We start from the raw sequence: 133,132 nt of genomic DNA on the forward strand, positions 1-133,132 counted from the left end.
TCGTCCTCCACCACCCGGATTGAGGTGAGTCACTACGCCACCACAAGGACTTAGAGCACATTGGGAATTGAGCATTCCAAATTGGGGAGAAAACTGGGAGAAAAATAAATAAATAAAATAAATTGAAGTATTATAATGTTACATATTTGCTTTCTTACCTGTGATGGAAATAAATGCATTTTGACAGGGAAACAAAGTGTTTATTCTGCCAAACTTCTGCAATTAATCGTGATTAACTACAAAAAAGTATGTGATTAATCTCAAATAAAAAAAATCATCAACTGGCAGCACTAATTAACATACATACTGCACATACAATACAATGTACTTATTGTGTAACTACATGTTGATCTGCAAAATGCTCACAAGATTCACATTTGCTGCTACTGAGGTTGACATGGGTAGGTTTAGGAGTAGGGTTAAGGTTAGGGGTTAGGTTTAGGAGTTAGAGGTTAGGTTCACAGTTTAATTGCAGTTGCAATTAAATGCAGGTACTTTAAATGTAAGTGCAATGCAACTACACGTATTTACATGACACCATATATAAAGTGGGCCCCATTTGGGAAACATAAAACCTTCCTGGTAGCTTTTCATGAAGTAGCTTCAAAATATTAATGTATTTTTACTACGAAAACCAAACCAGACCAACCTGTACTACACATAAACATTGTTAGAAAAAAGAGTTCAGGACTGCAGTGTGATGTCATGATGTTCATGAACGGAATGGGTCATGATGGAATGAGACAACATTTTAGTTTTTCATCTCTCTTTCTACAATGACAGCTACTCTCGGTTGTTGTAGAAGAAAGTATCTTGGAATCGTGGTGACGATTAAGGTATTAATATGGCAATGGATGGAGATAAACCGGTTGTTGACTACACTGTCTGAACTAATGGATCAGATTGCAGAACTTACTAAATGACAGTGCAAACAGTCAGTCTCATTATCAGATTTATTTTGGTAAATGTACAAGTAGGCCATCCGGGTGTTCGATGCATATGGAAAATGTGTATCTTGTGCTAAGTACACATACTTAAAACCACAGAAACAGTAAGAGTACTATGCTATTCCGAACAAGTTTGTGCTAAAAATAATGACAAAAGGTTGATTTTTCGTTACGCCATATGTTGTATTTTAGAGCAATTTCTTTGATTTAAAAGAGGGACTTTATGTTTGCTTTGTGAAATTATGTTGTTATTTTCTAGTATTTAGTTGGCTGACCACATGTTGTTCTCTCAGGGTAACTGTATATAAAAGAAACCAAAACTATTCTAAAATCATGACAACCTCAGTGATGTGTCGGCAGCATTGAACGGCAGTAGTCGTTTGTGCGCCAAATCTTGAGCTCTGTCTTTTTAAGTGGAAATCACAGCTCTGAGCTCATGAATAAAGATGAGATGGCTTTTCTCTGCATACATCATAGATCATGTATCAGCTGCAGCCATCTATCGAGCACAAGAGGAGCTGAAATGCGCACCACGGCCCTATGCTGCCCGATGTTAAAACTATTGAGATGGAGGAAGGGTTTCGAAATGGTACAACGGCACCATCATCCACTTTGTGTATGAAACTCTGGTGGAGTTCCCTTTTAATGCAATTTTAACAGATGATCTCCATGCTAATGTGTCAACACTGTTGCATGTTCTATCAATTCAGTACAGCAAGTTACTTGAATGTCTATTCTAGTCTAGGCTATTGTGCATTAGCATCTTTAGATTCACGCAAACACAAATAGTCTACTGCATTATGAAGTTTCAAAATACATAATCGCAATATGTAGCACAAGAAAGTATGCTGTAGTTAGCACAGCAAAAACTGACCATTTCTGTCATCAGTAACGCGCCCTCATGCTATTCCAAACCTGTATGACTTTGTATTTCGTAGAAGAAAGAAAGGCATACAGGTTTGAAACTATATGATTTTGAGTAAACGATGACAGAATTTTCAGTTAAGGTTGAACTATCCCTTTAAACGCATCTACCAAATAACAAGCTTTCACATGCGCAAAACGCCTGACGCATCACATTTAGCTTTGACACCGACTATGCATGAGGCAGTATCTTCATGTCCCACCCTGCTTTTTCATTTTAAAACCTGCAGCTCAAGAAAGATTCAATCTCTCTGATGCCATAAAAAACACGGTTGGTTACAGCTTCTATTCACACAGGGCCGTTAATATTAATAATATCATCCTCACTCAGAGGAAACTCATCTGGCTAAATGTCACAAGTGTAATTAATGAGTGGTCCATGTTGACCTCGAGGTGGGGGGTCGGGAGGTTGGTTGGGGGTCCTACGGCCCCTAATGCCATGCAGGCAAACTGGAATAATTTAGCATGTTAAACGCAAAGTCAATTAACCTTCCCGGGCAGCCAATGACGTGCAGCCCCCACTCGAACCAGCGCGCCATTCTCCAGAATCATCTATACCTCGCTGGCAGATGCATGATTCATTAGTGGAAAATGGTTTCTGTTTTCAGCAAAGCCACAGACTAATTGTAAAATACAAAACAATTAGTGTGTATTGATTCTTTATGCAGTGATTTAACTCAGCTCAAGACAGGATTATGATGTGTTGTATAAGTGATATGATCTGTAGCTGTGAAGCTCTCAAATCTCTAAATCTCAAACTTTAACACTATTCCTTCTCTTAAATCTATGGGAAAGCCTAATCAAAAATCGAAGCAATTTAATGTCGAAGGCTTATTAAAGGGATAGCCCACTCAAATGTGAAAATTATGTCATCATTTACTCACCATCATGTCGTTCCAAACCAGTATGCCTTGCTTTATTGTGAGGAACACCAAAGGAGAAGTTGCTATCTTCCATCCATTAATGTGGATATGGAAAAGTGGAAAAACACCATAAAACAGACTGAAATTTAAGCAGTTATTCACTGAAAATCTGGCCTTGAAGATATTTTTGGACAGCCATGGTCACCATTCACTTTCACTTGGAAAAAAGCAGCACAGACATTCTGCTATAAATAACTCATTTTGTGGAAAAATGTTAATAAAACATAATAAAAGTAGTCCATAAAACTTGTGCACTATATTTTAAGTCTTTCAAAGCCTAATAATAGCTTCGTTTGAGGAACAGACTGAAATTTAAGCAGTTATTCACTGAAAATCTTGATAGTATTGTTGGACAGCTGTGTTCACTTTCATTTGGAAAAGAGCAGCATGGATATTCTGCTATAAATAACTAATTTTGTGAAAAATTACTTAAAAAAGGATCATAAAAGTAGTCCATACAACTTGTGCACCATATTTTAAGTCTTCTGAAGCCTTATGATAACTTTCGTGTGAGGAACAGACTGTGATTAAGTCGTTATTCTGAAAATCTTGCCTTGAAAGTGTTGTTGGACTGTCGTGATCACCATTCATCTTCATTTTATGCAAAAGATTTTATTAGTGGAAACAGTCAAATGTCCAGATTTCTTAATGTGAGTATAACGCTATTTAGCATAACTTCACAGAAAACTCTCTTAACATTTGCAGCAACAATTTACACATTCTAGAAACATTGATTTGTAATGATTGAAGTTGTGTTATTGAGTACTGTTGAAGTATAAAATAGTTCTTCATCTATGCTATACTGTCCATGTTATTTGAATATTATGCACAAAAAAATGATGAAAATTTCTTGACATTTCTAGGGTGTGGAAAAAGGCTGTCCATTTCGCTGGGTGGGTTGCAGACAGTGGTAAGACACAAGCAAAACCTCAGAAATCAACTCTGTCTCTCCCACAAGAACACATGAACTTGAATCTCATTTTGAACTTTCGCTGCATTGATTCAGTCTCGTTTAACCTCCAATGATTTCCAGTGCATTGGCTGATTGCCCGTCCGTCTCCTTTAGACTGTCTCAGCAGAGTAGCGTGTGCATGCAATCTGATTAAGGACACACATTATCAAATCGCAGAACTTCAATCACAACAAAATTGGTGTGCATTTTTGGGTAAAAATACAATGTTACTTGCAACTTTCCATTTCTCAGAAATAGGAGTTGTAAATATCTTTAAAGATCCCATGAAATCAAAGTGTGCTTTGTGGATTTTAGACCATGTGTGTTAGCTTTAAGGTTTCATATATATAGTCTATATGCTTGTGTAGGATGAGACACATTTACCACATTAAATGCTCTGGCTATATTTTAAATTGAACAGTCTTTCTATTTCAGGAAAAAGGACCAAAAATATTTAGGACTCAACTGCAAGTGAATAGCAAGTAACAAATCATGATGGATGTGATGTACAGTATGTAAAGCTTATTGGTGATGAACCTTTCGATTGGGCTGCATACCATTCAACTCAAAGACCCTGTTTCCACCTGGTATTAAGATGCGTTTCAGTGATCCGATCACATGTGGTCAGCACAAAAAACAGGCCTAAATGGGGTCTAAAACGTTTTGTGATTGGATCACAAAAATCACATCAAATGTGGTCAAAAACACATGTGACCACATCACATTTGAGGTGTAAATGCTAATCCATCCTGATTGCGTCCCAGAAGCAGTGAAACTCCATCCCTCACCTGTCAATCAATAACTGCTCTAAAACAGTAGTTTAAACTTTGCCATTTACGAGGAGCTTTAAAAGGAAATAACTTAACAAATACATTTTAGTGGATACATACACAATCACGAGAACTTCACAGATCTTCTTCAGGGTGTCTGATATCAATACAGATGACAAGCACAAACACTTGAAGCTCCTTTAATACAGGTAATCCACTAAAATAATGGATAATTCTGCTCGAAATGTTGAGCTTGTGCTTTGATTAAATTTCAACTGCATCTGGGAGCAACAGTGTGCCAGTTTTATTGCGCATTCTTTGTCTTTTCTGACTTTGTTGCACTTTATTATCATGCAGTAACACACTGACATAGTGATTGATGTATGTCATCGTGAAACAGAGACCCTTCCCTAAAATTAGAACACAAGTTGTCACAGTAGACGCATTGAAGCGACCAGGTGTAAACAGTGATGTGTCTCACTTGACCACATGTGATTGGATCACCCAAGACGCATCATAATACCAGGTAGAAATCGGGTCGAAAAGTCTGAATTTCCAACTTCCAGCTATTAGGAAAAGTGCATTGGACACCACTTGAAGACAAGACTTCCAACTTGGAAACGCGTGGCGAAATCAGCAACTGCCGATTTCGCCGAGATGCATGTGCGTGACATCAAACAAGCATGTCGTTGCAGAGGGAGATGTATAAGGTTAATGATAAACATTTACTTTTAAGCAAATAAAAAGCATCAATTAATCAACGTTCCAACACTTCATTTTTTAAAACAATTTTTAGCAAACGATTGCAGAGTCAAGTGCATAAAACACAGTAAATGATACTCTCTTTTGATAATCCTACACCGTAGAACAAATGAGAGCATTGCATAGCATCATTTATATCAGAGACTTTTTAGCAGAGATGGGACACTTCTATTAAAATGAATGGGAGAAATTGGAACGCCCAATGGCAGTCAAAGATCAGCGGATATAGAAAGGAAGTCCCGGCTCTCAGGTAAAAGAACCAATCACGTGCTGCATGCGCATTATCTATACAAGCTGGAAAATTTTTTTTTTTTAGCATATTTTTTACATAATTGCATGTTCTCTGAAAGTAGTCTTGACCAACCGTTTTGGAGATTTTGGTCTTTCCCTGTTCAAATTGATAATAGCCGCACTATCATGACTGTGGACTGACTTGCTAGACAGACTTTGTTTATATTCCATAATTTGGTTGTTAGGAGACATCTATATTGCCAGTCGAACACCTGCTAAACTAATGGGAAAACTGGAGTTTTCTTTCCTCATACTTCATTGTAGAGCGGAGGATGGTGGGGCCGGCTGGAACAAAGCACACCCGGTCCCCAATCAACCTGATGGGGTTCTCGCCTCCTCCTTCCCGGGTTTTAGCGCCAGTGTAAAGAGGTTCAGGGAAAGGAGGAGGTGAGAACTGGCTTGGCAATATAAATAATAGGTTTAATAATAAACTGAACCAAAAACACACAAACATAAACACACAGAGCAGCTGCCTGTAATTCTCTCTCGAACTGTCTCTCAATCATCAGGCTGATTGGGGACCGGGCATGTATTTTTCCAGCCCGGCCCCAACCTCCTCCACTCTATGGTCATCAAGCTTCGGACAATGAAATACCTTTATGGTCAGAAATTGGAAATATCAAGTTGGAAAGTTGAAACTTTGAATGGAACGCAGCATTCTTCCCACGGACCGCCTGAACATCCTGTTTCAATTGTAAATACGTCAACTTAGTAAATAGAATTGCACTAGTCAAGCAATTACATGGGGTCCATCGGAGAGATTCCTCAGTCGTTACGAGGACCAAACAGAGACATGCCAATACATTAAAAGGAAACAGATTTTATTCACTTTAAATGCTTGTATATAAGAGGACAGGAGACATTAGCCCAGTGAGTCACATGAATAAACACAAGTGCATCATGAACATGTACATTATTTGGCGATCGCTACAGTAATAACATTTCCAGGAACACTCAGAGTAAACTGTCTCTCACAGAAGGTCCACACTCTGAAGTGAGAGCATACATTACAGTCCCCTTAAAAGCAGAAAACAACAACAACAACAACAACAACAAAAAAGAACAATCAATTGAATGTGATATTTGGAATGCAAACTTTGTATAAATATAACATCATTGGTTTTCAACATTGGATGGCTAAGAGGAGAACACCATGTAGTTCATGGAGAGTCACAGTCTTCGCAGTCATGTGTGGACAGAGCTGCATTGGAATGGGGACAGGGGGGTTGTGGCTACTGACGGTCATCATTAAAGCTTCAGCAAAATCAAGCATGCATCTTAGTTCAAATCTACATTAGCAGCACACTCTATTTCCTCGACAATTAGACCCAGTACATTTAGTAGAACAAACAATAAGAAAAGAAATCCAAAGAGATAACCAGACAAAAAGAAAGGCCAGACACAGAGAAGCACACTGCGTGATCTCCACCTCTATATATTACAAACTACAATGGCTGCACAACAGTGCTGTCCCATATCTTCAGAGTAAGCTTTCTGTTTCGTTTTTATTTTTGGTTCTATGGTTGTTTTATATATGAGGTCACAAATGTTCAAAGTTAGCTAAAAGAGTATTCTCGTAGCTGGCTCCATCATCTAAAAAGATTTCCATTCCTTAAAATTTGCAATATTTTCTCAAGTATAACGGGTTTTATTTTTTCATCCTTTGTATGCACCAATGGTAAGACTACTTCATCTTTGGATTTTCTTTTAAAGCAATACTGTAAGTTATTATTGTTTCATAATATCGTCACTGTTATTATTGTTATTCATGGCAAGTGCAGAAATGTTAAGAAATAATATACCATGTAGTGAAGGAGAATGAAATACTACTGCCTAACAAGGGAAAACACACTATTGAAGGCAAATAAGAAAATCAAATTAAGTGCACAATTTAAATGTTCTGTTTAAAAGACAACAAAAATAGAAAATATCTCATACATGTGCATCGGTCTAAGTCATACACAGATAGGGTCTTTCAACTTGGCTCAGTGCAGGAGAGGAAGTTGGTTGTACAGTGACAATTTTCAACAGCATTAAAAGGTAAATGCTATGTTTTAACAAGAGCATGGCTGAACAGCCTTTAAGTGTCTTTGACTGGGACATTACAAAAGTTAAATATACAAGTAATTTGCTTTAAATCTACCATACAATTAAGTCATTTGAATTCAACAATCTACGCAACACCAAAATGTTCATACATGTATCTATCATTAACACAGAATGTTTTTTTGTTTTTGTTTTTCGAGAAAAGAAATAAAAATGCTAAAACGTACTTTTTCACAATTTACAACAGCCTGCAATATGCTTTGTGTCTGGACAACTATGTGTCCACAAAAAAGAGAAAGTCAATAAGCTTAATTGCAATTTCAGGACTTTGAATTTTAATTCATTATGCATTTCTTTTGGGCTTCATATATTTTCTATTGGTATGTCTTGTAACAGAACAAAATCAAGAGCTGTTGACCTGAGAGAAGACAACATCAAAATACATTACATCACTTCATTAAGCCAATAATATAATTTCTTAAAACTTGACAGGGCAAAAAATAGTGTGGGTGTTTTGTGAGTGTCTGTTAAAACGCACAAGTTAAAAACAGACTTTTGGTTAGTTAGGTCATAATGAAACCATCTTAGGTTTACAGTATCAACAGTCTTTAGCTGTGCACCCTTTAGATCCCCCACAGTTTTACATATACTCAAGTTTTAGTTAAAAACCAGCATATTTAAATGGAAAAAACATTCGACTGACACTTGTTTTTGGTTACAAGCACTGGAAATGCAAGTTGGATCCTATAGGATTCAGTCCATTTAAAACAGTCTGTCAAACTAGCTCTGGGTCATGTCTTTCCCCAGTGTAATCTACAGTGGAGACATTTAAATTACTTTCAACCTGTTTTTTTCTTCATGAAGTCTCTTATCAGACTGGCCAAGCCATAAAAACAATTGCTCCGATATATTATGTTGAGTCTTGTCCCTTGTCTAACTAGTTGCCGTTGCAACACCCATCTGTTGGTTTTACATAACAAGCCTTTGCAAGGCTTGTCAGGCTTGAGGTAACGTTTGAAGGTGAAAGAACATGATGTGAAGACAGTGAGCTTTGGGAAGCTTCAGGTAAAGCTGAAGTCAGTGAAGAGCTTTGGAGACATCATCTATCTGATGTGCTCTGGTTGGAACTTGTAGGTGTAGGGATAAAGGCTGCAGAAGGAGACTGGACAGATGAAGAGGAGCTCTGTTCACCTGGTGGGTTTGGCTGAGAGGTAGATGAGGGACTGGTGTGAGGTAATTGTGGAGAAGCATGCTCTTTGGCATTCAGTCTCTCTACCACACTTTGTCTATGCTGAGGGTACTCCAGGTGCTTCATGAGCTCTGCATGCCCAGTTAGAGACACCTCACAGACAAGGCAGTCATAAATAGAAACATTCTTGCCTTTCCCGCTATCCACTGCTTTGGAGACAATACCGTGGCTTAGAAGAATGTTATCATCCAGTTCTGGCTGCTTAGAGTTCATGGAGGGGGGATCTGTGCCATTGGGTGGCCCTTGCTTCTTGTCATGTTTGGATGAATCCAAGACAGATCCTCTAGTGTGGACTGTGTCTTGGCTTGCTTTTGGTTTTCCTGGTAGCGGCACTAGCTGTTTTTGCTGCAGCTGCAGTCTTTGTTGCATCAGTGCTCCCTGAAGATTTTGTTGATATTGCTGGAGAAGGGAGCCTGCGGAGAGTCCCATTAGAGCCTGAGGCAAGACTGGACCATATTGGAACATGCCATCCATGCCAAACATGGAATGCAGTAGGCCACCGGGCATAGGGATATGGGGAGAAAAGAGTGGAGGAAAGCCAGGCATCAGACAAGGCAGGAGGTGGTTAGAGAGCAAAGCAGCTGGGTCTGTTTTCATTGCTGCATGAAGAGCTTGTAGTTGAGCTGGATCTATGGCATATTCCCTTCCAGTATTTGGAGTAGATACTGCTGGTCTGGAGGAGTCTGGCTTATCTTTAGTTTTACAAGAAGAGATTCCCAAGGGAGCAGTGTCATGTTTGTTCAACGGAATCCTGTTACTCTCAGTGTCATTTTCTTTTGGAAGCTGGAGTTGAAGTTGTTGTTGTGTGGTCTTTGGGGTCAAGACAGGTTTGTTTGTGCTAACTGCATCTTTGTCATCCATAGCTGATATGGCAGAAGAGGATATCACAGGTGGCTTTGCAGGAGGGTCAATGGCACCTTCCAAAACAATGCAAAAACAAAATAATTCAAGATTAGAACAAATCAGAATTTTGATATGAATCAATAAAACCAGTACTAATTGTATAACTTTGTGATATTGAAATAAAGAAATAAATCAGTTTAAAACAAAGTATAGGTTATCTATATACCTGTTTTCGTGGAGGAAAAACTTGCCGTCATTGTGTTGCTACCACCTGGTGTGCTTGCAGAGGGGTTTGTTTGCAGACTTGGGTACATAGAGGAATGGTTCAGATACTGTAGGGCAATTTGGTTAAGTCCCAAATCATCACTTGTCTTCTTCAGATGATCCACCTCTTGTTGAGCCATCAGTTGGCGAGCAGATACTGAGCCCAAATATTCCTTGTCCCTCTCCATCTGTCCACCCAGGGCCTCCTTCACTTTATTGAGATGTTGCTGGGAGAAGACGTGGTCACGAATAGACAAGCAGCCAGAGTATTTGGCTGAGCACAGAGTGCACTTTGTCTTGGGTCTCTCAATAGACGTACTCTCTGTACCAAATTGCTTGGCAAGGGTAAGTTTGGCCTTTTTCTCCTTTGCGCGAGCATTCTGAAACCACACCTGAACCACCCTCTTGGCAAGTCCAATGTCATTGCCCAAGGCTTCACACTCAAGCATTGTTGGGGTTTTATAGTCACTAAAGCAGGCTTTAAGCACTTTTACTTGCAGGTTGGTCATTTGAGTGCGGTGGCGTTTATGACTGTGTCTGTCATTGTCGAAGCCTTGGCTGTTAGAGCTACCAGGGCTTGGTGAAGCTGGATCAGCCAGGCTGGAATTTTCACTGTATTCCAAGACTAAATCATTATCAAAATCTTTAGCATTAAAGCTCATTGTTGGGCTAACCAGTCCAGAAGACATCTTCTCATCACTTTCTGAAGATGCCTCTCTTTCGGTGTTGGGAGATGTGTGGTCAATACTGCCATGTTTACCCTCTAGCAAGTCATTTCCTTCATCGGTTAAATGGTCATGTGTCATGTTTGTGGTGCTCTGTTCAAAAGTCTGATGGAAGACTGACATGGAAGGCATCTCGAAATCGTCAATACACTCAGCCTTCATAGTCTTTGAGCTCAGATGCCGCTGATGTGAGGACAGATCCATGATTTCACTTGCTGGAGAGTCTGGATCATCGGTTAAGTTAAAAAACGGAGGAAAATTGTCAAAATCAAAGGAATCAGGTTTCATTTGAGAACCCTCCTGATCCTGAGTCATACCTGACATTGCCATACTGTAGCCTGCATTTCTGGCCTCTTGCCAGTGACGTGAACGTATGTGAGCAGCAAGAGCAGTCTGTGCCTTAAAAAGAGCTCGACAGAACGGGCAACGTCGATGGATTTGAGTTGGACCCAGCGCTCGAAACTGACCTTTCCTCTCACGAGCTCGGGTGTTCTGGAACCAGACTTGAACCACTCTTTTCTTAAGACCCACCTCGCTGGAGATATGGTCAAGCATCTTGCGTGTTGGATTGGAGTCAAGAAGATATTTCTGGTATAATACCTCAAGCTGCTCTGGTGTTATGGTGGTCCTCATTCGTTTGTCTCTTTGGGGTTCCTCCCCATTATTTTCCCAGTCATTTTCCACAGAATTGGATCCTGCCTTCTCTTCAAGTTTTCTTTTCAGAGAGTTAATGGTTGAATCAAGAGTGGTGGTAACTGTGGGTGGATTCGCTGCTATTTGGGAGATTGTTCCTGAGAGCAGATGCCTTGCCAGTAGGGGATTAGAAGGGTCAAACAGCATAAGAGGCATGTCTACAGGATGGTCCAGGAACTGTGGGGTGTGGAAGAAGCTTTGAGTACGGAAGTGCATTTGCTGGTGCTCTTGCCAATGTTCAAAAGAGGGGAAGCTTAATTTGCACTGGATGCAGTGGAAAGGGCTCAAATCCTGGGCTGGCTTCTGCTGCTCAGATGAAGGAATCTCTAAAGGACTACAGTTTTTTGGGAAACTCTGTGATGGAGCTGGGCTTATTTGCGATATGCAGGAAATCTGTTGTTTAGGAGTTGAGTGAGAGGGAATATCTGTGCTTGCATTTTGGTTCTCATCACAAAGTGGCTTTTGCAGCTGCATTTTGTTTTCTAGTTCTTCAAACTCAGAGTTGGTATTAACAGCCTGTTTATGGTCAGTGGATGCTTCATTTGTATGTTGAATATCTCCAGTGAGATTTTTGGTGTGTAATTTCTCAGAATCAGACTTAACATTTGTGCTAGACACAGATGAACTAGATGGACTTGAGCAGGAGGGTACTTGTGTAAAACATGAAGGTCCAGATATTGGACTATGACACTCAAGCTTAGAATCAATTTCAGTTTCATTCAGGTCATTCTGCAACATTTCAGCATCATCTTTGTAACACTGCTTTTTCTGATGATTTATGAGATCAAAAATGCACTGAAAGACCAAGTTGCATTTGTTACACTGGAAATTGTTGTTGGCAGTACGAGAGTAGTGGTCATTAGATAAGTTTCTGCATTCAGAATCCTTCCCTCCCTCTCCTTGGTTCTCGTAGTTCTTCCGAGCTTTTTGTCTGGCATTTTGAAACCACACTACAATCACACGGGTGGAGAGATTGAGGAGGTTGGAGAGTTGCTCAAACTCATCATCTTTAGGGTATGCATTGGCATCAAAGAAATCCTGCAGCACTCTCAGCTGGTAGTCAGTAAACCTGGTTCTTGAGGATCTCTTCCCACCATAAAACTCTTGTCTTGGTGGCTCAGGAGAGGGTGGTTTGGAATCCATCTTTACATCTTCCAATGTTGTGATGGGAGGGTTACTGAAGTTGTATGGAGAATCCTTGTTGCGCTGGCGTTCTTTGAATAGATTATTCCGAAACCAGTGCTTTATGACCTTGTGTGGCAAGCTAGATTTGTTGGCCATCTCATGGATTTGGTCCTCATTTGGGGAATTGTTGATATCAAAATACTGCCGCAGGATACCCAGCTGGTCATCCGTGATTCTAGTTCGTGGTCTTTTGCTTTGTTGCTGTAACATGGCAGGAGTTAACTGCTGTTGATAGCGTTGAGTCAAATCAGGTGTTAGTCCGGCCTCCACTGGGGGCAGATGGACAGGTGCCTGAGGAGTCAAAGCCTGCAACGGTATAGGAGACATCAGGAGTGAGGGGAAAAGTGGCAGTTCCATCGATAAGGGAATTGGAGTTAATGGAGCTTTAACTTGGGGAATGGAGACAGTAGCAGAAGTAACACTGTGTGAAGTAGGAATAATTGGTTGCACTGGTTGTTGTTGTTGTGGCTGCTGCACTGGAGGGAGAAGAGGTGCAGGTGGTGATGGTGATGGAGAAGGGGATGAGACAGGAGGAGAAGCCTCAGGAGTTACAGGTCTCAAGGGGAAGATTTTGTCGTATTGCTCCCTGTAGTCTTTGGCAAACTTCTCCAATGACTTGATAGGGAATATGGAATGATGAATCTGCTCTTTATGGCTCTTTAGTATCAGAGCATTTGAAAAAAGCTTCCCACAAGACTCGCACTCCAGCTTCTCCATGTCCTCAGAATTATCCCCCTCTTCGGTTTCAGCCACATCTCCAACATTTGGTAATGTCTCTGCAAAAGTTTTCTGATACCGCTGCTTATTTTCATTGAATTGCATGACTAACTCAAACCCAATGTTTTCAAGCAAAGCCTTTGAAGCATTCCCGGGTGCATCATGGGCTATTCTGGGTGGAAGGAACGCATCCAAAATCTTTCTACTGACTGACACCTTTTTGTTTAAGTCTTCTTGTTCTTGAGCTTTTGGATAATTATTTTTTTCATTGGTGACCAGATCTTCCCTCTCCTTGGATTCTTTATTATTGTTCTGGCCATTGGTGCCCTTCTCACAGTGTGGATCACTGGTCAGATTCTGTTCATTAATGGCACAATTCTCTGCAATGTCCTTAGAGGTAGTCTGATGATCAGTATGGGTTTGGTCTCTATTTTGTTTCTGTTTAGGAAAATATGTCCGGACATCCTTTTTGTTTTTGGAAGACTCAGCGGTCTCATCATTTACAGTAGGCTTTGATGTGCTTATGTTTAGTCCAGAGCCTTTAAGGTTCAACTCTGGATTTATATAGAACTCTCCGCCTGGAATGAGAAAAGGAAGAAGTAACTGATGTTGCTGATGCATTGGAAGAAGAGCCTCTGTTGCCATAGAAAAGGGGTGTAGAAGTGCAGGATTGAATAAGTGTGACTGAAGAAGAGCAGCTTTTTTCTGGAGCTCTTGCTGGAGTTGGGCTTGAGCCTGGATTAACTGCTGTTGTTGCTGTAGTGGTTGTTGTTGTAATGACATCTGTTGTTGTTTGGTTGCTGAATCAATCATGTCAACCAACTTCTTCCTCACTTCAGATGATGAAGGATAGCTAGTGTCTGGGTTTGTGCTACTGTGCTCCATGTTTTGTAGGTGGCTAAGGACAGCATTGTTCATGGAAGTTGTGGGTTTCAGAGCTGCAAGAGTACTGGACACTCCTTTGCCTGGGAGAGTAGATTCTGAGGTGGAGTTTGATGAATCAAGTTTGGATGCACGAGCTTTGGTCTGGTGCAGAACTGAACGCAAATGAATCTCTAAGGTAGAACTTTGGCTATATGCTACATTGCAAATGCTGCATTTGAACGGTTTGTGGTCTGTACTGTTGATGGGCTCTTGTAAGCCAGTTGGAATTTCCTGCAGTGACCGTTTAAGTTTGTGCAAGTGAGACACTGAATTATAATGAACCAAGAGAATATTCTTCTGGGTGAAAGACTCCTTGCAAACAGTACACTTGAAAGGCCTTGATGGATCCAAGAATTTCTCCATTGTGATATTTGGGCCTTTTCTAAGAGGCAAAACAGGCTGTTTGATGTCACATTCAGCACTGTCTTTACCCAAACCTGAATCATTGTCAGAAGGACTTAGTTTCTCCTCCAGGTCACATTCTTCATCATCTCTCATCCCATTTTCCTCTGGTGATCCCTCCTCTTCAAAACCTTGGTCTATAGAGACCACAGATTCACCATTCATCATTAAACTACCATAAAGCTGATGTATCTGGGTCTCACTTAGCTCCAGGTGGCTTGTCTCAAGGTGTTTCCGAAGGGCCTGCATTGTACGAAAACTGCGTTGGCAGAGGCAGCACATCGTCGCAGCTCTGATAACGTGGTATTGAGAATGCATTTGTAACTTTTCTGGGGTTTTGAATGCTAGGCTGCACTGATTGCACCGGTACTTGTAAATGTGTCGGTCAGACGTTGGTGTTTGAGATTTTTGGCTATGGAGCTGGTTGAAGTGTGCCTGGAGTGCACTTGAAGATGTAAAGACTTTGTTACAGCCTTTCTGCCAGCAAGGAAAAGCAACAATGTTCTCCTTGGTCGATTCTACATCTACATCTGAGGGCTGCTTATGGATTTTTGCCGTTTCCTGAGGTGTAGAACCTCTCTCGGGTTCAGCATCTATTGACATTTCTATAGAACAAACAAAAAAAGGATTGCTGTTAATATATAATTAAGCAGTAGGGATAGTTCCCCAAAAATGACAATTTTGTCATCATGTCTTTCTTCCATGGAACGAAAATGGAGATATAAGAGCATCAGTTACCATTCATTTTCATTGTATGGAGAAAGATGCAATAAAAGTGAATCGTGACTGAGGCATTTGAACATTTTGCATAACATCTCCTTTTGTGTTCCACAGAAGAAATAATCCCATATGTTGTTCAAATGGGTTTGAAACATGATCGTGAGTAAATTATGTCAGGGTTTTCTTGAATTATGGTGAAAAGTCCCTTTAACTACAAATTCGTTTTTTTTATATATACATTTATAACTGATATATTTTATCTGGACTACTTATTTTGCCAGAAATATTAGTAGTCACCCTATTTAAAATTATAACAAATAAAGCACTATACTCAATCGTTACCAATATTAAAACTAGAATTTTTTTTTTGTTATTTACACTTACCATCTAGACTCTTTATTTCATTGTCGTTTTGACCAGTCATTGTCTGCTGGGTATCTGAGTTTTGCACTGGTAAAAACATGTTCTCTGGCAGCACGTCGGAAGCAATCACCTGATCACAAGGGAAAAAAGAAATCATAATAGGTTTGATTAATCCATTTTGTGAATTAATTAATCCACAAAAATCTCATTATTAAGTCATTTGATTGTTATCTGTATAATGATTGCTCTTTATGCCGTGCTCTCGCTACATGTGTGCATTAACGATAGACCCTTAACTTCAAATGGCAAAATGAAGCCATGCTCATGAACCAACACTTAAAGGAGTTCAAAGGTTAAGTATGAATGCAAAGGCCTCTTTGGTCCGTAACAACACAATTAGCCAACTTTAAATGTAAAAAAGCCACTTTATTAATCTTCCTCGGCTTCTCTCCTTCTGTACCCACTCAACTTTAAAATGTGTAAATCAATGCAACTATAAGAGGGAATGGGAGGGAGTGCAACCAAACAAAATGGCAGCTATTTACATCACAAAGCACACCATTTCAGGAAAGTGCTGCATTAAAGGGACAGGAGGCAAGCACATGAGTCCTCTCAAGGTCACATTTAATTTAGAACATAATTACCAAGCACGCTTCATAGCGAAAATCACCTAGCGCTAGCTCAGAACTAATGAAGCACAATTATTTTCATTACTGTATTTCAGTTCAGCTGGGGAGAGGAAGTCGAAGAAAGATGGTATGATAGAGGGCAAGGAAAACCAAGATTGATAGAAGAGGGGAGAACACGTGAATGGAAAGATATACAGAAAAGCCTTTTTGCACAAACAAAAGTGCTGAGCGGAAGCCGACTGAATTGGCAAAAATGCCCAACCTTTCAGAGACAGTGAGGCATGTCTGCTTTGGGTTCAAACAAGATCTGGGTGCATTAGTATCAATTTATATTCTGCACATAAAAAAAGCAAATTTTAATATTCATTGGATCTGCCGCAGCTACCTCCCCATCCCCCCACTCACTGTCTTTACTCGTCTCCGAGAACAAGACAGCCAATCTGGGCTTGCTGGAGTCACCGAGGAGCAAACACCCCTCCGTATACACACACACACACACACACACACACGAGCTGAACACAATTCTAGCATAAAGACAATTTTTACACCAAAGACCGCTAGTAGTGGACGACTGATATCAAGAAAGCATGGCGGTCAATATAATGCTGATAAAATCATAATAAAATGATAGCAAATAAGTTATTGGGTAACATTACTGAATTTAAATGTGTGATGCTGTTTTACATTACACACTGGGAAAATAATTTGTATAATCTTAAATTTTACTAAATTTATATTGTTTTAAAAATATTAAGGAAAACCAAAGAAAATCAGCATTTTTGTTTTCCAGAGATGCAAAATTGAACAAGAATATGTCAAAAAAAAAAAATAATAATAATAATGAAAGAGCTACTTAGAAAATCAGCATTTTTGTTTTCCAGTAAAAACATCTTAATGTTTTTAAAACAAGATAAATTAATTGAAATTTCTGAGACGCAAAATTTAACAAGAATATGTCAAAAAAAAAAAAAAAAGCTACTTAGAAAATCAGCATTTTTCCCCCAAGTAATTAAATTACATTTATGAGAAGCAAAATTGCACAAGAATATGTCCAAAAAAAGAAAAAGAAAAAAAAAAAGCTACTTAGAAAATCAGCATTTTTGTTTTCCAGTAAAACATCTTAATATTTTTAAAACAAGATAAATTAATTGAAATTTCTGAGATGCAAAATTGCACAAGAATATATCCAAAAAAGAAAGAAAAAAAAAACCATTGCCAATGGGCTATAAAAATACCCCCCAAAACACATCATTCAAGATACAGTCTCTGAAAACAAGTCATATTATCTGACACTATTTTGCTTCTAAAACAAAATCATGTTTAATTTTTTTTTAAGTTTTTTGTTGTTTTTTTTGCAATTTACTCAAAATCACTAAATAATATTTGTAAACAGAATCTGTGCACTATTCAGTGACAAGGCTATTGGTACATGTTATACCTGATGATGAGGTGAAACTACTTCTGTTAATTGGCCAAGTGGGCAAAGTAATCAGCTACTGGAGATCATCTCAATATAGCCAAATATCAGCCATTTTATCTGCCTGGCTGATAAATCCACCAACAGTAAAACTTGTACAATAGTGACTTGAGCGGATGTTTGCGGATTGCCTAAATTACCTGGGTCAATTAATTCATTATAAATGCTCCAATAAAACATTTCACACTATATCCAAGTGCACTTAAATCTCCCTGACACACACATGGCATATGTGTCTCTGTTTGTGCTCACCGTGTTGATGAGTTTCTGAGTGCAGTCTGCAGTTACACTGTGCAGATTTGTGAGGTGGGTACGCAAGAGGTCAACACTTTGTAATGTGTCCTGGCACAGCGGGCAGCGGAGAGCAGGCTGAACTGCGTGTTGATTCATCACGTGATTCCTTAAATGCTCAATATCAGAATGACGGAACCGACAGAATGGACACTGCCGCGTCTGAAAGAGAGATAAATAGAGATACTTACTAACAGAGGTGCATTAATCTTCAGAGCATCCTGCTTATGTACATAAAGAACTGCTTAATTTCATGGTTTAGTTTTAGTTTACTTGGTATCAGATGTTTCTTTGATATATGCCATGATATATTTCTTTTTTATCCCCTTTTCTCCACAATTTGGAATGCCTATATCCCACTACTTAGTAGGTCCTCATGGTGGTGCGTTTACTAACCTCAATCCGGGTGGCGGAGGACAAGTCTCAGTTGCCTCCACTTCTGAGATCTTCAATCTGTGCATGTTATCACATGGCTCGTTGTGCATGACACCGCGGAGACTCACAGCATGTGGAGGCTCATGCTACTCTCCACGATCCATGCACAACTTACCACACGCCCCATTGAGAGCGAGAACCACACATTATAGCGACCCCGAGGAGGTTACCCCATGTGACCCTACCCTCCCTAGCAACCGGGCCAATTTGGTTGCTTAGGAGACCTGGCTAGAGTCACTCAGGACGCCCTGGATTCAAACTCATGACTCCAGGGGTGATAGTCAGCGTCAATATTCACTGAGCTACCCAGGCACCCTATGAGCATGATATTAAATGATTATCATATTCATGTATGTTAGCGTTGCATGGTAGTTCAAAGACAGGCATCAAAAGACTTAGGTTAGAAGAAATGCTTTTATTCACATTATTATTTAATGCATATTTTACTGTTACAAATTACATTATTGGCATCATGATTGGAGTGAAAATTTCCATAAATTAAAGAAAACTGACATTTAACACAAAAGAGTTAAAGGAATATTCCAGGTTTAAAACATGTTAAGCTCAATCGACAGCATTTGTGGCATAAAACTGATTACCACAAAAATCTATTTTTACTTGCCCCTAATTGTCTTACAATGGAAGTGAATGGGGGCCAATCTTTAAACATTAAAACACTCACCATTTCAAAAGTATAGCCACAATACATAAGCGATATGCATGTTAACATGATTTTAGTGTGATAAAAATGCTTACTAGCTTTTTCTGTTTAAATTTATAGCCAATTTTACTACTTGATGTAATGTCAACAAACCATAAAACCCATACAATTACTGTAAAAATTATTTAAACAACTTTACAGCTCGAATAATACATGAGTTTTAACAGAAGAATTCATGTAAGTGCTTTTATAAAATTATTAGCTTCACATTTCTGTCTTTAAACCCTCCAAAATTTGGCCCCATTCACTTCCATTGTAAGTGCCTCACTGTAACCTCCATTTGTGCATTTGTTTAAATGTCTAAATAATTTTTTATGGTAATCAACATTATGCCACAAATGCTGTTGATTCAGCTTAACTTGTATTGAACCTGGAATATTCCTTTAACATAATAATTGTCGAAACAATGCTTATTTGAATACTGACCTAAAAATAGTGCATCTTTCAAAAACCAGCAATTTTTGTTTACTTCCAGATTTAAATATGTGGGTTTTTTGAGGACCCCACTTTATTTATATGACATACTGTATGTCCAAAACCAGTATTATGGCACCATATCCAAACAAACATGGTAATACCATGGCGCGTTTTTGGTCCTTTTTTGTTAGTGGAAAATGTTTCAGCATACCTCTTCCTGTGCTCGAGTCCGTTTGCAGGGAGACGGCTCATCTGGTTCGCTAGATCCAGACTTGGGACTGGAGGAAGTCTCGTTTTGCTCCACCTCTGTCTGAATGAATGCTTCTGTGAGTAAAAGATGCAAACACAGAGATAACTCAAGGGCACACATCATTTCCTGGAACACTTGCTTATTGTAGTAGAAATGCTTTATTTTTAAAAAATCTTTTATGTGTCAAACCAGGACCTGTTTTATTCTCCGTTCTATCTTCGTGTTTATTTCTATCGTCCAGGTTAGCCGTAATCTCCGTGGGTGACTCCATACCATTATGATCTCCTTGAAAAGAAGAAAAACCTCTAAATCAGATATTTTTGATTGCAGATCAGGGCTGTAACCACTACAGACAGTATAGTGAGTGGGACGTACAGTATACTTCCCAATATTCACTTAAGAGGTCAATCGAAATGGGTTAGATCTTTGAATATTTGGTTACATTATTGAGGCCATTGCTCATTGCAGAAAATATCTTATGTGTTCATGGGCTTTTATGCACCAGGTTGAGTGCAGGACTATTTTCTAACCTATAGGGGTCAGTCTGCACAAGCTTGGAAAGACCAAACCAGGCCACATGAACACAAAAACACTGCAAAACAATACAGTGGCTAGTTTTATATAAACCTCCTAAATCTCATAAATTCACAAAAATGTCAAATATGTTTCTCCTCTACAGTAAAACACTGAAAAGAGACATGAGATAGAGGGAAATGAGATGGAAAGATATAAAGGAGGATGAGCTTGAGTTGGCGTCATCAGCAGAGCTTCATTTGACCAGTGGGGATTTGAAAAGTCACAGGAGAGATAATGCAGCAGAGGTCAGGGGGGTCATGCACAATGAGTCCATTTCAAAGCACAAATTGAGGAACAATGCTGCCATGACAGGCTTTAAAAATGATCTTTATACAATAGGTCTCCGCATTGTGCTCAGTTTGTGTCTGTTGTACGGTATTTTTTAAAGCGAATCCTTAAAATTGCATTGACAGTGCATAGCCAAAACACACACTGGCTTTTAAAAGTACACTTGCGAAAATGCTTCTGTTTTGCATTTTAATAATTGAATACAGTCTTTCATTATAAATTATATTATCAGCATAACAATGAGTGAAAGATGAATTTTAAAATGTAATTTGCATTTAAAAATTTCTAACACAAATTGGCATACTTGGTTAAAAAATACGGAGCGGAATCTTAAATGTTGCTTGTTCATTTTATGCAATAATTAAAAAAAATATGTTTTCTAAGTGCAACAAGTTTTTGTTTATTTCAAGGATTAAATTAGATTTTGAATATTAGATTTTTTTCAAATGTGGTCTTTTGGGACCTCACTGCATATCACAGCATATGTTCAAAACTACACAGGATTACCATTGCACCATGTCCAAAAACATGGTTACACCATGGTACATTTTGGTATATTTGTTAGAGGAGAGTGTTTCAGCAGACCTCTTTCTGAACTTGTGGCCATTTGCAGACAGACAAGGGACGCTTGGTATCTCTATTTACTTATTTCCAGGTTAGTTTTGATTCTATTAGCTATATTGGATTTCAGATATTCAGTGTGGACTCAGACTCTTGAACCCCCCTGTATATGATGAGATTTATTGACAATATTTGACAGTCATTTTCCCTTTCTTTTTGCTACTATTTTAGCTAATTTTCCCTATGAACCCAACGGCCTCTAAAAATCAAAGATATTTAACCTTCAAAGCTGGAGCAATGATGCTCTTATTGTTCTTTTGCAGCATCTAAAAGCTTTGGTTGAGCTTCGTAGGTACAAAACATACAGCCTCGGGACACACTAAACCAGATACCCCATTCAACCCCTCCCTCTCCCTCTTTTCATCCTCTTCTCTCTCTGCCTTTCTGCTTTCTTAGCAGAGTAATTGTTCTTCTACGTGGGGGAAGGGAAAAGAGGAACGGAGTTGATTTGGGTGTTTTTTTTTGTGGGGGGGGGGGTTATTACTGAAAAGGGGAAACAAAAAAAAAACGCATAAGGGTTGTCATAACAGACCAATCAAAGGCAGGCTGAGGTATCTTCTGCTGGTTCTTTGAGAAGGTGATTATGACAGAGGGTGAGAGAGAAAGGGAGAGGGGCCATCTGAACACCAATTATCCTGACAGACACGCTATTGATTTCCTATCAAACCAACACACCCATAAACACAGAACACATAACCTGAAACTGTCAAATCCGCTCTAGTTACGACCGCCCCATTGAGTCTTCTCGCGCCGACATTCTCTCAAAAGTCACAAACACTGGCCTGAACCTCACCAAAAAATGAATCTATTGTTAAGCATCTCTCAAGGGGAAAATCTAAGCTTAAGGATGGAGAGTAAAAAACAGACAATAAAAGTACATAACAATAAATAAATCCATAGCATTCAAGGGAAACGGTTAATAAGTGAAAAATCTGTACATTCATTTTTCATTTCTAGTTGTATATGTATATGTATATGTATATGTATATGTATATGTATATGTATATGTATATGTATAGCACGTTTCATAATATAAGGGCTCAACAATAAAAAAAATGTCCCGATCGGGTCAGTGTTTGAGTCTTTTGAGCCAGTTGAAAGAACTATCACTTACTTAATCTTTATGCAGTTTTATGCCTTGTAAGCATATCCGGTTATAAATGTGATGTCTTTAGCATTGTTGCAAATTTAAATATATCAGTCTATATTAATATAAAGTAATGTTAGCCAGCTGGGTTATAAGTATGATAAAAAATAAATCGCAAGAATAATTGCCGATAATCTTGAAAGAATCAAACATATCAGTCATGTTTGTCACCAATTGTATTTTTTCTAGATATAGTTGCAAATTAAAAAAAAACACACATATATATATATATATATATATATATATTATTTATTTATTTATTTTTGTGAAAAAACACAATGCTAAATGAAAGCTCTAAATATATATATTAGGATGCATATTTAAAAATATTTAGCTAAAAATAAAATACATCTGGTGGTGGAAGAAGTGAAAATATTTGCAGGCCAGCACTAATAAAAAATCCTTATTGTTGAGCCTGCATATTGTTTCAAAGCAGTTTTAAATAAAATATATAAAGGCACACCTTAAAATAAATATGCCAAATATGAACTATTAATGAAAAACTTTTTAAGTATTCATTTGTTAGTAAGTTATTAAAATTGTAAATATAATGACTAAATATATTTATAAATATGTTGCATATTATGTTCAAATTGTGATCAAATAAAAAAAATTAAAAACACTCTGTTAATGCACTAATTTGCACTAATAATTGTATAAAACAAACAAATAAACAAACACATAACTTGACCACCAAGAGTGAAACATGAACTAATTTATATGAATTGGTAATCATTTACATGAGCCATTTAAAATATCTTCCGTTAATGTAAATGATTCTTTCAGCGTGGACCTTTCAGACAAAACAGATGGCCATGACTCAGCGTGGTGAGGTCATTTCGGCCAGTAATGAAGTGATTAGATGCACACACACACACACATGCTAACACACTCCAGGCACACACTCAACACACACTTCATCAGCACTTCCTACTCGTCCCGGAGATCAATATACAAATGCTCAGCAGCATTGATCCAGTATTGCTTAAAAATTAGGGAATACCCTGGTGTTCCTAAAGAGATCAATAACCAGCCATTCAAACTGCGGCGCTCAAGCAGGTCGGATGAAGCACTGATCCGATGTTCCTACAGGTTCAAATTCACACTGAAACAGCGACTCACTCTCACTAACAGACTTCAACATTGATTGTACATGACACATTGATTACTTACATTATCTAGTGAATGTGTGAGTGTGTTTGCAGAGGTATAAAGAATTTTCAACATGGCATTATTAGACTATTAGCATGCATTAACTTCTGCATTATTTTTGATTATTTATTTAGTAATTAGAATCAATACTAAATAACATAAAATCCTATTAACCTAATATTAAGAATGTTATTAGAACTCCACAAAATAGTATTGTATTGTACTGTTCATATTTAATGAACAGAATCAGTATCAGAGTGAATTGTGCTGCCTTTAAATTGAAGAATGTTAATAAACTCATGCCTAGTTAGTGGGTGGCGCCTTTATTGGCTGCATTGACTGGCTAACCCTCTAGTTTAGCCTCTTTCTGGCCAGTGAAGATGTTACAAACGAGATTATTGGCAAGTCAATTAACAAAATCAATTCCCACCATTCTGTACAAAAAGCACATACTTACTCTCTTTCCTTTTCTATTTCTCTAGAACATATATATATATATATATATACAGTATATATGAAGGCTATGAATTTGTTTGCAAGGAAATAATATATTATATATATATACACACACACACACACACACACACACACACACACACACACACAGGATGCCAAGGTTGGGCTATTTTTCAACTCATTAGTTGAGCTTATTCTCGGTTTTAACTAAATGCTAATTGCCTCTACCACCCACTTTTCTCAATTACCCCAGTGCAAATATCTGCACTCTTCCCTTCTCCATTCTTTCTATTTTTCTGTGTGTCTGCCAGCCCCTCCCCTTCTGTTGTTCTGTCGTGCGTTATAAAGCCTTGAGCACAAAACACAAGGGACTGTTAGTCTTTTGATTTGGGTTTTTAAAGAATCATCCTCACTTTCTCTCACACATTAATCTAGCATCTAAAGCTGGCGTGAGCATATCCTGTTTTGAAAGCATGCATGTGAACTGTGGACGTGTTGCACACTGCAAAATCTCAGATCTCTGAAATTTCACGTTAGTTGACACTTTTATTTATTTATTTAATTTTTTATTTTTAATGCTTTGCATACGCAAACTTGTCCACACACAGAGCCATTTCCGATTTAAAAAGTGAACAAGCAAGTGTGCCTCATACCATTTTCTTGTGCAGGGTTTTTTCGTATTGTAAAGATGGCACCGAGCTCCTCCTCGTCCTGCAGACCCTTCTGGATTTGCTGTATTCTGAGCAGCCCCTCCCCTCTCTGGTGGCTTAATGAATGAGAGTGCTGCACTAAAGAAAGGCTGTTCTGAGTGGAGAAATCACACAGCACGCAGTGCAGCCACACACCTTCAGCCTCCACTCCATCCAGCTGCTGCAAATACTGCAAGAGTAAGTGAGGAAAAACATTAGTCAGTGTGCATGTATGTGTTTTATATGTAATCTGGTACACATTTTATACAAACTGTGGTCATAAGTAATTCTAACAATGAGAAGGAAAGGGAAAGGAAAGGAAAAAGTAAAGGAAGAGGAAAATTAAGAGGATGAACAGAAGAGAAAATATATACTGTAGGATGACAAAAGAAAAGTAAGAGGAAGAACTGAAAAGGAAAGACAGAGGAGGAACATGAAGGAAAGGAACAAAACAAAAGTGGAAAGGAAAATTAAGAGGAAAAGGAAGAGGACCAACAGAAGGGTAAAGGCAAAGGAAGATAAAAGAAGAGGAAAGTGAGGATGAAGAACCAAAGGAAAAGTAAAAAAGAAGAGGAAAGTGAGGATGAAGAACCAAAGGAAAACAAAAAAAGAGGAAGCAAAGGAAGAGAAAACTGAAGGAAAGGAACAATAAGAGGAAGTGGAAAGGAAAGAGAAAAGGAAGCAGAAGAAGAACAGAAGAGGAAAACAAAAGGAAGCATAGGAAGAGGAAGTTGAGGAAAAGAGAGAAGATGAGGATCAATCAATGAGTAAAAACATATACTCCTACTCTCTTCATCCAGCTCACATTTCAACACCAGTAAATAACATGCCTAAGTACATTAACGGAGGCATATATTGACCAGTCATAAATGATCAGCATGTGGCTTCCTTTAATGTGGACACCACAATTTAAATCAATACAGGATCAATACAACACTGTAGAAACACCTATGTAGATGTTACTAAACATGCTTTGCTCAAATAAACTCATTAGAAGGATATCACTAGTAAATCCCTCCCTCTATTTGAGATATGGTGAAAGCTGAGCAGACAAAAATAGAGTATACTAAAAAACCACACAAATTTAGACAGGAACGCATAAACACAAATGCAGTGAGAAACACCAGTCCACTTGTTTAACAGAACTCTAAACTGATTAGAGATGTGCTGAGTTAATGGACCACATTAGTAAGAGGGAAAAAATAGCATACAATTTATCTAAATTACCAAAGAAGCCTCACAGGCCTCGCAGATAGTGGACTTGACCAGGGCACCTTGCATTTAACTGCCAAGAAGGCCAGATCCCAGACTCCGTTAAAATATAGCTAAAATATACCTGATTTGGAAAGTTCTACTTCATTTTACATGTGACATACAGTTTCATCAAGATTTATGCAATTCCAGGGTTCATCATTTTGAATGTGATTTACCTTGTATAGTCTAAGACTGGTCTCGTGCTTGGAGTTCATGGTGTGTAGTTTCAGTTTCTCCATGCTGGTTGCCTCATAGTCACATGCATTACACCTGAGCTGCACCTGGTTTCCTACAGCGACACACCTGAGACGCCACTCTTCTTCCTCCTCCTCGATATTTCCATGGTGACTACTGGCTTCTCGAAGGTGTGCGGCTAGCTGATAGCGCTGTACATGTTTGTCTGTCTGGCAGTGCAGCTGGAAGTTGGCTCGCAGAGGCGTGGCGTAATGACAAAGCCGACAATGATGGGTGTCACCAGTAGTACTCCTCCAATAGGCATTGGGCAATGAGCGCTGCATGGTCAGGTGCTGACTGAGCTCCTCTGGAGTGTCACAAGAAAAGCGACTGCACAGAGTGCATTCAAAGAGTTTCTGCAAAGACTCGTGCAGGATCTCACTGCTTGGACGAAGAGCATTGGAGTCAGACAAGTTGGTCTGGGGTTGGCAGTGGCGGTAAATCTCTGTGACATTGCGCTTGCGCTGCCGTTGCATGTGGGCCAGGTTCTGCTGCAACAGAAGCACATTGTGCGTGTGCTTCTCACTGGTCATGTGAATGCGTAGGTTCCGTGCCACATTGGTTTCGTAGTCGCAGACTTCGCACCGCCATGACGCGCGTCCCCGGAGCTTGGATGGAGAGGTGGAGTTGGCCTGGGTGGGGTGTGAAATGGTGGGATGTGAATGAGATAAAGGACTGGGCTGGGCTGCTGGGGTGTGAGCATGTGACTGAGTCTGCAGGCTCTGTATGTTGTTGAGGTGCTTGTCTGACTGCATGTGGATGCTCAGATTGCCCTTGGTGGTGGTGGAATACTGGCATACCTGGCAGCGGAAAGGCTTGTATCCACAGGAGTATGTCTCACCTCTTGCTAGGCGTGGGTGACTCTGCCCACTGCTACAGTATGGGCACTGTTCTGACTCTGACTCCAGATGTTTTTCCTTCATATGGGCCTCCAGAGTTTGCTGGTACTTGTAGTGCCAGTTGCATTTTGGACACTTTAACGTCTTGCAGGAGTTTCTAGTGTGTGCCAGAGAGGCTTGAATGCTATAGGTATAAGATGATGCTTGGACATCATCTCCAACAGCAACAAAACCTCCATCACCAGCCACCACCAACCTTCCTCTAGAGGCCGTGTCCAAATGTCCTTCTTCGAGAACAGACTGACTGGTCTGGGCATAGGTGGGACTGAGTCTATGGGATGTGGAATCACTATTATTATTGGGCAGGTCGGAATGAGTGAAAGCAGGCCTGTCATCATCAGACAACCTGCAAGTTGGTTCCATTGCTATGGTGCTACCATTCTCTAACTGGTCATTTGGTTCTGCTGCTGTGGCACTCTCTTGTTTGGCAAGTTGTTCTGTAGAAGTGATAGTGGGTGGGTTTACCACAACAAGGGAAGCAGGTGCAGGCTCATTGTGGCAGTTAAAGCTTGTTCCACACTCTGACTCAGAGTCTGTAAGGGTTTTGGTGTTGTTCATAAAGCTGGTTGTTATTGTTGGAGAGTTTGGAGGTTTGGAAATGCTTTGGTTTGACAGAGCAGCTTCAGTACTGTGCTCCTGTCTGCTACTGCTGCTAATAGTATGTGCACTGTTGTCCACAATGCTACCTTCCTCTGAACAAATTCTCCTCTCTCCATCTTTCCATCTCTCATCCTCCTTGCCTCTCTGTGTTCCCTCTCTGCCCACAGTTGAGGGGTCTTTGGCAGGGCTTGGTACTGAGGTAGCAGGGGAGGTTCTGGTTGGAGAGGGCAGGAGAGGGAGTACTGGCTTAGAGGTCTGAACCTCTTCATTCTCTTTCCGTCTTGCGGTGTTCTCTGTGCTGTTCCCAGAGGTTGGTGGTGCCAGGTGAAGAGGTACCACACACTCACAATTCCTTTTTGGTTCTAAGAAACAGAGGATTGGGAGGCCTCCTGGGCTGGCAGGCTGCAGTATGGCAGAGGTGTTTTCAAACGAAAGCAGATGCTGTTCTTCATCACTGAAAGTGATGTTGTGTTGCTGTGAAGCATGAGCCCTAAACATGTGTGAACGACCGAACGACAGCCGACACAGAAAGCACATCAGGATGGGTTTGGTTAGACCGGACCGTGTCACCCCTGTCTCTGACAAACCTGCCACGTCAGGAGCGCTATCTTTGGATTGGTGGGTCACCAGAGCTAGACTGTCGCTGTTGTCAGAGGGATGCAAGTGGAAGACACGAAAAACTTGTGGTGCAGGGCTTCGAGAAGAGGAAATGTAACAGGTGCTTATGACAGAGGATGGGGCACCTAACAAAGAGGAGGGCACACTTTGCGTAAGCTGACTCTCTCTCTCCGTAATGTAGGCAGAGCCATCACGCAGGTACAAGATCTCTCCAATAGGCTGCTCCTCACCTTCTTCATCTTTCGCCTTTCTCTCACCTTCATCTGTGAACATCTCTCTGGTAGAACATTCATTGACCCCATTTCTGTCTTCACACCTCTCTTCTAGTCCCTCCTCCTCAGTTCGCCCCACTAGTCCACCCTGTTTGGACAGAGTTACTGTGCTCCGATAAATGGCTTGATCTTTGGCCAGTAGGAGTGGACTGGGGGCCAGTGGCTTGCACTGCCCAGGAGGCTGTTGTGTGTGGGGGCCAGAGGCTCCATCGTTGGAGACAGAGTCACAACACTCCATCCTCGGATCTACTGAGAACATTCATCCCACCCTGGCCTAGAAAAAGAACGAGAGGGAGAAGAGGTAAAATAGTCAATGAAAACCACTTTATAAACTACATTACGATTTTCAAAATTCATTTAACGCACTACACATAAAGTGTTTTTGTATCAGCATAGAGTAAAAGTCTTAAAACACTTTATCCTGTGAAAAACAGAAACACATTGCACTTTCAATTTTAGCAGCATAATAAACATAACTGTTCATGTTCAGAGAGAAGCGATGCAGGGGACAAAGAAAAGCATAGAGGCCTAGACTGTGATCAATAGCTCTTTGCCAAGCTGTATTACCGAAAGCTGAATTTTACATGAGAAACAATTCCAGGAATCAAGTCAAGTCATTTTTATTTGTATAGCACTTTTCACAGCACACATTGTTTCAAAGCAGCTTTACAGGAAATCATGCATTAACTAAAAAAAAGAAATTAAACTGTAATATCTATAAAGACTTAAGAGTGATCATTGTGTAGTTTGATTAAATATCACCAAGATCTGCTCAATTAAATGTCTCTGTCTGTCTCTGCCTCCCCCATCCCCCTCCATCTGCATTGTATTTCCCTTTAGGCAACTGAGCAGAACATAGGGCCGTGTCTACGGGGGATTTCACTGTGACAGAGCCTCTGGAATAAGTTCCCTATTGACTCTAGTCACAGGTTTCTCAAGAGACATGGCCCCCACAGGCCTTGATCAGTAAAGCAGCTGAAGTGAATTGAATTGAATTATATTAAAGAAGCCTTTCACAACAGGGTTCAGATTCTATTAGGTGCATACAATAATTGCACATTTGCATTAATGCCAAGTAAAAAAGCAGTTGCTTTTGTACAGGCACGTGTTTTTATAAGATACTTCCAGCATAACTCTGATAGCCAGCATGTACATACATACACATTTTACATATGCAAATGTAAGATGTTGCAACTCACATTTCCCTTTGGTTACACCATGGCTACAGTTCAATAATTAAAATGTGCTTATAGTCATTAATGGGTTTATCTACAGTTAACCCACCTAAATAGTGTAAAAACAAGCATGTGAACAGAAGTTGTCTGAGGGAGGTATAGGGTTTACGGATGGCAGTTGGGGGGGCTAATTGCTCCATTTCTAGCTTAAAGAGTGCAGATTCTTGAACTCTGATTCAAGCTGTTATATTGAGCTCCCTCTGATCCTCTCTACTGGAGAAGGCTAAAGTGCTAATGGGAAAATCAATGGCGTGAATGCTTAGCATCTTACTGGAAGCCAGATCAGGATGCTAGCACACCAGGCTAAGGGATGTGTTCACTCATTTATGCTCAAACCGGTCCTGAGGCCAAGAACAACATGCTTTGAGGGTACTAAGCAAAATGCATGAGACTTCATAACAACAAAATTGGAGTTTTATTCCATAAGTATTAGTTTTGAAGTCATCTATATGCTATGCTAGTGTATGTGTAAACTTTGACAAAATCGACTTTTCGCAGATATATTTAAAATATAGGCTACAGTCTTTCTTTTGTGGGAAAACTAAGGAAAAATACTGATTACTCAGACTGCACATAACAAACTTTTTCAAATCAAATACTTTCTAGAATGAGAAAGTCCTTCCCCTAATACACGTTTTAATCTAGCAAGTAGTAAATCATGGTTCATGGCAGTGACGTAACTAAAGCCTATTGCCAAGTAATTCGCTACCCCCCTCCCCCCCCCAATTCCAGTTTAAATTGGAAATATGTCAGCACAGATAAGAAAACTGCACTTGTCATATAATTCAAAGGGATTTCATGTATGAATGGAATCTGTTTGGAATACTATATTCAAGATACACATTCATAAGCAAACCACCGTGCTGACACAAACTAGACTTTCTGTACAGTTCGATGAACATCCAGTCTTGTTTGCGGTGTTTAAGTGTGTGCATGTGTGTGTGTGGTATAATTAGTGATGTATCTCATTAGCAGCCAGGTTAATTGCCCATCGCTCTGGGATACCTGATAGGGGGCACACAGCTGAAATCAAGACACATCTTACAACCAATTACTGAGTGTGTGTGTGGATTAGAACTAGACTAAATAACACTAACCCTAACATTAGCTAACCCTAACACTAAAAACACTAGCTGTAACCCTTACACTAACCATTTTAAACTAATGAGAAAAGACAACAGTATTTACAGTACAACTCGCGATATCTTTTGGAAATATTTCCTAGGGCTGTCAATCGATTTAAACTGTGTATCGAATTCATTACATGGTACATCGATTAATCAAATTAATTGCAATTAATCGCATACAGAAATATTTGATGAGAAAGCCCCTCAAATAACAATAATTCAATATATAATGAATAAATAACTATAAATAGTTATATTTAAATCATTAGAAATTATATATATATATATACATGTGCCAAAAGTTTGGAATAATGTACAGAGTTTGCTCTTATAGAAAGAATTTGGTACCTTTATTCACCAAAGTGGCATTCAACTGATCACAATGTAAAGTCAGGACATTAATAACCTGAAAAATGTAATGAAAAATTTAATTCTTAAACTACTTCAAAGAGTTCTCATTAAAAAATCCTCCACGTGCAGCAATGACAGCTTTGCAGATCCTTGTCATTCTAGCTATCAGTTTGTCCAGATACTCAGGTGACCTTTCACCCCACACTTCCTGTAGCACTTGCCATAGATGTGACTGTCTTGTCGGGCACTTCTCACGCACCTTACAGACTAGCTGATCGCACAAAATCTCAATGGGGCTAAGATCCATAACACTCTTTTCCAATTACCGTAATTTCCGGACTATAAGCCGCAAATTTTTTCCCACGCTTTGAACCTCGCGGCTTATACAATGACGCGGCTAATATATGGATTTTTCCCACTTTCAAATTTTATAAAAAAAATATTAAAAAAACATTCTGTGACGTGCTCAGTTTTTTGGCGGTGTGAAGCTTTCATTAGACCAATGAAATTGCCGAACGGGTTAAGGTCAAAACAACTTTTTTTGTTGTAGATTAAATCGAGCGCGCTCAAACTTCCCATCATTCTGAATGAGTCGATGATAAGACGTTGGAAACAGCAGCGTGCGGAATTGACTCAGTAAAAAAAGACAACTAAATCTGAGGCTATTCAACTCCGACACCGAAGGAGATGACTTCAGTGGTTTCAGTGCACAGGACGAGGAAGATAGTGACCAATGACTTTCTTGGTAGGCTACTGTTTACTGCAGATGTTTTATTACAAGCCGTGTGTGGCAGCGGGCGTGGTCAAGCGCCGTCCGGGAGAGAAAAGCTGTAAGGGCACTTAGACCTGCGCTAAATTATGTCTAACACCGGTGTCTAATTTCAAGTGCCCTGCTTCACGTGTCCTTCTTGGGAAAACTGTCACGCGGGCACCAGTGTGACAGTTTTCAGCAGGGCATTTGACGTTCCAGGTAAGGCTTTTAATGGCCACAGCAATGTTTACAATCAATTTTATAAAGTTTCTCAATTCTTCTATCGCCAACACTAGACTGACGTGTGTCACTCTCTCAGCTCTGTGGCTGCTGCCTTTTTATGCCGCTCTCCCCATGCTTACTGAAATTAGACACCGCTTTTTCTCTCCGGACGGTACGCTTGACCACGCCCCGCTGCCACACCGTGTTTCGTTAAAGCCTATTTATTTTTGTTACAAGCCGTGTTTCGTTAAAGCCTGAGTAAAGTTCATTTGTTTCAATGTACGGTAGGCACCTGCGGCTTATAGACAGGTGCGGCTTATTTATGTTCAAAATAATATTTTATTTAAAAATCAGTGGGTGCGGCTTATATTCAGGTGCACTCAATAGTCCGGAAATTACGGTATCTGTTGTCCAATGTCTGTGTTTCTTTGCCCACTCCAACCTTTTCTTTTTCTGTTTCAAAAGTGGCTTTTCTTTGCAATTCTTCCCATAAGTCCTCCTGAGTCTTCTCTTTACTGTTGTACATGAAACTGGTGTTGAGCGGGTAGAATTCAATGAAGCTGTCAGCGGAGGACATGTGAGGCATCTATTTCTCACACTAGAGACTCTGATGTACTTATCCTCTTGTTTAGTTGTACATCTGGTCTTCCACATCTCTTTCTGTCCTTGTTAGAGTCAGTTGTTCTTTGTCTTTGAAGACTGCAGTGTACACCTTTGTATGAAATCTTCAGTTTTTTGGGCAATTTCAAGCACTGAATAGCCTTCATTCCTCAAAACAATGATTGTCTGACGAGTTTCTGGAGAAAACTGTTTCTTTTTTCAAACACAAAGACAATGTTAAGCTTAATTTAATGAACCAAATAGCTTTCAACTGTGTTTTATATAATGGCAAGTAAAATTTGAAATTTAGCATGATTACTCAAGAATAAGGTGTTGGAGTGATGCTGCTGTCTAGATTTGATAAAACATTACTTTTTCAAGTAGATTTTGAGAGATTTTTACATCAGTAATGTCCTCCTGACTATACATTGTGATCAGTTGAATGCCACTTTGGTGAATTAAAGTAACAATTTCCTTCTGAAACAGCAAAATCTGTCCATTATTCTAAACTTTTGGCCACCAGTGTCAATGTACACCTGCACCAGATTGACGCTTTTGGAAAGTCTCGGTTGCGTTGCGTCATAAACATACCTTTTTTTAGGGGCCTGGGTAGCTCAAAGAGTAAAGATGCTAACTACCACCCCTGGAGTCACGAGTTCGAATCTAGGGTGTGCTGAGTGACTCCAGCCAGGTCTCCTAAGCAACTGGTCCATATACTGGCCCCTGAAGAAAACAGGTGTTGCTCCATCCTTGAATTGCTCATACAGAAGGAATATTCCTTACTCCTTACATGTTATTTTTTATATAATTAATCGAACTGAATTAATGTGTTAAATCGACAGCTCTAATATTTTCACAGCACTAAACTGGGGAATATTTCAGCCAAACATTTGAATTTATTCACCCTCACTTTGTTCCGAATCCTGATATTTTTCGACCATGACACACAAAAAGAGATGTCACCCAGAATGTTAGGGACTGACAGCCTCGGTTAGCATTTTACACTTTAATTTTAAGTAAAAAGTTGAAAGTGCAGTGAAAGTGAATGGTGTCTCCCTTAGTGTCCACAGAAGTAAATGACGACAGAAACCTTTTTTGTTGATAGCATTTTGGGATGAATTATGCCTTTAATGTCAGAGTGAAACAGTATTTTCAATGGTTTTTCTATTGTCAAGGAGTCAATTTTGATTTCATATTGACTTTAAATAGTACACAAATGTGGTTTCATGCAAATACATATAGATTGTGATGAGATTTCCTGTGGCTTTTCAAGCAGGGTTGTTGAGTTGGAAAGAGTAATTTCAAATTCACATTATACAGAATTATGATTCAGGATCTCAGCTTCCTGTTTAAAACTATCATAGAAAATATACTATTGCACACATTAGACAGTACAGCACAACTTGCCCTTATGAAACAACATGCTTTACATGTCAACTACCAAATGTACCCGAGACGACATCTTAAAGTTAATTTTGGAAACTTTTAGAAGTACACTAGCAATTATATGACCTCAAAGCTAACAGACATGGACAAAAAGCCTAAAAAATCCCAGTTTGATTTCATGGGGTCTTTAAAAAATGTTGCTTCACTTTTATCCTTTAAACAAAAAGCCTTTAAAATACGCATGAATGCATGAACACACTTCAATGAAAACATGGGTTGTTACAAGGGTTGAGCAGTAAATTGACAGTATCGAATCGAGCCAAACTTAAACTAGCAAACCCCACACCCTCTCTCTCTCTCTTATAGTCACGCAAACACATACACATTTACTCCAACTGTATTTAGACAGCTGTCCTCTCTGCTGTGTGCTTGTCTTTGATCTTTGATTTAATGCCCCATTTCCATTAGAGACACTAGGCCATTCAAGAGCGAAACTTCAAAAGGAAGAGAGAGAGAGAGAGAGATGGAGAGAAAGAAAGAAAGAAAGAAAGAGTGGATGAGAGTGGTGGGGGCGAGTTTACGATTTGTATAATTTAAAATCATTTTCTTAGAAAATTAAGATCTGTTTAAAGCAACTTTCTTAGAAAACAAAGGTCTTAAAATGTGTCTAGGGTTAGTAAACCAGCAAAGAACAAAACATGATAACAGTGCTCATGCGCTTCCTGTATGACATCCAAAAAAGGAAGCGGCACACAAAAACGTAGGGTCAAAGGTCAAAAGGTAATGCAGACGTTAGGAAAGGGCATTTACAGTGTTGTGACAGCTGCCACCTTCGAAGTTAACCGTGTATTAAAATTATTCTGTAAAAATCTACATTTGTTTACATTTGTCCCACAATATTCCACACACAGACACTGATATTGTTCATTCTGTCACAACATGAGGTCAGCATGCTGACAGTAGTTACAGTACTCTCACAGTACTTTTCGGTTTCTAGTGTGAAAGTCTGAGCGTGATGTAAACGTATTGATTTAAGCTACAGTAAGATCTGGTGGGATTATGAAATCAATGCTACACTGAAGGAGTTCTTACTCATTTTACTTGATCTTATGATCTCTGACAATGCACACACACACACACACACACACACACACACACACACACACACACACACACACACACACACACACACACACACACACACACACACACACACACACACACACACACACACACTCAGTTTTAGCCCCTTGTTAAAGTCAACATTAAGTCAAAATGAACCCTATTTACATGTTCGTTGTCTCACAGGCCATGATTCAAACACCTGTCACAAAGAGACCACTTTTCAACATCTAATCAGTTTGTCATTGATAAAATCAAGTCCGCCTGAAAATCCAGTTTGCTTGAAAATATGTCACATATGAAGCAGAATGTTTAAAAAATTGTTCAGTAACTCCTTTTAACACTTTATAATCATAATCCATAATCCAGATCATAATCCAAAATTGTTAAAATGCAATATAGAAAATCATACAATTATTGTTTTAATCATTGGTAATAAACTGTGCTTTATATAAGCCAAGACTTCACAAACATAACAAGACATCCCATTGAAGGATAATTACTAACTAAAAAACTGGTGAAGGAAAATTGAAATTTTTGGTGCTTTTCACCATTTTTAATCACATTTTAGCAGTCCACTTTAATAGTCCCACAGTGTGACAAGTAATCTTTTTAAAGTGCAAACATTCAATTTAGTCTCTCAATTAATATGGGGTCATAAAACAGTGTGCATATAAATATTTAAAATAGTTTCAGTCTGCAGGAAACTGCTGTCAGTGCTTGACGCATCAACTCCCACATATAAAGGAGGGGGCAGTGGTGGCTCAGTGGTTGAGGCTCAGGGTTACTGACCAGAAGGTTGGGGGTTCAAGCCCCAGCACCACCAAGATGCCACTGTTGGGTCCTTGAGCAAGGCACTTAACTCCAGGTTGCTCCGGGGGGATTGTCCCTGTAATAAGTGCACTGTAAGTCGCTTTGGATAAAAGCGTCTGCCAAATGCATAAATGTAAATGTAAATAAAGGAGCGGTCACACCAGGCTTTGAGCATGCACATTTTTTTCATACATGCAACGGACTAGGATAGGATGTCAGGCACGAAGTGTACGTAGTGTGACCACACTCTGTAGGCGCTACAACAACTGTGCATTTAATTCACTTTCACTTAAATCACAAATACAACGGCTGATTATGACTTTATTAACACTTATTTTTCACTCTATTACTCACACACTGCTGTTATAATATCAAAACACTTTTACTATAACGTATCATTTGAAAAACAATCAATTTTATTGCTTGCATTACAGACCCATCTACATTTACACTCTTATTCAAATGTGATCAGCTCTCCTGAGAGATTGTTGGACTTGAACTTGAAGACCGAGTCTCGAGCCCAAGCAAGGGCGCTTGGACTGACAGAGAAGTGATACGAAATGACATGGTTAGGACATTATCGGTTAGTTAAAGGTGTAGGTTAAGGATGTCTGTTCTGTTCACCTCTCATTTATCATGTTAGAACACTATGGTTAAGGTTTAGGTTCAAGTTTTATGTTGGGGAGGTACGATTTACTAATTAAAACCTCTATCTAAATAGGGCTGCAACTAACGATTATTTTGATAATAGATTAATCAAACAATTATTAGAACGATTATTCGACTATTGCGATGATTAATCGTTAGCTCTTAACCGATTATTCAGCTTGTGCCCCGACTTAAAATGTTGCATTAAACGTGCTTACCAACAATAAAGAGGACAAAATCATCTTTTAAAAATACCGCTAAATGACATTCACTGAATTAAAGGGAAAAATACTTTATAAAGTTTAATTCCATAAAGGAATTCACTGCAATAAATCCTCTTGTCATCAATTGTTTTTGTCTTGTTTTCCATTTAAAATTGTCTAAAGATTCTTAAAACAGGATACATTTAATTGAGAAGCAACATATAAGATATTTAGACTTGCTTTAAGAGAATGTATCATAAATATACTGTACATTTATATTTTTCACCACAGAGAAATGCCAGTTTCGGAGTTTGTAGTTATTTACATGATCTGCTTCTTTATTATTTGAACTTTAATAAAGCTATAATGCATTAAATATGGTAAATGGTCTACACTTATATAGCACCTTTTTAACCTTAATGGTGCTTAGCCCACTACGCCACAATGCGTAGTGGGCTAAAGCACGTAACTGTAAATCAGAAGGTCGCTGGTTCAATCCCCACAGCCACCACCATTGTGTCCTTGAGCAAGGCACTTAACTCCAGGTTGCTCCGGGGGGATTGTCCCTGTAATAAGTGCACTGTAAGTCACTTTGGATAAAAAGCGTCTGCCAAATGCATAAATGTAAATGTAAATGTTAACGATAATCAAAGCGCTTTACACTGTGTCCGAATCACGCATTCACTCATACACCAATGGCGGCAGAGCTGCCATGCAAGGCACTAGCCTGGCATTGGGAGCAACTTGGGGTTCAGTGTCTTGCCCAAGGACACTTCGGCATGTGGAGCCGTGTGGGCCAGGAATCGAACCACCAACCCTGCGATTAGTGGCCGACCCGCTCTACCACCTGAGCCACAGCCGCCCCAGTTATACAAATATAACTGTAATAAAGATGTAACGCTGGGGTGTTTCCTTTAAAGAACTCCAGCTCCACATATTCCACAACGAGAGTGCTTCTCTATTTACTGACTTTGTATTTTTGCATTAGAATTTCCTCATACTTTGCGAACGACATCACCTGAATCTGTTTGGAAAGGTTAGAGTGCATCTTGTGATCTGAGTAATTCTTCCTCTCCTCAGTCAGTCGTGAACTGCAGTGCTGCTCTCACGCATCATCATCATTAGAGTTTAATGTGATCTCATGTTACGTTAAATGAGATCAAACGACTGTCGACATTGACTAAACGTTTCAGCCCTACATCTAATATTCACCTAAAAGCCTCATCTGATTACAACATAATTTTACTCACTTTTGGAGCCCCCCGCTGGACATTTCACTGGGAAACCAACACACTCTCACCATGAAATTATAAGGATACAAACTAATTTTCTACATTTGGCTAATTCATATGAATTCGTATGACTTTCACTACAGCCAATGATGTTTCTGGACATCGTTTTCATCTAATATATGACAATTGTTTCTGTCACGCACAACAGCTTTCTATCATGTTTACACACTTTACTGATTGGTTAGTTTTAGATAAGGGGTTTGGGTATGGACATAATATTAATAAGCATGTCCTCAGCACCTTGTGCGCGGAACTCAAGCTTTACCACATCCAAGCATTGAAATCGTCAACTTGTAATATAGGTACGAATTTTCATGACATTGGGTTGGGGAAACTGCAGCCAAACGTGTAATGAAGCACATCATTTTGGATTGCAAAAATGTCACCATTGACACTTTAACATCGGATAAAATCACACAGATCAGCCTTAAAATTGATAGTGGAAGTGCAATTCCTCAAAAGGTTGTGTGTGCAAAGAGGCCAAACAGTTATCCACAGCTCTACCCCTCTTTTCTCTCAATGAATCACATCCATTTATCTCATAAATAAAAGAAAAATTGCTAATAATTTATGATACCATTCACTACTGAAAAGGATTTCAGCAATATTTGAAAGCACTCTGGAAAATCTCTCAAGCTCGCTACACTCCATTTCTAGTCCATTTCATAGAAAAGGTGTTCAACAATCACACTGACCTTTGCATGACTGCGGTTTATGCACCTTTTATAAACTATGCCTTCAATATGTATTCAACAGCGAAAGCAAACAACACACCTCTTTCTGCCTCTGCTGGGGCAGACGGTGTAATAGTTCAATATTTGCAGTGAACTCTGGCAAGAGTTGACGGCAGCATGGAGGTCTTTTCTCCCATACACACACACACACACACACACACACAGTCGGTTTAAGGTGTGGATGGAGAGCAGAATTTGAACTGACAGGCTGGGCCCCCATGTATTGTTCTCTCAGCAATCGTGTGTGTGTATATGTGTGTATATGTGTGTGTGTGTGTGTGTGTGTGTGTGTGTGTGTGTGTGTGTGTGTGTGTGTGTGTGTGTGTGTGTGTGGAAAGGCATTGGTGACTGATGGGCCGGTGTGCTTCTGCACAACCCCAGCTATTATTATGATAAACAGAGAAAGTCAAACCCTGAAGGCAATGTGTGCACACAGACACACAAATGACTGCACACCATTTAATATTCAGATGTTACAACACCATTTTTTCCAAACATGGCCTACACAATCTTTAAAGGGGAATTATGAGGTAGGGAAGCACTAATCTATCGGTAAAACAAAAATATTGACATACCATAAAATGGGACTAAATTGTATTTTATTGTTTTCTCATAATACATGAATGATGAAAAGCAACACCTCTAACATATATTTAGATGTTGTACAGCCACCAAATTTTGGAAAGCAACTCAAGCATCATGTTCATTAAAAATCATCAACCATTAATTTCATTGGCTCATCTGTTTGATGCCACTACCCTGCGAAGTCCAGTTCTCTCTTCTCTCTCGCTGTGTCCTTTTATCCCATCTTCTTCGTTTCACCCTTTTCCCTAACTCCGTGAACTCTGACCTGCGAGCCAATCCTCTTTCACCCCACACATCTCCGGTTTATGTGTGTGAGCTTTCTAAAAAGAAAAAGCCAGTGCTTGCTTCTACTGCTCGACAAGCGCAGAGCTTATTTTCTCACAGTGGTGCAGGTTACTCTAGCGAAAGGACAGACACTGAAATTATGCCTTGAAAGGTTACAGGTATTTTATATATAAAGTTGATCGTCCTGACATTAAGTGAGCTGAAGAACCTGACTGCTTTAACAAAACTGAAACAAGAAAAGGGACATTTAACCATGTATTTTAAGGCATAAGTGTGAGTTGTCTATTAAAACTACTGTATATCAAATAACTATTTAATTATATCAAAAATATTTGTAATAGTGTGACTAAATGAGTCACAAAAGGGAAAACAAAAGGACAGAAAAAAATGCCCAAATACACAGATACACGCAAGCGCATCCATCCACACACACACACACACACACACACACACACAGTCTGTTTATCTAAATGGGGACATACCATAGACTTCTATTGTTTTTATAAAAAAGCTAGTAACGTTAGAATAACACTAACAGAAAACTTAATGCATTAAATCATTATTTTATTAATGTTTTCCAAATGAAGAAATCCCAAAAGGTTGTTTTGTCCAATTCAGCTCACTTCTGGGTACAAATTTGTACCCAAAAAATACCAAATATCACACTCATGCACATAGTATGTTTATCTATGAGGGAGACAAACCATACACTTCTATATGATATATATATATATATGGGGATAAGTATGTATAGTAATTACAAGTGTATATTGTGCCCACACACACCCAAACACACAGCACACACACACACACACACACACACACACACACACACACACACACACATATTTTAACAGTAATAAGCCCAAACTGGCTTGACCAAACATGCCCAGCACATTAGGACCTCCTCAATTCTTTATCACATTTATTTTAACAGTCTAACAATCTATCTAAGAGGCAATATCAAAAAGTGGCATCCTGTTGACCACATAAGTTTCTAAAAATAAAAAATGCACCATGCAAAACTGTGGTGACGCGACGCAGAAGACGCGCAGAGAGGTTTCAGTGGCACCAGCGGTCGGATACTTTGTAACGTCGCGCGGGTATTAACGGGCGCCTCCCGTAGTAGTGCATTTCAATGCTGATGCTTTCGGGAAAATCGGAAGCTTGATGCGTTTGTACGTCGCGTAGGCCTAATGCACCAGTGTTGACATGCACAACAACAACAACAGCACTGGCCAAACCTAAACATGCATTCTACGGACACGTTCTTTGTGCTTTTCTTCATTTAACTATCTTTTACAAGTCTAACAAGAGGGCGACAACTCTTGGTGAAAACAGGTAGGAGAACGTCAGAAGAGCTTTTCTAACTTCAATCAGAACTCCGCAAAGTCAGTGACATCAAAGAAAGTACAAATTATACACTTTACTTTAGTTAATGTGTTATACCTATGTCATGACAATGTAATTCATTAGTAATAACAATGAAAAAAACAAACGGGTCTATAAAATAAGCATGCATTGTGTTGTTCGTTGAATATTACGCTGTATTTATGTAAACACACTATGAAACGTACAACGTAAGCAGCGAATACACCATGCATGCAAGGAACAGTCATCGGATACAAACTTACATTTGGACGCGTCGCTTTGTATTCCAGTAAACACGCTTATAGATCCCATTCGCACAGATGCATGCGTTCACTTCGCGTTATGCATCGTGGTGGTGAAGTTAAAGGAGGTAGCCTATTTGACTGTTTCTTAAAGCATTTACAAAGGGTTTTGGTTGTAACGGAGACGGCGGACGTGTCTTAGCTCGGTTCGAGGGAGGAGAGAGTGGAAAAAAATCAGTCCGCTCTTTATTCCTGCTAATTACTTTCCTGCAAAAAAATGGCTGGAATTAACAGACTGCGCATGTGCTGATTACACAGTCACGAGGAGAAGAGATAATTAGCTCCTCCTGGATCAATAAGATTCCAGCATGGGAGAGAAGGAGGAGGGAGATGAAGGGAGGGGGGACAGAGGGGTGGAAAGTGGTGGAATTAGACTATTGTGCATTTGCACATAAACAACCTAAATAAAGAGGATACAGTTTCAATGTGATGTAATGCTAGTTTATGAAAAAAACAACATTTATAGAATATTTTATACTTATTTGATGAAGACACTAATGCCAAAATCATTGTTTGTCAACAAGAAACCCCATTGTAAAATAAATAATAATTCTAATAATCTAATAATCCCAAAATCATATTAATAAATACAAAATTCAGGTTACAGTGGAGATCATTAATAGTTTGAATCACTACTGTAAGTGCTATTCTCTTTAAAATACAATATCGATTCATTTGTTGTTGGATATAAATGTAACGTTTTAAAATATTTTTATTAAATATTTTTATATATTATTATATATATATATATATATATATATATATATATATATATATATATATATATATATATATATATATATATATATATATATATATATATATATATATATATATATATATATATATATATATATATATATATATATATATATATATATATATATATATATATATATATATATATTCATTTTATTTATATATATTTATATATTAATACACAGTAAACCCGAATATGTTAGTAAACTCAAAACATTGCAGTTACCAGTTATATAAAATTTTCAAGTTAATCATAAGTAATTCATAATAAATAAGTGGATCTGTCACTGTCGGGGTTTTGATTGACATATGCATGCTAATTGCTTTTAAATTACAAATTGAGTTGGTTGATTCAATCAAATTTTCTTTTTGGAATTAGGCAATAATTTTCATATCACTATTGACTTACGTCAACTTTAATAATTGACTTGTTTATTTGTGTGCATAACCAAGTATATTTAACTACCCTTGCATCAGTCCTCAATCTAACCTCAAGCTCCACTCTTCGCCGTAATGGTAACCCAACATAGATGAAACTCTTCTAAATGGCATCACAACAAAACATTAAACTAACAAGCTTCCCCCTTTGCATACATGTTGCAAAAACACACAAAATAACACTTCATTTTAACATTTAATTTCCCCATCGAGTCCCATGCAAAGCATGCTGGGAACAAGAACTCCCCTGCCCCAATTTGAGTTTACTAAACAAACAAAAGTTCATTAATCTCAAAACAATAAAACAGTTCAGATGACTTAAAAGGTGTCAGTTTCGTGAACTCATGAGAAAGAGAAAGTTCTAAATATTCATCAAGATTTATTTATTCGATCTGATTTGAATTATTTCAATATGTCCTTACTCATTACAATTAATTACTTTGAGTATTGGGGTTTACAGTGTGCTTTTTTGAGTGTGTACACAAATAGTGGATATAACCTAATAAATGCATTAAATGTGTATCATGAGTATCATGTTCAAGAGGTTTATTCAAAGCAGTGCGCAGTCGTCGTTATTTGAGATGTTTAAAAATACAGAAATGTATGCTTAAATCCTATAAATGTAATAATCGTTTCAAAGCGTTGCCACTATAATCCTTTAGCTACTGAACCTAAACTAATGTCAAATGTATTTTCGAGATTAGTGATATTATAAATAAATATGCACGTGTTATTATTATTATTATTATTGGGCTTAATATTGTTGTTGTTACATAAATAAGGGCGCATAGTGCAAAAATATAATTTACAGTGTTTTACATCATATTTTAGAGAAATAGCAACTTCTAGAGCCCAAGCTGTGAAAAACATAAACGCAAAATCTTTAAGGTCGAGCAAACGGAGCATGGCATATACAACACAACATCTCAGTTGTAATTGCATCAATATTTTACTAGTAGCACATTGCATATGTTAAAACTGTTTCATCTGTGCACGAGCAGGAAATAAAATGTTTCCATTAAAACTTCTACATGAAAGGAGTGAGTGTTGAAGTGTTTTTCACTCTACTTGTGTCTTTTGTCATGATAATTCTTTTGTGCTCTTTGTGTGTGTGTGTGTGTGTGTGTGTGTGTGTGTGTGTGTGTGTGTGTGTGTGTGTGTGTGTGTGTGTGTGTGTGTGTGTGTGTGCACGCGCGTGCTCGAGTGGCTCTCGAATGGTCAACGTTTCCGTTTTGTCATAAAGCTGACACTGCATTGCATACGGAAATAGATTTATTTATTTGCTACTTAATATGCACACGAATTTTTTTAATTGTGAAACATAAAAATGAGGAATTTCCCCAAACTTGTGCAATAAAAAACATTAAAAAAAACACCTTACGCTATTGAGCGAATACATACATTTTTATAGCATATCTGTCTATAATTTTTGTCAGAATATTTTTTTAAATTGATCTCTTGTTTATTGATTTATTTACTAATTCTCACCCTCGTTATCATGTTAAATAGCCTAGTAAGATTGTTATTGACAAATAAATCCAAACTATGACACACGAATATCATATTTGCATTCAAAATATAGTTACGTATGCAATCAGCTATTTATGTCGTGATATAAACTATGTGAAACTATTTTTTATTATTAAAGTTAAAGTCTTTGACACTAGCCTACCTGCGCACGAGACTCTAGTCATTTGCATGTCCTTATAAAATAGAAGAGTTTTTATTCGTCATGCATCAATTTAACAGAGCAGCAAACATAATTCATAGTCATTTTGAAGCCGAAATAATGCCGTTTCATTGAACAGATTTGATGAACAATGGAGTTGATTCAGCAAGCACAGATGGACAACTGAATAGCTGAATGCAGGTTCTGACACAGGCACACAGCTGCACTAATATAGTCCCAGAATCTGAGGGTTTACGGTACTTGCCTATTTAAATACTCACATGTACTTCGTAGGCTTCATGGTATTATATTAAAATGTAGCTATTCCTCTTAAACCTATTTTTCATGTTGTCACACACCACGCATAAACACATCTTTAGGACTCTTGCCAACTATATAAATGCGTTCTACAACCATTATTAACTTGAACGGGGCAAATAACGCGTGTAAGGTGATGACGGAGGGGCAGGTGCTTCTGAGGCGCCCCCTAACGGCGGCTTTGATAGCGGACGATTTTAAAATCGCTTTTGAAATGCGTCTATTTCCCTTCATTGTACAATGTATGTTAGTGTCACTACTTATCTGATATATGTTACCCTAATTTTTTAAATACAACATAATGTGGCTTTGCTTCATCTAAACCATTCATCCAAAGAAATAAATGTCACACATGTTAATTATTTCACTGGAATGTGAATGGTGGACCATATTATTTATGTGATGTGTATTCTAATTATGTGCAATTTACAAAAATAATGTGTTATAAATCAATAAGGGGTCTGTATCTTAATAAGTCAAGGCTGTTTGATTTTCTCCACACAAAATAAAATCTAAAAATTTGTTCTGCAGATAAACTAAGTTAACAAAATAGATTTTAAGTCCTACCTGCAAAAGGAAGAAGCATTATAAACTGTATATGTTTATCATTTTTCACCAGTCTTCTGGTATCAGTCTAACTATCTATGTAGATCAAGGATTTGCTGAAATCTTTGATATGGAACAGGTGAATCAAAAATTCACCTAAATGATTCATGTGGACAAGTCTGCAAAATGGTTACGTTCATATAAATGCAATTGCAGCTTACTGTTGAAAATGGGTAATTTCGTGACTCGTAGAGGACATTGTTATTTGTCAAACAGCATCGTCTGCTCACTCCAGAAGCGGCCGACAATTTGCAGGCAGTTTCAGGGAGGTATTTTTCACCAGAAATGTGGGACGCCATGTGAGCCACTTTGCATAAACACTATTTCTCAGCTTGAAAAAAAAAAAAAAAGGAATGATATTCCGGGCATAAGTGGAATAATATATGTCTGCTGGGAGATCCTATTTAGGTTCCCAACGTGATACTACCTGTGTTCAGGATCTTCAGAGGTTGTGAGGATAACACAGCACAAAAGCCCTAAATCCAGTTTCTGTTGATCCAGTGTAAAGTTTGAACAGCTGGTAAATCCGTCTCTGGATTGAAATCTTTTGGAAAGAAATTATTAGGACAATCCAAGTGGCAATGTTTAGCCTGGATTTGCCAGATTCTGCATCATTATAATGTATTATTGTCACAAAATCACATTTATGATTAGAGAAAAAACAATAAATAGAGAAATAGAGTCTGCAAATATAAACTCTGTGTGTGTGTGTGTGTGTGTGTGTGTGTGTATAAATGTGCCATATTTACCTTCTGCAATGACTAGCTTTGACTTAAAACCTTGCTTGGACTGGGCTTGTAAGTTTAATGTATGCATATGTGTTTGTTTATGTGCTCTGGCCTGGAGCCAGACCTCTATATGTCTATATGCCCCCGGCAATGCTGTTTTCATTGTGATACAAATGCCACCCTCACAGATTAATCTAGGGGTTAATTACCCCAACATGCTAAACACACACACACACACACACACACACCCATGCAGAGCATGCACTGGTTATATTATGTTTATTCTTTAAAGGCCTGTTTAGCAGCATTTCTAATACATTATTTGTGTCTATTTTCTATTAATAAATAAGGTTTGAAGTCTAAAATTCAACTGAATAAAAAATATATATATATTAGTTAACAACCAATCACGAAACTGATGAGTGAATTCTGAATATAAACTAAATATTAATTCATTAAATGCTATTATTATTATTATTATTATTATTATTATTATTATTAATATTATTATTATTATTGCAACTTTCTATAACCTGACAGGTTTGTCAGGTCTTTTGGCATAAAGATATGAAACTGATAATAAAGCACAGCTCAGCCCAATTCAATTGAATAATTTTCAGGAATACTACAGTATGTATTGACAGTATATGTGGCATATATGCTGTCTATTAGTACAGAAAATAATTTAAACTCATTCCCAAATTATAAAAACAAACAAAAACCATGTTGACAAAAATGTGCACTCAGGAATGCAAGAATATTACATTTTTAGCTGATAAGATACTGATTTTGACAAAAAACAATAAGCCGATACCAATATTTTGCCATTTACTTACTTTACCGTATAATAGTACAATATTACAAATGCATATTGACAAGTTTCACTTTTTTTCTCTATTAGAGTTTCTCTATTTTACATACAGCAAAATTTATTTTAAACTTAATACAGTGCAATAAATGTACATCATTAATTTGAAATAAACCATCAGTTTTTCATATGTTTTGTTTTTATGCTTATGTGTATATGTTTTATAGGCCGATTGTTTTAATTTGGTAAATAATTGGCCATTCCTACTTACAATGAAAGTCTTCAATTTTAAGTACAAATCTGGTCACACATATTTGCTTCACTTTGTTTTTATAAGTAATGAGTGGTGAATCAATATTATACAGAACTCATATTTAACATATGAATCATATAAATATTACATTAATAACATAAGTTTATGCTGCTGATGATAGACCATCATTTCTGAAGATGTACTGCTCTCAGTATAAATGTTCAGGGTTGCCTCTCTTTTAAGGACATTTAATGTGCCCGACGGGTGTAGTATTTAGGCAAAAACAAACAAGAGGTCATGATGTATATTGTGGTTATTAGATGTTTTTATTTTTCTGAATTTCCGTATTAGACCAAAATGGTGTCTGATCAAATATATTCATTAAAAAGGTATTCAGATAAAATGTAATTATCCACATGAATTAATTTTTTACCTAACGTTGCATTACGTTTATAAAAATAAAGTGCTTTTACAAAATCCTCACAACAAAATTTTAAAGAACATTAGAGATATTTTAAGTGCAACAGAACATCACAGATGTGAGATATTTCTTCAGCGCATTGTTGTTGTTATTATTATTATTATTTTATTACAGCAAACATTACATTAATGTACAGTAGTCAAATATTTTGTTCTTTTTTTTCACCATTGCACGTCCATTTAAATCAAGCTTTTATTTTGACTCGTCTGTGTGTGTGTTTTAATGGTGGTTTCTCACCTCTGGATAAGCACATGGCACTGTGTGATTATAAAACCCCAAAAAGATGAGATTTAATTAGATAAATATGTGCTGTGATCTTCAGAGTACTCAGCTGTCGGTCATCGACTTTCTGATTATGATGCAGTGTTTTCAGGGTTCACACTTTCATTTTGAAGCATGCAGCACACGCAGATTATATATTTATTTAAAGAATTTGTAGCATTTTGTAGCTTAATGGACCCATTTCACAGAATGTGATGATGCATTTCCACCTTATTTAGCAGCAGTCATTATCTGAAGTTTGCAACTCAAATGTATGATAGTTTACACTACTGTCATCTAATAAAAAATATTTTTTTAAATCAGATTAATCAGAAAATCATATACTTCAACTATTTGGTCGGAGCAAAGCAGATGACAACAGATGAGCAGAGAAGTACGAGAAAGGGCTTTATTTATGACAGAAAACCAATGATGTTGTTTCACAATGCGCAGCCACCAACATTGACAAAATTATAAATATTTCTGTATGTGACACCTATCCTGAGACCCAATCGTTACCATCTGAGATAGACCGATATATCAGTTTTACAGATTAATCAGTTTCAAATCAATAATCAGTAATCAAATTAGTTGCTTTTTGGAACTATCGACAGATTTTTGCCGATAATCGATAGTTCCAAAAAGCAACTATCGGCACTGATTAATCTGTAAAACCGATATATCGGTCTATCTCAGATGGTAACAATCGGGTCTCAGGATAGGTGTCACATACAGAAATATTTATAATTTTGTTAATGTTGGTGGCTGTATCCTGTTTGTTTTTGATCATTTAGCAATTTCAAAATAAGAGTCCCTAGTGTGTTTCAGGCTTGTTTATACTTAAATATCCCGCACTATGTACCAAATCTTCATTTTCTCTTGTTATTATTAGGATTTCGGTTGAACAAAAAAATGCATCTGGGTTTTTATTTATTTTGAATTCTTTGTCTTTGCCCGCCATATTAAAGAATGTATAATAATGTATACTATGGGCTGATTAATCGGTTATCAGCCTTTCCCACCTCCTTAGTTATCGGTATCAGCAAAATCCACTATCGGTCGACCTCTAGATACCATGTTTTTGTACATAACAAAAATCATTTTAGCGACACAGTCAAACAGTTTTATTACACTCAAATATTTTCCAGGACAAATAATGATTTTCCAGGATATTTAGGCATTTTTCAAATTTTCCATGACTGGTTTCCTGGTTTTCCAGGACAGGTGGCAACCCTAATGTTGTATAAATGCCAGCAACACAGAGATCTAATTATGTATTTGGCTGTTCAGCAATGTTATATGCTTGGATAAAAACATCTGCCATTTGCATAGATGTAAATATACATATATCAGTCTCTATTTGTGTTGCTGTCGTTCCTGGAGGTCTATCAAACAGACACTTCTGCCTCTGTTATTAATGTCACTCTAGTGATTCTTGAGTACACTTCACCATTGCCCCTTTCTTAGGACACAAATATCTCACCTCTCTACATCAGTGGGACTCCCACTGTCGATAACGACGTACTTGAGACCAATAAAAGGGTCAGTAGATTTAAGGTTTTAATGTACTATTGGTAAAAGCCATGGCATTTGAAACTATTTTTGTGAGTCCTCCCTAGCTCGTTTGTTTGTTCTATCATTTTTGCTTTGATTATTCTTTAATCTAGATGTACCCCCCTGTACAATCCCCTCCCAGCCCACCTTCACCCTGTCACCACCCCTTATTTTCAGCCATAGATGGGACATCTAATAAGCGGTTTCTGTCTAATACTGCTGTTGCCACAGTAACACGTCAGGTGGCCGGTTGATATGGCAACCACAGTCCTCTATTTTAGTTTTCGGGGAGAGAGCCTGGGGTTCAAGACATATTCTTTAATCATGAAAAGATGTACAAATTTCTAGAAAACTCATATAGACATTTTTAATTGATTATTATATGGACTCTAGCCAAAGGTGTCTCTGGATGATCAGCTAAGGTTTATCCAGATTATATTATGCAGACAATTACTCAACTTTTGCCAGTATAGGTTATTACCACCATACCTAATAACATCACATTCATCTACATTATATGGTTGATTAATACATTAATATACTTTACATCATTTTTCACTTACATTACAAATTATAATCAGTATTTATAGCTGACTGATTTAAATTTAGTTGTCAGATTTTAATCCAAAATATGCTGTATTATTTTCTGCATTGTTAGTTGTAAACACATTTACAGCATCATAAGCTTTGAGAAAGTCATGATCATGAGAATATTTGATAAAACTCATCTAGCTGTTGAGAATGATGGAGCATATAAATAAGCTCTAAAAATATCCGAATCAATGTAACAGGAAAGAAAGAAAAAATATAGAAATTCATACTGGAGCACAGGGAAATATTTATGTAAAAATAAAATTCATTATTAATGGAACATTCTCATTTTCTCACTAAATAAATCTGTTCAGCGTGAAGATTCAAACGTTCTTGATGCCATTGATGGATATGAATTGATATTATTAATCTATATTTAAACCAGCCAATTTCTGCCCTCCATATGACATCAAATGTGCTATGCATTGCAAAGCCCTGACTGCTGTCTGTCTGCTGACCCCATGACCTCAAACAGCAGACCGACACCCTGTCTCACAGCGTCTGCTCCTCAAATCTCTAAAAAATCATCCGGCAGGACAACAACAAACCCTCTTCTCTTTAGAGAGCCTTTTTCTTTTAGGTAAGTCCACATTGTAAATACATTTCTCCAAGGAGTCTATAAAGGTACTAGGCTGAATTTGTTTCCTTTTTATTTATTTATTTATTTATATATATTGTGGATTGGTATAGTATTGTTTTATGTTACATAATTAATAACGTTGATTTATTTTTTATTGTGGATTGTTTATTGTTCCATAATTTATAATGCATTTTTGTAAAACAAAAACCAATAATAATATTAATAAAATAATAATAATAATATGTGCACAATATTTTGTGCATTTATTTATATATGTGAAATTAATTAAACTTTCTTGGCTAATCATAGCAATAATTTTGTCTTTTCTTTTCTATCTTTTTATTTTCTTCCGTTTGGTCCGTCTTTATAAATGACACTCTGCGGACATGAACTTGACCGGAAATCGTTGCCCTAATAAGTTGCTGTAATTGAACAGGTTCAGAAAGGTAATTTAATTACGGGAGTATTTTAATCAGGTGTTCCGTTACATTGGCATCACTCTCTGTATTTGTTCTATTTTTCATTTGTCTGTAGAAATACAGTCCGCGGATGCAAATGAGACAATTTCAATTGTCGGATTTCTGTGTGTTAGCGTCGGAAAAGCGTTTGGAAATTAAATAAACAATAAATACATAATATTGGATGCAGCGTGTTTTGGTGTCTTGTCGGGTGTTTTATGCTGTAAACATGATGAAAACACTGATAGTAGATCAGTTTGAGGAAATTAGGCATGTGAGCAAAATTGTTTCTATAGAAAATGACCAAGGAAATGTAAACTTATTTAAATGTCTATGCTGTTTAACCTCGGTGCCATGTGCTGAAATATAATATAGCGTTATTAAAGCTTCATTATAAATTTGACAACGGGCCTTTGATTCAACAATTGACTCATTTTAGCATATAAATTGAAGGCCTAGCCTACATCTTCAAAGAGATTTCACAATTATTATTATTATTATTATTATTATTAACGGCTGTTGTACTAAACTGAATATTAAAATGGTCTTATCGAAGTGAATGCTGTTCAAAGTGTGAAAGATAATCGGTTTATAAAACAGACAATAATTCGGCTTCATAATTCAGAATCTCTGGTCAGATAATATCTTAATAGTTAGGCCAATTCCATAATTCCAATATAGCCTAATATATATAGGCTATATATATATATCTATATATAATGCGTAAACAAGATTTATTTGCACACCTATTCACCTCATTTAGATATTTTATATGTGATTTTCCCCATCTTCTTCTCACTAATGAAACATCGTGTGCTGTGCAATAAATGTTAATCATTGTTATTAATTAAATGATTATATGTGTTGACGAAAAGAGTGATTTTATGATGATTTTATATAGGCTAATCGTTCAATCACCGGCAAAAGGGGTTGTGTCTTCTTTGCATTCTCCAATCAGAAATTCGGATGGTATGGGTGATATTAAAAATATCTATATAAAAAACGATAGCTACTCTTGCGCTGCATTGCCTTTTCAAGATCATTGCTAAACAAAAACAGCATTTAGCCTATTTCTCCATTTCATTCGATTGAACCTTAATAATAACTTTATAATGAAGTCTAATGTCAAACCCTGTGGTCAACTGGAGCAGACGGACCCGTGACGTCAGAAGGGCCCGTGATGCAGCAGCTGTTCAGCAGTTCAGACAGAAGGTCAAGTGCATGACCGCAGGACAAAAGCCCAGAGCAGGCCCAATGTGCTTATCTGCCCATCTGCCACCTTTCCCATTTCTTCTTTTGATAACACTTCGCATTGCACTGTCCTTTTAAAACACATTACACGTGCGAATCAAAAACAACGAAATAAAGCTGTATTTACAGGCAGCTCCGCAAAATAATGACATATTAAAATAAGCACGTTTTGTATTATTCGTATTATTCAGCACTGCCAATGAAGGAGTGCTGCCGAATATATATATATAGAACATAAAAATATATAATGACAAAAAGTGAATGTTTGCAATATGCATTGCTACTCATATTCATAAAGATATAAAATGCTTACAACTCAGTAGTCCATTGGATGAGCTCTCACACACACACACACACAAATAATATCTAGGCTATTTAAATCCATGATAGGCTATTTATAAAACATATATGAAATAGATTGCCCTAACCAAGATTTATCCGTGAATGGTGAGCCGATATGAATGTGTTGTGAAAATGATATAGGACTATAGCGAGAATTATTGTGTGTGTGTGTGTGTGTGTGTGTGTGTGTGTGTGTGTGTGTGTGTGTAAATATTACCTGTAGACCACTGGGCTTGTTATACTATATGCTCACTGACAAAGAGAAGAATTACATGAGATGGTGTAACATTTGAATATGGTTGTTTGGGTAAAATCTATACACATACTGACATCTCCTGGCATAAAGAAGAAATGCATGATGATGAACCATATTTTAATGATACGGAACAATTCAAGCCATAATTACAGGCCTAATATATCAAAGGCATAGATTTCTCTACCTCTTTTTTTTTAAATGCACTAACGAAAATCCTAAAAACTAAATCTACAGCAATAGTACTAAAGTGTTCACAAGACCTTCATGAGTAATCTGTCGTTTACTCACCCTCATGTTGTTCCAAACCAGTGTGTTTTACTATCTTCTGTGGAACTCCAAAAGGAGATTGATGAGGCCATTCTGACTGTCAAGCTCCAAAAAGGACTCCAAAGTTCCTTAAAAGTCATATAATGCTTTAGGATAGCTTTTTGTGGGAAATGGACTGAAATTCAAGTTGTTTTTCGCTGAAAATCCTGCCTTTCATTTCAAACCTGGCAGGAGAGGATGTTTGCTTACATACACCCGGAAGTGCTGCTTAACGCCATATAAGGAGAAGGAAGTGTACACAAACTTAACTGATTTCTTGCATGTATCATGAAGGCAAAAAAAGAGGCTATATAAGAGGGTAACTAATTTTAGGGTTAGGGTTAAGATCACATTTAGGATTAGGCTTGATGTTAGGTTTAGGGTTGAGCTTAGGTTTAGAGTTGAGGTTGAGCTTAGGTTTAGGGTTGAGGTTGAGCTTAGGTTTAGGCTTGAGCTTAGGTTTAAGGTTAGGGTTGATCTTAGGTTTAGGCTTGAGCTTAGGCTAAGTATTAGGGTTGAGTTTAGGTTTGAGCCTAGGTTTAGGGTTGAGGTTAGGTTTAGGCTTGTCTTTAGGTTTAGTGTTTGGTTTGATCTTAGGTTTAAGGTTAGTCTTGAGCTTAGGCTAAGTGTTAGGGTTGAGTTGAGGGTTGGGGTTGAGCTTAGGTTTAGGGTTGAGCTTAGGTTTAGGGTTAGGCTTGTGTTTAGGTTTAGTGTTTGGATTGATCTTAGGTTTAAGGTTAGGGTTGAGCTTAGGTTTAGGGTTAGGCTTGAGTTTAGGTTTTGGGTTGAGCTTAGGTTTAGGGTTTGGGTTAAGGTTAGGGTTGAGCTTAGGTTTAGGGTTTGGGTTGAGCCTATGTTTAGGCTTGAGCATAGGTTTAGGGTTGAGGTTAGGTTTAGTGTTGAGTTTAGGTTTAAGGTTTGGGTTGACCTTAGGGTTTGGTTTGAGTTTAGGGTTAGGCTTGAGTTTAGGTTTAGGGTTGAGCTTAGGTTTAGGGTTAGGCTTGAGCTTAGGTTTAGGGTTGAGGTTATGTTTAGGGTTGAGCTTTTATTTAGGTTTGAGCTTATATTTAGAGTTGGGGTTGATGGTTAGGCTTGAGCTTGAGCTTGAGCTTAGGTTTAGGGTTGACTTTAGATGTAGGGTTAGATTGGGCTTAGGTTTTAGGGTTAGTTGTTAGGTTTAGGGTTGAGGTTATTTTCAGGGGTAGGTGTAGGGTTTCAAAGTGTGTGAATGTCACATGAGACTTTTCTAACCAGATTGTTACCTTCTGTTGATTGACTGTTTTAGTCAATCAGTGCTTAATGAAATCTGGCGGGAGTAAACAAAACGGTTGAAATAATCACACCACGTTTAATTGATTAATATGTTGTGTGTGGTAATAATAATAATAATAATAATAGTAACAGCACACTTTGAAAGCCATTACAGTAAATACACATTGCTGCACTCTACTGGTCGTTCCAATTAAAGCTTTTTTAAATTAGCATTTCCTATTCATTTATAGCCTGTACATATTCAAAACATCATTTCAGATTGCTTAATAGTTTCGATATAGTTCTAAAATATTGCAGGATCCACACTAAATCATATGGACATATTCTGACTTTACACTTCTACACAGATATTGGATAAATTGTATGTCTAAGTCTAAAAAGCTAGTAGGGGCTAAAGGCTTCCCGGGGTGAAAAGGCACGTTTCATTTTCTCCCAAAACACTAGCAACAAAAACTAGGCCACCACAGCACTTTCCTTTCACATATTTGTTACTAAAATACACTGAAACATTTTCTTAATCCATGAGAACATTGCATGCAATGTCTAAAGTTTGATTTTAAGTTTATTTAGTCTAATATTGATACATTTTTAAGATGTTGCAAATGTATGTAGCTAATGAAAATCCCTGAAATGATCACATTTATTTTGAGCCAAAATATTTGACCAAGTGTCATTTTCAGTTTTGATAGAGGTGATCACATTAACATCATCTCTCTGTGTGGAAAATTTCAAGAACATAGTCCACATAGAAGAAAAAGGATTAGAGATAATCAGTTTTGGGGTCATTTTGAAATGTTCTTACCCCTCTTTCATTGGGAATAAATCATTATTTCTGAATGTCCATGAAAGGAAATTTTACTTGTAGTGATTGTTGATTTGTCTATCTTCAATTCATGTATTTTGGGACATCCTAGGATGTAAGGTCATGGAGAAAATCAGGCAAACATGCAAGGTGATCAGCGGGGGACAGATGAAACACAGTTACATCTGTAGCCATCCCATTGGAAACATGGTCGCCAATGTTCCTAGAGAGTTATGTTAGCTTGTAATCAATCATAAATCTTCATTAATTCCTTTGTTTTGCTTACTTATCTAAAAGTACATAGATAGATTTGCATGTGTGTGCATGGTGAGGAAAACCAAGAGAGGAATTCCTGATGGTTTGTTAGAAATTATACATAAGCAAACATCAGAAACATTTGAAAACAGAGTATAAAATGTGTCAGTATATTTCACTTAAGTTAGGCACAATGCCCTATTAAGTACATCACATGAGTGTTCCAACTGTCCTGGGGTAGAGTGTCAACTGTACCTGGCTTGGGTACAGTTATAACAACAGTGCTCCTTGTCTTCCAAAACTAATTGTAGAAAATGGGAACAATGTATGCAGGTTTTTGGCATTTATTTTGTTAGTAGACAGATAAAGGTATCTCATGTGAAAAAATGGCATGTTTATAGAGACAAGTGTTCCAACTGTACTCGGTCTACCCCTTGAGATGTTATGAAATGCCAAATGTGATTGAAATGAACAGGAAATAGTGCACCTTATTTTGAATAAAAAAAATCATCTTGATGTCTCAAAAGTATTTTTGATACTATAGCTCTATAACTATTGTTCCTATAGCACTATAACCCCCCTGGGGGCCTTTTACTCCATGTGTGGTGTAAATGGCCTCCTTGCCACCTTTTTAATTAATTAATAAAATGTATTTTTTTGATACACTTTGTGATCAGAAAAAGCTAAATTTTCCCTAAGGTGTGCCTTTAGCCCCGTTGTTCCCTGCTAGATGACCAGTAGGGAATAAATTAGTTGATGTTTATGGCTGTCCAGTAGTTATTTATGTATCTAAGCCATTGGACTGCACTCATTTATAAACCTTGGCCACATCTGTAGCCCTGTGTGAGCAAAATCACTTCAGCACAAACATCACTAGGTGGCAACAAAAGCATCAATTAGTTGATGACTGGCCTTTACACCTGTAATGAACATTTACTGGAATTGTTCAGTAAATGCAATCATTAATTAATGCAAGAGCAATCATTAGAAAATGGAAGAAGCTAAACATGACTGTCAATCTCCCTCGGACTGGGGCTCCATGCAAGATCTCACCTCGTGGGGTCTCAATGATCCTAAGAAAGGTGAGAAATCAGCCCAGAACTACACGGGAGGAGCTGGTCAATGACCTGAAAAGAGCTGGGACCACCGTTTCCAAGGTTACTGTTGGTAATACACTAAGACGTCATGGTTTGAAATCATGCATGGCACGGAAGGTTCCCCTGCTTAAACCAGCACATGTCAAGGCCCGTCTTAAGTTTGCCAATGACCATTTGGATGATCCAGAGGAGTCATGGGAGAAAGTCATGTGGTCAGATGAGACCAAAATAGAACTTTTGGTCATAATTCCACTAACCGTGTTTGGAGGAAGAAGAATGATGAGTACCATCCCAAGAACACCATCCCTACTGTGAAGCATGGGGGTGGTAGCATCATGCTTTGGGGGTGTTTTTCTGCACATGGGACAGGGCTGACTGCACTGTATTAAGGAGAGGATGACCGGGGCCATGCATTGCGAGATTTTGGGGAACAACCTCCTTCCCTCAGTTAGAGCATTGAAGATGGGTCGAGGCTGGGTCTTCCAACATGACAATGACCCAAGCACACAGCCAGGATAACCAAGGAGTGGCTCTGTAAGAAGCATATCAAGGTTCTGGCGTGGCCTAGCCAGTCTCCAGACCTAAACCCAATAGAGAATCTTTGGGGGAGCTCAAACTATGTGTTTCTCAGCTGACAGCCCAGAAACCTGACTGATCTAGAGAAGATCTGTGTGGAGGAGTGGGCCAAAATCCCTCCTGCAGTGTGTGCAAACCTGGTGAAAAACTACAGGAAACGCTTTAATTGCAAACAAAGGCTACTGTACCAAATATTAACATTGATTTTCTCAGGTGTTCAAATACTTATTTGCAGCTGTATCATACAAATAAATAGTTAAAAATCATACATTGTGATTTCTGGTTTTGTTTTTTTAGATTATGTCTCTCACAGTGGACATGCACCTACGATGACAATTTCAGACCCCTCCATGATTACTAAGTGGGAGAACTTGCAAAATAGCAGGGTGTTCAAATACTTATTTTCCTCACTGTATTTAATGCATTGAATATTTAATGATCATAATCATTGACGGATATACCCCATGTGACAGCAACCCTAAAGCTTTGCACAGTTGTACTAGTTCATCACGAGAGATTTTCTAAGCTTTTGCATTTTATCTGTAATGCTCTTTATTATTATTTAAATTGCATTTTATTTATCAGATTATGTCAAACTTTCTTGGCTGAAATCTCTTGATTAGAACCTTAATGCACAAAGTATTTCCACAGATTTCTTTGGCCAATATCTGCTTTTAAATTCCACTATTGTGTTTCATAAAATACAAGCCCTGACTATACTGTATCCCGACATCTAATCTTCCAGGGGAGAAGAACGTCTTTGCCGTGTCTGCCTCTATTGACTATAACGAGACAGCTACATCCTCACCACCATATATCTGACTTAATTTGGTCTTTTATGTGGACCAGAGGCTCTTCTGAAACACTTGTTAATGCAAATGTTCCCTTTTATATGTCTTCCTTTGAATAGGTTGCACTTGAAGTGTTGATGTAATGAGGATAGGTATTCAAAGGAGAAAAGCAATGTTGATGTGTCTGGCTGGTCATGATGCTTAAACAAACAGAGCAATGTTTTAATATCTCCACAGAGTCAGTTTCAGAGAAATCAACCAACAATGGCTTCCTTACAGGGGTCTCTGCATATTAAGCTGGGATACAATAAAGCATTAACTAGGGACAGGCATTCAGAGTCATTTTTTTGTCGATTACTCTTAACACATAAAAAACAAACAAGTAATTTATTACTTGAATTGTAGAATTTAAGCTCAACTTTTGAACCTATTTTTCTTAAGAAACAATATGCATAAAAACAAGATCTATATTGAAAAATGAAAACAACAAACAAACAAAAGAAAAACATTTGTACAAACACATAGAAACATGCATTCCAAGTCTTCTGAAGCGATGCAATCACCTTAAATAAATGGCAGAATTGTATTTTTGGGAGAACTAACTGCAAGCTTTAATTGAAAGAAGCAGATTCAATGGGGCGAGTGCGATTGTTCCCGGTGCCCACCTCAGAATATTTGGTCTGGTTTTGCATTCAGTTGATTCTTTCGAAACCCGGTCCATTTGCGTTCATCTTACGTCATCACAAACACACATGGTGAACACAACGCGACTCATCATACTTTTGAGTTTTTTTGTATTTTGGTGCCATTATGCACAGCAGAGTGAACGACAACTGCATAGATGTGTGCTTCATGGCGTAACTCATCAGACGTCCAGGGGAAGGCGGCTTGCAGCTTCTTACCAACAGTGCTTTTTGTGGAGACAACTGATAGCAAGGAATTTAATTGCACCTTTGTTTACACTGCACGCTCACTCACGCTCGTGTCAAAGGTGAAGTTATCACCACTGTCATCTCCTATTATTGGATGGATGGGTGGATGGATGGAGATTTTACTTGTATGTCATTGTGGTGTCATTACGTTTTTGGGACTTTCCGGAATATGTGGATCCTCGTGTGTTGGCGAAACTAATGATGTCATCATCGTCTAAAACACAAGCGCAGGTTACTTTACTTCCTGAACGAGTGCGCACCCGAGTCCGAGTTGCTTTCACATTCACGTGAATCGCGCTACAGTTCCATTGCAACCGAACTCAGACCACCTCCTACAGATAGTCTCGGGTTCGGTACCACGGTGCCCTCCCCGTCCGCATGACAGCTTTCACAATACCAATTTTTCAATTTTTTGGCGAACCGTGCTCTGTTTCGAACTAAACTGCCAGTGTTAAAGCACCCAATGTTGCCCACGGCAGGTAAAGGCACGAAGGAAAATCTAATTGCAATATTTGATTAGTGATTTTACCTGATTAATCGATTACTCATGCCCATCCCTAATTTGAATACTGAAAAAATTACACGCTTCAGGCTCACACTTCGTAGCACACATTTTGAGTCACATTCCTGGAATTGGAAACAAACCTAATTTAAAATAAAAATGAATGACGTCTGGTCACAAAACACTGTTGCAATTGTGTCATTTTGTAGCTTTTGCTGAATATGAGAAAGAACTGTAATAAATATCCATGTTTTCAGAGGTGTATATGAATGCAACAATATCAGAGAAGCAGACACACCTCACAGTGAAATCAAAAACGGTAGGTGGACTTTTCTTTAGCTAAAAATGGTCTGTGCATCCCGAAATTTGAAACACTGCCCCCAGTGGCCAAAGTGGTAAATGTTGTTGTAATGTCCATGGAGGGGCATCATAAGTGAGAAACAACATGCCATCTTCCCGTGTGATCAGATGTAGGACCAGAATTGTAAGAAAATCTACAGTTTTATTAAACTGATAACTCATCATCATCATCATCATCATCTGTACAGAATTAAACAAAACAAAACATTTGATTCATCACATCAATATTACATGGCAGAATGAGCAAACTGAGAAAATATCACAGCCATAACATTTTTTTTTTTTTTTTTACAATGGTTTAGTCGATTTGCAGTTAGTTTGAAAACGATTTTTCAGATGAAACATGGAAAACTGGCTTCTAGCAGAGGTTAGAGTCACGCTCAGTTCATTGGGTCTTTCGGATGAGCAGAGAAAGGCCGTTTAAAATAGCAGGATCATCTTTGGCTCTGCATTTATGACTGTTGTGACTGACTTCAAGAAGCAACATCATTAGAAACATGTCATCAGGATTCCCCTGGTTGTGGCCTAAAAAGATGCTTTCTTATGAGACCCCCAAATACACACAAATGGTCTATCACCTAAATGAAGTATCCAAAATATTTTTATGAACCTTAAAAATCTGGCAAATATGAATTGTGCACAATTTAAATAAGCAATTAAAAACAAAATCAGGTGACAATAAGTTGCAAAAGTTGGCAACACTCATGCAGTGACAAGACATCCTGCACCCCTTCCAAAAATGTTTAAGGATCACTTGATTGACATGAGTCCAGTGTCTAGATCGCCAAATCAACAGAACACAGGCTCAGTTGGAGGTTTAAAAAGTTTGCTTTGATGCAGTACTTATTAATTTTATACTCCAGTGGCACTCAACTATGTGGCAATTTACCACGATAAACCACTTATACGTACAACAGCAAGATCCAATAAAAAGGCATTAAAGAATTAATAGAACCAAATAAATGAAAACACCATCATTTTACCTCCGTAAAAATATGAATGAAGAGAAATATACATTTACTTATCTACAAAATATAGTCAAACATGATCATATGATCTGTATAATGTTACTGTCCCAAGTTCCCATCAACCAGAAAGCTTTTACATGGTCTGTGATTTGCACATTATTTATATTATTTACAGAATATCATTGATATCACCAATGCTAGAGGTATGCAGTACGCCTGGGTCCTCCTAAAATTAATTTTAAGTTTTTCATGCTAAAGTCTAGCAAAAAATTGAAATGTACAAATCTGTTCCCAAATTTTGGGGTCTGGGATATTTTTAAATATGTAAATACAAGGATGACAGACATTCTGAAAGAGACGTTATACTAATTTGATTTCTGCTATAGTGGTACAGCTCCCGGGGAAACAATCAAAAGACCATAGAGGGGTTGAATTTCAAAAAACATAACAAGAACATGTCCAGGTTATATTTCCCTTAAAAAAATACAAAATAAATTATATATATATTTTTTTTTTTCAAAATTTTTTTTGGATAAAATTGAGTCTTTTTTGTACTATACTATTTGGATTTTTTTTTTTACATTTGGGATGAAATATGACCAGGACATGTTTTTGAGAGATTGACCTAGTTACTAAACCTGTAAAGAAAATGTCCTGGTCTGTTTTTCCTAAAAAAAAAAAAATACATTAAAATAATAATAATAATAATAATACACACACACAGTATATTAAATAGAAAATTAATCTTATTTTAAGGCCATTGTGACATTATTTTACATTTAACTCTCCAATACTCATTGCATAAAAATAAGAGATTTTGATTCTGATATTTTAATTACGTCCATAAAAATGATATATTATTTAAATTGTAAATAATTTATATCTTATAGTAGTACTCCCTTGGTCCAGCCTTTTATTTTTTTTAGATTTTGTAAAATAATAATTGTACAACACATATTTTTTAATGTAATACAGTAATTAGAATCACAATGGAAATAGTAAAAGTTATATGTTTTAATGCATAATGTCACAATGCAACCCCCCCCCCCCCCACCTAATTTCATATATTTTTAACGATCTGGGGTATGACCAGGACATTTTCCAGACAGGTTTCGTGAATCACCTATACTATACAAACCAATATAGAAAAAAATGAATCCAGGGGTAAATAAAGCATGCAAAGGACCTTTTAGAAAAGCTTGTCCATGCTACTGAATACAGACCTTCAGCGTGTGTTATGCATATTATCATCACAGTTATAGTCATAGAAACTTTGCAATTTTTTTTTTAAATATGCCATTCATTTTCATACTAAAAGCGAAGTTGAGGGTACAGTGGGCCTTCCCAAGATATTCTCCAGCTATAAAAAAAACTGTATACCCAACATCCATGCACACTTATTGATTCCTTTCACTGGTATAACAGAGAACGATAAAAGGCAACAATAGAACATAAGTTCTAAAAACGTATGCATGTCTATGCACACCCAAATATGAAAACAAGCTATGCACATTTAGGTTGTAAACAATAAATAAGGCTTAGGCCAAATATAACATCAAAAAGTGCAATCATCCTGTTGACATTCAAAATACCTCTGAAAAAATACATCCAATAGGGTATACAGTTGTGTTTTTAACTCTTACAAAGTTGTTTGAAGGAGGCTTGGCCCTGGACAATCATATTTACTTAATTGTTTAACCTTGTGAAAGAGGTCAAGGTCTATTTATATTTCGTACTCTTCATAAAGTGATCACTTAGTGTCTAATGCATCATACATAGACTGTAACCAGCCTGTACCGAACATTTATAATGCTTGATCAACGGGTGAATCTCGAAGATGTCCTGGTCATATTTTACCCCAATAAAGGTTATATTCATTAACATTTGTTAAAATTAACTAATAAGGAACAATACTTTAACAGCACTTTTTTTTAGCACTTACATTTATGCATTTGGCAGACGCTTTTATCCAAAGCGACTTACAGTGCACTTATTACAGGGACAATCCCCCCGGAGCAACCTGGAGTTAAGTGCCTTGCTCAAGGACACAATGATGGTGGCTGTGGAGATCAAACCAAGGACCTTCTGCTTAACAGTTTAGTGCTTTAGCCCACAACGCCGCCACCTCCACTCCCATTTTATTTGTGACAGCACTTAAAGGAACAGTTCACCCCAAAATGAAAACTCTGTCATCATTTACTCATCCTCATGCCAAAGATGTGATTTTTTTAAACTATAAATTCTCCTCCATGCTCACCAGGTGGCGATATGCAGAAAGAATGCAAATAGCTAAAAACAAAAGAAGAAAGTGAAAGTGGAGATTTATATATAAAAAAAAAGGACTTCAATATTGATCTGTTTCTCACTCACACCTATCATATTGCTCCTGAAGACATGGATTAAACCACTGGAGTTGAGTGGATTACTTGTATGCTACCTTTATGTGCTTTTTTTGAGCATCAAAATTCTGGACCCTGTTGACTTGCATTGTATGGACCATTAATTCTTATAAAAATCTTTGTTTGTGTTCAGTAGAAGAAAGAAAGTCATACACATCTGGGATGGCATGAAGGTGAGTAAATGATGAGAGAATATTCATTTTAGGGTGAAATATTCCTTTAACATTCATTTTGACATGTATTCGTTTATTTAATGAAAAGTTCTATACTTTAACTATAGTTAATGAAATATGAGCCAACATAAATGAACATTTACTAAGATTAATAAATGCTGTTACAATATAATGTTTATTATAAGTTAATAACTGATGCATTACTAGAACCTTATTGTAAAGTGTTACCAAAAAATGATTAAATTATATTGTGCTAAAAGAGTATTAAGCCTATTTTAAGGACCATTAAATACATTTTGCATCAAAGTTTGCACCAACTTCTCGTCATTACTGTAATGCAGAAACACTAATTATATATTAAATAAATTAAAAAGTATTTATAAATCATTGTAGGATTTTGTTTTTCTACATAAACATTAATTAGCACATAATTATGTGTATTGTGCATAATAATGGTCATGAAAATAGTGTCAAACAACCTTTCTTTGTGGTGAAATATGACCTAGACATGTTTTCATAAGATTCACCCTTAGTCAAGACTAGTTCGATGACAAATGTCTTTGACCTGATGATTAAGATCACCGTTTAATGTATCAGGATCATAGGAGACTGTCATTCCTCATTTCAGATTGGAAAACCATCTTTTCTCCCAATTGCCAAAACATCGCACGATGATAAACTACACCCAAATATGAATCCCACCCAAAGTGGACACCACCTTATAATTTAAAACCCCCCAAAACTGAAGTGATGATCCACAAAACAAAAAACATAAAAGATGGCTTCTGAATGTTCATGTAAGCCGCTGTTAAAGCCCTATCTATGAGCAAACATTCTCAAAAATAATAGGAAAAGTAGCCATGGTAAAAATACTGCATTGACAAATGACCCTTTTACAGTCAGGAAGTTAAGGCCATCACTCTCATAATCAAAACAAAAAATAAAACATTTACTATAATACGTAATCAAGGCATAATGTCCCAAAACGATCTTGATCTTGTCTTAGGAGTGTTTCAGAAATTCAGCATTTGTATTCGGATGGGTTTTAGTGGCTGCGTTTGGCTACAGTGGGTTCCAAACATGGAAAACCAGCCCAAAGAAGGTCCACTGACAGGACTTAAAGTCTCAGTAGGTACTGTATAAGTACAGAGAACAACTTGAACAGGAAATGAGGTGTGAAACAGGAAGGGTGGGTCAGGTGCGTTCTAGCTCTACCTGTCTTTAAGTTCTCTGGTCACGTGTTTGGTGATGCGGCCACACAGTAGCCCAATGAAGAAGAGGATGGACACAGCCAGCGCGATCACGAGCAGGATGTAATTCTTCGAGGGTGACGTCATCACTTGCAAGGCGAGATCTGAGAAACCTTCGGCTGGGGCCACCTAGAGAAGCAGTTACAATAACGTGTAAAAGGAGGTGATTTTTTGTGTGTCTATGTGTGCATGGGACATGCATCGTGTGAGCTTCTAACAAAGACATAAAACTGCTGTAAACTGTCCCAAGAAGAAAGCTGAACCTAGTAGAGGTAAACCAGTAGAGGTAGAAATAGATGCTTTTTGGAACCATCAGTTTTCTGCAAAAAAATCTATGCCGATAGTTTATTTATTTGTATTCCTCTGTGTTCCTCTGTTGCGTGCGCTGGAGGATTCTACAGTTAGAATGCATCGGCGCTACAATATAACAGCGGCCTCTAGAGGGCGAAATAAACACAATCACTGACAACTTGTGGGGATATAAATCTGTCATCATTGACAATATTCATAAATATTTTGATCCTCACTTCAATGCATATATTGAAAATGTGTTCTAAGTGTTCTAAATTAAAATGAGAGCATGCAAAGAAAAATGTGACTATATGGAAAATGTGCTCCATCAGGGCATTTAGTACATTGTGTCTTCAACTTCATATCTTGTGAATAGTAATACAAACACAAAATACTTTATATGGTGAATACATTGCCTATAAAAATCTGTATTTAGGTAAACACTTTTCAATAGAGCATTGTAATGGAGCAAAGTCTCTATCATTTCAAAATAAGAGTCACCGGTGTATTTCTGGCTTGTTTGTAGTTAATAGTCCTGCGTTATGCACCAAATTGCATTTTTGTTTCTCTGGTTATTATTAGGACTTTGGTTGAACAACAAACTATATCTGGGATTTTATTATTATTAATGTTGGACTCTTGTAGCCCCCTATGTCTGTGCCCTTCACAGTAAGGAAAAACTTTTTATAGATTTCTTTTAAACATTCTATAAACCGTTAAAAAAATTAAAATAAAAAGTAATCGGCCGATTAATCCGTTATTGGCCTTTTGCACCACCTTAGTTGTCTGTTTCGTCAAAATCCACTGTCGGTCGACGTCTAGTGTGTAGTGCATATGTACCAACCTTAGCTGCATAACTCCACATGTCAACACGGTCCTGTAATCTTCTCTTACATTCAGGCTGCAGACGCACCTGCTTGTCCTGTAGAGCTTCCATCAAACATGACATTTCTGAGGAAGACAACGCAGTAATATTATTCACCAACACAAAAGATTTTCAAGTGTCACAAACAAGGTCTCTAAAATATACCCACAATCCTGTTAGCTTTAAGGGAACATGAAACCTTTAACCTTGTGTGACCCGTGTCCACATGCGTGGGAAATGATTCCCTCAAAAGTTGAAAAAACATGTTAATTATTATAATAACTTTCAACATTAACACATCTATGGGTCATTTTGCTTCATTTTAATACACATTTTGTTATTTCTATTTGTATTTTCACATTGAGAATGAATTGATGCAACCAACAGCTGAAAAATGTTGCTTTCAGAGGCGTTATATGGCCTTAGGATGAAAATAAAGTGCATTTCGAACTGTTTTGAGACCAGTGCAGACCGACAGCACACTGGAGCCCTTCAAAGTCGACTGACGCTGTAGAGCGTCAAAGTGCGCACCCCTGACATATCTATTAATAACTTCGGAATGGATTAAGGTATTAATTTACTTTTTTTTTTTTAAGAAAAAGCTGACATTCGTCTGCATAGACTGCGTTGACTTCCGCGAATGATAAGCCTTCCGTATTTTAGTGCAAATCTATAGCATTTTACCGCAAAACAAAGAAATTGTACTTTTTTTATCTAATGATATAAAATGCTGTTGGTGTGTGTAAACCAATCACAGACCAGTGTGTGAACCAATCACAGACCAAAAACAAAGAATGACGTTGTCAGATGTCCTAGGAACGTAAATAGGGGGAGGGGTTTGGAATCAAGGTGTGATTCCCAAATTGTTTGCTGACGCAACCTTTGTCTTTGGACGCGCACATTTGGAGATAGCCTACGCTTATTTGTACTTGGCAATTGATTCTTTTCTAAGAAAAATATGGCACAACCAAAATTCACTCGCAAACAAGTTGTCGAAATCCTTTTTGTCGACAGCGATGAGAGTGAGGACGGATCTGATCCAGATCGGTTTGATTCAGGTGAAGAGGATCAAATCTTGGACGGAATCGATCCATTTGAGGAGTAAGTAGTTATGAATGCAATATTGCTGCTAATATATTGTCTAATATGTAGGCTATTGTATCGTTTTTTTAGTAAAATAATGTTATTTTAGCTTTTCAGAAATAATGGAGCAGTAATCAAATAATGTGCGCCGAAATAATGTGCACGTTTTGGCCGCATGTAGTCCATCTTCATTTATAAGCTATTTTGTTTACTTTGCTTGTCTATTTTATTGTAATGTTTTTTTAGGGAAATTGTATTTCAGCTTTTCAGAAATAACTTTTGATATGTGGAAATCTAAACTAATGACAAAATCTGTGTGTTTTAGTCTAAATCAGGAAACCACAGAGCAGCCGAGTACATCAGCTGAATCCAGGACCCCGACCGCTCGCCCTCTTCCACACAGCACCACTTCTGCTCCTCCTGCAGCCCACAGATCTAGGTCTCCTCCTGCAGCCCGCAGATCCATTCGTCCTCGACCCGGCTCCTCCAGCACTGCCACAGAGCCACTAAGATCATCTGCAACCCCTGCCTTGAGGTCGCCTCATAGGGGAAGGAGGCCCTCTGTGTCACAGAGTCAGTTTGGCTCCCCAGTAGGCCAGTCACTTTCACCTGTCAGATGTCCAGCACCACCAGACCAGCTGGAACAAGGATGGAAGACTGAAAAGGATCCTGATGTGGCCCCCATTCCACATAGGTTTTGCCCCAGACTGGAACCTGGAGTGCAATTGGACACCTCTGTAGAGCAAAGCCCCCTCTGCCTTTTCAAGCACTTTTTTAGTCCCAGAGGAAGACGTTGTGAATGACAGAAAGAAGCAGACTCAGCCAGATGAGTATGACACACTCTTTCGCTTGAAGCCACTGATGACTGATATAAAGGCCGCCTGTCAGTCTGCCTACCATCCCAAGAAGCAGCTTTCCATTGATGAGAGGATGGTGGCCACCAAGGCAAGAACTGGGATGACCCAGTACATGAAAGCAAAACCCACCAAGTGGGGGATAAAGCTGTTTGTGCTGGCAGACTCCAGCAATGGCTATACCTGTGACTTCAATATATACACAGGTAAAAGCAGGTTGGCCTCTGGGCTAGGGCTCTCATTTGACTCTGTGGTGGAATTGATGAGGCCATCTTTCCTAGGCAGTGGTTATCACCTCTACTGTGATAATTTTTACACCAGCCCAAAACTCTTCAGGCACCTGCTGTCCCTCAATTTTGGAGCCTGTGGTACCATACGTGAGGGGAGCAAGGAGGCTCCAAAAACAAAAATAAACCAACTGACCAAGAAATCCCTCAGAGGATCTCTCAGGTGGATAAGAGAAGGTAACCTTGTCTTCACCAAGTGGATGGACAACAGGGAGGTGGCAATGTGCAGCAGTGTCCATGTTGCTTATGATGGGGACACTGTCAAGAGGAAGCTGAAAAAGAGGGATGGATCCTGGGAGGAGACAAACATACCAGTACCAAAACCTATTGTTGATTACAACATGTACATGGGGGGAGTGGACTTATCGGACCAGCTGATACAGTATTACTCTGTTCACCACACAACCAGAAGATGGTACAGAACCATGCTCTTTCATTTTATTGACATTGCTGTGACCAATGGCTTTATAATGTGCAGAGAACTTCAAAAGCTGAGGAACACACCAGCCAACCAGCTCATCACCCACAGGGCCTACGTGGAGCAGCTTGTGGCTGAGCTGTGTGGTGTCACAGTCGGGGGCATGCCTGTACAGAGGAGAACTGGACATACACCTGTGCCAATCTCACAACCTGTTGCAAGGCTGAGGTGTGAGAAATGTAAGACGGATGGGCTCCCAAGAAAAGACACCTCATGGAAATGCAATGAGTGTGATGTGCCACTCTGCCTACAGCCAGAGCGTAACTGCTTTCACATGTGGCACAACATGTAAGAAAAGTAAAATGCAGTGCACAGTGACATCTAGTGGTGTTTTTTGGACATTACTAAATTGAAACAGAATATTCCATTCAAAGGAACATTTTTGTTCCTTTTATATTTTCTTCTGTGTTTTTCAAAAAAAAATAAACGTATGGTGACTAGAGTCACATAAATGTAAATAGTTGTTTTTTTCCTTTATATTTTTTAATCCAATTTTTTTTTAAGTTGTTCTAAAGCCTTTGAGGAATAAATATTTGTTGAAAAATTCCTTATTCATTTATGTTTAATATTTGTTATATAATAAAAACAACAAAATTGAATTTCTGTTTTTGTATTTTTTGGTGATATATCACATCAGAACATGTACAAGTGTCTCAAGAAGTGTATTGACAATGCATCCACATTGTAGCTGAGAATCTATAGAATCCAGAAATATGACTCTATTCACTCTGCTATGAAAATTGACCATTCCAGAAGCCAAAATATCAACATAGTGCCAGGCGGACTTAAAACCCCTTAGACTTTGAAGGGGAGTAAAGGAGCATAGGGAGTAAATAGGGAGTAAAGGAGCATCCTGTAGCTCTCTGAACTTTTGGTCTGATTTTAGGAGTGAATGCATAGTTTCAGGCTGCATATGATCATCTGCCCATGCAGCAGACAAGTCAAGGTTTACATATGTGCACTTAAAGGGCCAGTTCACCAAAATATGAACATTCTGTTATTTACTCAAGTTGTTCCAAACCTATATTACTTTCTTTCTTTCATGGAACATAACAGGAGATATTCAGCAGACGGTTTGTGCCACACATGATTAACTTTTATTGTAGATCAAAGTGAATCATGAATGCGATAGATTAAATCACATAATCTTTTGTAATTAATCGCAATTAATAGCACTTTTTGAAAGTGCTGAAATGTAACACTATATATATTCTTTTATTGACAAAATGTATTTATTTCCATCCTAGGCAAAAAAGAAAACAATATGTAGCAATATAATGATTTATTAATATTTTCCAAACAAAGCCTTCCACAATATAATCATAGAAATGCATTAAATATCACCAATTCAGGCTAATTGAAATAACTATTTTCACCATAGGTTGCATATTCATTGCAATGGGCATTAAATCCCTTAAACTGTCATCCTCCACAATCAAATCTGCCGGTAGACTGAGGTTATCCACTTTGTTACAGCAATCGTGAAGCTGCGTTCATGATTCGCATCAAGGCGGCAACATCAGCATCGAGTGACCTTTGAACTCACTATATGCCTTACAAAGGCTGAAAAATACTTGATTTATGTCACAAGTCCCATCTGGGCTTGTTTTGTCCATCAAATAGCATGAAGAGCTCCTTTCTCCATCATTTTATCACTGACAGGTAAGCGCTGTCAGAGATTATTTTATTTAAAGAGATATCAACCTCCGCGGCGCTATCATAGGTCAACTAGCGTATTATGACAGTTCCGCCTATAGAATGTCAATAGGACCCCCGTGCTATGCTTTTCAATGCTTAGCTTTTGCCTCATCTTGGTAGAAGGACTCTGGCGCTGTGGTGTGTGCATCAGTGTAATGACTCCAGGCGGACTCATTACAAAGTTTCCACCCTTCACAACAGTGTTTATGCTGTATTAACGTCAATGCACTAATCGCGATTAAGAAAAATTAACGCGTTAACCTTTTTGAATTAAACGCGTTAATTCTGACAGCTCTAAAAAATTTAATAATTATGGAAGACAGAAATTTATACTGGTTCGGGACAACATGACTGAGTTAATGATGACAACATTTTGGGGGGTGAACTATCCCTTTAAGATCACTTTGTAGTTTGTGCAAATTGATATTTAACATTTACTTTTTGTATATGATGTTTACTTTTTCCAATTTTGTGTATTTATTGTAATGTATAGTGTTTAAGTTGTGTAAACATTGTATCTTGTTTATAATATATACCTTCTAACATTAAGCATTCATTGTATTACTTTCTGCATAATGTATAGCAGGATCTGAAGTTTAGTGGGGCTCGGGGCAAAAATGCCCCCAAAAATCTAATTGTGTGGGCAAAATATGCCCTTGTAATTAAATATTTTCTATCCGATATAGTCCTTAATATTCTACAATAGTTATATCCTAGTTATACATATTATGCCATAAAATATGAATGGATGTTGATTTAATTTAGGGCAACAGGTAATAAATTATAAATAAAGCATTTGACCTATATGGTTGAAACAGTTTATGTTTCAAATAATAATAATACTAAAATCCTCTATAAAAGGTCATTTTTTTTCCTAAAAATCAAATCCAGATGGAAAACATTGTTTAAATAATGTATAAGTTCATTTCTGAGACTGCTGTACAGTGTTTTTGTCTGCCTGCTAATGCCTGCTAACTTCTGACAATGGATTAAGAAAGTACCTAACAACCTACCAACATGATTTGATTTGTCTTAAAAGTATGATGATAGCTTTCAAATTCATCAAATAATCCTGGAAAAAAAACCCTCCAAAAACAACACTCACGTCTGCCTCTGCCGGGGGTAATGGCAGCACAGTGATGTTTCAAATCCAGCGCGCAGGCCGTGTGTAGGACAGGATCCACGAAAATGTCTGCTTTGCTTTCTTTAAGCATGTTCAACACCTCCTAGGCATGGAGAGAGGATGAAATGAAAATGTACAGTTTGTACAGTATTCAGCTGTCATTGTCAGGGTTCTGCACCAAAACTCTCCAAAACATGAATTTCTGCCCATCAGTAAAGCAGATGCGAGTTCAAAAGATATAGATGTGTTTCCATGGGAACGGATATGGGAAAACAATAGCGCAAAAAGTGTGCACAGATGAAGTGTAATAGAGGATGTGTGTACCGTTTTGCACTCCTCTTGTTTAATCTTCAGCAGGTTGTTTTTCAAACACTCCTCCACTTGACCCGTCTGCTCCTGTGCCGTCGCTTCCTCTGCACACAGACGCGAGATCTAACACACAAACACAAATATACACACACGTTTACATGGCATAACTAAATGGGCACATACCATACTCCTCTAATGTGTTTATATTAAGCTAATTATAATTACTACTGACTAACATTAACCCACACCCTAAACCCATACCTAAAAGGAAATATTTTTGCACATATAGGAAAATATATATATTTATTTGGGTCATTGCACAAAAAAAAAGTAAGAAATTAAACTAAAAGATTAGTCTGCAGTACTCATGCCAACATTTATTTTTACAAGAATTTCAGATTTGTATTTATTATTATTTTTAAAAACAATTGACTGTCTCCGTACAGTTTCACCTCATGAATTTTTTTTATTTTAAGCCCCTTAAAAAAATAAAATGACATTGAACTCCGTAAATGTTAACAAGTAATTTGTTTGTGTGAAATGCATTTGTAATCCATTTTTTAGGGCTGCGAATAGATTATATTTTTTTAATTATTTAATCACGCAGTTTTCTGTGATTAATCAGGACTTTTTAGACACGTTGGATCTTTCTTAGCATTCTTCACAGGTTCAGATGAAAGTAAGCGTTTTCAGGCAATGTGAAGAGATACAACTCGCCCATATCTCTACCACACCTGGCTTACTGCTTGTGGGTAAAGTCTCCATTGTCCATACATTAAATCCACTCCCATGTTTATTAAGCCCAGGACATGAGTCACGCGTATTGGATAGCATGCACTGCTCAACACAATCAGTTTCTGTGCCAGTCGAGTAGAGCGTGTACCTCCTAGAAATGTATATATGCCAATTTTAGCCACAGAAAGTGACAGATATTCTCAAAAGTGACCAAAGATGCATAAGCATTTTCTGTTTTCTTCTTAAAGATCCATCGCTCTCATTCTGTATGTGTCCTTCTGCCAGCACAATACAGCTAAGAGATCACAGTCCGTTTTCTTTACAGGCCCATCAAGAGCTTCATTTCACACCATTTCTGCTTGATTGCTCTCAGAAATCCTGTGGCTCATGGACAACATAAATAAAAGGCTTTGTTCAGACAGGCTGCTAACAAGCCATTTTCAATCACAAGAATTCTTGTATAATCTTTGGGTACATCTTTGAAGGAAAATGTAAGATGCTCATTTTGGCATCTAAATACGATATGTAACACAGCATCACAAGCATCATTCACAGATAAGGCAGAATGCACTACGACAATCTCATTGAAAAATTATTAGTCAATATGGTGGGCAGAGTGGAAGGAAATGCCAATTATAAGTATATTTTGTTCAGTATTTATAAGAAATAGTCAAGTCTAATAAAAAATGCCTTATTTTGGGAGCCTGGGTAACTCAGCGAGTATAGACGCTGACTTCCACCCCTGGAGTTCGCCAGTTCGAATCCAGGGCATGCTGAGTGACTCCAGCCAGATCTTCTAAGCAACCAAATTGGCTTGTTGCTAGGGAGGGTAGGGTCACATGGGGTAACCTCCTCGTGGGCGCTATATTGTGGTTTGATCTCGGTGGGGCACGTGGCGAGTTGTGCGTGGATGCCGCGGTGGATGGTGTGAAGCCTCCACACACACTATGTCTCCGTGGTAACATGCTCAACAAGTCACATGATAAGATGCGCGGGTTGACGGTCTCAAACGCAGAGGCGGAAGTCTTATTTCAACCATTACATCATGCTAACCTCAGACTATATTGGAATCAACTGTGAGTGGTAGTGAAGTATCTATTTGTATGGCACGCTTGAGCCCAGTAAGTACAAATTATGTAGATCAATTTGGAAGAGCCCACATTTCCACTCACCTCATTACTGCAGTGAGCTTGAAGCTGTGGATCCAGTCGGTAGTCGAGCGCAGACTCCTGAAGAATGACTCTAATCTGATCCTCACAGTCTGAAGACAGACGCTGGAAACCATGACAATCATTATGTGTTTTCAAACGGTTTCATGGTCACGCTAAAAATTCACTGGATTTTCTTTAGGCCATTTCCACATCACAACTCTCCCACTCACATGCTAATTACAGTAAATCTATTCTGTATGTCTAATTTGTGTATGACACATGTATAAAAGTATAAATATATGCATGCAATGACTGTCATTTCTAAACCATGACAAGGTGATCAAGACCCTGACACAAACCAGAGAGGTTTATTTAGCAATATTGACTAGATGACTGTACACTATTCCACTATAACATGAATATTACCAAATAAATAAATAGACATGAAATATTGAATTGAGACCACAGAGTGATATGAGAGACATGAAACTAGCACAGCTAGTACCTGGCTAGTTGCCAGGTACATTGGTCAATTATACAAAATCTTAAGACTGCAGAATGCTGTGATTGACCAATCAGAATCAAGAATTTCAGAGAGCAGTGTAATAGGTCTGAATATGCTGGTAATAGTCACATACCTGGTCTGCATACTTGAGTTTAAGGCAGGATATCACTTGACCCTCCAGTTCATTGGCATCACTGGCTTTGTTGAGAATATTCTGACAGAACTTGGGGATGTCTGCTTTACAAGCCTTCCTCAACACTGGGTTCAGTCTGTAGTCTAAATATATGAAAAAAAAATTCCAGCATTACAGAAATAACTATTCAGATGACATTTCAAGAAAGGCCAGATACAAACTAGCTTCAATATAGAACTTGCAAGTGACAAATGAACAAGTAAGAGAACCATACAAAGAGATTTAAATGGCAAAGTTAACTGACTCAACAAAACTACGCTAAATAGTTATGTGGAAAGGAAGGTGTACTAAAGGCATTAGAGGAGGCCTTTTTGGTCTGTACCTGTGTTCTGAGTTATCTGTCTTTTTGTGATCATCTGCTTACACTTGGGATCCATCAGCTCACTGTTCTTATTCTGCTTTAGACACTGCAACATGTTCTTGGCATCTGACTCTGTGCAAAAACGCTAACACAAGAATAAAGTATTTCAGATAGAGACAGAGAAAAACACAGAGAAAGAGAAAAAGGAAGGAAGCAAGTAGATAAGGAAGGAAGCAAGAAAGAAATTATGAAAGATAAGAAGCAATCAAAGAAACAAGGAAGGAAAAAAGAAGGCAAGGAAGGCAGCAAAGAAGGAATGAAGCAAGGAGTTAGGCCAAGGAGAAAGGAAGCAAAGAAGGAAGAAAAGAAGCAAGAAAAGAAAGGAAACAAGGAACAAAGGAAGCAAGAAAGAAAGCAAACAATAAAGCAAGAGAAAGCAAGGAAGAAAGGGAGGAAGTAAGAAATTAATGAAGGAAGAAAGAAAAGCAAAGTAGGCAGGAAGCAAAGAGGTGAGAAATCAAGCAAGGAAGAAAGAAAAGAAGCAAGGAAAAAATGAACAAAACAAGGAAGGAAGGAAGGAAGGAAGAAAAGAAAGAAACAAGGAAGGAAGAAAGGAGAGAAAGGGAAAAAGATGAAAAGATGCATGGAGGGAAGAAAGGAAACAAAGAAGAAAGGAAGCAATGAGGGAAGTAAGAAACAAGGATGGATAGAAGGAAGAAAGAAAGGAGAGAAACAAGGAAGGAAGGAACAAAGAAGAGAAAGGGAAAAAGATGAAAAGAAGCAAGGAGGGAAGAAAGGAAGGAAGGAAGAAGGGAAGGAAGCAAGCAAGGAAGAAAGAAAGAAAGCAGGGAATGAAGCAAGAAAGAAAAGAAAGAAAGGAAGCAAGGAGGGAAAGAAACAGAAGAAAGGAAGCAAGAAGTGAAGGAAGGTAAAAAGGAAGAAAGGAGGGAAGGAAGGAGAGAAAGAAATAAGAACAAAAAAAAGGGAAGGAAGCAATAAAGAAGAGAAAACAAAAAAGAAAAGGAAGATAGGAAAGAAGAGAAAAAAGGATTATGGAAGCAAGAAAGAAAAAGAGAGAAGACAAAGCAAGAAAGAAAGGAAACAAAGAGGGAAGGAAGGAAGAAAGAAAAGGATGCAAGGAAAGAAGGAAGCAAGCAAAAAAAAAAAAAAGAAATAATCACCGATTATCACTAAAACTAATGTGTGATGTCATTCAGCATCAAACAGGGCTAATCATTTGTAAAAGTGAGGAATGCTTTCTTAAGCACTGTGTACTCTTCACTCATTAAAGACAAGTTGATGACTGTTGTGTTGAACACTGTTTCCCAATTCAGGACCAATCCATCAAACCCTTCTGTTCATCCCCTTCCATTGATCCTATTGACCTTAATTAACTAAAACAGTTGCTTTTGATCTGATAGAGTAAATACATCAGATCGTTCTGTCAGACAAAACAGCTTTAGGAATGAGAGAAACATCAGTATGTGTCTGAAGGGATATCAAGAACCCAAATATGCGAACTGCCAAAATACCTCACCTTTATCATCTGCTTACACACTCTCATTAGCTGGTAATCCAGTTCAGGGTCAATCATTTCGGTTTCCTGCAATTTAAAGATCTTCTGGTGACACACCTGAGACAGCTGCTTCTTGTTCTCCTTCAGGCACTCAATGATCTGAGAAGAAACACAGGTATCAAGAACAAAGGTCATCTGACACCACAAAGCCTAGAAACTTTTGTGAACAAGAGATAAAGGGGATATATTCTACACCAGGTGTTGGTCATTTTTCTTTTTCTTGTTAATCACAGCGTCAGATGGGAGCGCAAATCTATCTAGCAAAATCAAACGAAGATTCGCAATGGATTTATTTAGGCAAACATTCCCATAAAGCCTTTACCTGAGCATTGCCATTGGCAACAGAGGAACAAAGCTTGTTGATATCCTTCTTGCATGCGTCATGCAGCTCAGGTTCCAATCGAATGTCTTCCGACTGTAACGAAAGAGGACAGGGAGTGTGTGACAAAGCAGTAAGTGTGTTTATATCAAGGACATCTGGATGAAAGACAAAGCACCTCTGACTTAACATTTACCTTGTTTCAAACATCCCTCAACCAATCTGTCACACTGAAGCTAAGTTAAAGGAAAATTCAGAGTTGTTTTCAACTGAGTGTCTATGGATAGCATCGGTGGCATGCTGATGATTAGCAGACATGTGATGCTCAAATCTTCATTCTTACATTTAGTCTTCAGTAACAAAATGTTTGCTCTCTGTGCTTTAAACTTTAAGTTAGAAATAGCCCGCAATAATCCTTTAAACTCTGGTTTAACTTGAGTAAAGGGAAGATCACCATCTCCAGCTCTTCCACTCTCAGCTGTTTCCGGCATTTCAAAGACACTCGCTGATCTTTCACGTCCTGCAGAGTGTCGTTTCTCACCGTGGTGCTCAAACAGATGACCACATCCGACCTAAGACAAAACGAGACACAACATGTTACATGAAGAGGGTAAGAGAGACACCAACAGGGAGAGAATAAAATTTCAGCATTTGTAAACTCACTTCTTCTTAATGTTAGGGCAGAGTTTGAGTACGTCCTCCTTACAGGCCATTTTGAACTTGTAGGAGAAACGGAAGTCCTTCATCTGAACCTGCAGGAGGAGAAATATGCATTATATACATATATTTACACAAAATTCAATAAATGTATATATATATATATATATATATATATATATATATATATATATATATATATATATATATATATATATATATATATATACATACACATATATATTAATCTACAAATGTGCCAATGCTGATCATGTCTTCCTGGACTACACAACATCCAGGAAAACGTTTATTTATGGTCCTTCAAGCCATTTAAAGGACATATTAATTCAATTATCAGAAGACAGGAAGTGCTTATTTGAATGGCTTACCAGCTGGAAGTGAGTTACACCAACAGCACATTTATCATTCATTTCTCGTTGATGTTTGTTCTGTACTAGGCATTCCAAAAGATTCCCTGTGTCTATCTGATTCTCAGCTACATCCTAGGAGGACAGGGGAGACCAAAGTGAGAATTTTTTACATTTTATATAAAAGCGCTCGATAAATTTGAGCTGGATGTCTGTGGTCACTACTAACGTGGCAGTGGTTCTGGATGACAGGTTCACAGGCTCGAATCAGCAGGGCTTCAATCTGAATGTCCTGTAAACACAATGGCCATTAATTTAAGATAATTTGACACTCATGCTTTCTGAAATATGAGTTTAAGCAGAAATTGAAAAAAGTCCCAAAACAATTTAAAAAACAGGCTTAGTAAAAAAACAAAATTATAATAATAATATTCAGTTAGTAAAAGGTCAATTATAATTCAGTTTGTAATTAATTCCATGAAATCATCACTGGCAGTTTGATTTTGAATGCCAAATATTAAATCAGCTCAAAGTTCATACATTAAAAACCTTAAATAAATGTGTGTAACCATCAAGTAAAAAAGCATTAAAATACATTCCTTGCACCTAGAATGCTTTTCAATCATATTTTTAAAAGGTGAAAAAAGAGAAAATAATAATAATATTATTATTTTCCAAAGTTGAAAGCTATTTGGTTCATTAAATGAAGCATAACATTGTCTTTGTGTTTGTTTTTGAGTTGACACTCTATACAATAGACTGGCATGTCTTAAGGTCAATATTAGGTCAAAAATGGCAAAAAAAGAAACAGTTTTCTCTAGAAACTCATCAGTCAATCATTGTTTTGAGGAATGAAGGCTGATACAATGCTTGAAGATTTCATTCAAAGGTGTACACTACAGTCTTCACAGACAAAGGACAACTGTCTCTAACAAGGACAGAAAGAGATGTGGAAGACCAGATGTGCAACTAAACAAGAGGATAAGTACATCAGAGTCTCTAGTTTGAGAAATAGATGCCTCACATGTCCTCCGCTGACAGCTTCATTGAATTCTACCCGCTAAACACCAGTTTCAAGTACTACAGTAAAGAGAAGGCACTTGTGAAAAATTTTGCATTGTGAGGATGTCTTCAAAAATAATTATCCTATGTACACCTGGACACAGATGAAAGGATAGAATGGCAGATAGAATGTTTCAAGCTTCTTGGAGAATTCGCCACAGTTCTTCTATTTCGGCTGCCTCAATTGCTTCGGTCTCTTTATGTAATCCCAAACTGTTTCGATGTTCAGTGGGGGGCTTTATGGGGGTAATGACATTTGTTGCAAGGCTCCCTGTTCTTCTATTGTAATCTTTTCTATTTGCAAAAGTAATGTTTGGGAGTCTAAAATGTATTTTTCCTATTGATACACTAAAGCTGAAAATATAAATAACCATCTTAAAACAAATATTTTTGTGAAACATCTTAAGTGCCTAAAAATTTGCACAGTACCGAATATATGTATATGTGTGTGTGTGTGTGTGTGTGTGTGTGTGAGTACACCCCTCATATTTATGTTAAATATTTGATTATATCTTTTCATGTGACAACACTGAAGAAATGACACTTTGCTACAATGTAAAGTAGTGAGTGTACAGCTTGTATAACAGTGTAAATTTGCTGTCCCCTCAAAATAACTCAACACACAGCCATTAATGTCTAAAACGCTGGCAACAAAAGTGAGTACACCCCTAAGTGAAAATGTCCAAATTGGGCCCAATTAGCCATTTTCCCTCCCCGGTGTCATGTGACTCGTTAGTGTTACAAGGTCTCGGGTGTGAATGGGGAGCAGGTGTGTTAAAAACAGTGTCCGATTTTTTTTTTTTTTTTTTTTTACAAATATGCATTTTTGAGTCATGAATATTATAAAAAAAAAAAAAATACAGTTGCCTTTTCCAAAACATGTCAAAATATCTGAAATTTAAAAAAACCCACAAAAACATTCATGACCTTGACACTCTTGGTCCTCTTTCAGTTTTCTTTTTTTTTGTTGGTTACACCACATGAATTTGATTTGATGGACAAAAATTTAAAAATATTAATAGTATTTTAATAAACTAAATTGCTTAACTGCTTATTTTGTTAAAGAAATAATAATACACTATTCCAAATTTCTCATGTCAACATTTATTTTTTTTTAAATGCAGCTTTTAATGGGAGTTATTTTTTTTGTACTGTCTCCGGACAGTTACGCAAATTTAGCCTCAGAAAAAATATTAATATTACTTTAAACAGAGAAATTGAAAACATATTCATCATAGAAGAATATCTAGGTCCATTCATACGACATGTTTATGGTATAGTGTGGAATATGCCATACCTCAGATTCCAATTCAGTCATGTTGCCCACCACATCTCTGCAGTTTGCCACCAGATCTTCTAGATGGTCCTGCAAACACTCCAGCTCCTGAAAAGTCCAAATAGATCAAACACACATTGTTAACATGGATAGATGCTCTTGTGTTACTGCTCCACTTTAAAATACAAGGAACTCATCCTGCTGTAAAATAAATTGCTATTCATTCCAAAATTCCAAAATGACAAGACTACAGGTTTCCATCCCAAAACTCATTTAATTTTCACCTGTCCAGTGTCAGTCTTCTCACTACACCATTTTCCCAGGTCGGTCATGCAGCGTTTCTGTAGCTCTGGGTCCAGCTTCACATCTAGAGCTCTCTGATGAAGAATTCTCTGGACTTCTACCTTACAGTCTCGTGTGAGCTGCGCAGACAAGTCAGGGATTTTATCACATGAGTTTTACAATAGTGTCCATATACTGTATACAGTACATTAATTAAGTTCTTACTGCCAAGCAGTTCAATGGCAGAATCCAAATTTGCATACTATCCACCACCTTAAATAGTCAACGAGATTAAAGAGAATTTTCTACAATCTAAATCGTGTGAACTGATTTAAAGTAGAATGCCAAATGTGCCAATAGAGTGTACTATTTCCTGTGGGTTTCTAATTAATTCATGTTTTTGTACTTCTAACGCCCACAACCTCTTGCATTGTTTGTGACGGTATATTGTGGAAACAGAGAGTTTGTCACAGTACATTAGATCGGAATGCATTTAAACATGGCTTGTTGTGATCAGAATGATGACAGAATTTTCATTTTCGGCTGAAATATTCCTTTAAATATGATTGCACCAGACCATCACTGCTGAATGCATCATTGTGTATCTTTTGTTTGGATGTTCATTTATTTCCTCACCCTTCTGCCCTGCTCTTCTGTCCGGTAGGCGTGTCGGTACAAGCAGGAAAACACAGCACTGGGAGGCATCAGCTCACTGCTCTCATTCCAGCCCGGTGTGTGGCAGAGTCTGGACGCATCATTCTGACATTTACGATATAAGATAGGATCAAGTCTAGAGGAAAGAAACACAGACAAAGAAAGAAAAAAACAGTCAAGTCCAAAGCCAGATTTGTCTCATCCACATTCCCTTACATTTTTACTGTTTACTGTTTTAACAAATATCACATTCAATTACTTAGAGGAGGTTATTATCTCTCAAATGAGCCCACACACACACACACACGCACACACACGCACGACGCACGCACACGCACGCACACACACGCACACACACGCACACACACACACACACACACACATCAGATGTATAGATCATTAGATAATCCAAACGAAGCACAATGTTACATATGACAACCAGGAGATGGCGCCAAATACACGACAGACTCAATAATGCAGACTCATTGCGTCAAAAGGCACTCACTCTGTAAAATCTCATTACTAAAATCATGTAAACATTTTAGTCAATGTTGTGTTTGCATGTGCCATTAGTTCTTATGTACACGTAATCTGTTTTATTTGTTTGGAGAGGCTTTGATAAATACTGGACACTATGATAAATAATTTTTGTAATGTTATAACTTTTGATTGCTTTGTCGTATTTTTCTCAGATATGGGAACCAAAAAAAAAAAATAGCAGTTTTTGGAGCCAACTTATTTAAACCCAGATATAAACAATGTAAAATCAGAAAAAATGTTCATTTTTGACTAAATTATTTCTGTGATTTTTCAGCAGTTTCTTAGGCTCAGAGTCTCAGAATGTATCATAATCTATAGTATGAAAATTATTTGAAAAGTTTTTTTTACAATGATACCAAACACTTGACCCCCCTTGTTTTTTTGTGTTTTTTTTACGAGTTATATGCCTTTAATTTGTGTATGCCACTGAAACAGGAAATCTTTAAAAACACCCTCAGAGCTTAAAGGGTTAACTTACTTTTTATAGTTTCTACAATATTACCATAGTAAAACCATGGTTTCCACAGGTAAAAACAAACAAAAACAAAACATGGTTAGCCAAAAACAGTAGTTACTACAATATTACTAGTAAAATCATAGTTAAACTATGGCATTTTTATAGTAAAACCACAAATAATAACCACAAATTTATGATTTTTATTCATATAGTTTTTCGTTTTCCTGTATTATCAATATGGTTTTACAATGAATATCATGGTTTAAATATGGTTACTGTAGTAAAACCATGTTGCATTTACTGCGAGGGAATGCAAAACTTATTGTGAGGGCAAGCAAAACCATTTCATATAAACAATTCCTGCCCTGTCCTCTAAAGGGCTCTGAAGAAATATCTTAAACTGGCTAAACATGGAAAATATGCTAACAAATCGGACATCATTATGGCTTGCATGTTTTACTCTGCACAATACCAGTACCTAGTTAATGAGTTATTTTAGAGCGGAGAAAAACGAAACTCGATTGTGTCATTTTGCAGTGAGTCATGGAAGTGTGCCAATGCTGCAGAGCTCTTTTGGCGTACTTTTTTGCTTCTGGAACAAGAGTGTTGCACTGCATAGAGAACAAAATGACAGTTGCTCTGAGCTTGAAACAAACAAAGCTTTTCAAATAACATTTCAAGTGGTCAGTGAATAACAATGGCCCATCAAAGCAAATTACTGCTTTAAACTGCTGTAATTAAAAATCACTTGACTCTAATGGGCTGTGAATGAAGTTAAGACCAGTTAATGGGTTTATTATAATGACAGTGTGTGGGAATCATTCCAAAACTGAACACATGAGAGAAACAGATAGTGAAGGTCATGCCACAGACCACACAATGCTACCTACAGACAAGGGCTGAGCAATTAAATACATACAAAGAAGCCCTTTGAGTGACTAAATTCATTTTTTAGATTTAAATTACAAAACACACAGGAAAAAACACTTAAAAGCATTTGAGGGGTCTTATTTAGTATGACTCAGCCGGTAAGATCAGGTGAGGTAAAAGGATATGGAAAGGTTAGGTTAATTACTTCCAGTCTCTTGAGATGAAGTACTGGAGCTCCAGCAGTCGATGTTCACAGTCCTGGACCATCTTATCGGTATACAGGTGCTCCATTAGACACGAGAGAATCCTACACACACATACACACACATGTAAATATTTTTTATATTTCGTCCACAAAATGCAACTAGTACAGGAATAATATATATTTTTTCAAACTATGCTATGTTGGTTTTAAGTTAGATTTTTCTATAGTGTATCACTAACACTGACATTGTACCATGCAATAAAAAAATGTTATGGACTTTAGCACTACTTCTCTAAAGTACCTTGGATTAACATGTCTATACTATTAATACATCAATATATTAATCATTCATAATGCTGAAGAGTTTTTAAAGTCAAATTTAAGACTTTTTGTCAGACCTGAAGAAAATGAATTAAAACTGTATGTCCATACCACAACAAACCCGCCCGCACCCCCCATGCTTCACAGTTGTGATGGTGTTCTTTGGCTTGCAAGCCTCAACCTTTTCCCTCCAAACATAACGATGGTCATTATGGCCAAACAGTTACATTTTTATTTCATTAGACCAGAGGAAATATCTCGAAAAAGTAAGATCTTTGTCCCCATGTGCACTTGCAAACTGTAGTCTGGCTTTTCTATGGTGGTTTTGGAGCATTGGCTTCTTCCTGGCGAAGCAGCCTTTCAGGTTATGTCAATATAGGACTCGTTTTGCTGTGGATATAGATACTTGTCTACCTGTTTCCTCCAGCATCTTCACAAGGTCCTTTGCTGTTGTTCTTGAATTGATTTGCACTTTTTGCACCAAACTACATTCATCTCTAGGAGACAGAATGCATCTCCTTCTTTAGCGGTATGACGGTTGCATGGTCCCATGGTGTTTATTCTTGCATACTATTGTTTGTATAGATGAACGTGGTACCTTCAATTGTTTGGAAATTGCTCCCAAGGATGAATCAGTCTTGTGGAGGTCCACAATTCTATTTTCACAAATAAACTATTTGGATGATTTCTTTTGATTTCCCCATGATGTCAAGCAAAGTGGCACTGAGTTTGAAGGTAGGATTAAAATACATCCACAGGTGCACATCCAATTCAGTACCCCTCCCTTCAGAAGCTAATTTGCTAATTGTCTAATACATAATTTTCTGGAATTTTCCAAGCTGCTTAAAGGCACAGTTAACTTAGTGTATGTAAACTTCTGACCTGCTGGAATTGTGATATAGTCAATTAAAAGTGAAAAATCTGTCAGTAAACAATTGTTGTTAAAAGCAAATGCACAAATTAGATGTCCTAAACGACTTGCCAAAACTATAGCTGGCTAATATTACATTTTAATGACTTCATCCTAAACTTCTGACTTCAACTGTATATACACACACCAGTATATCAATACATACGAATTAGAGGTCAACCGATACTGGATAATGCAGATACGATAATAATGTTTTGAAAGAAAGGCAGTACTGTTACAGTTATCTGCCGATAAAAAAATATTAGTCTTACAGGGTGAGCCAGAAACTGGGCTACATGAGCCCCAGACACAGAGGGACTTTTAACTCTTGAAGTTTAATAATAATCGCAACAGGCAATATTGCGATTCATGTCTTTCTGTCCCCAAATTTAAGACCATTTACATGATAATCAAGACTTTTTTTAAGATATTTAAAGCTATTCATGACCTATTATTTTAGAAGACTGAATTTAAGACTTTTTAAAGACCTGCGGGAACCCTGTATATCAAAGTATCATGATATTAAGATCTGATACCATCACTGGACCAAGTACGGCTCTGAAAAATCTACAATACATTAGCGTGACTCACATTGGGTCTCCGCTGCGGATTTGTTTGCAGGCCGTCTGTATCACAGACTCACAGGCTTCATTCAAAGCTCGATCGATCCGGTAATCAGCGCCAGGGTCTACTGATTGGATTAGAGTCTGGAGCTACAGGAGAGACACACACACAAACATTTAAAGTTCAACATTTCTAGACTTACTTCCATTTAGTCCAGTCCCCGTTTCATTGTTGTATTGCATTAACCGGCAAAAATGACTCATTCTGAAGTTAAGACCAGGTTTTAATATAATGACAGTGTGTGGGAATCAACTTCTGAAATTTCAGAGATTTTGCAAAGAGACAGTTTTTGAAGAATGGAGCAGTGCAAACTACACAACTAAACAGCAAACCTGCAACCAGAGAGTAAACACTATTACTTATTTCACATGTGGGCATTTCGTTGCAGTCTTAAAAGGTACAGCGGCCAAAAAAAACAATTTTTTTTTTACTTAATTTAAAGAGTCAGAGAGGCTGGAAAATGGTAATTAAAAAAAACTATATAATGAGTGTATTGGTGCAAAATACTGATTGAATCATAATATCATAAAACATGATTAAAAAAAATTAAGATGGGTCCCTTTACAAAAGGGATTTTCTACTTGGTCAGCAAACCTCCATGGTGGTCTCAAGATGAAAACTACTAATTCAACAACTGTTTTTACTTTAAGAATATACAATTCTTGAATATTCTGGAAATCACAACTCATTATTTTATTGGTAACGCTTTATTTTAAGAGTCCACAATAAAGCACTAGTTAAGCATGAATTAGACAGTAATTAACAATTAACTGAATGTAGATTAAGGCTATCTTAGCCACACTTTACAATTAATTAAACATGCTTTGTGTAGAAAGGAATGCAATTAATGCTCAATATGCAGATATCATATGTCAAGTTTACTACACATTACTAAGCCAGTCATTAAGGCTAATTAAAATGGGCTTTACAAAGCCAATTTACTAGCAACTTAATAACTTGATCTCCTGTTTTTAAGTGAAAGTTATTTTACTCAAGTTATGGGGTTGTTTTGCACATGTTTCAATTACAAGAAATTACATTTACTGCAAATACTGTAATCATCTAATAAATGTCAAGCAAATGGTTTCAGTAAATGTTTCACTTTAAATCAAGGAGTCAAACTGTAAATGTAATATTTTAGCAATTCTTTAGTAACAATTTAGTAAAACCAATAATAATTAGCCTTAGTTACTGGCTTGAAAGTGTTATAAATAATATAAATAAAGTGTTACCTTTTATCGATTGACACGCCTAGTTCCTGATAATAAAGTTTTGAAAACAAGCAGCTTAGCCAGCCTTACAGCAAAGTAACAGATGGACTATTGAATACTGTCTTGGCAATGAGGGGCCTTGAAGTAAAAAAGGTTGAGAACCACTGATTTAGCAGAGAAAGTAGGACCCCAGTGATCTTACGGCTGTCTGGCAGAGGATATCCACCATGCCCTTGTCTCCGCGGGTCACTCTCATGAGACAGTGGAGTGTTCTGCCCTTGCGGTGCAGTCCGGAGCAGTGTGCCTCGATCTCTCCTCGACAGTGCAACACGATCTCTGGACTCAGCGAGAAATCCTCCATCAGCATCCGTCTGTAGTCCACCATCTCACCCTGACAGTCTCCGGTCACTGTACGGCCTGCAGTGTGCAATGGTAAAACATGCAGAATGGAATGGAATGAAAAACATATTAGGTTGCAAATCGATCAATAGCCCCAAACAGAGAGAAAATAGAGGAATATAATGGCAAACTAGCACAGCACTTACTGCACAGCTTATACAGTAAACTGCCTGCAACTTCTTCAATATAGAATTTAAAGTATGTAGAACATAATGCAAAAGTTTCAAACAAGATATTATGCTACATTGTTGCCACATGACTTCATATGAGTTACATGTTTAATTCAGCGAACTGAATCCAATCGGATGGTAGTAAACCTATAACATGTCCATGGACTTCTTGGTCAACGTTTTAAGGTGCTGAAATGAACAAAGTATATATATTGTGTCCTGTAATGGATCACCAAGTTTGTCACCATTTTAATCACATTTTTGGCTTCCGAAGTTCATTTTAAATTGTCCTGTAGTGTGGCAAATTATTTTTAAATGAACAAATATTCCATGTAGCTTCACAATTAATATGCATATATAGGTAAACTCCAGTCATGCCAAAACATTCGATTTACAATGTGTTTTTTGTAACATTGAGGATTGTAACAAGAGTATAATTAACGGTTAAATGTATATTATGTTTAACAGAGAATACATGCATTTTAAACTGTAAACTATTGTTAAATCAGGTGAAAAACAATAATCAGATTTTTCCAGAAGTCCCTGTGTTACCCGTCACATAATTATATTTTATGTGAACAGTTGTTTCTTCTAATTTTTAATATCAGTTATGTACATTGGGGTGTTTGTGTTATTTTAAATATTTTTTTAGTTAATGTATATTGCATTATTTTAGTGTTACTCTGATGGTGTTTTGTGTGAGTAAAACTGTGCACTTTCTCTACATGTGAATTAATTATTGTCCTGGAAGTGTAACTCTTGATGGACTTAAAGTCATTATGTGGACTTTTACAATACTGCATGATTAACAATACATTCTAAAGTGACTTTTTTATTATTATATCAAGTTTATATAATTTAATAATATAAACGTCGTGAACCATAAAATATGCCGGCATCAAAATGATATCCCATAAAGACTGAAACATGGGCAACCACAGCTGCCTTTTTTACTGTAAATTTAAAGTTTTTTTTCAGTGATAAATTCTTAAAGGGATAGTTCACCCAAAAATGAAAATTCTCTCATCATTGACCTCATGCCATTCTAGAGGTATATGACTTTCTTTATTCTGCAGATCACAAACAAAGATTTTTAGAAGAATATTTCAGCTGGTCCTTACAATGCAAGTGATCAGACCTTTGTAGCTCTAAAAATCACAAAGAAAACATAAAAGTAATCAATATGACTCCATTGGTTAAATCTATATCTTCAAAAGCGATATGATAGGTGTGGGTGAGAAACAGATCAATATTAAAAGGGTTAGTTCACACAAATGAAAATTCAGTCATTGTTTACTCACCTCTGTGTTGTTATAACCCTATATGACTTTCTTTCTTTTTCTTAACACAAAGGGAGACATTTTGAAAAGAATGTTGTGCTCAGTGATGTCATACAATGGCAGTTTATGGTGACAACCTCTTCAAGCTTCAAAAGAATGCAAAATTATAATTCAGATGTCTAATAAATTATTCCATGAGACTCATGATTGTTATGAAAGCATACGATAAACAAAACAAACTGAAATTGAATGTATTATTTAGTACATATGGTCACTGACCGTTGATCCTGTGTGCGTTTATGAGTCTGCACGTTGGGGGTTCAAGCAAAAACTTGTTTTTTTTCAATTCAACAGGACCACCAGCAATATTAACAACAGAAAACACAACATAGCTGCACACAAATCAGAGACCAACCAGAAACCAGATAATCTTTTCTATGGTAATCTGAGTTTTTTTTGTCCTAAGCAGTTCTACATGCAACAGGACATTCTGTTGATTGCTTGATTCTATATTTGGCGTCACACCCGGTAACCCTGTCTGCTCTAAACTGGCACCTGTCAAATGCGTTGCGATTGTCTGTGTTCCGCGACTGCTTTTGGGTCCTTGAATAAGGTATACATTGCGAGTAAGGGCAGCCGGTGGAGTTTCTGGTGCCCCATCAGATGGTGCCCTACCCAGACCACGTAATATGCATATTGGCAGCGGCGTTACTGGTAGCTACCTTCAGCCTCCTCCATCGCACTTTTTGATTGAGGACTCCAGTTCAAACAAATAAGGCTGGACATTCAAATACATCTATTTTTGACTAGAAACTCTTCAGACATGTTTTGTAAGTTATGCTCTCTGGTTTGTGTGCAGCTATGTTGTGTTTCTGTTGTTAATATCGCTGGTGGTACTGTTGAAGTGAAAAAAAAAACAAGTTTTTGCTTGAACGCCCCATCTCGCACGTGCTGTGTTTCTACTGTTGCTCTCGTGCAAAGAGCTCTGAAGCTTGCATGCAGACTCATAACTGCACACAGGAGATCAACGGTCAGTGAACATTTGAACTAAATAACACATTACATTTCGGTTTGTTTCACACCATACCTTATCGTATGCTTTCATAACAATCATGAATCTCATTGAATAATTTATTAGACTTCTGAATTATACTTTTGCATCCTTTTGAAGCTTGAAGAGGTGGTCACCATAAACTGCCAATGTATGACATCACTGAGCACAAAATGTTTCACAATTTCTCCCTTTATGTTAAGGAAAAAGAAAGAAAGTCATATAGGGTTATAACAACACAGGGGTGAGTAAACAATGACTGAATTTTCATTTTTGAGTGAATTATCCTACTATAGAAGTCCATTTAACTATAAATCTCCACTTTCCCTTTCAGGTGTGAAAGTGAAACTAAACAGGCACCACATGTGACTTTCAGATGTAAAAGTGAAAGTAAAGATTTAGAGTAATAAAAGACTTAAATTTGTATCTTTTTTTCATCAACACTATTTTATCCCTTCTGAGGGTTCAGATTGAACCACTTAAGGTTTACTTTTATATTTCCTTTATGTGATTTTTGGAGCTATAAATGTCTGGTCACCATTCACTTGCATTGTAAGGACCAACATAGCTGAAATATACTTCTAAAAATCTTTGTTTGTGTTCTGCAGAAGAAAGAAAGTCATAAACATAGGGATGGCATGAGTGTGAGTAAATAATGAGAGAATTTTCATTTTGGGTGAACTATTCCTTTAATGGCTGCTTAAGACATAACAAAGTAGCTAAAATATTTAAATAACAAAACACACATGGGACAAGGAATGTGTAGAAATTTGTGAATGATGTGTGTCCCATTTTATCTGCAGAGTTGGACCCACTTTATAGATAGTGCCTTTAACTACTATGTACTTAAGCATTTGATACAGTCTACTTATTATGTACATTCATGTTGTTACATTATACTTGCATTTAAAGTACCTAATTAAGTACCTTAATTACATATGTAGTTGCAATTTTAATCTAACTCTATACTTAACCCCTAAACTTAACCCTACCCCTAAACCAACCCGTACCTCAACCTCAGTAGCAGCGAATGTGAATCTTGTGAGAATGTTTTCAGAACAACACGTAGTTACACATTAAGTACACTGTATTGTATGTGTTATGCAAGCACATAGTAGTTAAAGACACCTAATAAAAAGTGGGACCACAGAGTTTTCTAGTAGAGTTAGTTTAGCGCACTCTGATATATGTTTTAAGCTTGTTTTGGATGTGTTGCATAAATAAAGAATATGGCTGTTGCCCTAAACAAACTAAGTTTTGTAAATGTCATTTCTATTCATGAAAATGAATAATTATGATTACAATATCAAGGGAAATAATCAACAATTATGATCTTTGTCAAAAATGTGCAGACATGAGCAAAGCCTGTTTTATTATGGTATCATGTCATATGGAGTTTTATGGTAGTATGTCATTTTGAATACACCCAGAGTCTGTGTAAAAGTCAGTATGTTAACAAACCTCTGTGAACTGCAGACTCCAGGCAAAGCAGGAGGTAGGAGAGTCTGGCCTCTCTGGCCCGGGGCATGCTGGTGTCCGGGTTACAGTGGTATTTGCGTAGATCAGCCTTACAGGCCTTGGCGAGGGAGTAACTGACCTTATAATCCTGGGCAATGAGCTTCTGCCGAGTGGTCAGGGCGTTTCTGCACTGTGGACAGAGATGCTTATTAAGGCCACAGACAATCAGACAGCACACACACATACTGTGTCGAACTGACCACAGTATTCCTGTGGATTCTTCTAGACTATGGCTTTGGTTCTCTCAAGCATTTCCATGTAGACTGACATTTTTTTGTACATTCTGTTGATTCAAAACACTTGTAAATCAAACCGAGTAAGTGGAGAAATATATCTGTGAATTGTGGTTGCCTTACTGAAGGAATGTTCCGGGTTCAATACAAGGCATTTATTGCATTTAGTTGATTTCCACAAAACATTATTGACTCGTCCCTCCTTTATTTAAATAAAACTAAAACAAAAATTGGGGTTACAGTAAGGCACTTACAATGGAAGTGAATGGGGCCAGTCCATAAACATTAAAATACACATTGTTTCAAAAGTATAGCCACAACGTTAACATGATTTTACTGTGATAAATTACCAGCGTTGCGTAGTCATGACAACGAAGTTGCAATACTGGACCTAACCATACCCCATTAAGGTTAGTAAGCAATTATATAACATTTAAATAATGTCAACACGTACAGTGGTTATGTCCTGTTGTCATATATTCGAAACAGTGAGTATTATAACATGTATTGACTGGCCCCGCTCACTTCCATTGTAAGTGTCTCACTGAAACCACATTTAATTTATTGTATTTTCTTTTGTGGTAATCAATCTGTCTAATCAGATCAAGGGAGTGGTGGTGGTGGTGTAGTGGTCTAAACCACATAACTGGTAATCAGAAGGTCGCTGGTTCAACCCCCACAGCCACCAACATTGTGTCCTTGAGCAAGGCACTTAACTCCAGGTTGCTCCGGGGGGATTGTCCCTGTAATAAGGGCTCTGTAAGTCACTTTGGATAAAAGCGTCTGCCAAATGCATAAATGTAAATGTAAATGTAATCAGACAATAATGTCGAAGTTCACTAACTTGTTCTTTAAGCATTTTATGCATTACAGACATAATTCATGTTAGGGGATTTTTCTGTGTGTTAACGGTTCACTTCTGGTATCCTTATTTGTGTTGCGCTAATGTTGCCATTTTTCCTGTCTTTACATTAGTCATAACAGGAGTTGAAAGACTAGATACAACTTTTAACCTAAAAAAAGACTTATAATTTTATAATTTCTGTCAATACTTTTAAAGCCATGAGTATGTTAACATTTATCCTGGTGCAATGTCTTGCCCCATAGACTTCAATTGTAAGAGCATTACCCTAAATATGATTTTTCTTAGTTTTTTGAAACCACGGAATGAGTTTGAAATAGTTTTAGTCAAACTTATGTTTTAATTGACATCATGTCACAGATGCTGTCTTAAGAGCTTGTTTTGAACCCAGATCCTTCCTTTAAATTCAATGCATTACAACATATACACATATTATGCATGTGACACACCTTTTCTGACATTGCTTCTTCAAATTTATGATTGAACAGACACTTGTACACTCTGCCCTCTCCCACTTGGGTCTGCAACAAAAAGCATCCATGAAAATGTTAAGCATTGAGACATCAAACCAGGTCTATCGGGAGATATTTGACACTTAACAGTCACACATCAGATATGTGTCTACATCAACACATCGCCCCATGTCTCCTCCTACACAAAGCAGCTGTGTAGTCTAATCCTGTCATTCTGAGTCACAGCACCTGAGGGGCAGCTTTCAATCAACTCTCATGCCAGCCCGCCCCCTTCGTACAGTTACTGCAGCAGTGAGAGAAAGACTGCATTCACAATTTGCATACTATCAGTCCCGTGTAGTAAGCAAGATTAGTGCTTCCAAAATTATTGTATATTAAAAATAGTATGCCAAAAGGTGCCTGGATTGCGCATTATTTCCAAATTTGTCCATGTATTTGGCCTAATATAACCTACATTCCAACATTGAATTTTTTAATTTGGAAGAAAATGCAGAAATACAAGACCGAAGCTGACACAGTAGTTTTTAAAATGTACAAACAAAAAATGGAATTATGAATTTTTATGATTAAATTATCAAATTTAGCTAGATACTAACATGATCTGTGAAACAACACGCAATGTTATAAAGCCAGGCAGATTAATCTGCGATATTTAGCCATTTTGCTATTATCGGCTTGGCCGATTAACAAGAGTGTCAACTTTCACTTGGGTCAGTTTTAAAATCTACCAATAGATTTGTCAATGGATAGTTAAATCTTTGTGTTTTCAAGGTTATTTTCTTTTCAAGTTTATGCAAATTTAAGGAAATATTTCACAAAATAACATCTGATTTGCTGTTGTTAAATTGTTTTATGTTTATCAGCATTTATATCGGCCATACTGCCCTCGAGATATCATTTCAGCCATTGAAAAACCCACATTGGTCGAACGCTACACAAAAGTACATACTTTCCCTGCCTTTTCCATTTATTTGAGATTGCTGGAAATCATCTGGAATTTTGATTTAGACTGATTCGCTAATGAATAATTTAGACAGATGTGAACCATTTCGGCCAAATTACTGAAAATAATATACCCAAGAAGGATTCAATCAAAAATTCGACATCAGTGTAAGCACAGTTGTAGATCATCGCACCATTAGCTAGGTAACTCATAGCCAATCACATGTAAGCCATTGCTGTTTCAGTGTGCTAAAGCAGCAACCTCCACCACCCCACCACCACAGGTTGAGTCCCGTCCTGCACGGGGTAGGCTCCTTGCCCCTGCCTCCTATCTACGGCAGGATATAACGGTTCCGAGTACAACTTCTTCTGACCACCAGACAGGGCTAATGCCAAAGAGAGACATTACATTTCTGTTTTTATATTCATCAAATATAAAATTCAAGTCTGCAAGTCTTCCTGATAGAACTATGGTTTGTGAGCAAGTTCTACTCTACACAACCCTATCAAGAGCAATATTTCCATAACTTCTAAGATTTTGTTGATTTTCATAATTTTTCCAGGCCTGGAAAACACAGAATTAAAATTCCCTGATATTCACAGGTTTTTCATGGATATGAGTTGCGATGCAGCCATTGAGATAGATTAGGGTTAACAATTAAACGTGATCATGAAAGGAGATGTGGGGAGTCTGTGAGGATTAGGTGAGACACAGACGAGCCGGTACATACATTTTCACAAAAGCGTTCCCGGTCGTCTCGGCAGGAGAAGTAGAGGTAGCGGTCGAGGTGGAAATCATCTGCTGACAATTCAGCAACCCTCATGATGGCCTTCTTACAGTCGTCCTTGATTTGATGGGACTTTTCCGGCTGCTCTGCCTCTCTCACCACAGCTCTCTCCAGACACGCGATCACCTCACCTTGAGAGTGCAGATCCTGAGACAGAAAAACAAAATAAGTAGGCTTTCACACCTGGGACAACTCGGCTTTGGGTTGACCTCATATGCTAGTATGTAAGTTTGGTTACTTACCAATGAAAGAGGAAAAAATGAAGCTTAAAGCAATAGAAGTCTTAAATGAACAAGAAGAAATTCAAATTGGTTTGATATTTCACAGAACATGTAAACAAATAGTGCTCTTAATTTTCTACAGATTATAACTAAATGTGACGCAGATGCTATCTGCATCCTAATCTGATTGGCTGGTTTTGTTTAAGGCACGTAAAGCAGAGATAAACGAGCAAAACTTTATATGTCTGCTCGTGTAAGTGCCTCACTGGAACCAAGAGTTTTCAGTTTTCCATTTTTAAAGAAAAGCAGTCGAAATTTATTTTTGTGGTAATCAAAATTATGCCACAAATGCTGTCGATTGAACTTGTATTGAACCCGGAATATTCCTTTAACAGCTCAAATTACACAATTTTGTACTGTATTGCTCATTAATCATCATTTTAAACTCTCCGGAATGTCTTTCCTCATAGACTTCCTTTGAAAATGCATTTCTGTAAACATGATTTTTGCTTGTTTTTTTACAAACCCAGGGTCCAAGTTCTTTTCTGTAGTAATCGACAGCATGTCACAGATGCTGTTTTGAACCCAGAATGCTCCCGAAGGACACAGAAATTGACACAAAACAACTAGTGTTATTTTAAGGCCCTTTTCAATGTCTGAAGTGGGAAGTGTTAGTTTTTTAACACTTACATGACTGTTCCCAATTACTGCATAGCCCATGCTCTAAAAGACTTCAAAACAAGTTGTTAACACTCACAAATTAGGCAAATACAAAACTTTTTTCCTAGCTTTCAAACTTAAGTAATTTGCCATCTTGTATGTGTGGCAGTCTGAGCTTAGCAATTTGAAGTCAAGGAGCAGACAAGTCTAAAATTATCTCTAGCCTTTTTATAATTTCAGCAGAGAAAATAAATTCTCATTTGCATGTGCACCCGGGGGAATGAGGGAAGTGTGGTGATCTGGTGCCAATGTTCCAGCATGCCCGGAGGAGCATCAACATTTCAGGAATGGCAGTGTCATCTGGTGCAAAGCCAACATCCTTTGGGATGTTCTAGAGTGGCCTGAAGGTTTGCGGTTTTAACCGGGCTGGGTGTCAAAGTGTTCTCCGCTATTATTGGAATGCAAGCTTACTTTTTCTCCAACGCTGATGCTTCCACACTGCAAGGTATTGATGTCTTCTCTGCATTTGTCCATGAAGCCACAAATAAGCCGATAGTCACTGAAGATGATGGTGATCATCTTGGTGATGTATTGATGGCACTGGCGTTCCGTGATGTTGCTGCGGTGATCCACCAGGCAGGACATCAGATAGCCTTTCCCCCTCTCCTCATCGGCACACTCTTTCAACTGAGAAACACATTTAAGAGATCGACGCTGTAGTATCAAGATTCTCAATTAAATGTTGTGTCAATTTCTCTGATGATTAAATTGCCAATCTAACCACAATGTTCATCAAAACACACACAGCATGCACAGCGCGCGCACACACACACACGCACAGTGCAAGCACACACACACAGCGCAAGCACACACACACAACGCAAGCACACACACACACACAGCACGCACACACACACACAGAGCGCACGCACACACACAGAGCGCACGCACGCACGCACACACACACAGGGAGCGCACGCACACACACAGGGCGCACGCACACGGCAAACACACACACAGGCAGCGCACACACACAGCACCTTGCAAATGTTAGTGAGAACTTGTATTGTCCATAAGGATTTATTTTTAAATGGTATTATCACAGCTCTGAGAGTGCATTCAAACATACCAGCTAAATGCATTAGTAATGCATTTTGCTGGTGAGGCAGTTACACTACATTTATACAGACAGCAACACACCTGTACACACACACACACACACACACACACACACACACACACAGACTGCAGTCTCTAAGGAAGCGTGCTTAATTTGTTTGGTAATTGAAGAACAATGATATGATCCCTGACTGAAACTGACCTCTAACATGGTGCTTGTGCACACTTCCAGTGCCACAGCCTCAAACTTGGCATCTGTAGTGAGATTCAGCTTGTAGTTCCACAACAACTGCCAAAAAATTAAGGACAACATTTAAAAAACAATATCAATGTCAGCCATTCAACACTGGATTGGAAAATAAGTGAAATGAACATCCAAAAACAGCCCTTCACTGGATAAAAATGAACTACTGCTTCAAAGTTGACATGAGCTCTGTTAATGGACTGCTAGATTGCAAAGACAAAGTGAAAGCACGAATCGGTGTCTAGAGCAGTGTTTCCCAGCCTTTTTTCTGCCACGGCACACTTTTTACGACCAAAACATTCTACGGCACACCACTATCCCACATAGTCTAACCATCGTCAATATATTTCCTTTTCAAGAACTTGTCCATGTGTCAAGTGCCACATCGCCTCCACATCACAAGAGTTGAAGAAGCGTCACGGAGGGGCGATTTTACGAGTTTGCCACATAGAAAAACGGGAGGTGTGCACAATAAACATTGATAACAAGTATTTGGAAGAGAGAAAAAAGCTTGCAGTTGCTTTGATAGCGGAAAGTAATAAAAGGACTCAATTATGTACATATTAATGATTACAAAATGCCAGTAAATGTACATATTATTACATTATATCTTTTTAACGCATTCTACTTTTCCAACTATGAATAAAGCTATTATTATGATGAATTGCAACTGTTATTTACAAGAACATACAATTGATTATAAGGTATATTGTAAGGTCTTATGAATGTAGTTGTAATGCATTATATATGCAGGTTTTAAGTATTTTCAAAAAGGAATATCTCAATTGCAGTAAATACCCATATACTTACTCTATCACTCTCTAAATGTCAGCGTCTTGCCTCTCTGTAGCTTCTAATAGTGGTGATAAATGTTTCTCTGTTTCGAGTTTTAGAAATGGGAGTATCAGGTCTTTATCATAATTACTGGCCAACTATGAGCTCGCATCATGAAAGGGGTGACTCAGCCTTATTCAAATGCCTAAATGTTCTCCATCTTCGATTTGTGGAGCAGGCCTGTGCACAGCGGCCATGATGAGAACATCAAAGCACTGAAAATGAGGGAGTGAGATCAGGAGCAGATACCTCTCGAGAGACCTCACCAAATTAATTGCAGGATGCAGCCATCATTACACAGTGATTAGGCCATTATTCTTCAAAAATGACTTGATGTTCCCAGTCTCTAAAACCTACTGACGTATTCTCTATGTAAAGCTACAAAGAACAGGTCTGAAAGAATGAAGCATTTGTAGGGTCTTGTAAACAGGTGAGGGGGGTAGTGATGTCTAAAAGTGAAGATGATTATAGTCATATTTGGGCAGAACGTAGATGTTGTAAAGACAGACCTGATTAAGCACTTACATGGTTACAGTCGGCAGCAATCTCAGTCTCCTGTAAAAGAGAGAAAAAAAAGAGAGCCATTTAAACTATGCCATTTATGATACTTCAGCATTGATTTTTGGCATTTTTAAAGCTTAAGAGTCCCAGTTCCCATTCACTTTTGTTTGTTGTATGAAAAGAGTAGCCCAGATTTCTTGGTCAAAACAAATTTCAGATCAAACATATTTGAATATCATGTAAACGATGACAGAATTATACATTTTAGGTGAACCGTTCCTTTTCGAGCCTCACAAACGGGAGCTCCTGTGTTTCCTCCTTCCATATATTCACCTCAGCATCTCATGTCTGTGTTTTCTCAGTCTGGCAGCGTTAGACCACTATCTGCTAACTGTCAACAAACACAATCCACAAACGCTGAGTGACTCATAGTGCATGAAAATGCAATTAGCAGTTATCAAGGGATGACAACAGCGGAGTCAAACAGACAGAAATCAATGCAAATAATGAACTCTGAAAAAACACACAAAGTTCTAGCAGTGGCTTAACAATAACATATCAGCACTTCTATAAGGAAGTTAACTGTCAAACTTATTCTGCCTGTGTTAACACAACAAGGTGTTGTAAGTAACAAAGTTGATGGAGTGGTTATATCCAGTAACCATCATAAAATGAATGTGCAAAGCCTTATTTTTCCAAACAAGGATGCACACATTGGCACAGCACGTGTAGACTTTATAATAAGTTATTGCATTAGGTATTATGAACGATCAACAAACAACTATTTTTAACAAGCAATCACCAAGCTATTTCAAAGACCAGGAAATTTAAGGATGATTTTTAATGCAGCTATTCACTGGGGGTTTAAAGACATTTAAGACATTACCATATGATTTTAAGTAAAGCTGCTTTGAAATGACATGTATTGTGGAAACCACTTTCCACAGACTTTTACAATAAGGTTATTTTCATTAACAATAGTTAACCTTTTAAGCTCTGAGGGTGTTTTTACAGATTTCCTGTTTCAGTGACATACACAACATTAAAGTCTTATAACTCGAAATCAAAAATAATGAGGGTCAAGTGTTTGATATCAAGTGTTTGATATCGTTTGAAACATTTCAAAATGATATACATTATGATAAATTTGGAGACTGTCAGCCTAAGAAACTGCTGAAAAGTCACAAAAAACGTTCTTTTTATTCTTATTTTTCTGATAAGACATTATATATCAGGGTGTGAATAACGTAACTCTGAATTTTGTTTTTTTCAATCATGTCTTGAATTTTTTCAAATTTTGTTTTGATATGAGAAAGCAATAAAAAGTTATAGCATTACAAATATAATCCAAAAACATCTCCAAGTGTCCAAAAGCCTCTCCAAACAAATAAAACATAAGTGTACATAAGAACTACAATACAACAATGACTAAAGGTACGCTTTCTCTCCAAACAAATAAAACATAAGAACTGTACATAAGAACGAATTACCCATGCAAATAAAACAATGACTAAAGGTACGCTTTCTCTCCAAAGCATGCAGGCATGAGTAACGAGATCTCATTCAGTTCCATTCTGTGTCATTTGAGCCATCATTGAGTCTGCGTCGTGTACTTGGCGCCATCTCCTGGTGGTCATATATGTTATTACATTGAACGATTCTCTCTGCCCATATTTGGATGACTTCCACCTCTAGACAAATGCAGCATCTAAGCAACAACTGTTTACAATAGCTAAGTATATGTCAAATACATATACTTAGCTGTTAGTCGCTATCTTTTTATCCTTATAATATATCCATATATCAGCTTTCAAACCACATATGTCACATGGCTATTTGATCCGTTTGATGTTTTTACCTATTACAGCAAAATGTGCAGTGCAAAACGATTAATAAATGATCAAAACAGAACACTTCTGATTTGTCTATAAATTTCAAAGCACTTGTTAAGTTTTGGTCATAATGCCTGCATGCATTGTAAAGTAGAGCTTCTAAGCTTTCAAATTACACCTATTTTGTGTTGCTCAAGACTGTAGTTATATAAACTGTTTAACTTGAACTAACAATAAACAATACATTTTCCGCACTTTATAATGGTTCATTTTAATTTCAACATATACTAATACATTTGTAAACTTAAAAGTTGTATAGCCTATGTTCTCATTAGTTAAGATTAGTTAAAAATTAACTAATGATAAACAATAATTTTTCAGCACTTATTAATCTTCGTTAATGTTAGAAAAAATGCTAGTCTGAACTTTGTTAAGACTATCCAAATCTACATAATTCTTTCCCAGATATAAAATAGTTAATTAATATAACAATAAAAAAAAATAGTTACATCTTTTGGTTTTATCAGTCAATTTTGACCCAGATATCAATTGTGTGTGTGTTTTTTTTTACATCTATTAATTCGATTTGAACTTGTAAACACATATATTCTGGCTCTTTCCCATCCTCTCTCACACACTTTTGTTTTGTCTCTCACTGGGTCTGCATATCATTTACAAACATGCAAACACACATACAAATACTGTCACACAGAGACACAGACACATATTCCTGTAAAAAATATGTCAGGTGTAACGAACTTAAAAAATTAACTTAATCAAAAGGTACTATTGTCTAAAGGGGGTGTGATGAGAGCAAAATTTAATGCACACATTTGTCAAAATTGGGCTTGAAAGAGGAAACTGTCCACATTTGACTCTGCAGCCATCTGATACAGAAGCAGCTTACAGCAAACTCACACATCAACATTCAGCAGTTCATGCAAGTTAGTAGAATAGATTTAGCTTAAAAACATAGTAAAAAAGTATTAATGTTGTATACTTCAGTTGTACAGTTGTTTTGATGTTAGTTGAAAAAGAATATGTTGGTTTCATAACTTTTGACCACCAAGCTGTATTGAGCAGTTATGAGTAATAGGAAATTCATTCAAATAAGTAAAAGTAATTCTCACATTAGATGGTTATATAAACTGTATGTTATATTTAGACACATTTTCATAGAAAAATTGATTAAAAAAAGATGTTTTCACACTGGTTTTGCTGTAGTTAATATATATCTTGAAATGTCAAAGAATTCTACATTGTATTATTTCTAATAACTTATATTTGTCAGTTAACATACCAAAAATATAAATTTTTTTACATTAAGGAACAGTTAAGAACCTTTTAAATGACATGCGATATAACAGGTTATGAATGATTTTTAAACTTGAATTCCACCGGGTCAAAATTGACCCGTGAATGCAAAAGGTGCATGCATATTCTGAACGCAATTGGCGGGTAAATAAGGTTAACGTACACAGTTCTGTAAAGTGTTACTGATACAGCAAATGAAAAACAGCAGCACGTTTACAAACTCCCATGACACAAGAGAAAAAAGGAGACAACACTGAACCAATATCTGAGAACACTAGTGGCACTACATTCAAACAAACAACTAAACAACAGCTTCATCATCAAAATTCTTGATGTGGAACAGAAGATGTTATCACAGCAGAACTTCATAACACAGCAGTGGCCCTAAATAGGAACATACTGATATTTGAGATCAGCCGCCACACCCGGAACAATCATCCAGTTCCTCGTCCACAGCCAGAACAGGATATTTCTATTTGTACAACAGGACTCAGTGCTTACAGGGCGGATAAGAACATATGTGGATCTATTGCAAATGTAAACACTAGCGTTTTTCTCCGTAAAATATAAACATTAAATATTTATATTGAACATATATATATTAAGTATATAAAAGTGTTTGTGATAAAGTTTGAATACTGCAGTTGTTCAAATGTGAGGCCCTCATTTATTTGTCACTTAAGTTTCTACTGTTGAGAAATCAGATTTAAAGTTAGTTTGGGTGGTTCACTTCAATGAATCGATTCAAAACATAATAGACCACTGGACTTAAACAGATGAGCTCTGTGCTCAATGACCTCCAATTTCTCTATGCAATACATATCAGGCAATGTGGTTTGAACAATAACTGAAGTCACGTGAATTTGGGAACGAAACATCCTTTGCATTTTATTGATGAGATGTCGCTTGCCAAAGTAAACACAGTTAAAGTTTAACACAGTCCTAATAAGGTCTGTCCTACAACTTTCAAAAAACAAAAATAGAAAAATAACAACCAAGGCCAACTACTCGGCTGCTTACTGACTTCAAATAGATCAAATATAGAAAGTTGTGTGTGTTCAATTTAAGTTTAATCAGAAGCTCGTTCCCCTGTGAGACTCTGTTTTGATGAAACAGGCTTCCAAGAGTCAAACAAAGCCTAAGGAAAAAGGGTCTAAAGCAGAATAAAAACAAGACACTTTCACTTATAATTAAAAGAGAAGAGGAACTTTAAGGACAAAGGCCTTTCGATTAAACAGTGCATTCAGAAAGTATTTAGACCCCTTCATTTTTTTTACATTTTGTTATGTTGCAGCCATATACTAAAATGCTTAAAAAAAGTTCAATCTACACTCCATACCCCATAATGGCAAAGCAAAAAACTGATTTTTTACTTTGCAAATGTATTAAAAAGGAAAATCTGAAATATCACATTGACATACAGTTGAAGTCAGAAGTTTACATACACTTAAGCTGAAGTCATTAAAACATCAATAATTTTTTAACCACTCCACAGATTTCATATTAGCAAACTATAGCTATTGCAAGTCATTAAGGAAATCTACTTTGACCTCCACAAGTCGATCGTTGGGAGCAATTTAGAAATGGCTGAAGGTACCACATTCATCTGTACAAAAAAAATTGTACGCGAGTATAAACAGCACAGGGCCATGAAGCCATCATACTGCTCAGAATGGAGATGCATTCTGTCTCCTAGAGATGAATGTAGTTTGGTGCGAAAAGTGCAAATCAATCCCAGAACACCACAAGGACCTTGTGAAGATGCCAGAGGAAACAGGTAGACAAGTATCTATATCCACAGTAAAACGAGTCCTATATCAACATAACCTGAAAGGCTAGCTCAGCAAGGAAGAAGCCACTGCTCCAAAACCGCCATAAAAAAGCCAGACTACAGTTTGCAAATGCACATGGTGGCAAAGATATTACTTTTTGGAGAAATATCAACTGGTCTGATGAAACAAAAATGTTATTGTTTGTCCATAATGACCATCATTCTTTTTGGAGGAAAAAGGGTGAGAGAACTAAAGGATGCTGAAGAACACCATCCCAACCGTGAAGCATGGGTGTGGCAGCATCATGATGTGGGGGTGCTTTGCTGCAAGAGGGACTGGTGCACTTCTCAAAACAGATGGAATAATTAGGAAGGAAAATTATGTGGATATATTAAAGCAATATCTCAAGACATCAGCCAAGAAGTTAAAGCTCGGTCCCAAATGGGTCTTCCAAATAGACAATGACCCCAATCATACCTCCAAAATTGTGGCAAAATAGATTAAGGACAACAAAGTCAAGGTATTGGAGTGGCCAATAAGAGATCTAAAATTAACAATATGATAGTATAATGTAACTACACACATATTTAGAAGTATAAGGAAACATACTGCGGTAAAATAAGCGCAATAAATATGAAGCTCGCAAAGCCTGTGATGGAATCACCCGAACTGACGGTTCAGGAAAAAAAAGTCACTATGGTGAAATTTTTGACATGAGACTGTCCTGGGATGGATACCGGTACAGTATACTGATCTCAGATTCATCTCATTTGGGCAGGATGCTCACTTTAGATGTAAAATCCTTATTATCTAATATGACATATACTGTATTTTGGTATATCGAGGTATGTAGAGTATAACACTGTGTTTGCCTAATACCACAACTGCTAGTGAAATAAAGCCATTTTGAAGAACACAACTCCCTCCTCTGCATGTCAGTGATATCACCTCTGCAGCACCGTGGACAGGTTTGAATCTGTCATAACAAATAAGGCATGAGAGAAAATGAAACAAGCCACAGATGAAGCATCATCTACAAAAACAAGCTTTAGTCAGACTGACACCTGATAAAACAGAGAATTTTCACTCAGTCAGGGATTTGGTGGAGCTAGAATGTATTTCGTGCGAAGACTGCACAGACTAGTGACTCCAAGATCTCACATTTCAGAGAAAACTCATGGATATCATCAATAAGCATTACTAAAACATGATATCACCTTCACATCCGAAAAACAACCTCCCACACTTGCTTTTTACCAAGTGTTGTTGTCTCAACTTGTGATTTCAAAAACATTTTACCTGTAGCATCAAATTAATTAACTACTTGCTTGATCAACACAAAATGGGTGTTGCTTTAAAGCTTAGAACCTGGCCTTTACAATGCATATATGCAATATGACGAAATCTTAACAAGTGCTTTAAAAAGTTTCCTTTTTTATAACTTATGAAATACAATTATTTGATGTACATCATATTGTCAAACACTGTACAGATTGGAAAGGTCTCGAGTAGATCACGACAAGAATATTGTTTCACTAACAGACCTAGCATATCGAGTAAAAGAGTTTATAAGTTGTAAACGGATGTTTTCACTTGTAACCTCATGAAACAAACAATAGGGATGTAATAAAATATTGATATATCAATTAGTGATAGGCACGTTATTTTATCTATATATTTTTGAGGCTTCGATTTATTAAAATTGGCAGACATATAAATTAGAATCCTAATTTGCATGCTTTCCAATTCATTCAGTTGGCCTCAGTTTAACAGTCTGACGCAATAGTGTTGGGAGACCACAAGAGGGTGATATAACATTTACTGAAGACGGTCGTGGACAGGAAATACACAGGTGTCGCACACACAGAACGAGCTGATGCAGAGCAGCAGATGGCAGTCCAAAGATGTCCTTCTTCAGGAATGAACAATGTGACGTTGATGAGTTTACAGGTTAGTGTATGAAACTGGTGTAACTGCACAAACTGAACAATTAGAAATGGGGACGTTTCGTATGCAATTTCTTTGCATGTATCTTTGAATGGGCTTCATTCAAGTGATCAAACCACAAAATGACATACTTGTAACTGAAAATACACTGTGTAGGCTATATGAAATTTAATTATACACAATATATCATCCAGTAATAGGCCTGTTGTGATTATTAAATAATCATCTCATCGCATTTAGATAAATATGATTGTTGTGCACTTCAATTCCAATCACATTTAATGCCCAAATAAGGGAATTTTAAGCAGAAATACAGGCTAAATGTCATCAACGGCATGTTTATGTTATTCATTTGATCTCAGAGCATCACTGAGATGCATTGCTGATATCAACCAGCAGCTCCTGTCCGGAAGAGCGTGTGACCTGCTTCTCAAGCACTCTGATTCATACACCATCACCACTCATGTGAAAATATAATGAACAAATACAAACTTTGATAGTGAAAGCAAAGTGATCCAGCTTTACTTTAAACAATCGTGAAATGGCAAATACTTCTGGTCATTGTGAGTTAATATAAGCAGTGTTAATGACGCAGTGAGACAGAGGAGACACGCTTAATCGGTTTCTGTGGAGTGATCAAATAATGAAATGCAATCTCAAGGTTTTGCATCATGAGTAATGAGGGTTGTGGGTTTAATCAAAAACCATAAAAATAATGTGTGAAAGTGAAGAAATTAGGACAGCAATATTATACTATTGCAAAATATAATATAAAAACTAAACACATTTTATTATGAAAAATATAGCCTATAATATAAATTACAGGGGTTCAAAAACAACAGTGTAAAACATAAAACTGACCAAAACCAAAGTTGACCAAAACGAGAGACGTATTTTAAGTATTTGTAAATATTTTGATATTTAAAACATAATTTTTCATGTAATTCATAAGTTTTTGAAGCCTTAAAAGAAAATCATATATCCCTATTTTATTATTTCATTTATATATTAAATCAAATCTTTCATATCAATTTAAATATGAAATATGACAATTTGAAAACCATGAAAGCCAAAAGAGACAATTATACGGCATAGCCCTAAAAAAGACAATTAATCGGAATAATTGCAATTATTTGTTTGACAACTTCAGCCAAATTTCAAAATCGTGACAACCCTATCCAATAATGACTAGTGGATGTGTGACCCACTTTAACCCTACCACTCACTTTATCAAAGTTTAGTTGAAAACTATGTTTGAAAAGACAAATAATATTGTGCAACTAGCACCCCTATTTATATCTACAGTTGAAGTCAGAAGCTTACATACACGTAGGTTGAAGTCATTGAAACTAATTTTTAACCTCTCCACAGATTTGATATTAGCAAACTATAGTAAAGTCTTTTAATTTCCAACAATTGCTTACAGACCGATTGTTTCACTTATAATTGACTATCACAATTCCAGTGGGTCAGAAGTTCACATACACTAAGTTAACTGTGCCTTTATTCAGCTTGGAAAATTCCAGAAAATGATGTCAAGCCTTTAGACAATTAGCTTCTGAAAGGAGGTGTACCTGTGGATGTATTTTAAGGCCTACCTTCAAACTCAGTGCCTCTTTGCTTGACATCATGGGAAAATCAAAAGAAATCCAAGACCTCTGAGACTGAGCCTCGAGCCCAGCCAAGGACGCTCAAAGTTAAAGTGAAATGAAAGTGCCATAGAACCAACATGAAATGACATGGTTGCTCCAGTAAATGTGCTTTTCATGTCGAATTTCATGTTGCTTTAAAAACATCTGTTAAGTTTAGGTGTTGGTTAAGGATGTCCATTTTATTCACCTCTCATTTATCTTTTAGGACACTATTGGTTAGGTTTAGGTAAGTTTTAGTTTAGAGAGGTTAGTTTTACTCATTTTAATCTAACATTCACCTTAAAAACCTTGTCTGATTACATCATAATTTCACATGCTTTTGGCGCCCCCCACAGGACATGTCAATAGAAAACTGCAGCCAAAAGTGTAATGAAGCATGTAATATTGGCTTTCAAAAATGTTGCGATTGTCAAGTAAATTTCAGGAGATCAGTCTGGTTATTATTGTATTCAAGTGGACCATTCAAACTAATCTCGCCACAGTGCCCATTGTGGCAACGTTGAGAATGAGATGTGTATTTGCGTTATGTTACGAATGGCAGTCGGACACATTTTTGAACGCAACAACACACTAATAGAGCTTGTGTAGCTAGAAGCGTGTTCGTTCGTATAGTTGTGTAGAATGTGTTTCGGTCTTTAAGGTTAAAGAATTGTTTAAGTCCCTAATCCAAAGTCTGAGAAATAGTTATAGTGCCTTGCCTTGGCAACAGTGGACATGCCCAATAACTGAAACAGTCTAGAAGCAGACACTGTACAAATAGTGTTAATGCTACTGTATTACAGTATTTGTAGTTGCACAACCACTTAACATGCTGCCAGCTGTAATAATCACATTATGATTCTGAAAGATCTAAAAGCCAGTGAGGATACAACCCAGCATCTCCTCGCCTCTGTAGCAGTGACTGAAATGCACTGAGTGGAATTACAGTAAATAAAATCCATCCTTATGTGCAAAAGTGAACACTGTGACATGGAGATAATGCCAAAAACAGAGTGAATGTGATTCTAGAGGGTTCTTATCTTTATTATGAGTCAGAAACATCGGCTCCCTATTTTTCATTTTACTCACTTGATTTACGTTGCAAAATATAAAATGAAAAAAGGACAATGTGAGATAAAAACGAATGAACGAAAGCTTTCTCACTGTCCGTCATCCAATATGCCCTAAAACGATAGCGGTTGAATGTTTATGAATATTCTTTGGAGGCAAAGAAAATGGAAAAGTAACTGCAAATCATTTCCTCTGCTACAAGCTTTACACTTGTTCCCGGAACTAAGGAGGTACACGTGAACAAACATTCCTCGCATCTGTTCATGCTAAATCTTTTATGTGACAAAACAAACAAAACAGAAACAGCCTGCTGCATGTTTATTTTTGGCATGTCAACTTTGTAAACTGAATGCAAACCACAATGAATAATAATTACAGTGTCAAACTAAGGAATCTGAAGAACATTCTGACTTAAAAACATCCCATTCTCTTTACTCTTTTAAAAGGAATAAATCTCCCCTATTTAATCACCTTCGTATCGTTTAAGTTAAGCTGCACTATGTAAGATTATTTGGTTAAAAATGAACAAATTGCCATTATTGATTGAGTACATAAACAATCAGTGTCAGAAAAGCGCTATAAGTCTCAAATTCATTCATTCTAAATATGTAAATAAGAGTGTTGTTTATCTTCATCAAAGCAAGTCATATTTCAGTTTGAAATGTTTAATCGTATAACATTATATCAACATGAAAATAGCACGCTATGACTCCAGCTCTGAATATCTCCAGTTTATATCACACACAGGCGATGTCCAGGTAACAAAACTTTCACAAACATCAATTGTGAGGTCAAATGAGGTCATCAATTGGCTGAAGACCAACCACATGACTGCTGTTTGCAGGCTTGTTTTGAGACAAAAACATTTGATAAAATTAAAAGATAGCTTGTAGTTAAAGAAATTAACAATAGCTGTCAGCAGCCTTCCTATGTTAAAAGCCATTACAGGACGTCTACATCATTAGTCAAAATAAAAGCAATTATTCTAACTCCGACTTCCACCAATTACAACACACTTTCTGTTAATCATTTCAATTACACTTAAATCCAGACATATTCATGTGAGGATTTTTCATCCTCCTTTAGATACAAATGTGTTCTTTGAAGAGAAAGAGGTAAACATTAGCTCTATACCAAAACCTAGTGAGCTGCCTACGTAGGAAGCATTTCAATGCCACAGACACAATCATGACGCATGTCCCTAAAGCATAATCATCCTGACTTCAAAGACCATGTCCATATAATGTGTTTTTGAAATACGTTGATTTTGATAGATTTACACCACTGATAAACAGTGTTTTCCTCCACTGAAAATTGAGACTTAAAATCTCTCTCTAGTAGAGGTCGAGCGATAGTGGATTTTGCTGATTCAGATAACTTCGGTGGTGCAAAAGGCCGATAATGGATCAGCCGATCTGTAAAAATCGATATATAGAATGATAAAAAAAATATTCTTAGCATTTCCCTTCTATAAAGGGCACAGAAATTGAGGTTTCAAAACGCATAAAATCCCAAAAGCAGTTTATTGTGCAACCAAAAAATTCAGCTTTTAACTAAACAAGCCCAAATACACCAGGGGACTGTTAACCTATATGTTTTTGTACGCTATGAAAATTTAGCTACGTTTATGTCTCTTATTCACACTAGAACAGTGTTATCCTCCACTGAAAATCCTCTCCATTAACTTATACTTTGGAAAACAACAATGTTAGGAAATGGAAAACGGTGTTTTCAACCAAAAACATATCTGTGTGGACATGGCCTAAAAAAAAGGATACCTTATTTTGACATTTACATTTATGCATTTGGTAGACACTTTAATCCAAAGCGACTGCATTCAAGGTATACATTTTGTCATTTTGTGTGTTACCTCAAACCCTTGATCTTGGCCATGCTCTACCAGTTGAGCTACATGAATGTTTTTAGTCAGCATTGTTGTATCCTTCATGCATAAGGCAATGCAAAAATGAATTGCGTGTATTCCAATTATAATTGTAGGCCTATTTAATACCAAACAGTGTCAATATAAACCGTTCAATTTTATTCAAATGGGACTATTTTACCCAATATTAGTGTGGCATGTAGAGATGTGCAAAACAACCAATTTTATTGCACAAAACTAACATAGTAAGAAAAGAGAACAAAGAAACACTCATGTTTATGTGTGTTCATGTATTTCATGTCTTTTATTTTGAAAAGTTTAGTTCCTCTATCACTATTCATGTGATTCCTGTTTCCCACCATGTCCATGTGTCTTGTTTTCATTGGTTTATTGTCTTGTTACTCATTATAAGTTCTAGTTTTTCATTGGTTTTAGTTTATTAGTCTAGCTATCTTGTTTATAGTTCTGTCTATTCTTTGGTTGTCTTGTTATCCAAGTCTGTGTATTTAAGCCCTCATGTTTTCCATTGTCCGTGGTCAAGTATTGAATGCTATTGTAGATGTTTAAGTCAAGCCATGTTTAAGTTAAGTAATGTTCATGTTTATGTCTAGTTTAGTTCACGTTTATAAATTAGGATTTTGGTTTTCACGTTTGGTTAATAAACTGCGCTTGGGTTCTCACTTCGTCAATGTCATCGTCATTGCCATCACCAGCAGCAACGTTACAGAATACTTGACCGCCAACCATGAACCCAGCAGTTCTACTCCTACACCTACATCAGGAGAGTCGTCCCCTAGAGGATAATGTTGAGGACTTCTGCGCTCTGGCCTGCCAGGTGAACTTTAATGAGGTTGCCCACAAAGACATTTTCTCATCTTTGATGCCTGGCGGTCATAGTCCCCTCAATCTGGCTCAATATATCGACCTCGCCCTGCAGATCGTTGGTTCCACGTTCACCATGGGGAGGCGGATGCCGAATTAGAGTTCCAAGACATGGTCGACGAGCCAGAGACTCTGTCTATGCCCACGACCAAAGTGGTTGCTCCCAAGACTCTGCTCATGTTCATGACCACTGATGTCTTTTCTCAGTCATCTAGGACACTTAGTTTCGAGCCTCCCACAGCTCCGCCTTCCACGACTTGGCCCCACGTCATGGCCGCCAAGCCCGAGTTCCACGTCATGGCAGCCAAGCCCGAGTTCCACGTCATAGCAGCAACGCCAGAGTCAGCCTGCTCCATGCCATGTCACAGCCAAAATCTTCTAGGTGTTTCCTTTCGTGTTGGATAGAAGGCCGGATGAAATTTGATGCCTACATAGTTTCGATTTGAAATTCTCTTTGTTGATTGGTTAAAAGCCATACATTTTCTTATGGAGACAAGTTGTACAATATCTTAAGATTTCCACTTTTCGTACAAATAACTACAAGTTGTCATGAGACTATGTTGGTCAACTTGGGTCTCTTGTGCGTGAGGAGCAGTAATAGTATCGTTCAGAGCTGTTGTCTATGTAGGGGTGTAACGGTGCCACACGGTTCGGTAAGCATTGGCACCACAGTTCACCTTGGTTTAATGATGCATCTGGAACACAAGGTTTGGTGAAGGAAACTAAGCATCAAATATACAGGCACAGTTACAACCTCCGCTAATACACCAGAATGGATCTGTAGCTAAACAAGCGCTGCCTGTGTTTCATGAGGGTCAACTTGATGACATCACAGTTCTGCACACATTACAGTATGTGTAGTTGAAGAGACAAGTGGAGAAAACGATTCACTGAGAGAGAAGCCTCATGCTTTCTGGAAACAATTTCTTTTTGCAGTCAATTACAACAGCGATGCTCAAAAAACGTTTACAAAACAGGCACTTTTTGCCAACATCGCTTGACACAAGTGCCTTATACTGGCAATTTATGTAAAAAATGCAAGCGAGGGTTTAAAATGTGCATGCAAGTTCTTCCTGTTATCTATCGAGCATCAATAATGCGCTTTGATTAATGGCATTAAAATGCCGTTATAGTAATACATCGATACATGACAAATAATTTACGCCACCCAGAGAAAGAAATAGCCACAGACCAGCCGAAACTGCACACACTCCCTTACGTTTTTAAGCAGGCACAGTGCTAATTCAGACAGATATGAAACAATAACTAAAAGCACTTGGGATGTTCATTGCCATATGTGGGATTTCCACATATGATTAAAATACACGAGCCACATTATCACAACATCCCTTCTTGTATCCATTTTAATAGCAGGCTTTTTCCTTTTATAGTGATGTACAGATTCTGAATGTTGAACATATGTTAAGTTTAAAATGCACTTTATGTTGATGCATGTAGCATTAAAGTCTAGTTATTAATTTTAAATGTTGTTTCAGTAATTAGAGATAATTAATTTTTTTAGTTAAGGACCCTGATGAAAATTAGCCATGGTTTTACAATAGTAATGTTTAGTAACCATGAACCATAAGAAAACATCTGAGCAGAAATCATGTTTTTGATACAATTAGACATGGTTTTATAACAGTAATACTGCTCATTTTACTATATATTGTAACCATGACAGTAACCATGTTGATTTTGTGGTTACTATAGTTTTATAATACCACGATTAAACTATGATAACTGTTGTATAACCATGATTTTTATTAAGGACAAACCTGTTGAAGTGTTAACCAAATAGAGCATTCTTTGGATTTTAAAGTAATCTTTTTTTATTCTGAACATAGCAAATACTGAACCGTACCAAAACAATGACCCTAAAACCATGATACAAACCGAACCATGAGGAATTAGAACCATTACACCCCTACTATAAAAAAACTATTAATTTTGAGGTTCCATTTCAATTAGGATGCTGCCCAAGAAAGCAACTTCCTAGATGGACAGCATACTAGGTTTTGGAACACAGTTCATTAACATCACTGGCCACAGCAAAGACCATCACTCTTTGGTAACTGGGTTCATTCAACCTCATTTTAGATTCATTAATGTGGCACATCGAGACCTCCACACTAACAAATAACGCTAATACATTTGGAGCAGATAAAATGTAACACATTAACATAACAACAATCAGTGTAGCTTATTCGTCATTAAGTTGCTTGATAAACTGCAAAGACACAATATCTTAGCTGCCTCTTGAATTCAATTGCACCATATCAAACAAATGTTTGACTAAGAGCTAAATTCTTTAATTTGCTTTATCTGGGTCTCCCCTCTCAGCACTGGACCCCGTGGGAGGGTCTCACATCAGTCATGCTAGCTGCTTTGTTTACAGCAAACCCACCACAGTGGCCCACCAGCAGAAGAACCTGCTAAAAATGCAAATTAAATTTAGAGACATGCTACAGCTGTGCCACGACCCCGTTACAGCGTTTGACAGGGTTCATTCAAAAAGACCGACCCAGAGAGATCTGACCTCGGGGAGCTGCGAGAAAGAGATTTATGGACATCATTTACCTTCTTTAGAAGACCACAGCTGTGACCTAGCTTCTGCAAAGCAATTATGCCAATAATTAAAGCCTCAGTCCAGACTGCTGAACCAACTGTTTGGAGGTGAATAAACTTGGCATGCGGTGTAGGAGGAAGGGACTACGAGACGTGTCTTTATGTTTGATTCATTTTGGCGATAATTAGTATATTCTCTCGGTTGCGTATGCCAAAATTGGTGGACTACTGATGGCGTGGGTGCTTGTACTGGGTCTGCGGTTTTACAGGAAATCACAATGGGAACCAAATAAACAGATTTTAACTAGGCTGCAGATTAAACTAGATTTTTACATATTCTTTAGGAAAAAACAGGCTGCTTACCTGTGCAAAAGTTGCTATTTTATTTCGCCACCGTTTTACAAAATATACTAAAACATAAAAACGAAAGTCATGAAAATGAGTTACAGTAAAGATACTATTTCAAGCCCCTTCAACATTTTATAACATCCAGGAAATTAATTATAGATATCTATTATTACATTTTCAATAGTTAAAATGCTAATTCTTGATATCAGGAATGGAATTACTACTAGTTAAAATGCTAGTATATATATATCAGTATCAGTAATTACATTTATACTATTAAAAATGTTCATTCTTGATATAAAAAAAAATTACATAATTATTCTAGTACAATTTCACAATTATCGGTTTAAAATGGAATTGAAGATATATAGTTAAGTTCTTTTTTTTTGCCAATTTTTACATTTCAGCAATGTTCTACTTCATAGAAAAAATTATCATTTTTGACACCAATAATTACATTGTTTCTAGGGTCCATTCCTGGTATCAACGATTGACTTACAACTAGTGAAAATGCTACATTTTTATGGGATTTTTTCTTCACTAGTGACAAAATTAATTTTAGATATCTGGAAGTGGATTTCAGATTAGAGGTAGACCGATATATTGGTTATATTGATTAATCGGGCCGATAGTTGCTTTTAGGAAATATTTTTGCAGACAGTTGCCAATAGTTGTTTTATTATTCCTCGTTTATTTTTCAGTAAACCTCATCTGGTGATTTATTTAAGATATAAAAAGCTTCAAAATTAGTAAATACTTACATCTAGAGCATTGAGTCAAATCTCTGTCATTTCAAAGTAAGAGTCCCTGGTGAATTTCAGGCTTGTTTATGGTTAAAAGTGCCATGTTATGCACCAAATATTTGGATGCACAATAAACTGCTTTTGGGATTTTATTAATTTTGCACTCTTGTAGATTCAGTGTCTGTGCATGTTATAGTAAGGAAAGTACAATACATGTTTTGATCATTCTTTTAAATCGATTAAAAAAAGTATTGCCAGATTAATCGGTTATTGGCCTTTTCCACCACCTTAGTTATCCCTCAATTGGACAAACAGCTGTTTTTCAGATAAATGTTCCAGGTTCAACACAATGTAAGCTCAATCGATAGCATCAATGACATGCTTTCAAATATCACATTTTTCATCTTCTGTCAAGAACAAGTAAAACCAGTTAATCCAGTAGCGTTAAAAAGCATGAGACATGCAAAAATACCAGAAAGGGACGGTTTACAAAGAGAAAAATTCACCAAAAATTACATCGTTAATGCATTACCAAAACATGGGGGGGGTTTCTCCACAATTTGGAATGCTCAATCCACAATTAAAAATTAATCAATTCATTACATTTATTTAGCGCTTTTCTAGGCACTCAAAGCACTTCATAGTATGGGGGAATCTCCTCAACCACCACCAGTGTGCAGCATCCACCTGGATGATGCAATGGCCGCCATAGTGCGCTAGAACACCCACCACATACCAGCTATTAGTGGAGAGGAGAGCAGAGTGATGTAGCCAATTCAGGGATGGTGATTATTAGGGGGCCATGATAGATAAGGGCCACCGGGGTTACACCCCTAATCTTTATGAGAAGTGCCCTGGGGTTTTTAATGACCACAGCGAGTCAGGACCTCAGTTTAACGTCTCATCCACCTCATCCAATGTGCTCTAAGTCCTCGTGGTGGCGTAGTGCCTTATTCCAGGTGACAGAGGACGAATCTCAGTTGCCTCCGCATCTGAGACGTCAATCTGCGTCAATCTTATCATGTGACTTGAGCGTGTTACTGCGGAGATCTAGTGTGTGTGGAGGTTTCACGCTATTCTCCGTGGCATCCATGCACAACTCACCACGCACTCCACTGAGAGCGAACCACATTATGGTGACCACGAGGACATCAACCATAGCAACCTAGCAACCGGGCCAATTGGTTACTTAGGAAGCCAGGCTGGAGTCACTCAGCATGCCCTGGATTCAAACTTGTTACTCTAATTGTGGCAGTCAGCATATTTACTCGCTGAGCTTCACAGGCCCCCCAAAAAGTGTTTTTAGCATATACGCATTTAAATTTCATAACAATTTATCTTTAATACAATGTTTAAAGTTGTATTCATTTTGTTAAAAATTACACAATTTAATATGATGAAATTGCATTGGTTTGAGTGCATAATGTATCAATTTTAATGCATAATATATTGGTAACACTTTACAATTAAGTTGCATTTGTTAATATTAGTAAACTGCATTAGTTAACATGAACTGACAATGAACACTTATTAACCTTCTATGTACTAATACATTTGTAACATTACAAGTGGTATACATTAACATTAGCCAATGCATAATAAACCAATATTAATAATAAACAATAGTGTGTAATTAACATTAACCAAGACTAATAAATGCTGTAAAAAAAGTATTGCCCATTGTTAGTTCATGATACCTAATGCATTTACTGGTGTTAACAAATACAGCCGTGGCCAAAAGTATTGGCAGTGACATAAATTTAGTGTTTTGCAAAGTTTGCTGCTTCAGTATTTGTACATTATTTTTTCACATTCTATATAATCTATTCTATTATATACTGGAAAACAATGATAAGCATTTCATAAGTTTTAAAGGCATTTATTGGAAAAAAAATTACATTTATGCAAAGAGTCAATATTTACAGTGTTGACCCTTGTTCTTCATAACCTCTGCAATTCACTCCTGCTGGATATCAGCTTCTGGCCCAAATCCTGACTGATGGCGATCCATTCTTGCCTTATTAGTGCTCGGAGTTTATCACAATTTGTGGGCTTCTGTTTGTCCACTCGCCGTTTGAGGATTGACCACAGGTTCTCTATGGGATTAAGATCCGGGGAGTTGCCTGGTCACGGATCCAAAATGTCAATGTAATGATCTCCGAGCCACTTCATTATCACTCTTGCCTTGTGACATGGTGCTCCATCATGCTGGAAAATGCACGGATCATCACCAAAATTGCTCCTAGATCGTTGGTAGCATTCACCTTTTCTTCTCCAGACTATCGATTTTTCTAGATGTCCCAAACAGTCGGAAGGGGGCTTAATCAGAGAAAATATCTTTGCACCAGTATTCTTCTGTCCAATCCTTGTACTTCCTGCAGAATTTCAGTCTGTCCTTGATGTATTTCTTGGAGAGAAGTGGCTTCTTTGCTGCCCTTCTTGACACCAGGCCATTGTCCAAAAGTCTTCGCCTCACTGTGCGTGCAGATGCACCTGCACCGTTCTGCACTGGTGGTGACACGATTCTGTAGCTGACTCCTCAGGAGGAGACGGTCCTGGCGCCTGCTGGACACTCTGGGGCATCCTGAAGCCTTCTTCACTGCAGTTGAACCTCTCTCCTTGAAGTTCTTGATGATCCGGTAAATAGTTCTTTCAGGTGCAATATTCTTGGCATCAAAATGGCCTCACATGCAAGGAAATTGCTGCAAAGCGATGATGGCTGCACGTCTTTCTTTAGAGGTAACCATTGCTAACAAGAACACAATGATTGGAAGCACTTCTTCCCTCCTTTTATAGCAATCAGTCTGCTCTTATCATCCAATCAGTATGATAGAGTGATTTCACCTGACTAGTACTCGTTCACACTTTGCCAGGCGCTGCTGATATGATTCGTGAAATGATGTTGGCTGGTCATTTTGTGCCAGGTCCAAAAAAATAAATAAAGTTACATTTGGGTTTTTGTGAAAGTTTTTTGGCCAATTGAGCTTTTTGCAATTATTTAAAACGCATCTAATCACTCTGCACAATAATCTAGAAACAATGTGAATCAACACCACAACAACTGAAGCAGAAAACTTTGCGAAACACAAAATGTATGTCACTGCCATTACTTTTGGCCACGGCTGTACAACCTTATGGTAAAGTGTTACCAACATATCAACTGAAAAGTATTAATCAATGTATGAATGCATCATAGGTAATGTACCAAATGTAATGTAACAATGTTCCACAGTTAATCAATGAATCAAACTGAATTGATCAATAAACAGTAGTATGGATGGTAGCCTAATATCCAGTCATTAGTCATTAAACTGAAATGAATCATTACGAGCTTGGATCTATTACTTTATCTTATCTATTCCACTTATCAGTGTGTAATTTAGGATGCCAAGAGCAAGACATAAGATAAAAGTAGTTTACTGATGCTCCTCAACCTGAGTTACACTTCAGATTAATAGTAATAATAAGGCAGGACTCCTGTCTCACCTCCTTCTTGTCCTGCAGGCATTCCAGTACGGACAGGTTATTAGTCCAGGTGTGTTTGGGACAGAGTCGGGTCACGTCGCCCCGGCAGGCCTGCTCTTCTGCCAGCTTCCAGCCGGTGGATCTCCTGGACTGAGAGCCGGAGGACACTGCAGCAGCGGCGGCGTTTTTCCCGGGATTCGGAGCCGCGACTCTCAGCTGCTGGTGCATGGCCAAGGCCGGAGGATGGACATTCCCGAGGCTTTGCGGAGGTTTAAGAGCCTTTACGGAGAGAAGAAAGAGCGACATGAGGAGCAGCAGCTGAACACGTCTACACGCCGCCATCTTCGTCCACAACAGCTGAACAGAGCTCCGCTAACTCCCCCTGCTGAAGACAGCTCTCTCTGACCGGCTGGAGAACAAACAATTTTACCATGGAGACGGAATGGCTCATGAATATTAATAACATGAGGTGACGTAGACCAGAAGTTGGTAAATATGCGCTGGACAGCTGTCCAATGAACGAATCCGACTATAATGAAGGCATGGATAATTAATATTAATTAGGTAAAGTCATTGGACGCGCCCGAGGGTTATTAATTCATATTCATTAGTTAGCCCTCACCATAGTAGTGGTTTCGCGGTTGTCTGGACTCACTTCACTGCTCACTGCGGAGTAGACTTATATTTATATGTATAAACTTATAAAATGTAAACAATTATATTTTATTGTACATGTTGTTTTTGCTGTCAGACTTGTTCACTATTATAACGTTATAAAACTTTAATGTTTTCTATTTATTATAATTTTTTATTCATTATGAATGAGAGTGGAAAAACAATTATATTAATATAATACATTATAATAATTCAAACAAATTATAAACAACCTTAAACTTCACATATAATATAATATTTAAAATTTTTTACTGTGGTTTTTAATTATAATTGTATTAATATAATGTAATAATTATTAATTATATAACCCACAAACTTAAACCTGAAATATTATATAATATTATTTTATCATTTATTTATTTAAATATTTTTTAGTTTACTCTGTTTTTTTTTTTTAGGAGTAACATCCACTCATATAAGAGGATATTTTAATATCTTCTAATATTCATATTATGCATATAAGCTTTAATAAAATGATATGTGATCACTAATATTATATTGTTATGCACTGTGTTTATTGTGCATATTTATAGTGCTCATGTTTTTGCTGCATGTATCCTGTATGTACAGTGTCAAATATTTGCACTGTGGTTTCTTATGAAAATTCATATCTTCCCTTCCCTATGCAGGATAAATGTCAATAATCCAGTTTGACTTTGTATACCAAACATTCATGTAAATGTTTTAAAGGGGTTTGGTTGCAACAAAAGTCTTCATCGTGTCAATGTCAGTATTAACATTCTAACTGAACGAAATACTAGATTTAGAAAATATTGGTATGAAAGACTAATGTGCATACTATAACATGCAATTTACTGTGTGCTGCAAACCTGTTTAAAATATGACCAAATAACAATAGAAGGCCATATAATCCATTCACATCTCAGATATGTATATCTGGACAATTGTTTTATCTGATGGAAGTTTCGCATTTCCGGGATGTTCTGTATTGCTGTGGAAGTCTTTCCCGCAATATGATGTTGAATAAAATGGGTCATAAGCAGGTCAGCTGGCTAACCAATTGTAAATCAATGACAGAGTCAATTTCAATCCACTCAGAGACACAAAACAAGCAGACATCAGTAAAGCCTTTCATGATTGAGAAAGACAAGATATCATAATCAAAATGCCTTATATAAGAACACATGCAGGCTGTTATAAGCCATATAACAATAATAATGAGGCCATTTTTAAAATATTGTGTATGTGGGTATAAACTATGGGGCCTTAGCTAAATCTGACTAAATCTATTACCCTAAAGGTAAAAATGATGAATACAGAAAGTAAACAATGTACTTTCTTGTAACAATGTAAATATTTTCTTTTAGTTTCTTTTTTTAATTCTAAAATGCAAGAAGTTTACTTTTAGGAATGGGTTTATGGTTTAGGCAGGATTAGTCGGCTCCCTTAATGTTTTCATAACTGGAAAAATCAAGTTGTATTAACTATACTTGAAATGTCATGTTTTGGGCTCATAACTCAAATATCTTTGTTCCCTGAACTGATTTTCTTCAAAATCAAGAGACTTAAAATTTTAAGTGTTAATAACTCAAACTATTCAGCGCAAATTGTGGTTATGATGCCATGAGGAATACTCATAATGCCTTGCGCTTGAATTATTTAATTATGTTTCGTTGGTCAAAGGGAACATATGGGGTCATTTCAATATTTGTTATTAAGAATTCATATAGATTTTAGCTCTTTTGTTGCAGTAGTAATTTTGTTTTGTTGCATGTAGTTGTTTCCTGTGATGTCAACATTAGAGGCCAGATTTTGAAGATCCAAAAAGCACATAAAGGCAGCATAAAGGTTACCCATATGACGTCAGTGGTTTAATCCATGACTTAAGAAGCAATGTGATAGGTGTGGGTGAGAAAAAGGTAAATAATTCAGTCCTCCCTGCCCAGTAGGTGGTGAAATGCACAAAGAATGTGACTCGTCAAAAACAAAAGACGAATGTGAAAGTGAAAGTGGAGATTTATAGTAAAAAAAAGGACTTAAATATTGATATGTTTCTCACCCACACCTATCATATCACTTCAGAAGACATGGATTAAATCAGTTTTATGGATTACTTTTATGCTGCCTTTATGTACTTTTTGGACCTTTACATTTCTGGTCACCATTCACTTGCATGGTATGGACCTACAGAGCCGAGATAGTCTTCTAAAAATATTTTTTGTGTTCTGTAGAAAAAAGAATGATCTAGAATCAGATATACTCTTCTGTATTTAAGCTTTGTTATTGTATGACCTATATTTTAGTCTTTTTAATTAAAATGATTATGTAGAAACAACGTTTAAACAGCAAATCTGAGTTAAGTCCACTTGAATCTAGTTACCTTATCTTAAATACTATATGATCACTTAATTACACAATTTTGGAGACGCCATTACTCAATTCAATTGAGGGAACAAGGTTACTCAATTAAGTTAACTTATTCAAGTTATTCAATGTGTAGTAAGAGACAACATATAAATACTTTTGAGAAAGTTTTGTTCTCTTGTATTATTCCCAATTTTAGCTATATAACGAAATAAATATAAAATAAAAACAAAATAAAACATTGGCGGGTATCATTAAAAAAAGATGAGACATAGAACACAATTAGTAGGCAATCAAAGCAAACCAGTCTTTTTCTTTTTAGGTTTATTTGTTATTCTTACCTTAAAAACAATATGAATTATGCCCATTGATTCATGAGGTAGTAAAGACTTGATTTACACTTTTGTGAAGACATTCGATAGAGAATTAAAAAGGGATTTCCAGCAGCATAACTACAACAAATCAAAGTGGCATATCAAGTATTGATTAAGGTATTATCAAATGTATTTATATTCTTATGGCACACATACTGTCCATGCTGGGACATCTTCCAAAGCATCAGACATTTCTTATCTGCAGGAAAAACACAACTTTTTAAATATTCTTTTCAACAGAAAAGAGCGATCTGAAGGAAAACCTTAAACCATAAAAATCAGCAGCTAACACTCTTTTTCTTTTTACGTTTCAAAGATGACATTTCTTGGCACCTTCTGTACAATTCAACCGTATAATAGTGCAAAAAAACAGCACTGTATAACAATGAACTCAATAACTAGGCTGGTTTAAGGTTGATGTTTGCAGCTCCTCGTTTAACGGTATTCCACACTTGAACGAAGCGTAAGATGGCGTTAGTCCATCCCATTTGACGCAGGAATAATACATTTTCCTCAACATCTTTCCACAGAGGAGTTGCTACAGTACCCAGAGCTTTGAGGCATATCGCCATGACATCAAGCTCAGCTTATTTAAAGGAACAGTTTACACAAAAACTACAATTTTGTCTTGTCATTGCAAACCTGTTTGCGCTATTTCAGAAAGGAGATTTGAAAGAATCTTCAAGCAGCTCTTGTCTGTACAACAGTTCATGGTGACCACATCTGTCAAGCTCCCAAAAGGACAAAAAGGCACCATAAATGTAGTCGATATGACTTGTGCGCAATATCTTTGTGTCAGACCAAATTTAGTCATTATTCACTGAAAATCCGTGGACGCTCTAAAATCTCAAGATTATTTGTGTATATTGTTTTATTTTTTTTCTGTTCCTCACACCAAGCTATATGTATGGCTTAGGAAGACTTGGTATATAGCGCACAAGTCACATCGATTACTTTTAAGGAGCTTATATTGTGTTTTTTGTCATGCTTGCGGCTTGAAAGCTGTAGTCATAATTAACTTTATGTAGAATTTTGCTGCATGAAGATTTTTCATTCTCCTTTTGTATTAAACTGAAAAATAAGACCAAATGAGATTGGAATGACACGCAGGAAGTAATGTAATTATAGAGTAAATGTATAAAAGAGTACATTTTAATTGTTTTACATTTGGGTGAACTATACCTTTAAAGAAATATTCCAGGTTCAATACAAGTTAAGCTCAATCAACAGCATTTGTAGCATACTGTTGATTACCATAAAAAAAGGTTTCCTGTAAACCGCAAAGATGGTAATATACAGCATGTCACTAAACTCAACGTAAACATTATACGTAAATGTTAACATGATTTTAGTGTGATAAAATCGCTTTCTGTGTAAAACTATATCCAATAATATTTTGTTGTCATGACGGCACCAAGTATGCCCATGTTAACACTATATTGTTTACATATTGTGGCTATAATTTAGAAACGATGTGTATTTTAACGTTTATGGACTGGCCCCATTCACTTCCATTGTAAGTGCCTTACTCTATCAGACTTTTATTTTTTTATATAAACGAGGGACGATTTCTATGGTAATCAATATTATGCTACAAATGCTGTTCCTTGTACTGAACCAGGAACATTCCTTATTTTTTTTATGTCAAAAAGTGCTTTTTAAGAGGCAGTGGCACCCACAGCCAGTGGGACAGACCTCTTGAGAGCGGAACCAGTCCATCATGTGACTGGTGTGTCCGCCATGGCTACAGCTCAGGCAGAAGTTAGAGGTTCCGCGGACGGCCACGTGACAGATGGCGAACTGGAAGGTAAAGCGTTTGCAGACAGCACACTGGGTGCCTCGTGTCTGACTGCGACAGTGACAGCAATAAACGCCAAACTCTGCAAATGAGTAAAGAAATGACAGAGAGTGAGAAAGCCAGTGCAGATGCATAAATATGACAGAATGACAGTTCAATAGTGTGTTAAACGTCCATTAAACAGTTGAACATTGACTTTTATAGCATTGCACTGGAGCTTGCAGTTGTACATTTCTGAAATCCAAAAACTTGAGATAGGTTTTGAACTAAATGAAAAGCAACATGTTTCACTTATTTTGCATGATAGTGTATTTTTGGACTCAGAAATGGGAGATATTTGCATTATTATTTTATGTTAATAATAAAGATACATTTATAGTTTCAACATTATTTGGACTTCAGACTTTTGATTTGTTGAAGCTAGATTCATACCATGTGACACATTTTCTCTTTGACCATTGAAAATGGGTAGAATTTAACAATTTAGGCACATTGAGAGCCTCTCATCTCTGGGACTTAAACACATAGGGTCTTAAAAATGAAGGTAAAAAAAGGAAAGTTTGTTCTGTACCAGAATATAAAATGATATTAAGGTATCTTTAATACTTCTAAAGTTGCAGGCACTCCAACTTTGGAAAAACTACATAAAAAACAAACCATGTTTTTTACCATTTTTGTACTCACATCACTGGCATATAATGAGACAAGTGGTGTTGAAGTTGACTGATTTTAGTAATAGACCTACATATCCAAGTGTAGAAATAAAATCACAACACTGCCACTTTTTGAAGGTAATTGTCTTGACCTGAAATTTTGCTCCAAAATCATACGTCATTCTGAACTTATACTTAAGTATTGATCCATGACATTTAATACTTTGGCCTTCATCATCATTTATGTTTATCCTTCTTTAGAAAAGTATAAAAGTGGTTTTTAACCACTGGAAATGTGTCAAATGTAACAATTTATGTGTGATTTAACTACAAAGGGCCTTAAAAATGAAGACACAAAAAGGAAAGTTTGTTCTTTTGTTGGAAATGATTTTATCTTTAATACTTCTGTAAACATTAATATATAGAGAACATTTAAAAACAACAGAAGTTGACCCAAAGTGTTTTACAGATCAAACAAATAAATATACAATGACAGAGTGATTTATAAACTCAGCAATAAAAGAAATGTCTCTTTTTCATGACTGGGTATTTTAAAGATAATTTTGTAAAAATCCAAATAACTTTACAGATCTTTATTGTAAAGGGTTTAAACAATGTTGTCCATGCTTGTTCAATGAACCATAAACATTAATGAACATGCACCTGTGGAACGGTCGTTAAGACACTAACAGCTTACAGACGGTAGGCAATTAAGGTTACATTTATAAAAACTTAGGACACTAAAGAGACCTTTCTGCTGACTCTGAAAAACACCAAAATAAAGATCCCCAGGGTCCTGCTCATCTACATGAATGTGCCTTAGGCATGTTGCATTGAGGCATGAGGACTGCAGATGTACCCAGGGCAATAAATTGAAATGTCCGTACTGTGAGATGCCTAAAACAGCACTACAGGAAGAAGGGAAGGACAGCTGATCATCCTCGCAGTGGCAGACCACGTGTAACAACACCTGCACAGGATCGGTACATCCAAATATCGCACCTGTGGGACAGGTACAGGATGGCAACAACAACTGCCCGAGTTACACCAGGAACGCACAAACCCTCCATCAGTGCTCAGACTGTCTGCAATAATCTGAGAGAGGCTGGACTGAGAGCTTGTAGGTCTGTTGTAAGGCAGGTCCTTACAAGACATCACCGGCAACAACGTCGCCTCTGGGCACAAACCCACCTTCGGTGGACCAGACAGGACTGGTAAAAAGTGCTTTTCACTGACGACTCGCGGTTTTGTTTCACCAGGGGTGATGGTCGGACTCTCGTTAATCGTCGAAGGAATGAGTGTTACACCGAGGCCTGTACTCTGGTGCAGGATCGATTTGGAGGTGGCGGGTCATGGTCTGGGGCAGTGTGTCACAGCATCACCAGGCTGAGCTTGTTGTCATTGCAGGCAATCTCAACGCTGTGCGTTACAGGGAAGACATCATCCTCCCTCATGTGGTACCCTTCCTGCAGCCTCATCCTGACATGATACTCCAATGCCACCAGCCATAAAGCTCATTCTGTGCGTGATTTCCTTTAAGACAGGAATGTCAGTGTTCTGCCATGACCAGCGAAGAGCCTGGATCTCAATCTCGGAGGGTGAGGGCTAGGGCCATTCCCCCCAGAAATGTCTGGGAACTTGCAAGTGACTTGGTGGAAGAGTGGGGTAACATCTCACAGCAAGAACTGGCAAATCTGGAGCAGTCCATGAAGAGATGCACAGCAGTACTTAATGCAGCTGGTGTCCACACCAGATACTGACCGTTACTTTTGATTTATGACCTATTCAAAAGCTACAAATAAAAATACATTTTCAAGAAGGTTTAAAAACGGCTAATGAAAGAGCTGACATGGAAAGGGAGACTGTTCCAGAAATTAGGAGCTTTCACAGAAAAGGCACGATTGCCCTTAGATCTATAGCGACAACAAGGAACACTCAAAAGAAGTTGATCAGAAGACCTGAGCACTCTAGTGGGGGATTAAGGGAGGAGGTGATCACTGATATATTGGGGCACAAGACCAGATAGCGCCTTGAAGACATAAAGCAGAATTTTAAAATCAACCCTGAATGTCACAGGGAATCCAGTGTAGAGATGCTAAAACGGGAAATGTGATCCCTCTTTCTTGACCCTGTTAAAAGTCTAGCTGCCACGTTTTGAATCAGCTGTAGGTGGAAAACACAGTTTGAGGGACAACAAGGCACAATGAGTTACAATAGTCTAACCTTGATGAAATTAGTGATTGAAAGAAAATGTTTTACTTCAGCGATAAATCTCAGGTGGAAAAAGCTCCCCTTGACAACAGCACTGATCTGCTTATCGAAGTACAGAGGAATCTATAACCACTCCAAGATTCCTCACGTGATCTTCTACATTCGAAGACAGAGGACCTCACTGGGCAACCAGGCAAGGTAAGGATGACATGGAGGAACCTTAAATCAGAACTTTGGTTTTGCTTTCATTTAATTGTAAAAAAGGGAAGAGGAAGCATATGCAGGGAAAATAACAAGGGTCCTAAAATTGACCCTTGAGGGACACCACATGATAATTGAGACAAAGTAGAAGAAAAATTTCCTAAATTTACAGAAAACATCCTCTCCTTTAGATAGTAGGCAAACCACTGGATGACCATACCCTGCATGCCAACCATACACTCAAGACAAGTGAGAAGAATATTATGGTCGATAATAGGTCTAATAAAACTAAGACGACAGGTGAACTTGAATACATGGAGAGAAAAATACAATTAGTGACCTTCAGCAGTGCAGATTCAGTGCTGTGGAAGAGTCTGAAGCCAGACTGAAATGTGTCTGTGGCAGAGCCTAATACGGGACCGGGTGTGTAGGATCACGACCCGGCCCCGCCCTCTGCCCTGCCACAGTGTCTAAAATGATAAATGTATTTAGAAAGGAGCAGAGCTCTGAATAAACAACTCTCTCCAAAATCTTGAAAATAAAAGGTAGTTTGGAGATTGGTCTATAATTGTTGTGTATTGCCGGATCTAAAAAAAGTTTTTTTAAACAAAGGATGAATGTTTAAACCTACTTGGAACAACTCCATTAGCTAAGGAGCTGTTCATTATTGCTGTCACACTGGAACTGATATTCATGAAAACGTCTGTAAGAAGGTGCGGAGAAAGAATATACAGCTTGTAACTGGAACAATTCATCTTAGAGACTACATCTGCTAACTGTGCTGATGTAACTGGTTGAAAGTGAGTCAGGGAGCTGGACGGGCAATTAATTAGTGGTTGATCAAATTGTGAAGGAACAATAGCACCTTTCATCTGCTCAATTTTGTGAGTACATAAGTTTTAAAATGTCTCACATGTCTCTTTAGTGGCATCCTGAAAAGCATTTCTAGTAGGGTTTAAAACAGAATCGATTGTATTAAACAACACTTTTGGTCGATTTGCATCATCAGAGATTACTTTAGAAAAAAACGTAGCTTTCGCTTCCTTTACTGCTCTTTGATAGTTTGTTAAACAGACCTTTAAAATGTTAAAAGAGACCTGAAGCTTGTCTCTTTTCCACTTGTGCTCTGCTTTTCTACACTCTTGTCTGAGAGTGCGGGTCACGTCATTTAGCCAAGGCTGTGAAACACACTTAACTCTCCTTGGCTTAAGCAGAGTGACATTATCAAGAGTAAAAGTATGAGATTTATTGAAAGCTTCAACCAATAATTCAGTGTCGAGTCCAGCTGAGACATCATCTGTAATAATGCGATAGATAAAATTCTGCATAGACGAGTGAATGGTCCAGGAGTGACGTAAGGGCTGAGAAAAAGTAGGGAGAGGACAAGGACAGAAGACTCAAAAATGGTCAGAAAAGACCTCTAAGTTAGATACAGAGATACCATAAGTTAACACAAGATCTAATGAATGACCCATATTGTGAGTAGGACCAGTGACATGTCGAACTAAATTTAAAGACTCAGTGAGGTAAAGAAATTCATTTACCAGAGGTTTTGATGGACAGCATACATGAATACTAAAATAATCCCCTATAATCAGGAGTCTATCACCACGTAACACCAGTCCGGAGAGAAAGTATGAAAATTGTTGGATGAAGTCCCTATTAAATCTGGAAGGTCTGTACACAAGTGCAGAGAAAGCAGGACCCAAGACGTCAGTTTTTAATAACTGGACCTCAAAACTGGAATACATGTCCATAGGTAGCATTCTGCATTTAAAAGAGTTTCTAAAAACAGTGACAACTCCCCCTCCTCACCCTGAAGTCCGTGGAGAATTAAAAAGTCACAGCCTGGCAGTGTTAGATCCCCCAGGGCCATTTGTTCGCCAGGATTCAGCCAGGTCTCGGTGATGAATAAAAAGTCCAGAGAGCGAGATATAAAAACATTATTCAGAATAAAATACTTGTTCGTTATTGATCATGCATTATAAGGGCCATCTTAATAGTGTCTACATCTGCGTTTTGCAGTGAAATAAAAGATGTGTGTTTCAGAAAGCTGAGATTATCGAAATTGACACCTCATTTCACATCACTTTCACCAGTCGGATGGCGACGGCGTGAAGACCAGATGGCCGGTATGTGGTGGTTATCAGGGGAATCAGCCAGTAATCTGCAGGGATGTTGGCGTGATCCTAGATGGACATACCAGGGGTGACGCACAATTCCAAGAGCAATGCAATAGCTATAAACTCCAGCTGACAGGTAGGTTGAGGAATTAAAATGCTGTAAAACCAGGGATGACTAGTATAAAACCATGTTGGAAGAAAAATAACAGCATGAGCCTACAAACAAGCAGGGAGCTCCCCACTTAGACTGGCATGGGCCAACAGCAAAACTCCAGTAGGCCAAGATGGGCAACAGAAGGCAGAACATCCTCAATGGTCCACCAACATGACCAGAATTCAAAGTCCTCGCACTCCAGCACCACTGGACATGGACGATGGACAGGCAATCAAGCAGCCTATTCAAGACTGCACGTAAAAGTCCCTGAGGAGCCCATCGGTGAGTACAGCAGTGTTTATTTACTTTGAGGTAATCCAGTCAAACGAGAGGATGACGTGGAGATTAAAGCATAGAGAGAAGGGTTTGAGTTGGTCTGGTGAAGGTGTAGTGTAGATTTCAAACTAAAAAAGTCAATAGTCCATAAGATCATCCATGAAAGAGAAGCATAACACTCAATTTCCTGAGGTCGCTCCTTCAAAGGGCCACTAAACAAAAGCATCTACAAACATAGAAAAGAAGCATCGGCACACCAACATTCCAGCGTTCACTCGACCGGAAGTTACAGTCTACTTCTGGAGTTAAAGGCACTCCAACTTTGGAAAAAAAACACAAAGTGTTTTTCCCACATATTTGGACTCACACCATTGTCATATAATGCAACAAAGGCTGCTGAAGTCAACTGATTTTAGTAATAGACCTACTTATCCATGTGTAAAAATAAAATCATGATGCTGCCACTTTTTGAAGGTAATTTTCTTGACCTGTGATTTTGCTCCAAAAGCATAGGTGAAAATTATTATTACTCAGTAAATATCGATCCATGGCAATTCATATTTTGGCTTTCATCGTCATTGATTTTTATCCTACTTTAGATTCTAAATAAAAAATGTCAGCCTGTTTTCAACCACTGAGCCTAATATCTCAGGGATTTAACCACATACTGTAAAAGGGCCTTAAAAGGAAAGTTTGTTCTGTACCAGAATCTAAAATGATATAAAGATATTTTTAAAACTTCTAAAGTTATTGACACCCCAACTTTGGAAAAACAACACAAAACAAGCGTTTTCCCCGCATTTTATGGACTTTGGGCATATAATTCAAAAAGGGGTTGAAGTCAACTGTTTTGATAACAGACCTACCTCTCTCTGTGTAAAAGTAAAATAATGATGCCATGCCACCAGTTTTTCTTCTAAATTCATATGCGAACATTTTAATTTCAATTGTCAAGCTGATACATGACATTTAATATTTTGGCTTTCATCAATCATTTAAGTTTATCTTTCTTCAGGAAAATGTATTAACAGAAAAAATGTAAGCCGGGAAGTTTCTGAAATTTGGTTGATTTGACATGTCATGACAATACATCAAATATACCAGAAAGGGACTGTTTACATAAAGACTAACATGAATTATGATGGTAACCAGAAGTTCATCCACCAAGAACAAAAGTCCCCCAGCTAAAAGAAAGATTTGGACAACCTCACAGATCAAACAATACACATTTTTGTACGGAAACATTTATTTAAGCCCTATAACTAAAATACTAAAATATCTTGTCCCATAGACTTCCATTTTACATGCATTACTTTCAACACTGTTTTTGTCATTTTTTCATTATTTTCTGTAGTATCCGACTGTGGCAGGGCGGAGGGCCGGGCCGGGTCGTGATTACACACACCCAGTCCCTTATCAGGCTAATTAAGCCTCTGAGAGGGATAAAGGCCGATTGCGGGTGGTGGTGCGGGAGAGAGAGATCGTTTACGGACATGTCCGTCACGTGTGTGTTTGTGTCTTTTGTTTAAGCCCGTTCTCTGATACACCGTCGCATGGTCCTCGATCACTCCTCCACCCTCTCAGGTGGACGACAGTCGCTCCTCCCCGGGCGGACCGGAGTCAGACCCACAACCCCCGGCGGAAAGAACGCCCCTCCGTGTTCATGGCGACTCCTGGGGACACTCCTCCGCCCCTGGCAGCGGCCCTACCGCTCCAGGCGGTCGGGGTGACACTTCCCTCCTCCCCTCGCGGACGGTGGTCTTCCATCGACCCCTCCGCTTTTCTGGGGGATGGCAGGGCTCTCTTCCGCCCCTGGCAGTGGCTCCATCGCTCCAGGCGGTCGGGGAGTCCAGTCCCCACTCGCCTCACGGACGGAGGCCGTTCACCACGTCCGGGCGGTCGGTCTACTCCCTCCCCCGGTGGATGGCAGCGGCGCTCCCCTGGGTGGACGGCAGTGTCGAGGACTCCGCGACGGGCATCCCTACTCCTTCCCGGTCTTCGGCACCAGTGTAAAGGGATCAATGGAAAGGAGGAGGCGAGAACCGGCTTGATAATATAAATAATAGTTTTAATGATAAACTTAAAAGACAAACACACACATGACGGACATGTCCGTTAACGATCTCTCTCTCCCGCACGATCCTCTGCAGTCGACCTTTATCCCTCTCGGGAGGCTTGATTAGCCTAATACGGGACTGGGTGTGTAGGATCACGACCCGGCCCCGCCCTCTGCCCTGCCACATATGTATACAGTACTGTAAAGTCTTAGGCACATAAGATGTTTCATAAAAGCATTTGTCTTAAGATGGTTATTTATATCTTTTACTTTAGTGTGTCAACAGGAAATTTAGACTCCCAAACATTACTTTTGCAAATAGAAAAGATTAGAATAGAAGAACAGGGAGCCCTGCAACAGATGTCATTGCCCCCACAAAGCCTGAACATCGTGTCAGTCTGAGATGACATTAAGTGATAGAAGCAATTGAGGCAGCCAAAATAGAAGAACTGTGGTGAATTCTCCAAGAGGCTTGGGACATCCTATCTGCCAACAACCAAGAAAAACTGTATCCAGGTGTACCTAAGAAGAATTGGTGCTGTTTTAAAGACAAAGGTGGTCACACTGAATATTGATTTAGCTTTTTATATGTTTACTGGACTTTGTATGTTTTTAATGATAAATGAAACTATTTATGGCATTATTTTTGAAGACATCCTCACTATGCAACATTTTTCCCAAGTGCCTAAAACTTTTGCACAGTACTTTATATATATATATATATATATATATATATATATATATATATATATATATATATAATTACTTTGGAGGTAATCAACATTATACCACAAATGCTGTATATTGAGATTTATTTGCATTGAACACGTAATATTAAGTATAAAGGTCAACTCGAGTTTCCATCTTCTGTTTCAACTTTTCAAATGTAACTTATGGCAAATATTTCATCCTATGCTTTGGAATTCTGTGCAAAAGTTTAAAAAATATATATAACATTAAAACTTTTAGACAGTTACTTTTTATATAGCCATATAGATTATATAGCCATGAAGTTTTCATTAAACACCAGCAGCGACTGACCTCCATGTTGACATTACGAATCTGCAGGTTGACAAGAGAAAACTCCTGCTGTAGAGTCTGAGGTAAACCCAATACATCATTCTTACCACCGGACATCAGGCCAGACTGTGGGCCTTCAAGCTGATCTGTGAACAAGCATTGAAATACATTATTTAAAACTAGGATCTGCAACATCCACCATTAGCATGCAGTAAAAAGGCATTGGTGCAATGACTGAGGAATAAAACACTCAAATTAATACTCAATATCCAATTGACTGTCCCTCGAAATTCAAGTCTGTCTTCAGTATATTTTCAAGAAGAATTATGAATCGAACCAAACTGTGAAGCTTTTTCAGATTTCATGATGTGCCCAAATTGTTGCCGGAGCAAATATTTATACCATGTAATCATGTGGCTTAGCGTTACTGCGAAGACCTAGCGTGTGTGGAGGCCCAAGCTATTCTCTGCAGCATGCGTGCACAACTCACCACATGCCCCACAGAGAGTGAGAACCACATTATAGTGACCAAGAGAAGGTTAACCCAATGTGACTCTACCCACCCTAGCAACCGTGGCACCGTCCCAGAGCCAGCGCCCGTAGCCTCAACCGTCCCAGAGCCAGTGCCCGTAGCCTCGACCGTCCCAGAGCCAGCTCCTGTAGCCTCGACCGTCCCAGAGCCAGCACCTGTAGCCTCGACCGTCCCAGAGCCAGAGCCTGTAGCCATGACCGTCCCAGAGCCTCCAGAGCCTCCCAGGGCTCCGCCTCTCGAGCCTCCCAGGGCTCTGCCTCCCAAGTCTCTCGAGCCACCCAGGGCTCCTCCTCCTGAGCCTTCCAGGGCTCCGCCTCTCGAGTCTCCCAGGACTCCGCCTCTCGAGTCTCTCGCGCCGCCCAGGGCTCCGCCTCTGCACCTCGGCTCCACCTCCCGAGCCTTCCGCGGCTTCGCCTTCCACGGCTCCGCCACCCGAGCCTTCCTCGGCTCCGCCTCCTGAGCCTCCCTCTGCTCTGCCTCCTGAGCCTCCCTCGGCTCCGCCCCCTGAGTCTCCAGAGCTTTCCAAGGTCCCACCTTCCTCGGCTCCGCCTCCTGAGCCTCCCTCGGCTCCGCCTTCAGAGCCATCGCCTCCCTCGGCTCCACCTCCTGAGCCTCCCACGGCCCTGCCTACGCCTCCGTCGGTGCCACCTCCCAAGTCTTCTACGGCACCGCCTCCAAAGTCCTCCTTGGCTCCGCCTCACACGGCTCCGCCAGCCTCTGTTCTGCGGCCACCTCCCAGGTCTCCTGTACCGGCCCCTGCCCTGGGGCCAGCTCCCGGGCCACCCAGGCCTGCCTCTGTCCTGTGGCCACCTCCCAGGTCTCTTGAACCGGCCCTTGCCCTGAGACCAGCTCCCGGGTCACCCAAATCTGTCCCTGTCCCATGGCAAACTCCCAGACCTCCTGACTCGGTGCTTGCCTTGTGGCCAGCTCCCAGGCCACCCAGGCCTGTCCCCACGCTGTGGCCACCTCCCAGGCCTCCTGAACCTGTCCCTGCCCGGTTGACGCCCCCCAGGCCGCCTGACCCGGTCCCCTTCACACGCCCCCGTGGACTGCCTGTCTGCCCTCTTGGCCTCCCCGGTCTGCCTGTCTGCCCTCTCGGCCTCCCTGGTCTGCCTGTCTGCCCTTTGTGCCCCCGTGGACTGTCTCATTGCCCTTTGTGCCCCCGTGGACTGCCTGATTCCCCTGTTCCAGCCCCTCACTCCTTGGACATTGTCTGTTGTTTTGTTGTTTTATATGGATGTTAGGACCGTCTGGAATCCGGTCCTTTTGAGGGGGGACTATGTCACGATCCCTTGTTGTCTGCCCCGTGTTTTCTGTTTCACTCAGCACGTCACATTCCATGTCACGTTTCCTTGTTGTCCGCCCCGTGTTTTCACCAGTCCTTGTCAAAGTAAACTACACTTCCCATCTTTTCTTGCCTTCACCACCTGCCAGCACTCACTCATTGTTTTCACCTGTTTATCGTTTAGTTCTATTTCCTTGTGTATTTAAACCCTGTTTGTTTTTCCTTTCCCTGGTCGATCGTTGAATGTTGATGTCTTCATGTTTGCTCCGTGCCTGTTCAGCCGTGTTTTCCCAGTTCCGTGTTTCTTTCGATGTGTTCGTGTTTTGGTTTCAGTTTTCCCCCGTGGATATTTCTTTTGTTCCTGTTTGTTTGTTTTCACTTTGATTTATAAAATAAAGAACCCGCACCTAGATCCCACTCCTTGTCTGCCTCGTCTGCATTCATAACACCTGATTAGAATTAAATGTTCTTTTTTGTTGTTTTTGATCAAACAAACTTTAAAAAACAGAAAGATTTTTGAAAGAGAAATTATTCAATGACAAATGGATTGTGTGGATCTCGTCTTTGGACACAGACAGAATGAGTCAAACCAAACTTGGAGCAAAAGGATTTCTGTACTGAACATACACAATCACTGGTGAGTAAAATCTGAACATGTACCAGCCAGTGGCTAATCAAAGACATTCTAGTCGCCTAGCACGAAAT

At 37.8% G+C, this 133,132-nt stretch overlaps 1 protein-coding gene and 1 pseudogene across 1 annotated transcript; both read right to left on the bottom strand.

The window, feature by feature from the left end:
• Positions 1-6,397: 6,397 nt before the first annotated feature.
• Positions 6,398-41,889, bottom strand: LOC127661588 (zinc finger homeobox protein 3-like; annotated as a pseudogene).
• An 18,238-nt stretch (positions 41,890-60,127) lies between these two features.
• Positions 60,128-117,131, bottom strand: LOC127661590 (Golgi apparatus protein 1-like). The gene is made up of 27 exons (XM_052152353.1): positions 116,766-117,131; positions 97,314-97,343; positions 95,913-95,999; positions 95,063-95,278; positions 93,654-93,857; positions 91,957-92,028; positions 90,356-90,542; positions 86,197-86,411; positions 84,751-84,872; positions 82,929-83,030; positions 80,839-80,992; positions 80,205-80,342; positions 79,942-80,028; positions 77,812-77,874; positions 77,604-77,717; positions 77,221-77,309; positions 77,012-77,129; positions 76,561-76,653; positions 76,200-76,337; positions 74,684-74,807; positions 74,302-74,444; positions 73,685-73,786; positions 71,793-71,900; positions 71,451-71,571; positions 65,925-66,031; positions 64,755-64,918; positions 60,128-64,695 (listed from the first exon to the last, which is right to left on the bottom strand). Exons 1-27 carry the CDS (start codon positions 117,084-117,086, stop codon positions 64,665-64,667), a joined length of 3,450 nt encoding a protein of 1,149 aa, XP_052008313.1. The 5' UTR covers positions 117,087-117,131; the 3' UTR covers positions 60,128-64,664.
• Positions 117,132-133,132: the final 16,001 nt, after the last annotated feature.

Source organism: Xyrauchen texanus, chromosome 21 (assembly GCF_025860055.1).
Source record: "Xyrauchen texanus isolate HMW12.3.18 chromosome 21, RBS_HiC_50CHRs, whole genome shotgun sequence".
Lineage (NCBI taxonomy): Eukaryota > Metazoa > Chordata > Actinopteri > Cypriniformes > Catostomidae > Xyrauchen > Xyrauchen texanus.

What these genes read in the sequence shown, in the direction of transcription:
- LOC127661590 (XM_052152353.1), bottom strand. Translation starts at nt 117,086, where the DNA reads ATGGCGGCGTGTAGACGTGTTCAGCTGCTGCTCCTCATGTCGCTCTTT. An exon ending in AGAAGACTGACACTGGACAG is followed by an intron (nt 80,029 to 80,204) that starts GTGAAAATTAAA and finishes TGGACTTTTCAG; the next exon opens with GAGCTGGAGTGTTTGCAGGA. An exon ending in AAGCTCACTGCAGTAATGAG is followed by an intron (nt 71,901 to 73,684) that starts GTGAGTGGAAAT and finishes TTTGTGTGTTAG; the next exon opens with ATCTCGCGTCTGTGTGCAGA.